The sequence below is a fragment of the Rattus rattus genome, chromosome 1 (genome assembly GCF_011064425.1).
Source record: "Rattus rattus isolate New Zealand chromosome 1, Rrattus_CSIRO_v1, whole genome shotgun sequence".
Classification (NCBI taxonomy): domain Eukaryota; kingdom Metazoa; phylum Chordata; class Mammalia; order Rodentia; family Muridae; genus Rattus; species Rattus rattus.
The window spans coordinates 205,949,840-206,087,108 of NC_046154.1; the positions used below are offsets into that span (position 1 = coordinate 205,949,840).

Here is a 137,269-nt window from a genome sequence, read left to right on the forward strand (position 1 = left end):
GGTTGGCTGTCTTCTAGCATTTACAGTTCTCATGGGGAAGGGAGCATTCTTTCCAGAGGATAAAAGAGGGTCAAGATGGCTCAGTGGGTAAATGCTTGCTACCAAGCCTGAAAGTTTGATCTCAAGATACGTAGAGGAAGGGAAGGAGAGAACTGACACATTGTCCTTTGGCCACACGTTAGAGGGCATGCTCCAGTCAGTATACACATGCAGTTTAAATAATAAACAGCCACATTCTTAGAAATAAGCCTCACTGTAGAAGGCAGCTGTGGGCTGGCGAGATTGGTTAATAGCAGGGGTTTTGCGTAAGCCTGGCCACCTGAGTCCAGTCCCCAGATCCCATGGGGTGGCAGGAAAGAACTGACTGCAAGAGTCAGTCATCCTCTGACCTACACACACACCTGTGCTCACACACGACAGACAGACAAGACGAGAGGACACAGGCAGCTGCAACCTTTCCAGGCTTAACTATACTTATCGGCTCCTTGGACCACTGAGACCAACCTGACTTTTCTTTAAAAGGTTCATTTATAGGGGTTGGGGATTTGGCTCAGTGGTAGAGCGCTTGCCTAGGAAGCGCAAGATCCTGGGTTCGGTCCCCAGCCCCCCCAAAAAAAAAAAAAAAGGTTCATTTATTTTTATTTTATGTGTGTAAGAGGTTTGCCTACATGTGTTTATACACACCATACCTGCCTGATGCTTACAGAGACCAGGTGTAGGGCCTCCAAAACTAGAGTTGCAGAGCTCTGTAAGCTGCTGTGTGGATACTGGGAACTGAACCCAGGTCCACTGGAAGAGAAGCTGGGCCATCTCTCCAGCGCCATAGCTTTTGGGTTTTGCCACCATCTTTTTCAGTAACATACATTCTCTTCACTTTTTTTTATAAATTTATAAATTTTTATAAATTTACTTACCTATAACCTTCATGCCAGAAGAGAGCATCAGATCTCATTACAGATGGTTGCGAGCCACCATGTGGTTGCTGGGATTTGAACTCAGGACCTCTGGAAGAGCAGTCAGTGCTCTTTTTTTTTTTTTTTTTTTTTCGTGTCCAGGAGAGAGAGAGAGAGAGAGAGAGAGAGAGAGAGAGAGGAGAGAGAGAGAGAGAGAGGAAGAGCGGAAGAGGAAGAGCGGAAGGAGGAGGAGAGGAAAGAAGAGTGAGAGTGAGGAGGAATAGTGAGAGAGAGGAGGAAGAGGCAGTCAGTGCCCTTAACCACTGAGCCATCTCTCCAGCCCCCCATTCCCTTCATCTTAAGGACAGGATTTAGAGGGGGAAAGGGAGAAAAATGTACCTGTGCACTTCAGAAAGTACTGCATACTCTGATGAGCTGCAACTGAAAAAGTCTTGTGTGGTTGACAGAATTCTGAGTCACACCCTCTTCTCAGCTCCTAACCTTTCCCTGGTCTAAAGTTTTAGTGTTAGCTAGGCACGGAGGCACATAGCTTTAATCTCAGCACTCAGAAGACAGGCAGACCGATCTCGAGTTCAAGTCTGGCCTGGTCTACAGAGCAAGTTCCAGGACAGCCAGGGCTACACAGAGAGACGCTGTCTGGGGGGACGTGGGGGAAGGAAATAAAATCCAAGAATATGACTAAATGAGCCCAGGGAGAGTAGAATTGGAACGGTTATTTGAACCTTAATGGGGAGAGTATGGGGCCTTCATTGTCAGATCTAAAGTTCCCTCATGTAACTGTGTCCTGAACAGAAGTTCCTTTCCTGCTGTGGGTATAGCTTAGTGGTCCAGCACACAATTAGCATGACAAAACCCTAGGTTCAATTCCTGGTACTTGGGAGTGGGGTGGGGTGCTACAGTGTTAGGTAGAAAATGCCCCTTCCTGATAAGCCAGTACTGACCTGCTTGGGTGTAAACACTCAGAGAAGAGCAGCTCTGGGGGGATGGGAGGAGTCAGGGTCGAGCCCTGCCCCAGACCTCCTGGTTCCAATTTCTGCCTGTCAGCTGTGCTCTCAGCTGTCCACTGTCCTCCAACTCTGTCACTTCAGCTCTACCACCACGGTGAGAGGTTCCAAGGCCTACTAATACAGTCTGCGTAGCTGGTGTGGGTCCAGAAGGTTGCAGAAGGGGGGCTTACCCTGAAGAAAGAGGGCTGGCCCTCCCCAGCAGCACCATCGAGGTCTTAGGGACGCCCTTTCCACAGTGAACTGATTTAGGGAGTCTCAAAAGTAAGTCGTCTCTTTATTACCCTTCCATTTCTTCTATCCTGAGACTGTTGGGCTTCTTCGTCTCTCTCCCCACCTGTAAGTAGATTGGGTTTTTTGAAGTGAAATTGTCCTAGTTCAGGAAAAGCCAAGATTGGGGGAGGGGGTAGGGTGTGGTGGGGTCCAGGGAATGGAGTGGTAAGGGAAGGAAAGAAAGGCTCATCTTACTCTGAAAACCTAAAATAGCTGAGGCCTAAGGCAGGCCAGGAAAGGACTAGGCACAAGGCCCCCAAAGCTCAAGAGAGGGGTAGGGGAGGGCAGATCCCAGGACACACCTTCATACATGCAGACGGGTTAATGGTGTTAACCAGGTTAAACCTCCTGAATCCATTAGAAGATGTATATCTTCAATCAGGACTATCTGTAGGACAGCCGTTCTCAACCTGTGGGTCACATATCAGATATCATGCATGTCCGATATTTATGTTACAACTCATTACAAATACATAGCAAAATTATAAGTTGTGAAGTAGCAATGAGATCATTTTATGAGTCACCACCACATAAGGAACTGTTTTGAAGAGCCACAGAGTTAGGAAGGTTGAGAACTGCTGCTGTAGGAGAACCTAGAAGCCAATGGCCTTGAGCAGCATACTGGATTTGTAGACTCTCGGGCTGTCCCTTGAGGTAGAAAGTGTCAGTTTAAGGAACTAGCTGGGAAGTCTTTCCTCTGTTGGACATTTTTGGGGGGACTCCATAGAATCTGTTCAGAAGCTCTGCCAATGGCTATTTAGTCAAGTTTCTCCCAAACCCTCCCCTTCAAGGGCCACCCTACTGTGCGGCAGGAACACTGGGATAGAATTAGATCTCATAGTGGGGTCCAACCTCTTGTAGGATGACAGAAAAGGAGGTGGTGGAGTCCCCTCAGCCCCCCTTTCCAGGAGAGACTCCGCAAAGTGGGGTGAGTGTAGACCTGTGCCCACAGTTGGGGAGGGGTCCGAAGGGCTGGGAACCATCACAGCATCTGAAGGAAGCTGCTTGGATTGATACCACTTGTGTTCGACTCATTAATTATTGGGCCATCCAACTCCTGCAACACCCAGTCCCCTAATCCCAGGGACACTGCTTTCCCATGATTGGAAAATGGGAATGGAACGTGACTGTCACTTAACGTTGGGTTTCCTTCACCCCTTCCTCAGCTACAGCGACTGAAGCAATTATTCAAGAAGGGCTCTCCAGAGACAACAGAGATGGAGCCTCCCCCAGAGCCCCAGGCCAATGGAGAGGCAGTGGGGGCTGGGGGTGGCCCCATCTACTATATCTATGAGGAAGAAGAAGAGGAGGAGGAAGAGGAAGAACCACCCCCAGAACCTCCTAAGCTTGTCAATGACAAGCCCCACAAGTTCAAAGATCATTTCTTCAAGAAGCCCAAGTTCTGTGATGTCTGTGCCCGGATGATTGTGCGTGAGTCTTGAAGGGGAGCAAAGACAGTAGGATGGAAGGTTTGGGGGAAGGACAAGACCTAGGAGAAATGTGTCTGTGAGACACTGTGGCAAGATCCACCCTATGAAAATACTGAGGTTGGCAGTGTAGGGTCCCAGAAGAGGGCAGGCAGATCAGAGCTGAAGTAGCCTGGGTACAAAGGAAAAGGGGGCCTCCAGAACCTCACTCAAATGTTCTCCCCCTCAAAGTCAATAACAAGTTTGGACTCCGCTGTAAGAACTGCAAAACCAACATCCATGAACACTGTCAGTCCTACGTGGAGATGCAGAAATGCTTCGGCAAGATCGTGAGTAGTGAGACTCTGGGGAGTGAGAGCATGGAAGGGAAGGTGAAGGTCATCAAGTACTTCTTGCTGGCCCCCAAAGCCATCCCATACATTGGCTTTCTCTTACTCTAAGAAGGGCTGAGCACTCACTTGTTGTGGGTGGGATTCTGAACCCTGCCTTGCTACTTCTAATGCTCTCCGCCTCTCGTCCAACAGCCACCTGGTTTCCGTCGGGCCTATAGCTCCCCACTCTACAGCAATCAGCAGTATGCTTGTGTCTGTAAGTGCGAGTCTAGGACCTGAGGGAGGGGGCGGGCCTCCAAGGTGGCGCCATACCACCCCTTAGGAAAATAAATTCTGAAACAGAATCATTCTCTTTCCATAACTCCCCCTCAGTCTAGTCTTTCTACAGTCACTTCTGGATGCAATGATTAGTTCCCTTGGTTTATAGCTCAGAGAGACGGGAGTGAGCAGGCCAGAGGTAGAGACAAGGATGGAACCTTAGTCTGCTTCCTGTAAACCATTTCTGAGCAAGGACAAGGATTTAGACTGTTTTTACCCTGTATAGAGTGACACCACATTTGGGACCAGCTCATGAGCTATGGATACACACACACACACACACACACACACACACACACACACACACACACACCCCCCGCCAGACAGTTTCCTAATCTAGCATCCCTTAAAAGTGTATTCCTTGAGGGCGCATTGATGGTACGGGCCTTGAGTCCAGCACTCACAAGGCAGAAGAGCTCTCTGACTTCCATATGTAGCCAGGGCAGCATAGCAAGACTGTCTCAAAGGAGGAAACACAGTAACAGGCCTGGTTCAAAGTCCATGTTTCTTCTGGACACTTGATGGGCACAGAGGCTGAAAACGCTCAGGTTTATTTGGCAGAGAAGCTGGATTCTGTGAAGAATGTGGGTACAAAAGAACCTGCCGGTGCTAACACCCCAGCTTGCACACGTGCCACTTAACAGAAGGGGAGAAGCAGGACAGTAGTGATCCCAAGCATGTCCCACCTCCCAAGAGACTTACCAACACTGTCTTTCCAACACTGCCTGGAAGGGGGTCCCATCACAAGGCATTCCCAGTGGTGGTTTAGAGCCCTTACAGACTGGTGACCCAGGTGTTACACAGCCGCCCTCCCCTCTCCCTTCCATCTCCAATCCCCAACAAGCCCTGCAAGCATCGGATGAATCCAGATACCCCTCTGAGGGGGTCTCTCCTCTAGGCTCTCTTCTTCCTTCCCAGTAACGTCGTCTTCTTCCTCCCATCCCACCAGCTGCTGCCAATCGCAATGACCCTGTGTTTGAAACCCTACGCGTCGGGGTGATCATGGCAAACAAGGAACGGAAGAAGGGGCAGGCAGATAAGAAAAATGTAAGCACCTCATGTTCCCACAGAGGCTCAATCCCAAAGCTCCATGGGTCAGGTCATTTCCCCCTCAGGAAAACTGACAGAAACTATGGGTCCTCTGCCTCTAAATGGTGCAGCATAACCAGACAGAAACATTGCTGAAATTAAATTTTGTGTGTGTGTGTGTGTTTATACACCTCACTGTGGGCCTCTGGTGAGAATTCCTGCTGAGAATGTAGGTCAGTGGTGGAGTACTTAACTCCTGTGTGTGCGCGCATGTAAGGCATCTTGGTTTAATACGTAGTCCTAAAAATTAAACTGACTTCCGCCATAGAGCATACTTCCTCAGTTCCCTTCTAGGACTGAGAGATTTGCACAGGAGGCTGAGTCCAGGCCCTGGCATTGCTGCATTACAGGCAAGATCTGTGCTTTTACACTTGGAGGAGAGAATTTGTCATTCCAAGTGAGGAAAGAATTGTAGAGCCAACAGGTGTCCATGAAGAACTTCTGGTATGAGTGTTCATCTTGTGGATGAAACTGAGGTACAGAGACACAGGTCAAGGGCAACCTTGTTGTCTTTTATGATAGACTTTCAAGGCTGGTCATGCCAGAAATGTGTTTGCCTGGGCAAACGATTAATTTCTCCCTGGATAACCTTATGAACTAATATGAAGGGTGTTAGTTAAGTCAGTCCCAGTTCTGGGGTCTTTGTGGGCACCAAGCATGCCCATGGTATACAGACATCCATGCAGGCATACATATAAAATGGAAATAAAATCTTTTGGGGAGGGAGAGCAGCAAGCACTCAACACCACACTCCACCAAGCCCCTCCACCCTTTTTAACTGAGACAAGCCTCCTTGTAAGTGACTATGATCTTGAACACCTCTGACTGGTCCACTTGCCTTACCTTCCCAGGTACTAGGATTACAAATACATGTCGCCACACCTGCTTTGTGTGACAGAAGGGACCAAAACCAGGGTGTCATGCGTTCTGGGCAAGCATTCTGCCAAATAAACTACATGTCTAACATACACATCGTTCCATCTGCTCCAAGGGCCTTGCTCTACAGCACAGGCCTCCGTAACTTGCTTTATAGACAAAGCCTTGGACTCAGGCTTCCTGTCTCAGCCTCCCGGGGCTGGAACTGGAGGCACACACCACCTCGCCAAGCTTTAATAACCTGAAGTCTCATAAGAGAAAATTTACTTTTCTTGGATTGGAAAAAACAAAAAGACTGCCCAGAAGCAAAGCTAGAGATCTGATGTCAAAACAGCTGATAGAAGGCTTGGGTAGAGATAACAGCCTTCAGTCGGCCAGCTGTGGTTCAGGGAAAACACCCATTTTCTTAGAGCCTCTTCTCAACAAGGAAACATGAAAAGTTGTCGCCAGATAGGTAAGGTGAGGCACACCCGTCATCCCAGCACTGGGGAGCTGGAGACCAGGAAATAAGAAATCCAAGATCAGGGGTTGGGGATTTAGCTCAGTGGTAGAGTGCTTGCCTATCAAGCGCAAGGCCCTGGGTTCGGTCCCCAGCTCCGAAAAAAAGAAAGAAAAAAAAAAAAAAAAGAAATCCAAGATCAGCCCTGGCCAGGTAAAGTGAGGACAGCTGAGCTGATGAGACTGTCTCAAATCAACCAAGAGGAGAGGAAAACAGAGAGAAGTGTGCTGTACCCCACACACACACACATGCCTTTTCTTACACATTGGAGTATTGTTAAGCAGACAGTATAATGAAGGGCCTGAAGCCTGGTCATAGGGGTGATTTGAAGGGACTAAAGAGTACTGGGGAAGAGAAGCCAGAAGGCATATGTCTGCTGTCCTTGGATATTTAAAGGGACCCTGTTTGGGTCAACATTTAAAGCTCCAGACAGGGCTGGAGAGGTGGCTCAGCGGTTAAGAGCACTGACTGCTCTTCCAGAGGTCCTGAGTTCAATTCCCAGCAACCACATGGTGGCTCACAACCATCTGTAATGGGATCTGGTGCCCTCTTCTGATGTGTCTGAAGACAGCTGCAGGGTACTCATATAAATAAAAATAAATAAATCTTTAAAACAAACAAACAAACAAAAAAGTGCCAGACAGTAAATCAAGACAAAGAATTTTTCAAATCGAATGGGTTGTATTGTAAGGTAACAAACTCCCCGGCACAGTATGGGTGACATTCTTGAATTCTTCTGGTGGTTGGACTAGATATCTAGGTGGTTGGAGTGATCTCCAAGCACTCTCCCAGAGCTGAAGTACTATTGCTCTACTACTCTCTGGCCTGCCTGGAGAGGCAAAGGGAACACAGGATCCCAAGACAGCTTGTCTCTAACTCTGGTGTCCCCCTCTAGCCTCTGGCAGCCATGATGGAGGAGGAGCCAGAGTCAGCCAGGCCAGAGGAGGGCAAGTCACAGGATGGTGAGTGTCAGTCATCTGCATCCTCAGGAGATGGGATGGGGTGTAGTGGGGGTTTAGCCGCTGTCTAGCAGGCAGAGAGAGAACAGCTGAACCCAGGGTGAGAAAGGTCCACCAACGCAAGTGGGAGGAGTCATGGATGCTCTCCTGGAGACAGAAGCAATTTGTCCGTATTTCCCGCCCAAGGAAACGATGCAGAAAAGGACAAGAAGGCTGAGAAGAAAACACCTGATGACAAAGTAAGTCTTTCCTCCCTGTAGAACCCTGGTCTCTTCCCAGTCAAAGTCTGACTTCATTCAGAGCTCTCCCCATCACCCCCTCCCCCACACACAGACACACACACTCCGCACTGAGACAGACACACAAACCAACACAGCCCGCTCCTGGAAGAGGTAAATAGAGTCTGGTAACCCACCACCCCCTTGTACCCCCAGAACAAGCAACCTGGTTTCCAGCAGTCTCATTACTTTGTGGCTCTCTATCGGTTCAAAGCCCTGGAGAAGGATGATCTGGATTTCCCGTGAGGAGCCTTCAAGGGAGGCGGGAGTGTGGGGAGCACTGAGGAGTAAGAGATGAGTTCTCTGTGGGAACAGAGGGGGGCAGAAGGGTAGGTGCCCTGCCTCACAGCCAGGCACTGGCATGTGAATGTAAATCACAGGGAAGATCTCCTTTCTATCCCAGACCAGGGGAGAAGATCACAGTCATTGATGACTCCAATGAGGAGTGGTGGCGGGTAAGACATGACTACCACCAAGGTGGGAGACAGGTAGTCTAGAACCTGAGATCTTCAGCCTATCCACTGCCTTCTCTAGGGGAAAATCGGAGAGAAGGTGGGCTTCTTCCCTCCAAACTTCATCATTCGGGTCCGGGCTGGAGAACGTGTGCACCGTGTAACCAGATCCTTTGTGGGGAACCGCGAGATTGGGCAGATTACTCTCAAGAAGGACCAGGTATCTCGGGTGCCTTAACCTAATCTCAGGCCTGGTCGCACCTCTCCATCCACACACCTCGGAGGAAGATCCTAACCCATTAGTGTAAACGACCCTCTCCAGCGTCCCTGCGACCATCTTTCTGTCCTTAATTTTTCCTATTCCCCAATCCTTTAAACCCCTAGATCGTAGTGCAGAAAGGAGATGAAGCTGGTGGCTACGTCAAGGTCTACACCGGCCGCAAGGTGGGGCTGTTTCCCACCGACTTCCTGGAGGAGATTTAGGTGTACTGGCGCCTGCTGGCGGGAGACACCCACGCCCCGTTCTGGGCGGGGCCCAGTGCGGGCTGGGGAGGGAAGGGGCAAGGGGATGAGGAGGGTCGGAAAGGCCCACCAGAGCATAATGACGTTTCTGGGGAGGGTCTGGCTCCTACCTCTCCCCTGCCTAGGGCTTCGGATACCTGGTGCGCTGAGCATCCTGCACCGATAAGGCCCACACTTCAGGTCCATCCAAACCTCAAGAGCTTTGGGGTGAGGGTGGGGAAGCATCTCCATAAGGAGGGGCAGAGCTGTCAAATGTTTAGAATTTATTAAAGTTTTGACAAAAGTTAGAAAAGTCTGTTTTTTTACGGACGAAGAGAAGCCCTGTGGAGGGAGGGAAAATAGAAGATCCCCTGGCTGCCCCACCAAATTGTCAGGTTTTGGAACCCCAAGGCTGGTGTGGGTAGTCAGACTTGCACTCGCTAGGCTAGACTTCTGCTGGAAGTGAGGAAAAAAGCCGGACTGGAGTCTCCAGCTCAGTGCCCCCGTGGTTGAGAGAATAGCATGGCAGAGTAGGTACCTCCGTTAGATCATGCCCATTTAGCCCTTGCAGTTCTGAACCTGGCTCAGAGCCCAGCTTGGCCACCAGGGGGCGATGCAAGATCTCAGTTGGAGAGAGGGGGGATGGGGAGGGGCTGGAGGGGTGGCTAAGGGGAGAGAACCGGAGACACCAAGCCTGAGACCCCAGGCCTGGGAGGGGGGTGGGGTGCGTGCCGTCTCCATGGCAACACTTCCTCTAGTCCTCCGGGAATGGAGCAAGCGAGGCCGGGGGGCCTAACCCCTCCCGCACGGCCCCTGCCCCAGCCCTTTTCCGACAGGTACGGAGAGGACGCCTGCCAGACAGCTAACCGGCTCTAGCGGAGACCCCCCCTGCGGCGCGTCGTATGCAAATGTTATTATTTGCATATGCAAATATGCAAATGTTCCGGCCCTGGTCAGGGCGGCAGGTGGTGAGGAGCGGGAAGGTGTGCGGAAGGGAGCAGAAGGAGATGAGGAGTTTGGGGACCTAGGAACCGACCATTGAGAAGCAGCTTGGGGTGGTCGCAGGAGTGGGGCAGGCGGAGGGTCTTGGGTTTGATAGCGGGTGGGGGAGGGTCGGCCTGGCCAGCCAGAAGCTCCTCTTCTACTCTATGGGTTGTCTGCCAGGACTGAGGTTGGCACCGCCTAGCAAGGTTGGCAGCGGGAGCCCGGGCACCATCTGCTGCTGGAGGAGGGGGGAGGGCAGAGGCTCAGCTGGGCTGAGAAGAGGAGGGCCCCGGGACGGGCACCCCTCCCCTTCTGCACAGAAAGATGAGGTGTGCTGGGGGTAGGGAAGCGAACAACAAAACTCGCTGCAAAACTGGGTTCAGTTCCTTGTTCCCTTCGCCCTTGGCCGTTACACTCGAAGCCTGGCGGTGTGAGGGCCAGGACCTTAGAGGAACACTCCGACAGTCCCCCTTTTTATCATGACTGGACTGGAACAGGAGCAGACACACACACACACACACACACACACACACACACACACACACACACACACACACAAGTCAATCTATTCTTTTGCCCCATCCCTCCTGGGAGTCTGCCTACCACAAGAAAGGGGAGGGAGGACAAGGACCTGCCTGTAGTCATCAAGAGGTCTGAGAGATTCCAAATCTGAGCCCCTCCGACTGTCAAGAGCCCCCCCAAAAATACCGAAGCAAAACCAATTTACTGGCTCATTGGGCGGCAGTGTTGATGTAGGGGTGTCGAGGAGCTGGGAGAGCGGCTGTTCTCTCCCTATACTTGCAGGGTGCCCCCCCTCTCCCTCGCCTTACCGAGCCGGCAGCTGTCCCTAATTAGAGCGGCGGTTTAATTGGATTTATCAGCAGTTAATAGGAAATTAAGCAAAGGGCCCGAGAGAAGGGGGGCGGGAGGAGCCGGGAGACAGGCTGTGCTTAACTGGAAGGAGAGATGCTGGGGTCCCAGGATTGGAGGACACTGTCTTGACTGAACCTAGTGATCACACCTCCCCCTCAGTATCCTGCCATTTGAGTTAGGCCCTGATCAGTCCCAAGAGAGGGCAGGAGGTTTGACAGGGACACTGTTTGCCCCACACACACACACCCCAAGCCTCCCACTCCCACAAGCCAGCTGCCTGGTGATGGATGATGCTGCCACACTCTGCAAAGGTCATAAGTCTAGGCCAAGGAGCAACTTGAATTGAAAATAGATCAGAGGACAGGTATTATAGGGTCCAGGACACAATGTACCACCACCACCCCCCCCCAGGTTCTAATTGCTATGAAAGAAAGAAAGAAAGAAAGAAAGAAAGAAAGAAAGAAAGAAAGAAAGAAAGAAAAGAGCGAGCACCTTCTTCCATGACTGGGCCGCATGCCTGAGGAGGTGAGGGACAGACAGACTGACCCTGTCTTCAGTGTCTTCAACCTTCACCTCAGCTCAGTTGGGACTCCTGGGGACCTCTTTATGGCTCTTGCTGTGCCCCACCAGTCACCCCTCTCCCTTTCAAATGCTTAAGTTGGGGTTGTCAGGGCCTGATGAAAGTGTTGCAGCAGGGACGGACCGCACAGCCCGACAGACAAGACCTGTACCTGAAGGCCTGGGAAGGAAGCTTGTGGGCCAATCAAGCCGGGCCACAGGCCTCTGAGTCCACAGCCCCAGGCAGCTCCTGTCACCACCCCCTCATTACACTGCTGGCCTAATGCGGGCTAACAAGGCTTGCTGTGGGGACCCAGCGACTTCTCTCACACACTCAACCCCTCAGGGCACAAATGGCAGTTCCTGCATGTGCTTGGGTGCAGCTCCTTGAGTGGATGTGGAATTGTCTCCTTCTTGTGCTACCAGTGTATGCTGTATGTGTGACTGGGGATGTGATGTGTGTCTTTATCCCAACTCCAGATGTTCCTGTATGTGTTTCCATTTTGTCAGTGCCTCTGGGTCTATACTGCCGGGTTTGTCTACCCCCATTTCTCTGATTTCTGTCCATAAGTCCTAGGGTGGCTAGGTGTGTGGAGTGTCCTTTCAAACATGCTTTGACACACGTGTCAATGTGTGCACTCTTTGAGTCTGGATGTGTCCTGATGTGCTGGCGTCACTGCCTCCAGGAACGTATGTGTGAAAATCAAGAGCTATTGCTATGTGTTTGTGTGTGTGTGCATGTGTGTGCGTGTGTGTGCGTGTGTGTGTGTGTGAGAGAGAGAGAGAGAGAGAGACAGACAGACAGACAGACAGACAGAGACAGAGAGACAGAGACAGAGACAGGCATGCGTGCGCGCGCGCTGCTCTGGTGTCTGCTTGCAGGTGTGTGTCTCGGTGACAGTGCGTGGGCGTGTGCCTGGGTGTGAGCTGCGCGGCAGCAAGAACCCGAATGACAGTGTGACGCCCGCGCCCGCGCGCGTTCCCGTGAGTGAGAGCCGCTGATTGAGTCTCCCGCCCCCGCTTCTTTTTCTCCCCATTTCTATTCCTCTCTCCTTTCCCGGCCGGCTCGCCGTCCGCATCATCTCCATCCATTATTGAAGAAACAGCCGCGTCCTCTCCAATCACATCAACACCCCGCCCCCTCCCTGTTCTGCTCGCCCCGTGGCCCCTCTGGCTGCTGAGGAGGAGGGGATGCCCAGGCGTAGCGGGAGCCCCGGGCAGAAGTGGGTTCATGACCCTGTGCCCCGATCTGGGCAAGGCACAGGGACACCAGGGTCCCTGGCGGTGAGAGCTTTGCATAAACAGATGGCGCAGCCTCTTTGTCTCGCTTGCTAGCCTGCTTGCCGCCAGGCTCCTGGCTCCACTTGTGTCTGGCTGATGCAATCATGATCATCTCAGAGCCTCAGGACCCAGCGCCCTTAATAGTGGCAGCGGGGGTCAAGGGCCCGAGGGGCTCCTGAGCAGATGCAGGGCATTGTGGCTCCCCTCTCGGGCGCCCTCTCCAGTACCTCAGCTGCAGCGGGAAGAAGAGGCCGCTGCCAGGTGACAGGAATGTGGAAGAGATGGGAGGGGACCCTGAGTAGCGCCCCAAGGTGTCCGCGGGCTGTTCTGTTGGGTTGCTGCAGTTCCCCGAGGACAGGTGCTAAGCCACAGAATCGAAATAGAGCTAAAGGAGAGAGAGAGAGAGAGAGAGAGAGAGAGAGAGAGAGAGAGAGAGAGAGAGAGAGAGAGAGAGAGAGATGAGAGAGAGAATGAATTTGCAAAGAGACCACAGCAAGGTAGAGAGGTGTAGAGGGATGGAGAGACTGGCAAGAGACCCGTCACACACAGACGCAGGACTAAGCTAGGTTGAGAGCAGAGTGCCAGAGCGGCACAGACAAACCTAAAGACACGAAGCTAGAGACAGTCTGCAGAGAGAACCCGGGGGCTTAGGGGAGGCCAAGTCAGAGGGAAGTCCCAGTAGTGCTAGGGCAGAGGAAGCCCCAGGTGTCTGAGGCCAGCCTGGTGAGAGGCTCCAGCCTGAACCTGAATGCGGTCGGCGCCTGGCGACATGGAGTCTTCCTCGTCCCATCTACGTCCTCGGGCCAAGCCAGAAGAGAGGAGGCTGAGAAACTCCACTATTTTGATTCCATGAGCAAGTAAGCCACCAGGCACAGACCTGTATGCACACTCCTGACTTGAGCAAACACTGGAAATGCAGAGCAAGCGCCGCCCGACAGGGGGAACCCGAGACTTCTTCCCCGAGCCTGAGAGCGGCTCGGCCTCCAGAGGGCGCCGGCACCCACGGACCACCGTAATCGGCTCGCTCCGGAGAGCACAGCTGCATTTGACTTGCTGCGCCGCCAGCCACGCGGATTAGTATCCTGGAGCGGTTTAGAGTTGAAGAGTCTGGTCCCCATGGGACCATGGGTCGCTCCTAATCCTCGGCTAACGACTCCCGCTGTCCCTCACCTACTGGGCCAGCATGACCTGAGTTATCGTAGGGGGAAAGTGCTAGCTAGAAAGGAGGTGGGGTAAGACCTGAAACCCCAAAGACCACGTTCCAAACACGGGAACACAGGAGGGGAGGGGTCTCACAGATGGGCCCACAGAGACACCCCCACCCCCGATCAGGAGTATGCAAAGCTTCGAGAAATCGTGGGAAGGCAAGAGCAGAAACACCGTGGAGTAGCTGAGTTTAAGAGTGGACTGGAGACATAAAGGAGAGAAAGGGTGGAGGTTCCAGAACAGAGAGGCTCTGGGTCCAGGTCACCAGCACCAGGCAAGCCAGGAAGAGCAAAGGGGCATAAAGCAAGGACCAGATGTCCCTCCCGGAGTCTTGGCTCCCCAGCTGTGCCACAGAGTACCAGATGTGCAGCTCAGCTAGGCAGCTGCTGGAGCTTGAGCTCCAAGGTTGGTATTTAGCACCACCACCATCACCGGTAGCAGTCCAGGCCTCGGGGCGCTAGTGACAGGACAAACCCTCCCTGGCCCGGCCCTAGAGGTGGAGACGCTCAGGAAGGGCCCTGTTCTGCTCCAGGCTCTGTCATCCCATCAGCCCCCCTTCTCCACCCGACCCCCTCCCCCACACCCGTCTCAGTGAGTCTCTGTCTCTTTGTTCTCGCCATGTCTCTGACACTTTATCTCATTATCCGCCGGAGGGAGGCGGAGAGCCCAGACCCCGCAGCCTAATTACAGCAGAGCTTGTCAGCTCAAGGGGCGGCAAGGTATGCGTGTGTAAGAAAGGGAGGGGCCTCTCAGGAAGGGTTGTCTCCCTCCTTGTACCCCAGGGAGGCAGTGGCGGTGGCACAGCTGATCCCAGCAGGGCCCCGCCATAGTACAAGTTCTTTAGGGGAGAAATGGGGGAGCGCGGCAGGGGCTAAGCGAGAGGGATGATAGAAATTAGCACGGGAGTGAGGAGATGAGGTTCACTTCCTGCGTCCCCAAAACCAGTCCTCCAAAGACGGTGGGCAGAAAACTTCCTGCCCAGGCAACATAATATATACCTAATTCCCCGCCCCCATGCCCCATTTCAACATCTCTTCTAGCTTTCTATGGCTGCTACCTTCATTCAGAGATCTTTCTCTAGTCCCAAAGCCAGAGATGAGTATGGTTGCCTCCTTGGAGGCTCGCCTTCCCCATCCCAAACTCCTAAACTGCTACAAATGTTGTCTTCTGCCTTGAGCAGTGCAGTTCATACACCTGCACCCTCCACCTCTAACTACTCCAAGCTAACCATAGCTCAGCAAAACTGCTCAAACCAAGAGGAGCTGGCAGACACTCACATTGTTCACTTGCCTCCTATACTCACAAGGCCTGCTAGCTCCTGAGAGGCTCCAGGAGTGTAGATGAAGTACTGTGTATGCCCCCACTGTTCCCTGCTCCCTCCCTCCAGTGGACACTCCACATCCCCATTTTGTTAGAAGACTGTCTCCTTGTCTGTCCCACATTTGGATCCCCCTTCAGTCTCTGGAAGCCAGAGAGGTTCCTCCCTCAGATATCCAAAGACCCAAGTCTAGTAATGGTGTCTCATCGGCCAGGGTTTCCCTTTTAGAGAGTTGGGGAGGAGAAACCCCAAGGCTCCCCCAACAACTTCCAGACTGTTTTGGACCTGGAACTGCAGGGAGAAAGCAAGCTGGGTGCGGCTAGCGGGGCTGGGCTGACCCCTCCCCGATGGGGGGCGGGACCCCAGGGGGAGGAATAGAACAGATCCACCGAGAAGATCAGACACTGGAACAAGATGGCAGGAACCAGTCTAGGGGCCCGCTTCTACCGGCAGATAAAAAGACACCCTGGGGTGAGTTTAGTCCCCAGATCTAATTCCCCTACTCACCCTGCCTCTCAAGCCCTCCCCTTCCCCCAAATCCTGCTTCCTGTCCCGTTTCCTTAATGCTCTCAAGTTTTCCCAGGGACGGTTCATGTCCCATCTCTGCAATGTCCCCCATGTCCCTGCAACCCACCTTGGACAGGATCACTGAAGGGTAACGGACAGCATGCTGAAGATGTATGTGGCTGTAGGTTTCAGGCCCCACTCCCAAAGGGGAAGGTGGCATTAGACCTTGAGTGAAGGGAAAGGGACAGAAAAACTAGGACAGAGTGAGCAGGGAACTGGGCAGAGTTCAGACCCTGAGAGCGCCTGGTCTCTTTCTGCAGCTCATCCCAATGATCGGCTTCATCTGCTTGGGCATGGGCAGTGCCGGACTCTACTTGCTGCGGCTTGCCCTTCGCAGCCCTGATGTCTGGTAACTACAGATCTTGGGAGGCAACTTGGGAGGCAAGTGGGAATGGGGGAAAATGGAACGGGTAGTAAGGTGTGACCCTAGAAGGATCCTCGGTCTGTGTCCGTCCTTATTTCTGCTCCCATCTAGTACTTCTGAGGGTTGAAGTGGCCCCTGACCCGAGAGACCCCAACCTCCCAACTGGACCACCTGGTGGCTCACTGTCAGTGGCTAGCCACGTGGGGTAGCTGGAATCCCAGCAGCTCACCACGGGGTTGCCATGGTGACACAGCTCTACTGGCCACAGCTGGCTTTTAGGTAACTCTGTGCCTGACCGGAAGTGCTGGAGGTCTAGCATTGGGGCAGTGGGGGACTACTGAGGGTCTTTGGTAGTCATGGGACTTTGCGTCCTGCCAGAAGCATCAGGGGGTCCTTTGACAAGCAGAAGGCCAAAACGCCCTCCCACTGATCCTGGAGTCTGAGGCACAGCACTGAAGGCCCTGTCCTTCAGGATTTCTGCCTGTTCCCGGGACTCTGCTCTGCAGAGGGAGGCAGGAACCCTGGGGAGTCTATAGGCTAGATTGTCATTTGGTCACCAGCTGCACCTGCTGACAAGCTGCCTTCTGTCGGTCTCTAGGAAATGTGCTCCCCTACTCAGGGTAGAGAACCAGGGGTGGCAACACTGAAGTCATGTTTAATGCCAAAGTCCTGCCTCCAGAAAAGAAACTAACCCTCCTCTCCTGTTCACAGCTGGGACAGAAAGAACAACCCAGAGCCCTGGAACCGCATGAGTCCCAATGACCAGTACAAGGTAACTCTGTAGATCTAGTGTTTCCCTCCCCCCTTCCTTCCTAGTCCTTAAGTCAGTATCCCACACAAGATGCAAAAGATGCTCTTTCAACTCTTTTTCCCTCTCCACAGTTCCTTGCTGTTTCCACCGACTACAAGAAGCTGAAGAAGGACCGGCCTGACTTCTAAAGCGGGGGTGGGGGGGTGTTCCATCTAAATCACTCTCTTCCACCCCTTGCCCCAGACCCTAGGGCGTCCGTCTAGCAACATGGTCAAGCTTCTGCTTTCTGCTTACACAGGCCAGATTCCCACGAAGAAGGAAGGCGGCTCCACCCCCACCCTCCTCCCTTGCTCCCCGGAGAGGAAAAGCCTCTGACCCTCCGCTTGAGTCCCACGTGGGGGAGGGAACTCAAAGCAGCAGGCAACAGTTTGGGTTGACCCAAAAAAGCCCAAGCCAGTCCCCTTCTCCTCCTGCCCCTCCCCATGCCCGACTGGGTGTGGCACAGGCTACGTGTTGATCGTGTCTGACGTGTGCCAACAGCGAGCAGCGGCCTCAGTGCCAGCAACGTGGCAGGGCCCATTAGTGCGAGTTTTGAGCAGGGTTCAGGGCGGCGTCTGCCCAGGCTCGGCTGGGCTCGTCCTGGGTACCTAGCCCGCCTAGGATGTGTATCTCTACCCTGCAGTGAGCTTCTTTCCTGCCCAAGCCTGCAGCCTCCCATCAAGGACACCCCCTCCCGCCTTGCACCTGGGCACTCCTGTGCCTCTCCCCACCCCTCCTTCCCCTGCTTCTCTGTCCCTGGGGATCAAACAGAAGCAGCCGTGGGCAAAATACAATTTCATTTAACAAATTGAATTTGCTGCGCCTGCTAATCACGTCTGGTGTCGGCTCTGATCAGAGAGGAGGCTACAGCCCCGGGGGTCCTTGTGGTGGTGGGAGGGAAGGAGAAATACATGTTGAGGGAGTGGAATCACTGGCTGGCCCAGGGGACCCCTCCCACAGTAATAGGAACTCTGGGCAGGTTAGCATTTTATTAGATAAAAACAGGCAGGAGGGCGCTTTGCCCACCCCTTCCTCTGGCTCAGCTTGCAACCCCCCTTCCCTAGGAAAGAGCAGGAGTCCGTAACACTGAGGTGTGGTGGAGGGCCAGGGTGGGAAGTGGAGGGTGAAGTTGGGTGTCACACAGCGCATACCTGTAACCCCAGCACTTGGGAAATGGAGGTAGGAGGGTCAGTTCAAGGCCAGTCTCAGCTAAGTGAGACCCCGTCTCAAAAAACAAGCTGGACGTGTATTGAGTGCTTCTTGTAGACATGATTAAAGTCAGAAATCTCAGCTACAGATTCTGGAGGGGACTTTATGCCTGGCTCCTGCCCTAAATGGAAGGCCTTCCTCCCTCCACTAAAACCCAAAGAGATGGCATCTCTTTCCTAGTCCAGGGAGGCGGAAAGAAAGCTAACTTCCGGTCTGCGGGCTTTGACTGCTGGGCGTCCTCAACGTTCATCAAATCCAGGCATTGGGAAGCCCCTGGCAAACTGTTCCACCTGTTGCCGGAGGTTGGCCAAGCGCTGACTTGTTTCCGGGTCCTTGAGCAGGAAGGACTTGAAATCCTGAAGCTTGGCTGAGAATGGTGGGAAAAGTTGGTCAGAGGGCCGCTGGGCAGGGCCAGGAGCTAAGGCTTGGGAGTGGAGCCTATGGTGGGTGGGTGAAACTGGTTGACCTCGGACCCCTGAAGCTACTCACCAGTCTTGCGCTTCACCTCCAAGCCAATGTTGACTCCTTCATCGATAAAATCAACGACCCTCCGGAAGTCATCCTCACGGAATTGACGAGAAGTCAATGCTGGGGCCCCTGGGGGAGAGCAGAAGACGGACAATTAACATAGCCAAGATACAGACAACCCCTGTGTGGGAACTCTCCCCTCATCAGACCCCAGGTCTCACCAAGCCTCAAGCCTCCCGGAGTAATGGCACTCCGGTCTCCAGGACAGGTGTTCTTGTTGGCTGTGATGGACACAAGCTCCAACACACGCTCGGCCCGTGCTCCATCCAGGCCCTTGGGCCGCAGATCCACCAGCACCAGATGGGTGTCAGTGCCACCTGAGGGGGGACGGTGACAAAGAATTGGAGAGTCCTGGTCCTCTGCTTGAGGTCACAAAGGCCTTCACCCAGTCCCTGACTTACCAGACACCAGTGAGTATCCTCGCTTGAGCAGGGCGTCGGCCATGGCTTGGGCGTTCCGCAACACTTGTAAGGAGTACTCCCGGAACATAGGGGTGCAGGCCTACAGATGAGACAGCGGCTCCTGTCACCCCAGGGCTGGGTAAAGGCCTTGTCTCATACCCAACAAGAAAGACTCTGTGACCCCAGCCTTGCTGCCTCCCAGCTTAGCCATTTTCCTTCTGTCAACCTCAGCTTTAGCTACAAGGAGGTAAGGGAGCAAAAACTCTGGACCAATGCACCCCAACACAAGGGAAGGCCCCCCAACCTGCTTGAGAGCCACAGCTACTGCAGCAATGGCGTGATTGTGGGGGCCCCCTTGTAAGGATGGGAACACAGCGAAGTTGATTCTGTCCTCAAAAGTATAAGGGATCTCTTGGCCAGTCTTGGGGTCTACAGTCCGCACTCCCTTCCGGTAAAAGATGAGTCCTGACCTGTGTGGAAGACTCGTGGTCAGACTCTAAAAGGAAGGGCAAGTGATGGGGGAGAGAGGAAGAGGACTGACTTAGGCACTCAGAGGATCCAGGTCCCTTCAACTGGGAGGCTGCATTGGGTTCCAGGTAGGGGTAGAAGGGACCCACCTCAGTCCACCCTAAAGTCCCCCAGCAAGATCTGACCCCAGGAAATTCTGACCTGGCCCCTCGAAGAGTCTTGTGAGTGGTGGTGGTGACGATGTCCGCATACTTGAAAGGTGAGGGGATCACCTTGGCAGCCACCAGGCCACTGATATGGGCCATGTCTGCCAGCAGGTGTGCCTTGACCTCGTCACAGACCTGGGCAGGTAGAGACAGATCTCAGCCTGAGGGAAGACCTGTATAGGTATACAGTAAGGGCAGCTGTCCGCCCCGCCCCGCCCCCGGCCCCACCCCCTGGCATAGAGGAGTGCTTGATTGGCACTCCCTCACCGACCTCTCTCATTCGTGCATAGTCAATGAGGCGGGCATAGGCACTAGTGCCAGCTATGATGAGCCGAGGTCGGAAAAGCCGAGCAGTCAGCGCCAGCTGGTCGTAGTCGATGAGGCCGGTTTGGGGCTGGACAGACAGAGAGCCAGATAAAGCCAATGCTCCTAGGGGCTGAGGGCTGCCCAGAGCTCCCACTGGCCAGGAGCCCAGCCCCTGGAACACGTACATTGAGCTTATACGGCATGGACTCGAAGAAGATGGAGGTGGCAGAGATCCGCTTGACATCAGACATGTAGCCGTGGGTGAGGCTGCAAAGAGGGAGGGCTCACTAAAGTTATGTAGCCTGACTAAATCAGCCACCTAGCAGGCCTGTCCCTGCAACACTAGTTCCAGCTTCCCTCACCCCCATTGCTCTGCCTACCCCATGCTGGGTACTCAGTGTAACTTGGAACAGGGCCTGATGGTTAACTCCTGTCCTGTGTCCTTACTGCCCAGCAACCCCCATCATTCAGCCTGCCCATACTCACTGGCCCCCATCGGGCAGGTCCAACCCCATGATTCGATCATGAGGCTGCAGAAGGGCGGTGTAGGCAGCCAGGTTGGCTGGGGACCCTGAATACGGCTGCACATTGACTCCCCACTGTGCAGGATCCAGGTCAAAGGCTTCCAAGGCCCGGCGCTGACACAGCAGCTCAATCTTGTCCACGACTTCTGCTCCTCCGTAGTATCTGCCGTGGAGACAGCACATAAGGAAGGATGCAGAGAAAGGGTCCTTGCCAGCAGCAAAGGACTAGGCAGTCGCTGCTCCGTAAACACTAACAGGGCTCGGGAAGGTTTCCGACTGGGGGTGCCATCCCTGCTGCTGCCCTCCAGCCCTCTGGTCTAGCCTCACCTCTTGCCAGGGTAACCCTCCGAGTACTTGTTGTTGAGACAGGACCCCAGGGCCTCCAGCGCAGCTCGGCTGCAGAAGTTCTGGGGTGGTGGGGGGGGGCAATGTCAGAAGGCAATGAGCCTCCCTTCCCCTGGACTCCCATGGCCCCACCCCTGCCAGAGCCCACAGGCTGCAGGGGCTGAGACAGGATACACAAAAAAGCTCTGTATTCCTCGCCAGGCTTGAGGCGGGACCAGAGGCAACGTTCTCAAAAACTCAGCCGCCGTGACGGGTAGCCCCAGTAAGAAGGCCACCCGTCCACTCACCCTGTGTTTCCGGGTTTCTCTTCTGACTAGAGGAGGAGGTAAGGAGGAGACAGGGCCGCATGGCTCTAGAAGCTCCCTATCACCCACTCCCCATAAACTGGTCCTGCCCTACATTTCAGAGGACAGTGTAAAGAGAGGGAAAAAGCCCAGGAAAAAAAGCTTGAGTCTGACAGGGAGGCGTGGAGAAGTCATGGTAAGGTGACGTGTTGTTCCCTGCACGCACGCACGCAAGCTTGCTCTTTGCCCCATACCCTCACGTCCTACCTCTGAGGCGATGAGCTCCAGGCCACGACACTGTCTGTCCTTCTCCCTCTGCAGAAGCTCCCATATCTCAGGGTCACTGTCTGATAAACTCTCCTGGCCAGTCCAGCCTCCAGCTGCTTCCCCAGCCTGCTTCTGGGCCACCTCGCTGTGCTGGGCCCGGGCAGCCATGCAGACCAGCTGACCACATCTCTGCAGAGGCTCAGGGCAGAAAAGCCAGGATTAATTAAAAATTGTCCAGTTCTCTTTCTCTCCCAGTTGCCCTAGGTCATGGGTACAGATATAGCCCTCTGGCTGAGTAGGCAGCCTGGTCCAGCCAGCAGTCAGCTCTCTCCACCCCCAGCCTTCATCTGGAAAAGCTAGTTCTGGAGTCAAAGGGTCAGATCACTATCCAAAGGGCGATTCTGACACAGCGCACTCCCAATCTCCCTCCACATCACCCTGAGTGACTCTGCAAAGTCACTCTAGAGCAAAGCTTGCGCTCCAGAAATCCACGTCTCCCAAATTCTGGTGAGAGACAGATACCAGAGTGGCCCACACACAGGAACAAAAGGCCTGGCGAGATGGTTCAGTAGTTAAGAGCACCAGCTGCTCTTGTGGAGGACAGAGGTTCATCTTCCAGCACCCACAAAGCAGTTAACAACCATCTGTAACTCCAGTTCCAAGTGACCCGAAGCCCTGCTCTGACCTCTGTGGGTACCCGGGCATGCACCCCGGGGATGCACGCAGTGCACATATAGTGCAGTCAAAATATTCGTGACCATAAAGGGGCGGACTTCCTGCAGGACCTCCACCACCAGCACTCCAATGAGAGAAGATATCAAGTTAACAGGGCTTAACACCACAGGCTGATTAAGGGTGGTTTCCAGAGCAACTCAAGTAGAACTTTTAAACAGTTCTTGGAAAGAGGTGTGTACTGGCGGGAATGGGGGTAGGGTGAAGGTGTTTGCCCAAAAGGAAGCCAAAAATCTTAAATTTTATCTCACACTCATATAATATATATACACACACACAGCACCTCGCTACCTCCTTCCTGCCCACAAAGCAGCAGGACCCTTGCGTGATGAAAGTACTGAGGCTCGGTTGCATCATCTCCATAGCTCAGAGCTGGCGGGAAAAATTCAACTAGCACATCGAAGCCGGGAACCCCACTTGTTCGCTAGGGTATTGCTAACACAGCGTCTGCAGATCTTTACCTTAAGAGCCGTGTTAACTGAGCGGTTACAAGACCCTAGGACGTCTGATCGCCAGAACTAGGAGCCCAAGCACCGCACGTGCGCTGTCTTAGGGATTTCCTGGTTAAGCATCCGTTCCCCCAGGCCCCAGAACACGTGCGGCGAGGAGCCAGAGAAACCCCACTTTGTAAAAAAGTGGGATGGGCCTTTCCACTGGTCATCCAGTATCCAGAACCCTGTTCTTACCCGAGTGGTCCGAAGTAAAGAGAAGGGTACCATCGCTACCGGAGGCCACGGGAGGACCAGCCGCTAACTTGTATTGGTGTAGTACCGGGGTCGGAAACCGGCTGCTTCTAGAGCGCATGCGCGAGAAAAATGCCCCCGCGAAGTCCGAGTTAAAGGGGCGTTCCCTGCGCGTGCGCAACACTGATCTCTAAAATTGCCTTCTGGGAATTGTAGTTTTTCCTTTATCCTTTCCCACATATACTTGTCGTCCCACCCCCCAACCCCCGTTTAAAGAACTTTGCCTGAAAGAGACTTAGAGCTCTTCCGTGTCCGTCCTTAAAGCTCTTCAGACTTTTTGTTTTCTTTTTTTCCTGCCGGTTGTCCAGACATGTGCTTTTTGGTTTGTTTGTTTGTTTTCATGTGGTTTATGCCTACCAAGTAGCCAGTATATGTCCTCTGGGAGATCCAAGACATATATCACGTATCACGCAGTGGAAACAAATATAGTTTGAAAGGCTGAAAGACTCAAATCCTTGCTTTCAGATTACAGCACAACAGCCCCTCTGGTCCTCCATTTCCTCCATTATCATTCCAACTCTAGGGAAGATTAAGAGTTCAAGATTAGACCCAGCTACATATGAAGTTAGAAGCCAGTGGAACACATATGAGCCTGTCACACCTTGATGCCTCCAACACAAAGAGCTTGTAGAAGGGATTAAATAAAACTTTGCATGTGAACATGATCCCCCCCATCCCCACCCCCCATGGGTGTTGCATTTCTTGTTTACATGTTGCTTATCCCCCCAGCCATTGCCCACTTTCTTGAAACTGGTCTGAGTAAACCTTTGAGTGGGGTATACACTGTTCTCTCCAGGGGAAGACTCTAATTGAGTTGGGGACATTGTTTTGTTTTTGCTTTTTTCAAGACAGGGTTTGTAATGGCTATTCCTGGTTGTCAACTTGACTCTATCTGGAATGAACTACAATCCAGAATTGGAGGGCTCACCCATGATCCAGATCTTGAAGCTGGAAGACACAAGTTTCTGACCTAGATCTTGGCATGGAGATCTTGAGGCATAGTGGCCATGAAAAGCTTAGGCCCAGGCATGGAAGGTAGTACATGTGCCTTTAATCCCAGATTGAGGCAAGGAGATCTGAGTTCAAGGTCAGCCTGAGACAAAGCAAGTTCCAGATCCAGGCATGGTGGATCTTTCATCTGAGCTACACCTTCTACTGGAGGCCTGCACTAGGACATTGGAAGAAGGGAGATTCGCTCTTCTTCCACTGCTTGCACTTGTTTGCCAGCACATCTGTCAGAACCTACTTCTACAGAAGAGTAACTTGTGGAACTGAGCAACTACAAGATTCTTGGACTTCCATTCACAGCTGACTGACGTTGGGTTAGTTGGACTACAGACTTAAGTCATCACAATAAATTCCCTCAATATAGAGATGCATTCCATAAGTTCTCTATGTATCCTGGAACTCACTCTGTAGACCAGGCTGGCCTCAAATTCAGAGCTCCTCCTGCCTCTGCCTCCCTAGTGCCGAGATTAAAAGCATTTGCTGGGCTTGGGGACATCTTCAGGCCTCTACTTCAGTGGCTCTCAAAGACACACAACCATACCCCTTGGGGATTCCAGTGTTTTTTTTTTTTTTTTTTTTTTCTTTTTTTTTTGAGCTGGGGACCAAACCCAGGGCCTTGCGCCCTAGGCAAGCGCCTACCAGCTGAGCTAAATCCCCAGCCCCAGCAGCGGTTTTTGAGAACCATTGGCCTCCTTTAGTCGTTTTATACCTTTGTTCATTCAGTAGACATTGAGGCTGCTGGGCATGCCTGAGCCCTGGAGATACAAGGGACTCACTGATGGGCCATGACGAGTTGAACAGTGACTACACTGAACACTTCACTTTGTTCTTGTATACTCAGATGAATGAGGGAGAGAAAGGAAGGCCTAGCCTTGGAGGAAGGCTGTGAATCAGGGTTTGGTGGTGGTTTTGTTGTTTTTTTTGGGGGGGGCGGGTGTCGGGGATTGTTTTTGTTTTTGGAGACAGGGTTCCACTGTGTGGCCCTGGCTGTCCTGGAACTTTCTCGTAGACCAGGCTGGCCTCAGACTCACAGATCTGCCTGCCTCTGCCTCCCAGGTGCTGGGTGGGACTAAAGGGCTGTTCCACCACCATGCTCACTGGGAGGTTTTTGTTTCCCTTTCAGTGCTAGAGATAGAATCGAGGGGCTCATGTATGTATGCATGGTTTTGTTTAAAAGATTGTTTATTGGGCCGGTGTATCTAAAGACAGCTACAGTGAGAAGGCATCGGTGCCCCTTACAGATGGTTGTGAGCCACCATATTGTTGCTGGGATTTGAACTCAGGACCTCTGGAAGAGCAGTCAGTGCTCATAACTACTGAGCCATCTCTCTAGTCCTGTGTATATTGTTTTATTGAGGAGTTACAAGTGAGGAAAGATGGAGGCCCAAGTCCACTGATTCCAGTCACTGCCACCCTGAGTTCCTACCTGGCTCTTACAGGAGGCCTGAGTGTGGTTGAAGCTAACTGCCTTCTCTGGACAGCCTAGCTTCTCTCAACAGGCCCTGAATGAGGAAACCACTGCATCCTTCCTCCCATCTTCCTTCTCCTCTCACACCAACTGGCTCCTTATCCTTCCTACATTGGTTTGTGGATTGAACCCAGGGCCTTGTGCCTGCAAGAGCTCCATGCCCAGCTCCGGATATTTATGACAGGGTCATAACTCTCTAACTCAGAGTCCGAATGAGCTGTGGGCAATCCTTGGAGGACACTGCCCTCTTCTCTTTCCTGTGGGCACCTTTACCAGGGACTCCAAAGAAGTCAGGATTAAGAGGAAGAGACGCTCTGTGCCTCAGCTTGTCTGCACCCCTCAAGCCCCAGTCAGGGGGTCCCAAGGGGAGGGGGACTGCTGAGCTGAGAACTACTAATGAAGCCGCAGCCAATTAACGCCCGGGCCAGGGTTGGGGGCGGATAAAATTAGCAGCCAAGGCTGCAGGAGGGAGCTGAAGGCGGGGGTGGAAAGGGTGGGCAGCTGGCTGAAGGAGGCTGTTCGCTAGCTAGCGGCTACCAGCAGGGACTCCGCCCCGCCCTCCAAACCTGCGCTGGTCCCTTCCCCCATCACCTCGTCCCTATGCTCGCTCCCTCCCTCCCTCGTCCGTCTGCAAACTCAGCGCCCACGAAATTAGGAAGGAAAAGGAAGATCGATGACTCCAGATGCCGCAAACACCGTTCCCCTTCCCTCCCAGCCTTCCACTTCCCTCCAGCCCGATGGAGCTTACTAGGTTGTCAGCGCTCTGCCTACGCTGCCAATGCTTCTCCACCCCACTCAAGGTCTTAAACCTCCTTTCCCCTAAATTTCCCAAACAGACTGCCCGGAAGTCCCACTTCAGGTCTAATCCCCGTTCTAACTGTCTTCACTAGCGTTTTCTCATCTTAGATAATCCCCACCTGGGCAGACTCTCACCCATGGGTCGCTCACTCCTTGATCAGTTCTGAAATGAACTCCAAGGTGCTGGGTCTGTGTTTGCCTCGATTTTCCCAATGGGCGCCAAGGAGAGGTGTCCAGGCAAAGCCTCTACCAGACAAAAACCCACACCTGCCCGCACCCCCTGTGTAAAGGTCTCACACAGGCGAGTATCGGATTTCGCTTTATTTTGTTCCCTTCCCGTCTGATTTGGCGTAGAAAAAAAAAAAATCACCGGGAGGAAGCAGCCAGAGGGCGGGTGGAGCTGGGCTGGGGGCACGGGAGAGAAGCGGGGAGGCAGAGCAAGGGGCCAGGCGGAGCCCCCCATCAGGACTTTTGATTCAGCAAGGTTAGGAAGAAAGGAGGACTGACATGGGGCACTCAGAACGAGAGGGGACTAGAGGGACTGGGGCTTTTAGACTTTTAGAGTCTTGGAGGGAAGGGGAGGACCAGAGCTTGGGGAAAGAAAGTGCCGGGCGTCATTAATACTGCGGGTGGGCAATATGTATTCCTAGGGAACCCTAAGAAAACCTCAAAACTCTGGGGCTATGCTTATGCCCCTCCAATTTAACGTTTGAAGAGACCACCCCAGCCTTAGGGACACTCAGTACCACAAGGAAATGGAGGGCCACACTGGCTGATAGTCCCGGGGGAAGGCTGTTGTTCTCCACCTCACCCATAGTGGAAGAAGTGGGGGCAGTCACAGGAGCATGGGGTATACAGGGAGGGTCCCACCTAGTGAGACTGAGATCTGGTGGGAAGCTCGGGGGCCCAGGACGGGGGCGTTATCCAAAGTAGGGGTGCTCACTCTGGAAGTTATAGTCTGGGCACACCTTCTGCACCAGTTTGTAGTCAAAACTGAGGAAGGAGACGAAGATACAGATGACTTTGAAGGGCTTGGCGCAGAGCCAGGCGGCCTGGCTCTGCGTGTGCTCGGTGAAGCACACCTGCGACGGGTCGTACAGGCACGGGCGGTGCTTGCGAGCGCGGTTTGTCTTCTCATATTCCACGTGGCAATTAAAAGCGCGCGACTCTTTGGCCCCAGGAACTCCCAGCGCGCCTCCGAGTGGGCCGGCAAGTGCGCCCCCAAGGTTACCCCCCAGCCCCTGCCCCGCCATCCCCAGAGGGGGCCCCAGTCCAGGAAGCACCCCTTCTAATGCCAGCGTAGACTGTAGAGGGTGGGGGGCAGGCCCAGGCAGCCAGACGCCCCCGAACTCCACACGCTTGGAAGGCGGCACGATACTGACACTTAGGTTACCCAGGCTGGACGAATTGTGACGGAAGTACACACTGAAGGTACCGTTCACATGGTCCACAATCTTGCCGGTCACCAGCAGCGAGAACTTGAGGGTATGCACACGAAAGTAAAAGTCCCCCCAGCCGAAAATCTTCTTGGCGCGGGCCGCTTTAATGGATGGCTTTCTCTTGGTGCGCGGCACGGGCGGGCCACCGGCTGCCCCCGGCCTGGCCAGCGCCCCGGTGTGGTTAGCTGGCCAAGCCCAGCTCCAGGAGCGCACGGGGTTCAGGCCCTCGGAAGAAGCGGGCACCGGGAGCTGCTGGCCGCGGGCGCCCCCTCCGGCCATGGCGGGACGCAGGTCCAGGTACTGTGGCCTCCCGGATTCCACGATCTGGCCACTGATAACCTGTGTGGGAAGAAGGAAGAGAGACGCTGGCTTGGGCAACCCACAAGAGTGTGTTCTGGGGTCAGACATTGAAGCCCTTTCAAGCTCTGTGATCTTGGTCAAGCCACTTCGTATATCTGTATCTGGGAAGTGATCTGATGAACCCTAGGTTGTCACAGAGCTCCAGGGTGGGCATAGAGACAAAGCCAGCTTTGGTGTGTGTGGGGACCGTATGTGAGACCACATACGGCATTGGTAAAGACAGGAAGAGCTTCCTGGTTTAACACAGCCGTCTCCATCCTATCCATCCTCCCCAGAGGGACCTCTAAGAACCAATCCCAGACTGACCGTGGGTTGAAGCTTGCAGAATAAAGGGGCACTCCCCTTGTCCCCAACCCCTTGGTTCGGAAGGCCTGGAGGAGTCACCCTGCCTGCCCGTGGTGCTGGCCTGTCTCAGGTGGCCAGGGATCTGGGAGACAGCTCCGATGCTAATACAAGATGGATCGAGAGGCGGGAGCGGTCGGGCCAGGTCCGGGCCATCAATTATATCAGGGTGTGTGTAGAGGGGGTGGCCGGGAGTGAAGGAGCAGGGGGAGAGCGACGGGAGAGTGAGAGGAAGAAATATGGAGATGCCGCTCCGGCACAGGGAGTGGGAGCGATAGGAGCAGAGCGTGTCAGAGTGTGTCAGTCAGCCCGCACTAGACCCCACCGGTAGTGTGGCCCTGACAGCTGCCTGCCAGTCCCTTGGGAGAGGCAGTTCCATGTGTGCCTGGGCTGGTTGTTATCCCGAAATGGTTGTGTATATGTGTTCATGTGTTCTGTCTGGGGTGAGTTGTACATATTTAGTCTGTGAAGGCTGTGTGTATGTGTCTGTACTGCCTATGTATATCAGCCTCAGGAGGCTGTGTGTGTGTGTGTGTGTGTGTGTGTGTGTGTGTGTGTGTGTCCGTCCCATCTGCTCTCAATGGCTGCCTGTCCATTGTGTATTTCTGCCTGGGTTACCTGGGGGGTATCTGTCTGTTGTGATGTGTGAAGCTATGTGTCAGTTTGTGGTAGCGGTATGTGTGTAGCTGGGGTATTCTTATGCCCATGACCAGGCTGGCTGTGTGGCTGCCTTGAGGTGTCACTTTTCTTGCAAGAGGCCCTGTGTCAGGGTCTTTCTAAGGGGGTGTCTGCACAGTGAGAGTGGCCTGTGTTCATATGACAGGAGTGAGTGTGTAGTACGTACACAAACACACACACACACACACTGCGTGTATTTTCCTACAAGCCTTTACACACTGTGTATGAACAACAGGCGTGCTGACTTGTAGGCTGAGGGTAGAGGGCCTGGACGCACAAGTGACCCCTCTGTTTGCATACAACCCAGTCTATATATGCACTGTATGCACAGGGGACAAGAATGGCCGAGCTGGGCTCGGATCTCTACTGGCTGGTCTCCGTCCCTGCGATGCTGCGATCCTGGGTTATTAATGCTGCCGCCACCCACTCGTCATACATATTTATTGCCCCCCTCATTTCTTCTCCCATCCAGCCCTCCTCCCACCCCAGGTGAGGGTGGTGGAGGTGGTGCGAGTGATTGACTCACGCAGACAAGCTCGAGCTGGCGTCTAACACCCAGAGGGTGCACCTGAGTAGGGCTAGGGACACAGGCTTAGGATGGAGTTGGGGGCAGGGGAAAAAGCTCTGGGAGGTGGAACTAACCCCCCCCTCGGGGTGTTGGAGGTCAGAGTGAGTGAGGCTTCAGGGAAAGCCAAAGGGTGGGTTGTTGAAATCCTACCCCTCAGTCTCTCCTCTCCCACTCTGGACCGAATCCCTCCTATTCCCAGTAAAGTCCTATTTCCAGCTAGTCCACTCCCCTCACCCCCCAAGCTGCTCAATGTTGGGGCATCAAATGCCTCCAAGCTACTACTTCCCAGGACACCCTTGCTCCCTCTGCCCTGCACCCAGCCCCGGGGACCTGCTCAGGGCTGGTAGGCTCACTCTCTTCAGAGGAAGAGATGGGGGTGGATTAGGATGAGGTTTGGCTGGGCAGAGAGAGGGACCAGGATGTCCCCCCACCTCTGATCCCAGACAAATTGCTGTCTCTGCTTCTGTGATCCTGGCAAATCCCTGGGCTTTGGTACCACAGCCCCCACCCACTGCTGGAGACCGCTAAGATAAAAGCGAAGAGTTGGGGGGGGGAGGCTGAGGCGACCTTGGGGGTGGGGAGCTCAGACCGGGAGGGAGGGGTGAGAGTCTGAAAGGAAACGAGCCGAGAAATGGGAACACAGAATAAAATAAAATAAAATCCTCCCTCTGGCTTCCTTGATCGCTCACGCTCGCTTTCCCTCTTTCACGGCCTCTCTCTCTCTCTCTCTCTCTCCCTCCCCTCCCCCTCTCCCCACTCTTTTCTCCATCTCTCTGTCTCAGTTTCTCCCCCCACTGTCTCTGATATCCAGTTCTGGGGAGCGCCCCCCACCCCTCGCCTTCTCTTTCTCTGTCCTCCTGGTTGTCTGTTTTCAGCAATGGATGGGACTGGAAACACAAGGTGGAATGGGAGCTCCTTTTTGCCACAGCCCACCCCCCCAGTGACTGAGGACCTGAGCGGGGTGTTGACCAAAGGGGACCCCTCCCAACTTGAAAGCCAGTTTAATTAAACTAATTGGGCGCGGTGACATTTGCAGAGGGGAGAGGCTAGCGGGCTGGCTGTCAGCTGAGGTAGGAGGTGGAGGTGTGTGGTGGTTAGGGGGGCTTTCTGCAGACTCCTTCAGGCCTGTTCGGAAGGAACACTTTGCCCCAAGGCAGCAGGCCCACGCACCTGAGGGCGAGTTAAGGCCACCTCCTGATGCTAAACAAACTCCATCAAGGCTCTTTGGGGATAGGCCAGCTGGGGATTGAGAGGGAGGATCAGGCTGCCAGGCCCCCTTAGCCGCATTGCAGGGTGCACTCCCCCGAGGCCTCCAGACTAGTCCGTTGCTTCTCTTTTCCCTTTGGGTCGAAAGAACTTACAATTCATCAGAGGAAGAAATGGTTTAGGCCTGGTTGGGGAAGCAAGGGATAGAATGCGGAGTCTCTCTGAAAGCAGAGAGTCATCTCTGCAGTCAGGTCAGGGTGGAGTGATGCCTGGCTGGGAGCTGGGGATAAAGGTGGTGTATTTGTCAGGGTTGGGGTGGACAGGACAGGACAGGCTGAGGTGAGTACGAGGGCAGAGATGGTCTGTGACTAGGATTGGGTACTGGGCTCGGAGGAGCATAGGGTACCAAGATGAGGATCCCATAGGGGTAGACCTGGGACCAAGAATGGAGAGATGGGAAATGATGATCAGGTATTGGGCAGAGACCTAGAAGGCGATGGGTCAGGGACCAGAAGGGTGGAGGATGGGAGCTGAAATAGGACAGGTACGCTCAATGACAAATGGCTCTAGAGACCGGCTGGCATTGAAGATGGGCCAGGGAGACAGTGATGGGGACAGGATGGGGCAAAACGGAGTGGGAGGAAGGAAGATGGTTATTAAGAAGAAAGAAGGATGCTGTTGGATAGAGACCTGGGAGATGGGGTAGGGGAAGCCACTGGGGGACTGGAATGGGAAATAGGAAACCAGGAAAGTGATAGTCAGTCTGGAAACAGAGCTTCAGGCCAGGTATTCAGATGAGACAGGAAAAGGCAGAAGGCCAGTTTCAGCATCAAGTTTGGGAGGGGGTCAGGCAAGTGGAGGCAAAGATAACCTCTTCCAGACACTACTACAGAGCAGGGGTGAGGGCCTGCTGGTGAGGTGGGCTCTGTCCTTGGGCCAATCGCCCTCTCCCCCGCAGCCCCACCCTCTTGCCTGCCCGCGGCCTGCTGCGCAAGGCTCACTGTTATCTGAATTTTGATTTTATTTTATTTTATTTTATTTCCTTGCTTCCTAGAGCCGGCGCGGTCCCCCCGGGAATGGCTGCCCCCCGCCCCCCGCCCCGCGCCTCACTTTATTATTGCAATAAATGTGCCTATAAAGGCGCCGGCTCCAGGGCGCGGTGGGGGTGGGGGGGAGTCGCGGAGCGGGGATGTAATTTCCCGAAGCCTGAGCCGGAGGGGGAGTGGGCGGGGTGGAGGTGGAGGAGGGGCGGTCGGGGGAGAAGGGGGAGACTCGCCAATTTCCAGTGCTCAAGGCCGCACTCCCAGATCCCTATCCCGGTTCGCTTTTTCCGACTGTGTATCTTGGGAACCCCTTTGAGCTTGAACCCGAAAACCTCTCTTCACAACCTGACCCCCTCTCTGTTAACCTTGTCCCCTTGCCCACGCCTATCCTGGGTTACAGAGTTCTCTCTATTCAAAGTTCCCTAGCTCCTGGCCAATTACGCCTTACTGACCCCTCCGAGGAGGGTCCCTTCACCTACCTGCTGGCTTTCAAGGTTTACCATTCTCCAACTGTGGGTACCAGACCCCAGAGACTCTTCTTTACCTGCCTCCTGCTTGTTTACCAAATATCTTCACCATTTCTGTCCAGCTCCTCACCCAGCCCAACCATGACCCTCTGTAAATTCTCCTTTCCGACGGTGCCCCTCCCATTCAGGACGTGAGGTTTGGCTGCAAGCTCTGGCCCAAGGGGACTGTCACTTTAGACCCCTCCTCCAGTATCCCTGGCCCAGCTGCGGCCCCTGATTACCCCCAAATCCCAGCCAGCAGCTCTGGGACCAAGCCCAGGCTGTGCGTGCCTAAGTGGCCCAGCCAGAGATTAGTTAGGGGGCTTGAGGGGGGTAAGGAGGTAGGAGGTGGTGGTTGGCACAAGGGTTGTGGCTGGCCTGGACTGAGACTTCTGTAACTGTAATCCTTCCCTGAGGCAGGATAGAGCTGAAAGGTCCCACAGGACCGCCGCCCCTGCTCCCCCCTAGCTAATTAGTGATTAGTGATTAGTGATTAGTGACTATTGATCGCCTGCTGTTTTTCCCAGTAGGCAGCTGCTTTGGCATGGGGCAAGGAAGACAGATACAGAGGGAAAGGGGGGTTGAAGACTGTATTGGAAAGGTACTGAAGCAGCCAGTCCAGCCCAGAGGCCAGAGCCCCTGGAGCGATGGAAGCCAGGGAAACCAGAACCTGAGAGGAGTCTCAGGAGCTTAGAAGTAGAGGAAGAAGCAGAGAACTCCTGGGGAGGCAGGGTGGGCAGCATTGATGGTCAAGATTCCCCCAAGAGCTGTTTTAAGAACTGTCCCCATCAATGGCTCAACCCAGTGTCAACCTCACCTCTCGCCCACTCCCAACTCTGGCATCAAGATATCCCTGAATGCTGGCACTCTCCTGCCTCATGTTCACACTCAGGCGAACATATCTGAACAATCCGTACTTGCTCGTGCTCTAAGCTACGAGCACACTCGCAAACCCAGATTCACACGAAATAACAGATGTGCTCCAGTATGCAAATACGTCCGAGACCCCGAGGGGGGGCCTATGCATGTGCACACACCCTACTGTTCTACTCATAAGTCCGTTTGAGAACAGATTTCCTTACCCGACCCTATGCAAAGTAACAGGCATTCACACACCACACATAGACATAGACCCTCACATGTCCACAGGCTAGACCAAATGGCAGATAAGCACTTCCCTGCCGATTCTGACATAGCCACCCCTCAGCTGCAGCTTTCTCACAGGAAGACAGATTCCCATCTCTCCTAGCCTCCTCATGCTTATTCTCCCTCAAGTCTCTGCCAGATGTTTCCTTCCCCTTCAGGGGGCAAAGGAAATTAAACCAGATCTGTCCACAGGGGAGTTAATTTGATGGGAAGAGAGTGGAGAAAGCTGGTGGGGGTGGGGGGAAGGATCAGGGCAATGTATCTTTCCCTCCTCTGTAACCCCAGGCCTTCACACACTGTGGGGTGACCCTCTCCTGCAGTCTTCCTGGGTGAAACCAGGCCTCAGGTTCAAAGGAATCTCCTGCAAGAGGCAGCGTTTTTTTTACACCGGGGGCTCTTTTCTTTCTTGTTTCATTCTTTCTTTCTTTCTTTCTTTCTTTCTTTCTTTCTTTCTTTCTTATTATTTATTGCCCAGTTTCCACTCATTCAAGGTCACTAGACAGCTGGGCTTGGGAGAATCTAAGGGCTCTACTACTGGCTTACTGGGGCAGTGTCTACCCTACTGTAGGTATGGGGACACCACATGAGGGCTAGGGTCCAAGTGTTTTGGAGGAGAATTACTGGACTCTCTTAAAGGCTGGAGATTGAGGTCCAAGAGTGAGGGTTTGTAAAGCCAACGGGTTGCCCTTAAACTAGGGAGGTCATAGTTGAGAAAGGAAGTTGGGGGCCAGGGTCTAAACCACCCTTGTGGATCACACTTCAGGGCACAAATAGATGGCAGTGCTGTGAAGCAGACACAATCACCCATGCATGCCAGCATAGATATTCACCCCGGGGTCCCAGTGCCTGGATTCCCTGGACACATGCTAGCATGCAAGGGCGGGTTTTAACACACACACTCCATCAGCAGCACCATGAGCCCATACGGACTGAAGATCTCAAGTCAAGAGTCGGGCAGGATGAGGTCTGGACCCTTTTAGCCTTTGGGTCTTCACCCAGAAACCCCAGGAAAGGAGACAGTGAGAAGGGTGGGGGGTAGGGAGGAGATGGGAGGAGAGACTCCCCCTCCCAGGCAACAACCCCTGTCCACCAGGTGCGAGAGGGGGGTGTGTCTGTGAGGTTGTACAGGGGAGACGGTGTCTCCGCGGGAAATGTGATGGGAGATTGTAGCCAAGTTCAGCCTTGCTGGTGTGGGTCCCTGTAAGCGCGTGTGCCTGGGCAATGTATGCTCGGATCGCAGAGCCTACCTGGCATTGTGACAAGTAAGGAGAAGAGAAATGGGAAGGTGGAGGGTGAGGGGTGGAAGGACAGACAGACAGAGAGGGAGGCAAGCAAGGTAGGTGCGGAAAGAAGGCTAGGCTAACACCCTCTGGCTTGTCTGTCTGTCTCGCACTCCTTCTCTGTCTGGCGCGCTCGCGGGTCGCGCTTCGTCCCCTCCCCCGTCGCGCCTGAAGCCGACCAGAGCTCGGCCTCCACCCTGCACCTTCTTCTAACCCTCAGCCAACTTGCTGGGTGCGTGCCAGTCCTAAAGCGGGTAGTCTGTCTGTCCGCGTCCCCCACGACGCACAAAGTTGGGACGCTTAGTGCTGGGGGCGGGGCAGACGCACGGAGCCCCCTGGCATGCAGGGTTCTTCGTGTCCCGGACCCCACTCCTTGGTTCTGCCACCCTTACCTTCCTAAGGAGCCAAGGACCAAAGAGCAAGAGGAGCCATTCCGGGAGCAGCCGCATCTTCCCGGGCGGCCAAGCGGGTCCGGCAGGGCGGGTCCCGGGGCGGGCCGGTCTGGGCACAGGGCAAGGGGCGCCGGGCTGAGGGCGACGGCGCAAGCAGCGGGAGCGGGCGGCTCGGCCCGCGGACTGAGCGCGGAGCGGAGCGCTGCGCTGGGGGCGGGGCGCGGGCGGGGGAGAAAGTTGGGTCTGAGTCGAGCGGGCGGGGAGGGGGGCGGGGCTCCGTGGTGCTCCAATCCCGGCCGCACCCCGCGCGCCCCCTCCCGCCCAGCTGGGGGCACGGAAGGTGACTTTCACTGTGACACACCCCGGACACGCCCCTGGCTCAGGTGTGAAGCTGGAGAGGGTCAAGGGGTTTTGGGGGTGGCACCCCAAGACGCCAGGTCTGGGCGCAGATGAGGGCTTGAACAGGGAGTGGGACTCTGGGCTCTGAAGTGTGAGCGGGAAGGGGGCGTCGCGGAGCATGAGCCCCACCAGGCTGGGCGGCGCCGCAGGACCCTGGTCCTGTGATGCCCGAGTTTGGGGGGGGGTCCTATGCTCCTGGCAGAGGTGGGTCTAGGGCAGTGATCGGGACAGGGACTGAGGTGAGGGCGGGCGGGGCCTCGGGCGACTAACACTGAGCACAGCGCTGACGGGGATGGATGGGCGCCCCGCGGCTCATTCGGCCTGGAGATGAGAATCATTGATCACGGACGGAAACCCCATCACGTCTGTCAATAGACTGACAAACGGCGCCCGCTGCCCTGCCCCCGCCCCCGCGGCACCTCTGCGGTCCTCGGACCCCTTGGCTAGACCGGGTCTTTTAAGTTAGACCCTCAACCCACACTGTTGACCCTTGCCCAATCCGAAGCACTCTTGTTTGGGGGTTGGGCAGGAAGTCGCTTTAGTGCCGTCTGCCCAGCCTCTTGGTACAATCCTTGTGCTTTCTCTCTCACAGTCCCATCTTCCACTCCCAGCTCTTCTCATCCCTTCTCTGTCTATCTCTGTCCTTGTCTCTGTCCCAGCTCCAACACCGTCTCTGTTCTCATCCTCTGGGCTGTTTTTTCGTTTCTTCCTCCCACTGGTCTCTCTCTCCCTGCCCAGGGAGTCTTCAGCTGTCAGCTGTTGCTATGCGCTGTGGCTAAGGCTGAGGAGGTAATATGACCAACACCTAGACAGCAAGAGATAGGACCAAGCAAAGAGATGAAGAGACAGGCCCACACCCCAAGGTATGTCTCCAGGCTGTAATAATGCCCTGCTACCCTGTAGAGGTGAGGCCACATGCACATACAGACCAGCATACACAGAGGCACATAAGCACACACAGACCCACAGACCGACACACACGATTTATATACATAGGAGCATACAGTGGTATACAGAAACGGCTGGGTACCCAAAGTATCCTCTTGCCTTGACAGAGGCAAATACCCACAGGGCTACACACACACACACACACACACACACACACACACACACACACACACACACACACACGTGCATGCGCGCGCACACACACACACACACAGAGAGAGAGAGAGAGAGAGAGAGAGAGAGAGAGAGAGAGAGAGACTGAAAGACAAGCCTGCACGAATATGAAAAGATCAGACATAGGATCTGACAGACACCAAAGAGGGTCAGGGAAAGGACAGGGGTGTACTTGTGACACCCAAGGAGACAAAAACCAGGGAGCAGAGATTTGGGGGTGCAGTCAGGGCTGAAAGAATAAAGGCAGGATGGGACAAAGTATCAGGAACAAGACCAAATAGCTGACTGGGGCTGACCCCAAGCACAAGAGCTGCTCTGGTTCTGGCGAAGGCAAAGGGTAGTCCCCCATCTTGGGTGTGCAGAAGCCCATGGTCAAAGTCTCCATCTGTAGGAGACCTGATCCTCCCTATCACCGTGTTAGCTAATCTCAGGTCATCCAATTCTCTCAGAGATTACAAGTGCATGCTCACGTACACAGGTGCACAGTACTTGTCTCTGGGTCTTTGCCTCTGTTCCTGAATCTTTCCATCTAAGAATATCTGTTTTTCAATTTGATCTCCATCAGTCAGTGTCTTTTTGGTTTTTGAGACTCCCTTCCATTTAGCTGGGTGGTTGTTGGGAGACGGTGCACCCTTCTGGTCCTGGCCAGTAGAGGGAGGGAGCTAACGGAAGGGGTATACTTTCTAAAGCGGCAGCTGGGGTCCATCTTGCTCTACTCAAATCTTGAGGTGACAGGCAGAGAATCAGTGATTCCCCGGGGAGCTATAGATGCAGGCTGCCGAGAGGGTGGGACTGCTGGTGGTGGGGAACAAGCAGGCTCTAGGGGAGGGAAAGAAGATGGCTGACAGAGGGTGGAGGGGTCAGTGCAACATAGCCCCAGGGAAGGAAGTGAGAGGCTAGGCTAGGGTCTTCAGTGGCAGGTGCATAATTAGTGTGGGGAGCTTTAGGATAAGCAGTGTTACAGCAGTGCAGACGCCACCTGGTGGCCAGAATGAGCCACAAGCCAACACTTAAGGATCAACAATGACTCCCACCCCCATTTTATTCCCAGCAGAATTGTTCATCCCAGAGCCCTAAGGAGTCTGGGGAAGCTAGGAAGATCTCAGAGTAGGCTTTGGGGATGAAGTTGGAGATAAGATTGAGGATGAGGGGGAAAGGAGGTCTTGTCTCTGGATGGCACATCTACCTGTAAGTTTCCCTGAGGGGAGGCATAGAGAGAGAAGTACCCTGGGAAAGCCAGTGAGGGTCAGGGGTGAAAAGCTAGATTGCTCCTTTGGGAGGCATTCTTTGCAGCTGTTGGGAGAGCAGGGTTCTAACCCTCCCCTAGTCCTGGAAAGCTGTAATAATATTCTGCAAGGGGTTCATTTCCCTTTGAAAGAGGTTCAAGGCAATCTGGAACAACTTAGATAGTGTAAGTCTTTTCCTGGTCAACTCCTGAACTGTCTGCAATGTTATATGGGAAGCTAATGGGCAAACTGAGCCTTGCTGGCTCTCCTACCCTAGTCTAGCTTGTCCCCTAATCCAGGTATTTAATTGAAAAAAAAAAAGTTCTCTCTCTCTCTCTCTCTCTCTCTCTCTCTCTCTCTCTCTCTCTCTCTCTCTCTCTGTGTGTGTGTGTGTGCATGCCAAAGCACACATATGGAGGTCAGAGAACAATTTTATGGAGCTGGTCCTCCCCGCTTTTATGAGGGTTCCAGGGTGCTTGCACACCCAAGTGTTTTGCCCACTGAGCCATCCTGCTGGCCTCATAGCCAGGGCTTTACTCATAGATCATAGAGTAAGATGTCAACATTTCCAAAGGAGCACGGAGCAGAGAGCTGTAGCAGACCATCCTGACGGTCTTTACTACCCAGTGTACTTATTTCTTCTAGGGTGGCCAGGGTAGGGCAGGTGCACAGTGAAACATGTCTATCTCTGAGTCAATGTGCTGGGGCCAGGGGACACCAGATACAGCCAGCACAAGTCACATCATAAGGCTCAAGGTCATACACCAAGAAGAACAGCTCTTCCCTGTCATAGCAAGACAGGAGGATGGAGTGGGGCTGGAGACGCCGACCTTAGGATTCTCAGGCCAGCCTCCAGCATGCAGCAAGGCTCCCTCTGGTGGCTGAAACAGGCAAACACAGCCCCAGCTCCCAAAGTCTCACATTAGCATGCAGACACAGTGTTTTTTTTTTCTTTTCTTTTCTTTTTTTTTCCTTTTTTACAATTTTATTTATAACAATATCTGTGTTATTTAGTTGTAAAGGAATTCAGCAAAAATTATTAAAACGTTCACGTCCCCAAAATGGGGCTGCCCACTTGCCCTTCCTTGGTGTGCCCCAATTCTTCCTGGTCCTCAGGGGAGGGGAGACTGGGGGACAGTTACCAAAGAATGTGTTCAGCCCTAGGAGCCACAGAGGGGGCACTGGAGAGGCAAAGACCTGTCTGGAAGGGATACTGAGCATGGCCATCCCAGACGTGCCCCTAAAAGTGGGAGCTGGGGCTTGGGGTGACTTCCCTCAACTAAAAAATACTCCTACCTCAGCTAGAGCCAGATATTCCAGACAGGTTCAGCAGAGAGCTCCACCTCCCCAGAACTAACCCCAGGGAGCCGAGGAAAGGAAAGCTGGGACACTGGAGCCCTGTTGAGTGTCTTGTACAGGCGAGAGGCTGTGCCGCCAGCTTCCCGGGGTAAGGGAACGTATGTGGACTCCTTCATACCTTTGAGCCACAGAGCCCTCCCTGCCCCCTCAAGGCAGCATGGGGGGAGGGGATGCCGAGGAGCAGGCAGAAAGGAAATGCAAAGAGATAATACTGTGCTTGCTCACTCACATATAAAAAGTAATTCCTTCATTTTTACATTTGTACATCCGGCAGGGCCGGAGAAGGGCTGGCTGGGGAGAGGGCTCATTGAAAGACTCGTGTGGCAGGGGCTTTCTGGGGACGTCCGTTGGGGCAGGGCCCTATGCCAAGGGATCCCCTATCTCATCTTCAGGTCCCCGGCCCAGCAGTTCTCGCTTCTCGTCCGTGCTGGCCAGGGAGTGGCGGCTGCCATGACCCCCCATGTAGAGCGTGGCATACACTGGGTTGGTGAAGTTGGTAGGCTGCAAAAGAAAAAAAAATAGAGAGGTTCATATGATTAGAATACTCCGGCTTCTACCTCTGGGCGACACCTTTGGTTGCCTTGGTCACACCCAGCCTTTGGACCCTGCTCCAGAAGCTCCTTCAATGGCCTCCAGCGTACCTTGTCAGGGTCAAGGGCAAAATCAGCATCCAGGAGGCCCCCCACATCGTCGGGCTCTCCACCTTCATACATCTTGTAGGTAGGGTTTCCGATTTCCACATTCATGGCCCCATTGGTCATCCGCTGGTGCTGGAAGCCCTTAGCCCTGGGGAGAGGCAGGAGTCAGGGAACCGTGATGTTGGTGAGGTTATCAGACTGTAAAGTAACAGCCAGAATTTTCCAGACTCCCAGTGGCTCACCCTCGGACTCGCCGCTTATACCAGAACACCACGCCTGCCACCAGCAGCAGCAGGAGCAGCAGCAGCAGAGGGATCAGGATGGAGGTCATATCTGGAAAGAGAAGTTGGAAGATTGAGTCTGAAGCCTAGGGAGATGGGGGGCAGGAGGTTCTTGCTCTACGTCTTGGCAGTCCTGCTCTCCCCACCACTTACGCCCAGGCTGTTGCTGACTGACAACCTGCTCCTCGCACCGGGGTCCTGTCATATGGGGTGGGCACCTGCAGGCAAGAAAGCAAAACTCAGTGGGCCAGCATCACTTCCTCGACCACTTTAACTGGAGGTACTAGGCGGCCATATCATATCATTCCTCAGCTGGGGTTTTGGGGGGAGGGGCCAGCCTGTGCCTAGTGAGGCTCAGGTCCAACTCACTGGCACTCTGGCATCATCTTGCTGTTCATGGTGCAGGAGCCACCATTGCTACAGTGGTCGATGCAGGTCAGACAACTGGGGGCTACCCGGCCATCAGTGCAGCTGTGGAAAGGAATCAAAGTCTGGGGCTGGGGTTTGCGGAAGGGTATCTGTGATGCTAGGACAGGAACAGGGCCAGGAGGGGCCGGATGGGGCGGGGCCAGAATGGGCCACACAGTTGCCACAGGGCAGAATGTGGAGGTAGGACCCCCACCCCCCCACTCACTTGCAGGTGACATCTCCCGTCTGCTTATTGACCACACAGGCTCCCTGGAGACAGCGACTACACTTGTTCACCTCACACCTCGTTCCCTCAAAGTAGACAGTGCATCGACATTGTCGGGAGCCATCGGCGGCCATCTGACATGTGCCAAAGTTCTCACAGAAGCCTGAGCACTGCCCTGTGGTTGGGAGTGGAGAGGAAGTACCTCAAGCCCCGCCCCTTCATAAGGATCCAACTGTGCAGGGTCGAGGACTGTCCAGGACCTGTGGATGACTCCCACCTCCTCCTGAGCCCCCTAATGCCCTGTCACAGACCCCAGGACACTAGGGTGTTCCCTAAGCATTCAGAAAGGGCATTCCTTTTGTTGAATGATCCTGACGCCTGGAGGCTCCCTACACCAGGAAGGTGTGCCAATGTGGGGGGCAGCACCCACAGGTCTGGGCTTGGTTCATCTGCAGATGGCTTCCATCCTCTCGAACTGCCCCTTTGGGTTCCTGCTCCCCTCTTCCTTCGCGGGGGTTGGGGTGAATACTCACGGTACTGGCAACGGTCACCCAGGAAGCCAGGTAGACATCGGCACTGGGGCTGGTTACCCTGGTTGACGGTGCAGGTGCTGTTGTTAGCACAGTAGCCTGCACACACCTGCTGGGTGCACCTGGGGCCTGTGAAGCCGGTGGGACAGCGGCAGGTGGGCATGCCTGCGGGGAGAGGATCTGTCAGTGAGGCCGTGGCACTGGGGACCACCTGGGCCTATAGCAGAGCTGGGAGGGATCTTAGGGAAGGGGCAATAGGAAGACCAGGCGAGGAGAGGTTGGGGGTCAGGATGGTGGGGAAGGACCTGTCCTGATTGGGGGCATACCAGATGGGGAGGCTGCACAGGTGCCTCCGTTTTGACAGTATTCCCAGCACTGGTCCAGTTCACACTTATCGCCCGTGTAACGGGGCTGGCAGCGGCACTTGGGCTGCCTCCGAGCATTGAGGAAACAGCTACCACCATTGAAGCACTGCAGGGTACAGGTTCCAGGCCTAGGGGCTGCGGTAAGAACTTGTCAGGGCAGAGGAAGGGGATCAAGGGTCAGGGGAGCCAAAGGCTATCGGGAAGGGATCCTCAGGTACCGGGAAAGGGGTGTGCATACCATCTGGAGGGGGTGTCGGAGAGGGCACAGGCACACAGGTGCCATTGTCCAGCCTCTTTCCATTGGGACAGGTGCAGACAGGCCCACTGGGGCTCAGCAGACACAGCCATTCGCATTTCTTGCGGTCGCAGGGGTTAGTCACTGCAGGTGAGTGGAGGGGGTCCATGCTGAGCGGCGCGCACTTAGAACACCCTCCTTCTCAATAACCCCACCCCCAACCCCTTCCACACCCTGGGTCTTCTCTCTGAGGCACCTTCAGGCTGCTTGTGTTGATGGTACAGGACCACATCAGAGGCGTGGCTCAGGCCCCCTGTCAGGTTGACCAAGGGGCTGTGTCCAAACTTGTGGATCTTGAAGACACGGTTGTTGATGTAAGTGACGCCATAGATGTAGTCCTCGAACACGTCGATGCTGAAGGGGTGACTCAGGCCTGGGAGTGGGGGAGAGTCGGGTTATGTGAAGACAGGGACCTGGGCCTTGGACCCACTCTTTTACACGCCTGTCAGTGTAGGTCTCATCACCCCAAGACTTCTGGGTTCACGGGAGACTTCGGCTCTCTTTCCCACCCCTGCTCAACCCACACAACTTGATACTCATTGGTAGAGCGAATAAATGGTCAGGGGGGCGCAGGCCCACAGGCTGGCAGTGCTGGTGGGGCTTCCAAAGAACACAAGTCTTTGGGGTCAGCAGGAAGCCTGATGCCAACGTTGGGGACCAAGCACCCTCTAACCTCGTTTACTGTCAACAGCCACAATGGGGTCGGTGCCGTTGAGCCGGATGCTGCCGATGACCGATAGTTTGGCATCTGCCCAGTACAGCCGTTCATTGTGATAGTCGACGGCCAGACCTGGGGTGAGAGAATGCTGTCAGGCATCAGCTTCTGTCATGCCAGGCTGGGCGCAGAGAACAGAGCAGATTCTGCACGGTGTCCACAGCAGCGCTCGCTACCCTGCTCATACGACCTCTCCCAGTCGCCCATCGGGGAAACACTCCCACGGCCCTCAGCCTGATCTGCTGGAAACCGCCCACCCCACTGCCCACAGGGGTGACTTTGAGGTGACTTCTGAAGCAGCCGTGATCAGAGCCTGCCCCTTCCACACCCTAGCCCTGCCCCAGGGACCTGTGGGCCACTGAATGTTGTCTTGCACGAGGGTCTCCCGTAGGGTTCCATCCATCGCGGCTGTTTCAATCTTGGGGTGGTTCCCCCAGTCTGACCAGTACATGGTGCTGGGAAGGGAGAGATGAGAGTGGGTTGGACCCCAGGGCCAAGGAGACAGTGCGAGATGGAGCAGGGGGCACCTGGCCTGGCCTGAACACCCCTAGTATTGTGAGGAAGCACCCTGTCTCCTACAATGAGACCCAGGAGCCAGCTTCTGACCAATGCTAGCATCGACTGCTCTAACCACATGAGCAGCTGAGTGGGCAGAGCTACCCCTTCAGGGGGGCCCAGGAAAGCAGAGGTCAGCTATCCAAGTGGGAGTCCCTGATGATGGCTTTAGGAGGGCCAGAACTGGGGTAGCCTGGAAGCCTGTGGTCTCTGTCCTGTTGAGCCTACCACCTGTCTTGAGGGCCTCATGACACCAGCCCAGATGCCTCCCCCCAGGGCCCGTGCCCACCCCCTCAGTGGGTCCACCACGATGGCATGGGGCTCATCAATCATGCCCGAGATGAGCGTCTTGCGGTTCTCGCCCTTCATTTGCGCCACCTCAATCACGTCTCGGCCGGAGTCGGTCCAGTACACATTCCCGGCCACCCAGTCGATGGCAATGCCCCTCGGCATCTTCAGCCCTGAAATCTAAGTGGGGTCACACGGTCAGGGACTGCCATCTTGTCTCATCACCCCCATCACTGTCTGTCACCCCACAATGACCACAGCCTCTAGGTTCTTTAGGTCTCTATCATAGCTGTGGGCTGGAACTCACTGTGTTGCCTAGGCTGACCCTTTTTCTTATTTTTTTTTTTTTAAAGATTTATTTATTCTATATGAGTGCACTGTAGTAGACACACCAGAGGGCACCAGATCCCATTACAGACAGTGGTGGGCCACCATGTGGTTGCTGGGAATTGAACTCAGGACCTCTGGAAGAGCAGTCAGTGCTCTTAACCACTGAGCCATCTCTCCAGCCCGACCCTTTTCTCTTCCTCTGCCTCTCATATAGCTGGAGTTACAGGCATGAGCCAGGCCCAGCATATTTTCATGGTTTTCTAGTTAATTCAAAGTTTAAGAGAGGCTATGGGGTGGAGGCAGTGAAGTGGCTCATGGGGTAAAGGTGGCTTGCTGCCAAGCCTGAGGCCCAGAGTTCAATCCCTGGGACTCCTGGTAGAAACAAACTTTAAATTGTCCTCTGATTTCTGTGTGTGTACCAGGGCACAAACATGTGATATACGCACATACTCATGCACACACAAACTGTCAATGAAAAAAAAAAGCAGTGGCGTGAAGCTGGGAGTGTAGTTCGCTGCTAAAGCAGTTGGCTAGCATCCATGAAGTCCTTAGTTCAGATCTAGGACTAAAACCACCAAGCAGCCAGATCTATAAAGAAGCTTATAAGGCTAGGTATTATTATTATATCTTCATGGTTGTTGCTGAGGACCAAACCTCAAACTTAAGCAAGTTGGCCAGTATTGACATGGAGGTGTCACAGTGGACTATGCTTCTGAGTGCCAGTCTGTCCTGGTGGCCCATGTCACCACGTGGCAGGGCTGACTAGGGATACTAATTATTGCTCTGGCTGCTTTCTGTGCCAAGCAGGCAAGCCTGACCGCTCCTGTCTTCTCTAGTCTTATGCTCTCCCAGCTCCCACACTGTCCTTTTCAAGTCAGCTCTGTCCTGCAGAGCTCTCTCACAGGGTCTCTGACAGGCTGGACACTTACATTGAGGTGGGTGACTCCACGGTCGATCTGCCTCCGGTGACGGTTGGAAGTGGTAGGAGGGGCGGCAGGGGGTAGGCTCCTATAGGAGATAGTGCCCGTGTGCCAGTTAGTCCAGTAGACACGGCCGGCCTTGACATGGACGTCCATGGCATCTATGCGGACACTCTCGTCACCCTGGAAGGCCTGCTCATAGGCTGAGTGGGGGTGCCCTGGGAACAAGCTTCGGATCTCGTTGTCATCAGCGATGTATAGCACCTGGTACTCGGAGCCTGCCAGAGTAAACGACTACCTATCAGATGTGCGTGAGAACTCAGGGCCCGAGTTTCGTCCCTGGGACTCGTATGGCCAAGTACTGGAGTAGTGACCTCCACCCAAGACCCTGTTACACTACAGTAGCCTCTGATGTAGTCAGATCATTTGTTTTAGACAGAAAGGGAAGTTTCCGGTGCTGGTGTAGCGAATGGCAATTCTGAGGGCTAACCTGTAAGCTGACTCAGAATGACCAGATCTTTCAGAAATCTGCCCTTGAGTTACCCGCTTTGCCACCTGACAGAGCCAGGAATTCTGTCTGGTGGTCTCTGGGCAGCATCGCCATGTAAGTCTGCTACAGACTGATTAATGCTGAGAGGGTACAAGGATGTGGTGTGTATATGCATGGCGTGAGACGTGTGTGTATACACAGGAGTGTATATATATACACACCATGTGTGTGTACGATGTGTGAGTACAGACATATGAAAGGTGCAATGCCATGTCAGAACATGGAGGAGACATGCGGGTGGGCCCATGTGAGTCTGGCTGTACTCTCAACCTAGGGTGGAGGGGACACTTGTGTCACATGGGAGTGTTGCTCTCATAGAACTTCTCCAGAAAGCCAGCCGGTGCCTTCTACCTTTCCTATGCTTTGCTTTGCTCAGGATGGTGTCTTGGTGCACCTTGAGTCTGGGAGTCCATGCCTGAGCAAAGAAGTGTGCTTCGGAATGTTCCATGCCAGACTAGTACCATTTTATAGCTGGTGTGGCTCGGCCCCGCCCACCCTTCCGGTCCCACCCCTTCCGGTCCTCCCGGACTCCAGCACCTTCAGCTTTGCAGGTGTTGTGCGTCTTCATGAAGTTGCGTGCGCAGCTGCAGAGGTGGCCTCCCTTGGTGTTGTTGCAGAGCTGAGAGCAGGTGCCGAAGCGCAGGCACTCGTTGATGTCTGGGGGTTACACTGGGGGTCACAGGGGAGTCTAGGAGCTGGGGTTCCTGCCCCATCTCCCTTTCAGCTTTCCTACCCTGGCATCCGGGCTGGCCCGGCACAGTATGGAAGCCCGGGCGGCAGGCACAGTAGGCAGCCTTCTCGGTGCGCACACAGCGTGCTTCGTCCCCACACATGCTGGCATTGGTGGCACAGCTGGTCAGCTTGGGGTCTGTGGGGGACAGACAGTGGATTCCTTCCCCTGAACCCTGCCCCCAGGTGCCCACCCACCCTCTGCTCTCAGGCCTGATCCTACCTATGCTGCAGTCTTCTTCATCAGAGCCATCGCCACAGTCATCAAACATGTTACAGCGCAGCGAGGATGACAGGCAGCGCTGGTTCCGGCACAGGAACTCCTTCTTGTCTTTGCAGTGGGGGTTCTGGGCTGTGGGGGGCTCTGGGAAGGGGAGAGGCTTCAGGCTACTGAGCAGGCTACCCCTACATCCACAGGGATCTTGTGAACATAGTTGTGTCCTGGCTGTTCGTCGGGCTGAGGGTGTGTGTGTGTGTGTGTGTGTGTGTGTGTGTGTGTGTGTACACGCTGAACCTGCAGACTCAGATCGAGGAGGCTTCCCATACGTTTTCCCAAGGGCTCTACTCTCCCCAGATTTAGACTCCCCCCTTCAGCTTTACTGCAATGTCTGCTCCCCAGATGCAGCTCCCCTCAGCCCCTGCTCATTGCCCTCAGCTCACCACAATCCTCCTCGTCAGTCCCATCCCCACAGTTGTCGGTGCCGTCACACTGGCGCCCAATCCACAGGCAGACACGATCATTCTTGCATCGGAAGGGTCGGTTAGGAGGGCACTGGAACCGGGCTGTAGAAGCCAGGAGACAGAGCTGCGATCAGTCTTGGAGGTAGGGGGTAAGTGGTAGGGGAGAGCTGGCCATTGGGGAGTCTATGGGACTATGGGAGCCACATCCCCAGTTTTTGCCATGGATGACCTCTAACCTTGCCTTGTCCCACCCTAAATCTATCTATCTATCTATCTATCTATCTATCTATCTATCTATCTATCTATCTAATGCATATTAGTTCACTGTTGCTGTCTTCAGACACACCAGAAGAGGGCATCAGATCCCATTGCAGATGGTTGTGAGCCACCAGGTGGTTGCTGGGAATTGAACTCAGGACCCTCTAGAAGAGCAACCAGTGCTCTTAACCAGCCCCCACCCTAAATCTTACTGCATTCCTCAGGGTTCTCATCTGAGTTGTCCCCACAGTCGTCCTCTCCGTCACACTTCCAGGCCAGTGGCTTGCACAGGGTGTTGTTACATTGAAATTCATCCAAGGGGCAGGTCCTCACTGGGTGCAGGGCAAACAGGAGTAAGGATGAATGCAGCTGCTGCTGCAGGATGCTGTCCCTCATTCCCTCCCTGGGGTCAGCACAGAAGCTGTTGCTGAATCAAACTCAGACATCTTCATTTTCTGCCCCATGGGCAGAGGTGCTTCCTCTGGTATTTAGGGGAGGAGAGGCTATTTGGGGCAGTGTCGCCAGGGTTTAGGATGCTCTCCTTAAGTAGGTGAGGTAGGACACCTGAGTCTAGAATAGTCTGCGGCAGTTAGGGGACTTAGCTTTGGGTGCTACCATCAGCCCACAGGGCAGAACCAGAAGGTTGTCTTATAGGTGAGACCCCTGCTTCTCTTCTGACAGGTGTCACACTGGTCCCTCCCGTGGCTGAGCCCAGGCGTGTCTGGCTGTAGCAGCCCCTGACTCACTGCCTGCCCCAAGTCAGGGAGATGAGCAGGAACTAGCCTCTTCACACAGGCAACTGGGTAGAAGGTGGGTAGGGCGTGGGTGGTCCTGGCTACAGCCTTCTGCTGGCTCTCTACCTAGCTTAGCTCACTCAGAGCACTGCTGAGCTTAGATCTGTTACATTGTATTGTATTGTATTGTAGCACATTGTATTGTATTACTATGTATTGTATCACTATGTATTATTACAATGCCAAATATCCTGGTTGCCCCAGGGATCAGGAGATTCTTACACCGACCCAAGAGATGCTAGGTAACCTTACCCCCCAACTTATCCCTGATTGGTGAATAAAGATGCCTACAGCCTGTAGCTGAACAAAGAGAGATGGGTAGGGTTTTGGTTCCCAGGCTGGGGTCAGAGGCAGGGATCTTGAAGAGAGGGTGAAGATGCCATGGGGTAGGTGAGTCATGAAAATATGACCTCGAGGGCTGGCCAATTGGAGCTAAGAGCTGCTCAGATGCAACGTGGCAAGTTGTAACTTAGGGTTCTTGATGGAGAAGTAGATGCCAATAGCTTAGAGGTTAGATATCTGTCCAGCTCTAGTGTGTTAAAGGCTTATTATAAATATACATGTTTTCTGTCTTTTTTTTTTTTTATTAACTTGAATATTTCTTATATACATTTCGAGTGTTATTCCTTTTCCCGGTTTCGGGCACATCCCCCTCCCCCCCCTTCCTTATGGGTGTTCCCTCCCCACCCTCCCCTATTGCCGCCCTCCCCCAACTGTCTAGTTCACTGGGGTTTAGTCTTAGCAGGACCCAGGGCTTCCCCTTCCACTGGTGCTCTTACTAGGATATTCATTGCTACCTATGAGGTCAGAGTCCAGGGTCAGTCCATGTATAGTCTTTAGGTAGTGGCTTAGTCCTGGAAGCTCTGGTTGCTTGGCATTGTTGTACATATGGGGTCTCGAGCCCCTTCAAGCTCTTCCAGTTCTTTCTCTGATTCCTTCAACGAGGTCCTATTCTCAGTTCAGTGGTTTGCTGCTAACATTCGCCTCTGTATTTGCTGTATTCTGGCTGTGTCTATCAGGAGCGATCTACACTTCTGCACTTCTTTGCTTCATCCATCTTATCTAATTGGGTGGCTGTATATATATGGGCCACATGTGGGGCAGGCTCTGAATGGGTGTCCCTTCAGTCTCTGTTTTAATCTTTGCCTCTCTCTTCCCTGCAAGGGTATTCTTGTTCCCCTTTTAAAAAAGGAGTGAAGCATTCACATTTTGATCATCCGTCTTGAGTTTCATTTGTTCTAGGCATCTAGGGTAATTCAGGCATTTGGGCTAATAGCCACTTATCAATGAGTGCATACCATGTATGTCTTTCTGTGATTGGGTTAGCTCACTCAGGATGATATTTTCCAGTATGTTTTCTGTCTTTTATCTGGGAACTGAATGATGAAAGGTGGGGTAGAAATCCCTGGTGAGATTTAAAACTTAGTACAACAGGGTAAAACCTACATAAAAATGCATGCAGAGTGGGCCTAAGCCTTGCCTACTGCTATATCCAACACTAGGTCCGTGCCTGGCTTGCGGTATAAGGGTTTGTTGCAGGACCAAAAAATGGAGGAATTAAAAGATGGATTAACCTGGGCCACACAGTGGGCTGGTGGAGGTGGGAAGGGTGGAGGTGCCAGGAGGAAGGGGCTCACTCACCCCCAGTGCCACAGGCTTCCTCGTCACTGCCGTCCATACAGTCAGCATCCGCATCACAGCGCCAGCGCAGGGGGATGCAGTGACCACTCTTGCACTGGAACTGGTCCATATCACAGCGGGGGGTGCAGTCTTTCTGTGGGCACGGGGACCAGCAGCCCAATCAGGCCCTTGGGGTCCTGTCCTAACTCTACCGAGATCACCCCTTTCCTTGAGCTCTCCTCACCTCATCGGAGCCGTCGGCACAGTCATGATCGCCGTCACACTTCCAGCGCCCAGCAATGCAGCGGCCGTTGGCACAGGAAAACTCACTCTCAGAGCAGGGCCGAGGTGCTGAGGAGAGACAGGCCCCAGCAGGGTGGGCAAAAAGAGCATTCCCCAGCCCTCAGAACTACTAACCCCCAAATGCAATGCTCACTCCTACGGCTGTGAAGAGGCCACACAGCTGACTGGTGTAATGATCAAGACACTCAGCCATTTGCGGGCAGCTGACTGGCTGTCCTCAGGAGACTGGCTGGGCCAAGAGGGTACTCACACTTATCCCATGAGGTACAGACACATGGGAGAGGGCACAGATTCCTGGCCCTGTCCTTAGGACAGACCACGTTGGGGAGGGGAGGGAAGGACAAGACCACTGAGACAAGTGCCAGGTCTGGGGAAGAGGCCAGTTAAGGATGTGGGCAGAAACGCATGGCACAGGGATGGGTGGGCTCCAGGCAGAGGCAGAGCTGGCAGGAACGGGGGTACACCAGAGACACCTACCTCTGCAACCCCAAGAGGACAGTGTGAAAATGGAGAGAAACGTGAGATGAGATGAAATGTCACAAGCTCAAGGACAGGACATAGGGTGGGGTGGAGCGCAGTTGAGGGGTGCCTGACCCCCTTGCCCTGGGAGGCCACCCCCTGCACGGGGCTAGGGGCAGCGTGGGTGCTGAGGAGGGAGATGCCGAGGCCCGGGAAAGGAAGTGACAGGCGGGGTAAGGCGTAGGACATACTGCAGCTCTCCTCGTCTGAGTTATCCCCACAGTCATTGTCATAGTCACACTGCCAGCGGCCTGGTACACAGCGGTTGTTTTTGCAGCGGAACTGGTATGGCTCACAGGTGCGCTCATCTGGGGGAGGGAAAACATGGAGGCAGATATTGGGGTGGTCAGGGGTTGAGCAGGTGGCAGATGCTAGGGTCTAGGGTAAGCAGCGAGAAGGTGGTCATTGCTGTCTGAGGGAGCTCTGCTCTGAGGTGCAGGACTGACACTCCTGCCATCAGGTGGTTCTGGGCAAGACAGGCAAAGTGTGTGGGGAGGGCAGCTGATTTGGGGGGTGCGCAGGTGAACAGGGAGGGTACTGGAGAGTCTGCACAATTCTAATCTGAGGGGTAGCTAGGGAGAGAAGCAGGATTCAGAGGTGGTGGGCACTACAGGATAAGCTTCCTTGTATCAGCCCTGCGCTGGGTCATGCTGAGACCCCACCAGCAGGCAGCCCAGACGCCTACCAGCAAACTTCATTCTACCCATAATCCCAAACTGCCATCCTCTCAGGATGTCCAGGCTTACCACACTCTTCCTTGGGCTCATCTGAGCCGTCCCCACAGTCGTCTTCTCCGTCACACTTCCAGCGTGCAGGGATGCAGCGGCCCGAGTCCTTGCAGCGGAACTCATCCACCCCGCAGGTCATCTGGGCTGCAAGGCACCGGCTCGGGTGAGGAGGAGTCCCCACCAAGGAGTCACTGGGCAAGGGTATGGTAGCCGAGGGAAGGGTCTGTATGCTGGGGTGATGGAGCCACAGATGCTGCGAGGGAAGATGGTCCAGGGGTGACAGGCAACTCACTGCAGTTGGCAGGTTCATCACTTCCGTCCACACAGTCATTGTCCCTGTCACAGACCCAGACTCGGGGGATGCAGCGCTTGGTGATAGAGCACTGGAACTGGTTGGGGGCACAGGTCACCTCAGCTGCAAGATGGAACAGAGGATAAGGACCCTACCCTTTATCTCCTCATAGCTTCAGTGCCATGCTCTCCCTCTTCCGAAAGCCTGCCCCTGGTCTCAGTCAGGAGGAAGAAATGGTTTACCCCCGGCCTGGATCTGCAGACTGTCCACACCAAGCACGGAGCTTTTCTGAGCAAACCAGGAGACACCCAATGTGACTTATGTCCCACCCGAAACAGAGCTGCCTCTATGGGAAGCAGTGGGCAACTACGGTGTGTGCCAATGTCCCCTGCCCACTTCCCTGAACCCAGCACGTACGACAATCCCGTTCATCCTCGCCGTCCCCACAGTTGTCCTGCCCGTTGCAACGGAAGATGCCAGGGATACAGCGGTTGGTGTTGGTGCACTTGAATTGACTGGGCAAGCAGACGTGGATGTCTGGGAGAGGGAGGAGGAGAGGTAGGGCGCTCAGGGTGGGTAGACACCTCTGTGTCCCTTGTAGTGGACGGGTGGGCTTTGGTCCCAAGCCTAGAAATGTAGCCTAGAGAGAAAGCTGCTGCAGGCTGGCACTTCCTCTCTCTTGGAGCCCTCAAGTGCTGGGGAAGGAATGGCTGGTATCTAGGCAGCTCCTTACCACAGTTGGCCTCGTCACTATTGTCTTGGCAGTCATTGTCCCCATCACAGATGAAGGCAGGGTTGGTGCAGATGCCGGTGGAGCACTGGAACTGGCCTGGGCGGCACTTGAACTCGGCTGCCGGGAAGGGAGGCTCAGTGTCAGGAGTAGGAGATGGGTCAGGGAGATGGCACAGCGGGCATTGCCACCTAAGCCTAATCACCCAATGATCGTCAGAACCCAGTGAGGAAAGAGAAAGCTGAGAGAGTTGTCTTCTGACTGTCACACATTTCACCACGTCATGCACATGTCTGCACTGGCAAACGTACCCTGCACACATGCAGGCACACACACACACACACACACACACACACACACACACAGGAGAGAGAGAGAGAGAGAGAGAGAGAGAGAGAGAGAGACAGAGATACACATGACAGCAGGCACACAAACATACACAGACACACACACACACAGAGACACACAGAGGGAGAGAGAAAGAGAGATACACACATAGACATGCAGGCACACACACACAGACACACACACAGAGGAGAGAGAGAGAGAGAGAGAGAGAGACAGGGACAGATACACACATAGACATGCAAGCACACATACACATACACATACACACACACACACACACACAGAGAGAGAGAGAGAGAGAGAGAGAGAGAGAGAGGGAGAGAGGAGAGAGAGAGATACACACATAGACATGCAGGCACACAAACATACACAGACACACACACACACACAGAGAGACACAGATTCACACACAGGCACACATAGACATGCAGGCACACACAGACACATGCACATATACATGCAGGCGTACACACACACACACACACACACACACACACACACACACACACACAGAAAGAGCAGGAGCAAGTGGGCTCCCTTGGTGAGGTCTCCACCCCTGGTGGCCACAAGGACACTCACGACAGTCTGGAGGCTCGTCTGAGTGGTCCCCACAGTCGTCCTCGGTGTCACACTTCCACCAGAAGGGGATGCACTTGTCGTTCTTGCACACAAACTGGAAGGCAAGTGGGCAAGAGGGGTTGGAGAGGGTATGGGGAACTTGGAAGGTTTTCTTTCACGGGGCAAAAAATGTTTCAGAGAAATGGTGGTGTTAGAGTTTGTGGGGTGACAGAGCTGGACAGAAAGTTGAGCTATAATGAATCTAGGAAAGCCAGATGAGGGGGTGTCTGTATGGGGAGAGCACGGGAAGGCAAGAGCTCATGGCCCTGGAGAGGTCGGCATTAGAGGTGCTTGAAAGGTGATGGCATACAAGGACTGCCGTGAGAATACAAAAGGCAGGCAGGAAGTGTGCCAGTGTCAACACGAACATGCCAGAGGTGCAGGCATTAGTGGGTGCAGGCATTAGTGGGTGCTGGAAGCAGGAATTCGGGGTCAGGGGACTGGGGTGCTGCAGTGTGGGGATCTTGAGAGGAACTTCACCTGGCTTGCTGTGCAGTTAGACACACAGGTACGGCCGTCACCACCCAGATAGAAGTTGGTGGGGCAGGCGCATTTGTGACCACCCCCAGGAGACAGCAGGCACAGGTTGCTGCAGCCACCGTTGTTGACTTTGCAGGGGTGATTGGGCACTGCCAGAAGAAAGAGGTTGAAGGATCATGGCTGCCCACTGGCTTCTCTGACTGTGAGGGCAGGTCCTGCTGGGAATGGTTTCTGGCCTTCTAAAGGATGTCTGGCTGCACAGAGGCAGGGTAGATCTCTATCCTACCCTGAATCTGTCTGCTTTCAGGACTTCCTCTGACGTTCTTTGCCCACACTCACTAATCTCTGGGCTCTCTGACTACTTCAGGGCCTGGTTTCCAGAGACCCCCATGTTGAACTCAGGGCTGACTGAAGCCTCTGTACATCCTGGACCTGGTAGGGATGCTCAGTGTCCGGGAGGGGAGGAGCAGAAACTCCCACTGAGGCTATAGGTCTTGACCCTTGCTGAGAAGAGGCCGCTCATGCTTGGACCGCTCTTCCTGCACCTCCCTGCCGTGTGTCCTCCCTTACCATCCGGCTGGCGCAGGGCGTGGAAGACGTGTAGGTCCATGGGCCGGTGCAGGGTGCTGATGAGGAGGGTTTTGTTGGCACCCGTGGTCTTATGGGCCCGGTTGATGGACTTTGTTTCCCAGTCGGTCCAGTAGACGTAATCCTCAAATAGGGTCAGTGCAAAGATGTGTGGGATGTCTTGGCTCAGCACTGTGGGAGGGGAAGCAGGGGAGACAGAGCAGAAGTTGGCGCCGAGTACAGACTGGGTTCTGTGCCTACCTGACCTCCTTGAATCCCATCGCAGCCCTGAGAGGGGAATGAATCCCAGGCCCAGGGGTTTCTGTGGCTTCCTAAGGTTGAACATGACAGCTTGTCCAACAGCCACACTGCTGCTCTGGCATAGGACATAGCTCCTCCTGGGAAGGGTAACGCACGGGTGGGGGCTCTTCAGGTAGCCCTCCTGTGCCCACCCCCTCAGGCCATTATCCCAAGCTGCACAGGGGATAGCTCTTTTCCCTCCTAGGAGCTGGATTGTAGCCTGGTGTCTGAGCCAGTCCCAGGGGAGCACCAGGGTATTGAAGCCCCAAGACCCTGGTTTGTGGTGTCTGTACACTATGCCTTCTTGGCCCCTCCACAGACCCATTAGACCCCCCAGGCTTCGGGCAGCCTCACTAGCATACGGACCAACATGGCGGTTGGATCCATCCAGGCTGGCAAACTCGATGTAGTCCTCACGGGCATCAGCCCAGTAGATGCGCTCCGTGACGTAGTCCACAGTCAGGCCATTGGGCCATGTGATCTTAGTGTCCACAATGATACTGCGGCTAGACCCATCCATGCCAATCCGACCGATCAGTGAGTGGTCACCCCAGTCTGTCCAGTAGAGGTACCTGGCAGGTGGGGAGCAGTGAACCCTAAGAGTCTAGAGACTGTCCCACCAGGAGCCTGCAGGTTGAGCAGGCTCGGGTGTTTCCCAGGGTTCCCCCCAATCTTTCCTTCTTGTCTGCTTACCCGTTCTGTACATCCACCACAAGAGCCCTGGGCTCACGGAGGCCAGAGCTGACCAGCACTGTCCGATAGGCCCCGTTGAGCTTGGACACCTCAATGGTGTCTCTGCCCTTGTCACACCAGTACAGGTTGCCACCCACCCAGTCCACAGCCAGCCCATCTGGGTTACTAAGGCCTGTCCGGTGCAGAACCTGTAGGGAACACAGAGGAGGAGGAGCTGGTGGGATCCTGGTCTCTGACACATGGCTTCTCTCTCTCCTGTCACATGCAGCACAGCTCCCACCGTTAGCTTTGCTGGGGAGATAATGGATCTAAAACGTCCTGTCCCAGGCCCGACAGTAAGTGTCTATCACCAGGAACTCCAAGCAGGGGGGTCTCTCAGGCCACTGACACACACCCAGTGCACTCAGAATGTAGCAAGGGGAGGTGGGAGGAACCTCCTATGCTTGCACACTTTGAGTTTAGAGGAGTTAGAGAGGCTGAGACGAGCAGAATGTTTTGTGGCACAGCAAGGAGGGTGAATTGGTATTGATTGTGGTGTAGGAGAAGGGGAGACAAGATCTGACTGTGGGGAGGGGTGTGACGCTCAGCCCCAGGGCCCCTGGTGCACACGTTGACCAACATGGGGCAGCCCTCTGTTTTCACCTGCACATTGCTACCATTGAGGTGCATCCTTCGGATCATGCTGCCCTGGGTCGTCACGTCTGTCCAGTAGATCATCTGCTCCCGGTAGTCAAAGTCCAAGGCGACTGCATTGTTCAGGCCCTGGGTTTGGGATGGGAACAGGGAAGTCAGCTGCCAGCAGGGCACATGTGGATCTGGGGAAGGATGGCTGGAGGGCGAGGGAGTAGGAGACAACCATGGGCTCCCCGGCAGGAAGAACTCAGGCAGTCAATGGGCACAAGGAAAGCTTGATTTTTGGCACCTGCTTAAGCAGTGTGTAGTTGGAGCCGTCCAAGTTGAGCTTGCGCAGGTAGTACCGGTTAGCAAAGATGAGAAACGGTTCCTCATCTGTAGGGGGAAGGTCCCAGCTCAGCTCCTGGCTTAGGTATGCTGGGGCAGCTCTGGTCCCGCAGGGTATCTCTAGCTACATTGTATCAAGCCCTCTCCCTACCTGCCTCCCATTGCCAAAGCCATGCATCTCACCCTCCAAGTGCCCGTCTCACCGGTCACAGCTTTGCAGCTGTGGGGGTCGCCACCGCGGGGTGCGTAGCCCTCTACACACAGACACTTGTAACTGCCATGGGTGTTGATGCAGAGCTGGCTGCAGGGGAAAGTGGTGCTGCACTCGTCCACATCGGCACAGGTTCTGCCATCATCCTTTAGCCGGAAGCCAGGGCGACAGCGGCACTGTGGGGATAAGGGATGTGCAGCTGAGGACACAGCTGGAGTCTGCCCTTACCCTCTCTGGAAACCGGTGACTAGAGCCCATCTGGAGGGCTTGGGGAGGCACGCAGACTGCAATCTGTACACCCTGTCCCTGGAGCTTCCTCATGTGGCTGTCATTCTGCTTTGGTGGCATCCCTCTCATGTCCCTCACTTCCCAGTCCCTTGGTGTAGCTTAGCACTGGCTAAGGCTTTTTATCACCTATATTCGCTTCCTTGGGGATTTAAATAGCCTCTCTGGGGTGATAACTCTTCCTCCAGGCCGGGGCCTTTAGCTTCAACTCCTGAGCAACATATCTGCTTGACAACCCACTCTCTTTTCTCCCAGGCTTTATCTAAGCTGTGAACACATCCCTCTGTGTTCTATGGAGACTCTAACTGAAGAGATTTCTGTCTGCCCTGCTATGCTCTTGGAGCCTAGTACACTGCCTGGCAGAGTGGGTTCTCAATAAGTACTTGACGGAGGAATGAGGGGGAGGAGCAAAGGGGTCTGGCCGGATCCACGTGTACCTTAAAGCCTATCTTGAGGTCCTCGCAGTCCTGACTGCAGCCACTGAGCTTGCGGCTGAGACACTCGTTGACGTGGCACCCGCGTTCGTCTGAACCATCCCCGCAGTCGTCCTGGCCATTGCAGAGCAACGCCTCAGCCACGCAGCGCCCGCTGCTGCACAGGAACTGTGATGAGGCATTGCATTTGTGCTCTGTGGAGGGTGGCGGAACCGGTCAGTGGGGTCACAGGAGAGGAGGAAGAGGAGAAAGAGGAGGAAGGGCGCCACCTAGAGGCCGACGTGGAGGGTGGCGGGAACAGGTCAGTGGGGGGGGGCACAGGAGAGGAGGGAGGACAGGGTGCCACCTAGAGGCCGACCTGGGCTTGTGCAGTGTGGGTTCTTGGGAGCCTCATCACTGTGGTCATGACAGTCATTCTCCCCATCACACTCCCACTGGCGGGAGCTCAGACAACGCCCATTGGCGCATCGGAATTCGTTGGGGCCGCAGGTTGGGTATTCTGTGGTGGGGAGAGGCGATGGATGATGAGGCTGGACTCCCAGCATGGCTAGGCAGGGCTATTCCTCCAGTCACAGCACTCACCACACTCAGGGGATTCATCAGAGCCATCGGCACAGTCGCGGTCATGGTCACACACAAAATGCTTGGGAATACACAGGCGGTTCTGGCACATGAACTCACGGTCGTCACAGGTGCTGTTGTACACTGGGGATGGAGGTAGAGAGTCCCTCCTCAGGCCTGCCCTGCTCCAGCACTGACCTAATAGCTATTGATGGTCGCCCCACCCCCATCCTGAGGTTCCTGGACCTGCGTGGGGGCATCGGGCAGAATGGGAGGATCCAGGAGCTGAGGCTATGGCTCTACACTCACAAACCGACTGAAGTTCTTCCTACCCTTGACCTCATTCATTTGCCGGCATTGCCAGAGCAGGGCTGTGATGTTTGCTGCCCACCCATTCCTCACGGCCTCTCCCACTCACGGCAGCCAGCTGAGATGCTCTCATCCGCGCCATCAGCACAGTCCTTGTCACCGTCACAGAGCCAGCGCTCGGGGACACACACGTGGGTGCCAGGACAGGAGAAGGAGGAGGGGCCGCAAGTCTTGCCTTCTGTGGGCGGGGCAGGGAGACACACAGAGACTCAGGAGGGGACAGGGCAGAGTGGGCAGCCGTGACAACATGGCCTACTGGTATGCGGACTCTTCCTTAGCGGGTAGGACAAATGTCTCTCCTTGTGACACCTCCTGAACCTGCTTCAGGCCACTCCTTACCACAGTGAGCTGCCTCGTCGGAGCCGTCCCCGCAGTCATCGCTGCCGTCACACAGCCACTGCTTGGAGATACAGCGGTGGTTCTGGCACTCAAACTGGGCCTCCGAGCAGAACTTGTCTGGAATAGAGAGGAGCCATAATGAGAAGACAAGGAGAGACAGAGCAGGTGCCTGTGGTATCCCTCCGTGAAGCCGAAGAAGTGACCCTATTCTGGAGTCTGAGAGGGTGAGGCACAGTGGGAACCCAGGCGTTTCCCATAAGGACTGTGAGGTGAGAGCTAGGTAGGGTCTTCACACTTGGTGGGTGGGCAGGGGTGGAGTGGGGGAGGGAGGCTGGGTGCTAGGCTGCTCGGGCACTCACTGCAGTGGGTCTCATCCTCGCCGTTCTCACAGTCATCCTCTTTGTCACACGTCCAGCTCATGGGGATGCAGCGCCCGCTGGGGCAGGCAAAGTAGTTGAGTGGGCACCGTGGGCGCTTCACACCTGGGGGTAGAAGGGAGCTGTGAAGACGCTGCCAGTCCCCTGGGCCTCCCGTCCACCCGGCAGGCTTCTGCTGGCCAACCTGGGCAGTCACGCTCGTCACTGTAGTCTCCACAGTCGTTGGCACCATCGCACACCCAGCTGGGTGCATAGCAGAGGGATGTCCGCTCGCAAGGCTGGAAGAGGACACCTTTCACGCCCAGGCGGAAATAACTGCTGCAGTCAGTGGCGCCTGGTGGAGGGAGGGTGGGTGGGTAAGGGGTCTCACCCAGCTCCCTCTAAGAGCAGCTGCTGGCCCTGTGGTACCCCTGTGGTTTCAGATTTGGTGCCTGCTGTCCACTGGCTCACTACCTCCATGGAGGTAAGATAAAGCAAGGCCAGACAGAATAGAGGCTACTATTTGGGGCCAAGCAGGCTGAGAGGAAATAAGGCAGAACAGCCTGAGGTGGGAGGGACAGGGGAAAGCAGGTATAGGCAGGCTGTCAATCACAGGCCAGCTGTCAGTCACAGGTCAGCTGTCAGTCACAGATAGGCTGTTAATCATGGGCCAGCTGTTAGTCATGGGCAGGCTGTCAGTCATGGGCAGGCTGTCACTCACTGCAATTCATCTCATCCGAGGCATCCTCACAATCCACAAACTGGTTGCAGCGACTGGAGTTCCCGATGCAGGACCCATCCCGGCAGCGGAATTCACCCACGCCGCAGGCGGTCTCTAGAACAGAGCCCACCAGTACTATCAGGCCAGCATCCCTCTGCAGAGCCACAAAGGCCCAGGACAGAGCTCTAGCCTGTCCTCAGAGTGCCCGGTGACAAATGCTCAGCCAGAGTGAGGATAAGGTAGAGACTGAAACTAAAGCAGGGATGAGGCAGGAGGCTAAGGTGAGGGTAGGGGTGAGGTGGGAGGCAGGGGTGGGGCAGGAGGCTGAGGTGAGGGCAGGGGTGAGGCAGGAGGCTGAGGTGAGGGCAGGGGTGAGGCAGGAGGCTGAGGTGAGGGCAGGGGTGAAGCAGGAGGCTGAGGTGAGGGCAGGGGTGAGGCAGGAGGCTGAGGTGAGGGCAGGGGTGAGGCAGGGAGGCTGAGGTGAGGGCAGGGGTGAGGCAGGAGGCTGAGGTGAGGGCAGGGGTGAGGTGAGGGCAGGGGTGGGGCAGGAGGCTGGGGGGAGGGCAGGGGTGAGGTGGGGGGCTGAGGTGAGGGCAGGGGTGAGGCAGGAGGCTGAGGTGAGGGCAGGGGTGAGGGGAGGGGGGGGGGCAGGAGGCTGAGGGGGGGCAGGGGTGGGGCAGGGGCTGGGGTGAGGCAGGGGTGGGAGGCTGAGGTGAGGGCAGGGGTGAGGCGGGAGGCTGAGGTGAGGGCAGGGGTGAGGTGGGAGGCTGGGTTATAGCAACTACTCACTGTTGCAAGGAATCTCATCGGAGCCATCGCCACAGTCGTCCACCCCATTGCACCACAGCATGTTAGATACACAGCGGCCGTTGTTGCACTGGCGGAAAGTCTTCTTGCAGCGGCGTGAGTCTGTGAAGGGAGGATGCGGGTGGTCACAGCTGGCACAGGAAGGGGCTGCCCCTACCCCATGACTGTTGAGTCCCCTCCATGGACTCTGTTCATCTTGAGCTCAGGCTATGAGCTGGGTCACATGGCCCAGGGGACTCAGGAGGAGGTCCTAGGCTGTCATCTAGGAGGAGCAGGGGCTGAAAGGGGCTCTTACTGCAGTAGGAGGGCTTCTCATCAGACTTGTCCTTGCAGTGGGAGACACCATCACAGGTGAGGCTGAAGCTGATACACTCTCCATTGGCGCACTCGAACTCATCTTGTGCCCGACAAGAGGAGTTCATAGCTGTGGGCGGGGGGAGAGGGTTTCCGTGAGTTGTGCCTGGAAGAAGGGTCTTTTGTACTAACACCCCAAAGCAGCCCCGTTCAACTCCCTTCCTCACCCCGGCAGGTGAAGTCCTCCTGGAGGATCCGGCCCCCTCGACAGGAACAGTTGACATGGCCTTGGTGGGTGAGCAGACACAGATCCTGACAGCCGCCATTGTTGATACGGCAGGGGGAAAGTTCACCTGAGCAGAGACGGGGGTTGGGGGGAGACTGCGAGCTTAAGAGCAGAAGCTCTTCCCCGATCTGTGCACCCCCAAGATGCCCACCGAACATTCCAGTGCTCTGCGAGACCCCAGCAGCAGATTCACAGCAGTGGGGAAGGTGGGGAGGACTTGGCGGGTGGGGAGGACTTGGCACGGGGGTGCTGAGGCTGTGAGACATTCGGGCACTGAGGGTTTTGAGATGGATTTTGGGGAGATTCTAAGTTAAAAGTTTTGACAGATACATGTACTGGTGGCCAGGAGTGTATACAAGGAGCAGGCAGAAGGCACTCGGGAAAGCCTTGGATCTGTTAGTGAAACACACACACACACACACACACACACACACACACACACACACACACACACACACAGGAAAGAGAGGGCCAGGTGTAGGTATGTATGTCTTTGTACAGGCTTGGGGAGAGGAGGACGGGCTACATCTGGTATGTGGGTCTGAGGTGAGGTTTAGGGTGTGGGTGGCTCTGGGCAGATGGAATTATTAGGCTGAGTGATAGGATAGGCTAGAATCATGAGCAATATGAGTGTGAGTGAGTGTGTGTGTGTGTGTGTGTGTGTCCAGTTGCATAAGAGGGACCCAAGTATATCAAGTCCATGTATGTACACAGACATCTTGAGGGAGCTGGTTTGAGAAATGTTAGGGCTTTTGGAGTTTCTGGGGGCTTGTATATAAAGGTATTAATCTTCACAGAAGTAGTCCTGGGAGAGACAAGACTGTAATGTATGTATGTGTGCAGACACAGGAGAGACAAGACTGTCATATGTGTGTGTGTGTGTGTGTGTGTGTGTGTGTGTGTGTGTGTGTGTGTGCAGGCACAGAGAGCAGGAGAGCAAGGCGGGTGGCAGGCTCCACTCACAGCTGTTGGTGTCATTGGCCACAGCGATGATGCCCATGGGCTGCTGGGGGATGTCTACTCGCAGCAGCTTCATGTCACTGCCCACATACTTGTTGGCCCGCTGCACAGCCCGCCGCACCCAGTCAGTCCAGAAAATGTGCTCTCCGTACACTGCCAACCCAAAGGGGTGGACGGGCTCTGACTTCAGGATCACCTGTTGAGACAGGAGCATCCGTGCCTCCATGTTGTTCAAGCCTCTCATCAGTCCTAAGACCACAGTGAGGGCAGGCAAGGAGGACGTGGGAAGCCACAGAACATCTGGGAAGGATTTGGGTGCATTTGGCCTTCTCCCTTGTCTGTGTGGTGTCAGAAACACTCAGGGCAAAGGCATTCACAGTTAAGGATTCGGCTGAGAATGTTTATCCTCTCACCACATGCTGGGTCTCCCTGTCTGGTGCTCTGTCCTGACTTGGTTTCCCCCATGTCCCCACCCACCCCACACACTCACATAGCGATGGGAGCCATCGTATTCACAGCGCTCAATCTTGTCCAAGGTGGCGTCTGAGAAGTAAAGCTTCTCGGCCCGGTGGTCGATGGCCAACCCATTGGGTGTGCGGATGTCCTTCTCGATGAGGGTCAGGACGTTGGCTCCGGATAGGGCTGCCCGCATGATGCTTGGGTGAAGCTCATTCCAATTGGTCCAGAACATCAGGCTGGTGGGAAACAGGCAAAAGGATCAGGAACCTAAGGGTCAGCTTTGGAGGACACAGGCCAACCTTGGAGTCAACTAGGACCCAGGATGAGCATCACAGCCTGAGAGCCACGAAAGCCAACGTAACCTTGGTGCCCGAGAATAGCCCAGCCAGGATGCTTCATCACTGCACTGCGTGGCCAGGTCTGACTCACTGTGTGTGCCCGCAGGCATGCACTGCATTATGGGAAAGGACCATCTGCGTTTGCGGAGACTGGAGGCTGTGTGGCCAAGCGAGTCAGCTCCCAGCTCCCAGCTCCCAGTCTTGGCTCCGCCACTTTCCAGCAAGGAAATAAAAAGTAGTAGGCTGCCTACTTTAGGCAACTTGCCTGACCAATCTACCTTCGTTTTCCCGTACGTGGTGGGGGATAATGTTGCTGCAGAAGGTGGTAAAAATTAAGTAGTGTGCATTCATCTCAATGAGAGTTTCCCACGAATTTATTGCTAACCGCTTTCTCTGTACCGAAGTTGGCTCTTCACCAAAGTACCCAAGCAACCCATAAGTATTAACTATTTCCTTGGGCATACATGGATTGTACCCTCAAAAATAGTTTTCTCAGGCTGGAGAGATGGCTCAGAGGTTAAGAGCACTGGCTGCTCTTCCAAAGGTCCTGAGTTCAATTCCCAGCAGCAATTCATGGCTATCTATAATGAGGTCTGGTGCCCTCTTCTGGCCTGCAGGCATATATGCAGGCAGAACGCTGTATCCATAATACATCAATCTTTAAAAAAATTTCTTTTTCTCCACAACATAAGGACTTGTGTATTTAAGGCCTAGCCATGCCTTGCTGTTTGTGGGGTGGTGGTAAGGGCCTGGGTGTGTGTATGGGGGGGCGGGGTGTCAAGCACAGCCCAGCGACACCAAGGTCACCCTCAGACAGTTTGATTCATTCACTTGACCTGGGGTGGTGAACCCTTTGCACACCTTCCAGATGCACTGAAGAAAACAGAAACAGTTTCAGAATAGACCAGGTCACCCGTGCCTCAGCCCCTCCCTTCTCTGACCTAACTGATGAACTTGTAACTTGTCTGTTTATGCTTTTGTCTTCTCTCTCCAGGATCTCCAGCCTGGGCTGGCCTTGTTGTTTCTTTACCTTCTGGTCCTCCTGCCTCCAAGTGCTGGGATTACAGACCACGCTACTGTACAGGTGCCCGGCAAACAGTCTGCCAGCTAAGCTACATTCCAGTCCTCTTCCAGCTCAACCACAGCACAACTCCTGCTGGTCTCTTAGAGGTCCATTCCTCAGGGACAAGACTGTTTCATTGTTTGTGAGACCGAGCTCTGACTGTCTTGGAACTGGCTCTGTAGACCAGCCAAGCCTCGAACTCAGACATCTGCCTGCTCTGCCTCCCAAATGCATCACCTCACCCAGCCAGGGAGAGGACTCTTTATGGATGGAGGTGGCAACCCATTCAGGCCGTCCTGGGGCAGCAGCTGTAGCATGGTTTCTTTCTCTCTCCCTCCTACCATTCCTCAGATAGGGCCTGATGTATCCCAGGCTACCCTTCAACTACTTAGGCAGTTTAATAAGGAGCTTAATGACTTCACCTCCCACTGTTCCTATGTCCATCTCCCCAGTGCTGAGATGACAGGCGTGGACCGCCGTGCTGGGTCTGAGCGTTGTTTCTTGACTTGTGCAGTCTGGCTTTACAGTGACTCCCACACTCTCAGGTCCAGCCCAGACCACATTCACAGTGGAGCGCCAAACGAGCTCACATGGGAGGCACCGTTGGTTAAGAGTTTGGCAAAGCTGCTTTGCAGGATGGTGTGGTGGGGGGAGGGGAGGCTTCTCTGGGGTAGGGGGGGTCAGCAGCTAGAAACACAGTGAATTTTCCACCTGTCCAACCATCTGCTTTCCAAGGCCACTAATGCACCAATGGGGATCAGGAGGAGTATGGCTGTCCAAGCCTCTATCCTGACACACTGGCTCCTTCCAGATCCCCCAAGACAACCTCACACCTCTCCTCCGGTCCCCTCCAGTCACCCCTCAGCCTGTACTGAGCTGCCTCCCCGAGGACATGCTCCCAGACTTCCACAGGGCAGGTCTAGCAGACACAAAATCCTCCACCCTCAGCATTTCAGCAAACTCCATTCTCCGTGTACTTGGGTTTTTCAGAAGCCACTGGCTCTGGGCTCTAGACAGAGCGCTTTCCTGGTCTCAGCCAGGAGGAACTTGGTTGAAAATGAGGATGCCTCTTTTAGAATGGCAGAAAAAAAATAGCATGACAGCCCATCCCTGGAGGCTCTAGGCCTAGGACAGGCCCTGGGACCAGCCCAGACAGGTGAGGTCACCGAGGCTGTGGAGTTGCTTCTGGGTTTGTTTGTTCCTTCGTTTCTTAGTAAAGCTGTTTGAAAACATCTGATTCCAGCTGAACTGGGGAGGGCAGGCTGCTCAGACATGAGCCTGGACTGCTATGGAGAGGGTGTGGCTCACTAGTAACCTGCACGTCGAAATGAAGACAGTTGGTCGGCAGGAGACAGGTGAACCAGCCTCCCTGCCTGCTCAGGCCAGTGTGGTGGACAGTCCCGTTGCTGTTCTGGTCTGAGCTCTTCTTGCTTTTCCCACTTTGGGGCCTTGGGCCCGCAACTGCCTTAGTACTGCCCTTTGATCACTGTCCTTTCGTGTCATAAGACTTCTGCTCAGCAAGGGATTTGAACAGGCCTAGCCCAGAGTATCCATGTACTCAGGGTCAGCGAACTTTCATTGAAGCCTTGAGTCCCAGAGTCCCACGGACTTACTCTGTGTGGTGAATGCCAGTCACAAAGCCAGAAGCGTCTCCCATGGCCCTCAACCTTCCCTTCGGTTCTGACACTTGCATTAAGTAGAGCTTAGAGAGGTGATACACCTCACTGAGGCCATATAGCAAGAAATGGTGGGGACGCCTTTCCTTTTCCCTCTCCCGTATGGGGCAGCTTCTGTTGTCCCCTCGGCCATGGCTCCCACCCTGTTCGTGGGCCCAGCAGCTCACTTCTGGCACTCATCCAGCACAAATGCCCTTGGGTGATCGTCTCCAGACATGGTGATGACCGTCTCCCTCTCAAAGGCCCCTGGGCGAGTCTGGTCCACGGTATGGCGGGTGATGGTGGATGTCGTGTAGCTTGTCCAGTACAGTGTGTCCCAGCCTCTGTGATAGGCCAGGCCTTCCACAGAGCCCACATCTGTGAAGACACAGAAACAGCTGTGGGATGAGAGGGGCCAATGAGCAGAAACAGGAGTGCAGCCTGGTAGGTGCTAAGGGGATGGACTGGCTCCTGGCTCCACTGAGAACTGTGGCAGCTGGGAGTTCCTCAGGGGGTTCTTCGGTCTGACTTGCCAGTGCCCCAGCTCCTCTCACAGCACCATGTCATAGCACCTCTGCTGTGACCCCTGGCACCTTCCTTACCCCCTCCCCCAACCCCGGCCTATGTATGGCCATGCTCTTCAGCAGTGGAGTTCTGTTTAGTCATGTGTGGGGAGATTCTGGTTAACTGAACTCCACTGGGGCCAGACTGGGGAGCTTCCTGCTTGCAGAGGACTTGAGCTGGAGCGTTTTATAAAGCAGACATAAGGTCGGACTAAAGAGCACAGGTGGAAAAGGAGCATGTGGCTCCCTGGTGCGTGTCTCTGTGGCTGCCACAAAGCTGAGTACACTGTAGGACAGACAGCTTGAAGGGAGGGGCTGGCTCCCAGTCTCTCCTGATAGAGCGGAGATTAAGAGTATCCGGTTTAGCTCCTGGGGACGGACCCAGGGTCCTGTACATGCTAAACACGTACTCCATCAGCCCTTGGATGCTCCATTTTTAGACACAGACAGGACATTGTGGAGAAAATGTGCCAGGAGCCAGAAGGACAGAACAGGTCTGTTCTTTTCTATGCTGTACCTAGTCAGTACCTGGCTGGTCTGCATGGCCCTGCTGGGTGAAGAGAGCAACAAAGGAGGTCTGGGCATGGACTTTGGGTAGCACAGTGCTAGCCTAGCATGCACAAAGCTCTGGGTTCAAGTCCTACCACCACATAAAAAAGGGGTATGATGGTGGTGCACACATATAACCCTGGATGACCCCAGCATCATACAGGGCAAGGTGCAGGCAGGAGATCAGAAAGTCAAATCAAGGTTCGTGTGGCTACAAAGAAAGTTTTTTGTTTTTTAAATGGGGAGGGGGAGGGGAGTAAAGAAGAAGAAAGGGAAAACTGGAAGCCAAGGGGTAAAAGGCAGCACTGAGGCTATCTCTTTTTTTTGGTGACAGCTCTGTGGCTTCCACTGCTCTGGCAGGGCCACTGGCTACCAGGCTCAGCGTTCATGCACATGCCTCTGAGACCCTGACTCCTGAGGTCAGGGTAAGAAGCTCGTTGGAGTTCCGGACTCCACACGGGGAGAGCTGCACCTGGGCCAGTGTCTGCTGCCCGTGGAGTGTATCACGGAGCAGAATGAAACCAGTGCGAAAGAAGCGGGGCCTCCTTCCCGCTCGACATAAAGAAAAATGTGCAGGTTACTGCAACGGCAGTGGGTCCGGCCAGCGTCATAGGACAGTGGTTCTCAACCTTCCTGGTGCCGCGACCCTCTAATACAGTTACTTTCTCATGTTGTGGTGACCCTAGCCGTAAAACTTTTTCTGTTGCTACTTCGTAGCTGTAATTCTGCCGCTGCTGTTGTGAGCTGTAATGTAAACATCTGGCACTCAGGATATCTGATACGGGACCCACAGGTTGAGAACGCTGCCTTGGAACCACCCCAGTACATGGGTTTGTCCATGCTGACCGACCCCCACACCCCCTCCCCACCACCACCACCCCACTTCTTGGAAGGACTTGGGCTTGGCTCACTTTCCACGATGGTGGTCCTCCCTGAGCCATCGTCATTGATCTGCTGGATGTTCCCAAAGTGGATGTCACTGAAGAAGATGCGGTTAGGGGTCCCTGGGGAGGTGCCTGCCCGGTAGTCAAAAGCCAGGGCGATGACATTTTTCATGTGCTCAGGGTCTTCGAAGGGCTGCACCGGTGCGTTGAGGTTACGCTCATCTGACAGGTGGATGCTCTTGAGGATGGTACGCTCTGAATAGAGCAGGTAGCCAGCATACTCTCGGCACGAAGCCCCATCTTCTGCCAGCATTCCATGGGCACAGGCACAGGCTCGCTGTCCACCACCCCGATATAAGCATAGTTGCTGGCACCCACCGTTGGCTACCGCGCACACGTTGGTACCTGGGGGCAGAGAGCACTGGAAGGTAGTGTGGCTCAGTGTACAGCATAGAGAAAGGCTCTTTGGTGTCTCTGTCCTCGAATCAGTTGGAAACGTCTGCTAGGTCCTGCATAGCCACAGTATCCGATATCCAGCTCTATCCTGCTGCCCAGCCCTACCTCCCTGCCTCCGCCTCTTGTGAGTCACTGGACAGTGCACTGCAGGCTCTCATTTCCCACTTGGTCCCTCTTCCTCCAAGGCTGTGCTGTCCTTGTTCACCTTTCTGCCCTGGCCCAGAGCCCAGCCTTACCCTTCTGCCTGTCCCTGTTGAAGACCTTGATGTCTTTAAGCTGCACGCCAATGCCCGTTCTCAGAGGCACGGAGTCTGTGGCATTGTCTTTGCATCCACGCTTGATGGAGCCGTTGGCGTGAGTTCTGGAGAAGGGAAAGTCATGAGTAGGGTGCCACCAAAAAGCCAGAAAGGAGAAACCCAAGGGAGAAGCAGGATCCAGCCCTGGATATATAGATATCCAGGTATATCTATACCTGTCACTCCAGTAGATGAAATCCTCAAACACAGACACAGAGAACATGTCCATGTTGTTACTGGACAGGACCACCTCACGGTTCTCACCCGTCTCCAGATCGATACGTTCGATCTTGTCCATCCGGGCATCACACCAGTAGAGCTTGCCGCCCTGAGAGCAAAAGTACCCAGCTCGCCTTGGGGCTCTAACTCCTGCATCCCTGGCAGTGGGGATCTGGTCCATGTGTAACCACACTTACTCTGTGGACCCTCACTCCATACCTTTTAATTAATTAATTATTGCCATCATTCGCAGCATTGGAGACCAAACCCAGGACTAATCATGTTAGGCAAACACCAAGTCAACCCATTATCCATCTATCTATGTATCTATCATCTATGTATCTATCTATGTATCTATCTATCTATCTATCATCTATCAATCTATTATCTATCATCTACCTATGTATCTATCATCTATCTGTCATCTATTTATCTATCACTTATCTATTTACCATCTACTTATGTATCTATCTCATCTATGTAACTATGTATCATCTATCATGTATCTATCAAGTATCTATCATCTATCAATCTATGTATCTATGACCTATATATTTATTATCTATTGATCTATCTTCTACCTATCTATGTATCTGTCTTAAGTTTTTGAGAGATCTTACTGGAGAGTCCAAGACGGCCTCAAACTTGAAGTGATCCTCCTGTCTCAGCCTCTTGAGTGTTAGTCATATGCTACCACACCCAGCTTTCTCATACTGTGCTTCTGCATGACCACCCTCCATGTCCTAGGGCAGGCAGATTACTCTTCTAGGTGATGGATGGGTTAGGAGACGGCACCACCCTCCCTGGTCCACGTCTGACCCTGATTGGTTAACCATAGGGAAACTGACAGGGGAAGGCACAGAGCCTGAGTCATGTCCTCCATCGGCTCTAGGATGTGTCCATACCTGGTAGTCTACTGAGATGCCATTGGGCCAGCTGATGCTGACATTAACCAGCACCACTCTCTCTGTGCCGTCAAGGCGAGACCGCTCAATCCGTGGGTAGTGACCCCACTCAGTCCAGAACAAGTACCTGTGGGTAGGGATGGAAGTGAGGGTGAGACCCCGTCCCATGCAGAAGCTGGGCCTTGTCCGAATATATTGTGGTCAAGAGATCCAAGCCAGCCTGCCTAGCTCCTTACCCCTTCTCTGGGTGGACAGTGATGGCCCGAGGCTTGTCTAGACCCTGGGAAATGACCACATAACGGAAAGATCCATTGAGTCGGGCAACCTCGATGACATCAAAGCCCTGGTCTGTCCAGTAGATGTTGCCTGAGGAGGGAGTCGGTGGGGTTCAGGGGGATTGGTAGGGAGCCTTGTACTTGGTCCCCTTCCATCCAAGTTTTCCCTGTAGCTCCCACTGGCTCCTGCCCATGCCTTCACGGACCTCATGTCCCCATGGCCTGTGCCCTTCCCCTAAAGTCTATTTTCCTTCTACCATGCACCTGCGATCCAGTCCACCGCGATGCCCTCCACACGGCCAATGCCATTGGTCACCACATCCTCTCGCCATGTCTGGTCACGCTTGGCCCTGCTGATGGTGCTTAGGCCCATGTCCACCCAATAAATAGTGTCATTTTCTGGAAGCAGAGGGGCAGACATGAGAATGTCCCTCAAAGCAGAGGCAAGGCAAGGGGGTCAAACCACTCAGAGGGTCAGGATAGCACTGAGTAGGGGCTGGAGGTGCTGGGTGCTTTCTTGGAAGTGGGGAGGCAGCAGGAAGGAGTGAGGCAGCGACTACGGTTGGTACAGGCAGACCTTCTAGGACTTTAAGGTGCCATCCCCATAAGCTACTGGGGCATGTTGATCAATCCCCCAGGCCAATAGCTCACCAGCATGGAAGTCGATTCCAACAGCCAGTGACGTTCCCGACACTGGGACCAGCGCATCCGACTTGTCATTGGGATCCAGTGGGATCCCCCGAATTCCCTCATGGACAGAGTACAGGAGAAAAGAACCCACACCTGTAACACAAGGACACTTCAGACATGAGCCTTGCTGACAAAGCTAGGTTCCTGTCACCCTCAAACTGCTTTTCTAGGCTTCTCCTTTAACAGTTTCTTCTACCCATCTCCTGGACCCCTAACAGCTCACACCATGTTTGAGGCCTGGAGCTTGGACAGGAGATGGCACCTGACTGGATAGGGCCTCTGAGAGCCCCAGCTCCAGGGGAACTACCTGCAGAACCATTATTCACCACTAGAGGGCAGAAAGAGACTTACATTTCTTTCTCAGCACCCGACCCTCTTAATTCAACCCTGTGTCTTCCTTCCAAGACCCTCAGGGGAGGTCGCTGCAGACAACCAGAGTGGCAAGACTCCAAAATCTAGATTCCCAGTTTGGCACTTGGTCTGACCTTAAGGTTTTCATTGCCCTGCCTCTGCTCTGTTCCAAATGCTTTCCCAGCACAAAGTTCCCAGCATCTTGCTTGCCCCGGGCCAGTCTTGTTCTCAGTTTTTCTGTTTCTGAGAGGGCACCGCTACCTCTGCATCCCAGAATCCTCCCTGACTCCCATCCCTTTGATAAAATGTGTGATACAATGTTTCCATGTTGCTTGGTTCTGTGTTCCTTTCTGTAACACCCACCCACATCAAAGCAGGAGGTTTCTGTCAGAGCACTTTGGGGTAAAGTTCTGTCCAAGGGCAAGCTTGTAAACCAGCAAGTTCTCATGAAGTGTCTCTGAGTCTCATCCCTTCCCTGCAAGCCGGCTGAGTAGCCCAGCCTAGAGCATGCCTTCTCAAGCGCACACTCCTAATAGTCTCCTAACTGGTCTAACTGCCTTGGTTTCTCCCTCCCCCATTCTGTAAGCTTTCTACCCCCAGGTTAATCTCCAAACACCACTTTCCAGGCACTCCTGGCTGAGAACCCACAGGACCCCACCCTAGCTCACAGCCTTTTCATAGTCTTCCCACACTGCCCTTGACAGGGCTCAGGGGCCCTGGAACTTGACTGCTTAGCTACATTTCTTGCCTCTTATATAACATGAGCGTCTGTCCCCACTGTGCACATACATAGCTGGGATTTAAGTCAGGGCTCAGGTCATGTTAAGCACACTCTATTGAACCACCAACTTCTTTCTTCAATGTACCAAGTATCACATTCTATGTACTCTATAAACCCATGGCACAGCATGGGGCACGCCTCTTCTGCCAAGCTGGCCTGCCTCTGTCAGTGGGTGACTCCCTCACCAAAACCTACTGCAGATACTGGACAGTCAGCAGCACATTGTGATCCAGCTTCTTACTATGCTGGCCCCGTTTTCTGGCTCGACCTTTTGTCCACAGTACCCAGAAGGAGGACTGGATAACCATCTAACCCAGAAGCCTCCTGGTAACATGATGTCTTTCTCAAACGCACGATGTAGCAATAGGGTAGAAGGGGTCAAGGTTAGGCAGAGAGGAAATGCCGGGAACTGACCCTCACAGGCCTGCTGTCCGCTCCGGAGGCTGTAACCAGCTGTACACATACAGGAGCGAGTTGTCTCTGACGTTGGCAGGCAGAGCTGGGAGCAGTCTCCATTGTTGACACTGCAGGGGTTGGTGCCCTCATGCTCTGGGGGAGGGCAGTGGACAGAAAAGGGTGAGATGGCCTTCGTGGGGATAGGCTTGGGCTGCTCAGAGAGGACAGTCACTGGATTCACCTTGGACCTGTCAGGGTCCCACCCAACCCAACTCTCAGGACTTATGTCTTCTTAGAAGCCTGGACCTTCTGGCCAGACTGAGTCTACATTTCACACGAGTGGGTATAAGGTGAAAGGAAGCCCTGTGGGTGAGGAGTGGAGCTCGGCCTCCCTCTGGCCCGTCACCTACTATTCTGGAGGCCGCTCATGGGCATGGCTCTGCAGCCTCTCTGCTCCCCCACCCTTTGCTGCTGCAGACCCGCTGCACACCACATCCCTGCACCCACTGCATACCTAGCTGGATGCTCTCGTCATACACCTTCATGTGCATAACCAATGTGGTGCTGTTCCGCAGCACCACCGACCCGGAGCCGTCGGCCTTGTTGCACGTGCCCATCTTCTCTGACACCTGATCTGCCCACCACAGCTTGTCCCCTGGGGGCAACAGGAGGGAATAAGACCCTTGGGAAGGTCCCCTGCTCAGCCCTCTTGCAGAAGTCATCAGGCTCCCGGGGTGGAAAGTGGCCCACATGACATGCCTCCCCCATTCGGCTGTGCCTAGCCTGCTTTATTCCTGTCCTTCTTCCACCCAAGCCCTCACCCATGATGGCCAGGGCAGTGGCCTTGCCCAGCTGGCTACGCATGGTGTCGATGACCTCCAGCTCACTCCCATCCAGATTGCAACGGTTGATCGTGTGGTTCCCAGAGCTGATCCAGTAGAGTTTGCTCTCAGGGAAGTCAATGGCTAAGCCTAGAAGAGGAATGGGTGTCAGAGCCACGGAGCCATGGTCCCTGTGGCTCTGGGACAAGGTGTTGTGAGAGTGGGCACCAAGCTGGGAGCTGGAAGAGGCCTAGATGGGGGACAAGCATAGGAGACACCAGGAGCAGCTCCTAACTGGGGAGCTAGAGGCCTGGCCTGCAGGAACAAGCAGGGCAAGTGCATACCCACAGGGCCCTTCTGGCCACTGAAGAGCAGAGTCCGGTTGCTCCCATCCATGTTGGCCATGCTGATATTGTCTCCGTCCGTCCAGTAGAGCTTGCTGGGAAAAGAACCAAGAAGAGGGTAAGGGTCCTCCTCTTCCCTCCTCACACGGGTGTGCCCCAGCCCCGAGCTACAGTAGACTGACCCACGAAGCGGGTGGACGACCAGGCCGTGGGGCTGCTCCAGGCCCTGCACCACCGCATTCTTGAAGGAGCCATCTAGCCGGGCCACGTTAATCTGCTTCTTGTTGGTGTCATAACTGGTCCAGAACAGATTTCGGGACACCCAGTCCACAGCCAGCCCATGGGCGTTTGGCAAGTCTGGGGGCACAAATAAGGAACGGTGGTTGGTATTTACAGGTATAGGCTGAGGAGAGTGTGGTACCTAGGGAACGAGGGTCAAGAAACAGGCTAGGGATAAGGTTTGGAGAAAGAGCATCAGGACCACTGGGGGCATAATTGGCGTAGGCCTTGGGGTGAGGACAGGGCCAGAACCTGCAGAGACAACGGTCTCCACGCCTGTGCCGTTGATGAATGCCCGTTTGATGGCTTGGGTTCGCACGTCAGACCAGTAAACTCGCTGCTCTCGGGCGTCATAGTCCAGCACTGTGACATTGTCAATGTCGGGCACCGTGAAGGAGATGATGTAATTGTAGTACGGGGCGTCCAGGTCCACACCCCGGATCTCCATCTGACGTGCGTACAGCAGGAACTTCTTAAACTCTGTGGGATGCAAGCAGGTCACTGAATGCAGTCCCTTGCCTCAGATTTCCTGCCTACCTAGGTTAGGTCCCTCCCCTGAGTCCCCGCTGTGTGCTGTTGGCCTTCTGCTAAGACAGTGGCCCTCGACCTTCCTAACGCTGTGACCCTTCCTCATGTTGTGACCCCCAACCATAAAATCATTGCCATTGCCACTTCATAACTGTACTTTTGCTACTGTTATGAATAGTAACACGACATGCAGGATATCTAACATGTGACCCCTGAGAAAAGGTCATTTGACCCCCAAAGGGGTCGAGACCCACAGGTTGAGAACCTCTACAAAGGGACAGTGTCAGGTCCTGGCTTCCTTCCTTCGCTGGTTTTCAGAGCCCCTCCTTTGCTTAGCAGCAGGGACCTCAGACCTCTGCTTCTGCCTCAGTTTACCCTTAGCTGTTAGGGGAGGTGGCTTCCTACCGTAGCAGGTGGTGTTGTCATTGTGGAGTTTCATGAGATGCGGACAAGCACAGGAGACCGTCCGGTTGTAGTTGATGAGGCACAGGTGGGAACAGGGACCCCGGCCCCCGTTGGCCTCACATGGGTTTGGAGCTGGTCCGGGGAGAAGAATCGAGAGCATCCTGTGACGTGTTGATCCTTCCCTGTCCCTTCCCACCCTCTCACCCCAACTCTCATCCGCCCACCCTCACCCCTGTTATCCCAGCGCCTTCCCTGTCCCTGAAGAGGTGGTTCCTCTTCAGTTCCCTTACCCATGGGCTGCCGAGAAGGGTGATACACCTGCAGGTCGAAGGGCTGGGTGTTGGTCCTCTGTACCACGGTGACGTTGTGGCCGGTCCACTTGTTGGCCTTAGCCAGTGTGTTTGTTCGCCAATCAGTCCAGTACACCTCCCCACCATACAGTGTCACGGCAAACGGGTGAGACAGGAACTCATGTCCCCGGAGCACCTCCATGTGGCCGGAGCCGTCATAACGGGCTGAGTAGATAGCATCCGACCTGAGAGTAACAGAGAGAAGTGGGGGTCTCAGCAAGGTACCCTGGTGTACACCTTCCCTCTCCCCGAGCCCTGCCCGGGGCTAAAGAGAGACGCAAGGCTGCACGAGGTGGGGGTGGGGGTAATCCAATGGGTTGGGATCCTAGCCTTATGTCCCCCAAGGGAATATTCCACATGTCCTTCCCAGGGTTACAGTTGGCATTCAGAGTTCTAGTGTGAGTTAGGAAAAGGCACCTTCTCTTTGTTCTGAGCAGGCAGAGCCCTCAGCAGAGGACACAGGGTGTGAGAAAAGTGGAGGGCAGATGGATGACTGCAGGTTACAACCCTGCTCCTTCTTGGTGCTCCTCCCCACCCTCACCCCCATCCTCCTCTTGGCTTCATCTTTGTTTATGCTGGTACCACCCCTCCCCTGCCGGGATGCCCCTGACCTGGCATCGATCCAGAGGATGCGCTTCTCCAGGTAGTCCACGGTGAGCCCGTTGGGCCAGCCCCCAGAGCCTGTCTCTCGGTGGATGGTTCGGCGCCCGGCCCCACTCATGGATGCTGCTTCAATTCGGGGCAGGCTGGCATCCCAATCTGTCCAAAACAGAATCCTAGGGAGGCAGGGAGGGGGGACAAAATTGGGGCGGCAGCACCACAGATGACTGTCGGGGGAGTCGACAGTACTGAGAAGACAGGTGTCCCTGGCCAGGCTGAACACAGGGCGGGCAGAGTCCTCACCCATCCCGAGGGTCCAGAGCGATTGCCCTTGGGTGCTCAATGTCGCCCGCCAGCAGAGTGGTTCGGAGGGTTCCATCCAGCTTGGCCACCTCGATCTGGTCCAGGTTGCTCTCCACCCAGTAGATGTTGCCTGCTATCCAGTCTACAGCCAGGCCCTCTGGAGTGGCCAAGCCATACTGAATCACCACCTCAAAGCTGGTCAGCGCTAGGAAGAGAAGGTTGAAGGTGGTCAGAGACTCCTGGGGCAAGGCTTGGTGGAGGCATGGGTCTCAGGGTCCCTCAATTATCAGAATTCACCCTGACACTCCCGCCCAGACTGCTGAAGGGCCTGGCCCCCACTCTCCTCTCCCTTTCCCACTAGGATATGTAGGTGGGGAAGGAGGCTCCTGGAGGAGGGATGAGGGCAGCCACTTTATGTATGCACTGTTCTGAGGGGGTCACCTGAGACACAAGGTCAGGGAGAATGGAAGCCTCTGGGAACACGTTTGAGCACACTTATAAGGGCAATGGAACATGCTAGAATTTACCCATAGAATATACACTATGCTAATATGTCCGTGTGTCCTATTATTTTCGAAACTGTCATGTGACGAATGACTCAGCTTTTACTCAGCTATTCTCCTGAAGGTGGACATTTGAGATGTTTCCAACTTTCCTCTATAATAAACAGTACAAACTCCTCTATTAAAACATGCCCTCTTCTTGCCTCTGTTCAGGGACCAGCTCTGACACACAATTTAAAACTGTCTGTCTTGTTCACTGCTGTGTCCGGTGCTCAGCGTGTAACAGATGATCGATACCGAGCCTGTGATGGCTCGGGCTATCCTGAGACAGAGGTAGTCCATTCCTATGTGGCATTTTCCTTCTAAGCCTGAAATTCCAAGACTGGGGAGCCAGGCCTTCGGGCCGCTCAAAGAAAGGGTGATCATTTTGTTAATTATCAGGCTAGCAGCGATGTTGACGATAATTATGGGGCATCAGGCTCTGAGACCCACAGCAAAATCTAACCCAATTAACAGGGGGTGGGGGATGGGCAGCCGAAGCCTCAGCTCCGGGGCCACCTGAATCTGGGCCTGTGACCCTGAGTGTCCAAGTGCCATCTGCACGCAATCCTGGCACCACTCCCAGGCCCAGAGTCACCTCCGTTGTCCAGCAGCTTCCCACGGTAGATCTTGTCCTCTACCACGTCGGTCCAGTAGAGGGCACTCTGGCTGAGGTGAAAGTCCAGGGCAATGGTGTTGCGCAGGCCGGGCACTAGGACGCTGTAGTCCCCCTTGTGAAGGTCAATGCGTCTGATCTCATGGCGGTTGGAGAAGATGATGAACGGTTTGAAGGGATCTGGGGGGAGGCATGTGATCAGGTCAGCGAAGGGCTTACAGCCGCAGTGCCACCCTGTCCTGGGATAGACAGCATTTCTGCTAGCCCTGGCCTTCAGGGCTACTTAAGGGCCTGGCCCAGTGTAGCTTAGGCACATGACCAGGCCTGCTTGGCTGGCTCACCCAGACTGCACCCAGGCTTACCCAGGCTGCGGCAGCTCTCCCCGTCTGGTTCCAAGACCCAGCCCTCGTAGCAGGAGCACTTCACGCTGAACTTGTTCTGGTCGCACTTCTGGCTGCATTTGAGGTGCTTGGCACAGTAGCTCTGGATCTGGCAGGTGTGGTTGTCAGGTCCCAGCTCCATGCCCAGAGGGCAAGAGCACACAATGCCTTCACCAGGGGCCACCGAGCAGTTGTGACTACAGCCACCATTATTCAGAGAACACTGGTCTAGGGGGACAGGCAGGGGATAGGGTCCAGGGTCAAGATCTGGGAGGAGGCAGGACATGGCCCTGTCTGGCCTTCAAGCTTTTTTTTATCCCGTTCCGAGCCCCGGAGCCCTAACCACAGACGGCTGAGCATCTGCCACACTTCCCAGGCTCTCCCAGCATCAGGATTGGGACCCCAGAGCCTGACATCAGGACCATCGTCCTTTCTCCTTACTCCGTCTGCTCTCAATGCCCTCACGTCCATGCTTGGGACCTGGGCATTCTGCCTCCTCTTTGGGAGGAAACTTAGGTCAGGGCCCTTTCTTTGATTCCTTCCGACTCAGGTATAACATAGGGCAGGGTGCAGGGGAATGCCCTGACCTTTCTAACATGCCCCATGGCAGCAGTGTCTGGGCTGGTTTCAGATGGCCTTATCCTTTACTCCTCTCTTTCCCAGAAGTCAGATGTCTTGTTTGCTCTGGGACGGTGCAGTTGCCCAGATCTCCCTGACCTTCCTCACTCCTTCTGCACATTTTGCCCATTTCTGGGAACCCAGTCAAATTCCCCTCCTCCAGAAGTCAGCTCCAATCATGCTTCAACCCTGTGCCTGGCCTCCCTATTCATCGGTCTGACTGAGGGTCTGCTCAGGTCAGGAGTCCTAAGCCTCCTGCCATGCCTTCAGTGCGGGATGGCCCTGGACTAATCTGTTTAAGGGCTCTGTGCTTCCTCTTCCTCAGAGCAAATGCTACAGGGGTTGTGGGATGTCTCACACAGGGCCAAGGCAAGCCCTCAGTCAAGGTTGGAGACACGGTCCTGCCTCCTCTCGCACTGGACCGTTTCCTACAGCGCTGCCCTTGACAGGATAGCCCTCCACACTGCTGGTCAACCCCAGGCCCTGCTGGGACCTTACCACAGAGCTCGCCCTCGTCGGAGCCATCTCCACAGTCATCCTTGCCATCACACAGCTTATCAGGGGACAGGCAGACAGAGGTGTTGTTGGCACAGGGATGTGAGGGTGGCCTGCAGGCCAGGGCCTCACAGTTCTCCTCGTCTGAGTTATCTTCACAGTCGCTGTCACCATCACACACCCATGCTTTGCTGATGCACCGAGCTGAGGGATGGGATGGGAACAGAATGAGGAACCAGGCCTGGAGAGTGGAACTCACTGTGCCTTGCCTGGACCCAGCGGGCCTGTCTATGAAAGTCTTCATGGAAGTGCTTTGGAGCCCACTATGAACCTTGAAACCTTTCCTATCAGATCCACACAGCTAACTAAGAAGGCAGAAACCCACAGAAGGCGCTGGTGCTCAACTCTGGCCAGGGTTTGGGGTCCCAGGGTCCTTCATACAGACTCTAGCTCTTTCTGGTTCTCCCCTCCACGCGACACCAAGCCACTGTTGCGTTCTCAGGATGCCCTCCTCCTACCCATGTGGCCCCCTCTCACCTGAGTCCTTGCAGCCAAACTTGACATTCGGGTCACAGACGTGGGTCACCCCCTCGCAGCCCTTCTCATCACTAGAGTCCATGCAGTCAGTGTCCCCATCACAGCGCCACCGCAGGGGGATGCACAGGCCATCTAGCCGGCACTGGAACTCATCTGAGTGGCAGCCACCAGGAGGTCTTGTGGCTGGAGGACACAGGGGTGGGGGGTGCATCAGGAGGGAGAGGCACTCTGGACAGATCTTTCCCACCACCCGTGCTTAGCCTGGATGCTGAGTGAGGATTCCCGGTGTGTCCTGTGAGCCGATAGCCAGAAAGCACTAAGTCATTGAGAGACTCAGATCTTCAAGGACCCCGGTGACTGTCTTGTCTAATGCCCCATCTCTCTAAGATCTTGATGTTGACTGCTACATATTCCATCAGGACACAACTCAAATGCAGCAACCTAACGTGTCTCCCTCACTTAATGCACACTCACTGGGTGCCATCGATGTCCTAGCACTGTCCTGACGCTGTAGGCACAAAGACCAAGTCCTTCCTCCTACATAGCTTAGGGTCTAGTGGAGGAAGATGGACCTAGGCTATGACTGCAGGCAATGACACACGTTTAAACTTTGGACAAGACGGCCTCTGCAGGCCTCTGAGCAGAAATCGCCTCAGTGTGGGTGTGAATTGAGAGTGAGCCACTAAGATACGTGCAACTGCACACCCAACAGAGCAACATCCCTTGGGAAGCCTTGGAGATGGGCCCCTCGGAGGCAGAGTTGGGAGGGGAGGGGTGGGAGGCGGAGCATGGATTAGAGGTGGATAAAGGGCCCAGAGGTCTGGGCACCTTTTCCTTGTGTACAGAGCACTTCTGTATCTACAACAGTGTCGTGGCCCGAGACTGCTGGTCCATCAGGACCTTCCTGTATCCCACCTGATCCCCTAAGGACAACAGCATAGTGGAAATGTTCCCCCCATGTGCAAGCATGGATGGTCAGTAACTGGGGTGGCATGGAGTGCCCACTCCTCCATCCTGTTTGTCATGAAAGGGCACACTCTTCTCACGCCTTGGCTCTTAGCAGCTGCCTGTGACCTGACTTCCCTTCCCCGAGAGGCCTGAAGTTCAACGTAAGGTAATTTCCTTCCGGAGCTGTCTTCCAAAAGTACCACCAACTTCACACCATCTTCCAAAGCTCCCCCAGTACCTCCCAGGTCAAGCCTCTGCCTGACTGTCATGCTATTAGAAGAGGCTGCTTCCAGAGTAGGCCCATTCCCTTGTCCCTACATGAGGCATCTCCCGTCTGACCAGCCACCCTCTACCCCCATAGGAAGCCTCACATTCTCCTATACAAACTGCTGTAATCATCAGTCAGGCCCATCTCCTCCTCAAGGGTCCTGGGCCATACCAGCTCAGAACCACAGGTTAATTATCACTGCCAATCACTGCCAATACCAGGTCCCACCCCTCCCGTCCCCACTTACAGCCTGCAGGAGGAAACCCAGATGTGGAAGAAGCCAGGTTTACCTGGCTTGGGCAAGGCTTACACTGCTTCACACCTAGACTCCCTAGACTCCCTAGTCCTCTCAGAGATGATCCTGAACACTGAGCTTCCTGTGAGCCTCTTGGCACTGCCTCTCAGCTGGATGCATAATGAGTGATCCAGGGTACCCAGTACAATGCTAACTCCAAGGCAGGGACTTCTAGCTGGAGGTTCATGGGCTGTGTAAGGCTTGAAAAAATATTTTTGACTGGTAGGTAAACTGTCAGCTGTCATGAGCTGAGCTACGATCCTTAAAAAGACGCTGAACTCTGCATTCCGCCTTGCTTGGCAATGCTGTCTCTATAGACTGGAATCTCTGGGGTAGGGTCTAATTAACACTACTAATGTTCCTATAAAAAGAAAAATGTGGACCCAGGGACAGACACACTTAGGGAAGACACTACGTGAAGAAGGCAGAGACAGGGTAAAGCCTCCTGAACAAAGGAAGGCCAAAGGTCTCTGAAGACACAAGGACCTGTTTTCCCTCACGGCCTGGGGAGGAGCCAGCCCTGAATTCAGGACAGTTTGCTTTCTACTCCACACGCTGTGCGGAGCACACTTCCGATGCCTTAAGCACCTCGCCTGTGGTACTGTGCTACAGAAACGTTAGCAAACTGATAGGCCAGTGTTGAAGTACAGTACACTTCACAGGGAAAAAAAATCAGCATTTCTGACTTTCCTTAAAGCCAGGGCCATCTTATATCAGCCCTCTTTCGTGGCACTGACAGGGTGGAGCTGAGACACCAGCACCCACAGAGAGGACCTATGCCCTCGGGGAAACCCAGCCTCTCCCAAGGGGGCCTCATGATCTGGGCACTGGGAGCCTCCTCTCTGTCCTTGGCACTCTTTCTTCTTCCTTTCTGAGACAGGGACTTACTCCCTGGGCCAGGCTGACCTACCGTCAGCAATGGATCCTCCTGTCTCAGCCTCTCGTATGGTGGAATTATGGGTTTGAGCCACCAGACCTGACTCCCTGTCAATTCACCAATCCCAGTCATATTCCTGTGTCCTGTTAACCGCCAAAGTCAGTGCTTTGCTGAGAAGTCTCAAGAGGCCCACAGAGATTAGGAAACATGCCCAAGGCCACTCAGATAACTGCAGAACTGCATAGCTGGAACTGAGACCCGAGGCCACCCAACTGCCACGCCTTCACTCTAACAGTGTGTGGCAATGACTCGCCTGCAACCTCCCTCCCCCATAACTGGGAGCCTCCTCAAGGATAAGAGATGAGCATTGGCCATCTCAGGGCGGTGACAATGCAATCTCAGGGCTCCTGGGTGGTGACAACAGTGGGGCAGATGGCCAGAGTGCTCACCCTGGTTGGTACAGTTTGCATGGGTTTCATCACTGTAGTCTCCACAGTCGTTGTCCCCGTCACAAGTCCAGTGCTCGGGGATGCATCTGCCACTGTTGCACTTGAACTGGGTACTGGAGCAGGAGTGACTGCAGCCGGCTTCGTCACTATTGTCTCCACAGTCATTGTCTGGAGGGAGGGAAGAAGGGGAGAGTGGAGGACAGGGTCAGCAGAGCAGCCTTTCTCTGACCCCAGCTTGGCCCACTCTGCCCCCTCCCATTCCCACCCACAGCCCGCCCCACCCCCGCTGAGAAAAATAACAAACGGAAAAGACACAGAAACTGCATAGATTGCAGCATGCACCATGGCCCACAGGGTCAGGGGGGCAGTGGGTGGGCTCCAGGAGGCCCCTCCCTGAGTCTCAGAAAGTTGGGGGTGGGGACATCCTTTGCAGCAGGATACGGGAACAGGAATGGCTTACTTTTGGGAGCTAGGGAGAGGTTCCTAAAGAGAGGAGAGGTTTGAGAGAGGAGGGGTCTGGGGTGTAGGTGAGAATGCTGGCTGGAAAGGCCTTTACTCAGCCACACACTGAGCTTGGCCATCACCGGACACTAGCGCTGGGTGCTGGCTCACAGAGGCTTGCCTGCTGCTGAGGCTAGAGGACTGTTCTTCTGCAGTAGGTATCTGGGTGAGCATCCTGCCTCCCTAAGCCCTAGGGTAACTTCCCTCTGCACTCACTGACAGGACTCTTAAAGGTTAGCCAGTGCTCTCAGAGTGTAGTGTGTTCCTGCCCACTTTTTTTTTTTTTCGGAGCTGGGGACCGAACCCAGGGCCTTGCGCTTGCTAGGCAAGCGCTCTACCACTGAGCTAAATCCCCAACCCCGTTCCTGCCCACTTTTAACTGGCTTTGATTTTCTTCTCCCAGGTCTCGGCCTCCTCGGGGCCACCTCTGTCGCCTCTCTCCTCTCCTGCTTCTTCCCTGTCATAGCCACTGTCTTGCCTCTGCCTCTTTTGTCTGTGTGTGTTTCTGGCAGCTCAGGGTCAGGAAGCCTAGGGGACTGGGGAGGCTGAGGCCAGCGGGGCTCTGGGGTGATGGTGCATGTGCCTCTATGCACTGACCGGCAGGCTCAGGACAGGTCTTTTCATCAGAGCCGTCCCCACAATCCTTCTCTGAAACACAGAAACCGCCAGGGTAACCATTGGCACTCGAGACACAGCACAGAGGAGGGAGACACGGGACTGACCCAACCCATCCTCACATGTGAAGCAGGGCTGTAGCCCCTGGGGTAGCACAGTACAACACAACAGCACACCAGACAGGACAGAGTCCGAAACGGCACACACAATAACCACTTGCATGTGTGCTTACACACACTGTGGCCCCTGTGGCTCAGGGATGACATCACCTGGTCCGTGGCTGACCTCCAGGTATGCTTGCAAGCCTGAAGCCCAGAGCCTGGGGCATGCAGTAAGGACCTCAGGAGGCAGAGGATGTAAGAAGAGGATGGGCTCTACGCTCCTTGCTTTGCCCTCTGCCCTCACTTAACTTTCCTGCCAGAGGGTGGGCAGCTCTGTTCTGCTAAAGCAGAGGTGATAGCAATTGTAGGCCCCTCCTTCTGCCCATCTTGGTGCCCCTTGGTATTTCTGGCTCCTTCCTGTTTCTCCTAGCCAATCCCTCAGGGTTTCAGTGTACCACAGAGCCCCAGCTTGAGTCTAAGATCTTGCCTGCCTGGGTGTGGCTTCTAGCTGTGGCTTCTGGCTTTCCTTAGGAATTACAGTAAGAGGAGGGAGGTAAGTTCTTACCGTTGTCACACCGCCAGTTGATGTTAATGCATCTGCCATTGTTGCAGGTAAACTGAGTCAGGGGGAAACAGGTGGGGTAGGCTGTCAGAGAGAAAGAGAAAGAACTGTTGAGTAGGGCCCTCAAAGTCACTCGTTCGCCCTTTGAGAAGCAGGAGCCTTTAACAGAGACAGATGGGGGAGAGGGGCTAAGCTGGAAACAACTCATTCACCCATGCTAGGCATCAACACAAGCCCCAAGCCCCCCAATTCAACACTGTGGTGGTGGTGCTAATTAGTCCCTGCTGCAGACAAAGGCCACAGCCACAACTTACTTAAAGCTACCAGGTACACAAGTTCTCCAGCCCCAACCCACAAACTGCCCCTCCCCTCCCCTCTGCAGGCCAGACTTTCCTGCCATCCCCCTCACCGCATGAGGCTGACTCATCGGAGCGGTCCCCACAGTCATCATCCAGATCACAGGTCCAAGAGATAGGGATGCATCGGCCACTGGCACAGGAGAACTGGTTGGGTGGGCAGGTGCGCGCTGGGGGGCGGTGCAGATGCAGATGTTCATCATCCAGTCTCTCTCCTCCCCCATCGTCCTCTGCAACCACCCCCCCCCCGCCCCCGCCATGGTCTATTCTGTTTGAGATGTTATTCTCTAGTGTCCCGAATCACATTGGTGCCTGACCCATCTCCTGAGGGAATCTCTGGGGTCTTTGGGAAAAGCTCCCTCCGCGTTTTTCCTCATGTCCACCTGAAGTTCCATCTGTTCCCCTGTACACCCAGCTCCATTGGTCTGTCCATCCTAGCAGGGAATGGAAGACCCCTAACTCCCGCCCAGGGTCTCTTCCCCTCTGCTTTGGGTTCATGGGACTACGGTCCCTGACTCCACACCTGAGCACGTGGCATTGGACTCGTCCTCGCTGTTGCCACAGTCGTTATCCCCATCACAGAGCCAGCGGTTGGGGATACATCGGTTGTTCTCACATTTGAATCGGTCCGAGGGACAGGTGTGTTGATCTGGGACGGGGGAACGGGTCAGGGGTCAGTGAGAACCGACTCTCTGTTCACTCGGGCGCACATCCTGAGTCCCACGACCCAGGACCCGGCGTGGGCGCACATCCCAAGTCCGCCCCCCCCCCCCGGGTGGGAACGGTGACTCACGGCACAGTGCCGGGGCCTCATCACTGTTGTCCAGACAATCGTTGTCTCCGTCACACTTCCAGCGCTCCTGGATGCAGCGGTTGTTGGCACAGGCAAACTCGCCCGGCTGGCACTGGGGTGGGGGCACGTAGGATGGGTTCGCTGTAGGCACCACAGGAGTGTGAGGGGGGAGGTCAGACCCAGGCCATGGGACAGGCACTAAAACCCCTGACCTTCTCTTCTGATTTACTGCTGATACGCTGCAGAGTAATTTTCCCACTACTTCATAATTCTCCATGAGCAAATTATTTGGTTCAATGTGGAAACTCTTTCTTAGGCAACACAGTCTACCCAGCTGGCAATGTCTGTACCTCCCTGCGGTCTGAGAGTAAAATAGTTCTCAGGAGCTACAACACAGGTCACAGAGATGTACTTGGTCCACTGCTGACTCTGAACGGGCCCCTTGGTGTCATCTCAGGGGCCCCCAAGATCCTGTCCTGGAGTTCCTCTTTCACAAAGCCATCAACTCCACAATTCCACCTCTGGAGGGAAGACAGGCCCCCAGATCTCTGCGGGCTCCACTCTTCCCATCCCCAAAGGAGACACCTCCCCATCACCGTCTGTCTCAGCATCTAGGCAGACCTTTGTCCATGCCACTGGCCGCCAGGAGCCCAGACTATGGTGTCAGTCACCCTGAGCTTTGCGTTCCCTTTCCTCACCCAATTTCTAAAACCTCTGCAGGGAGCCACGGGTAGCCAGTGTTCTCTCCTTTCCTCAAAGTCGGCATGTGTGCACCTTGCTTGGCATAGCTGGTTCTTGGCTGTTTGCTTCTCCTTTCTAGAGACCAGTGTTGACTTTCTCAGGCCACTTAATCATGGCTAAGGATGCTCTGCTCCTGGTCCACTGTCACCTTCTTCACAACCATTCCTGCCTCTGCTCTTCTTCTATTTTATGTTTTTTATTTTTATGTATGTGAGCATACTGTCACTCTCTTCAGACACACCAGAAGAGGGCATCAGAGTTGGTTGTGAGCCACCATGTGGCTGCTGGGACTTGAACTCAGGACCTCTGGAAGAGCAGTCAGTGCTCCTAACTGCTGAGCCACCTCTCCAGCCCCTGGCTCTATTCTTAATGATGTCAGTGTCCACAAAGACAGTTCTATTGCCCTGGCCCCTTTCACATCCTCTGCCAATGTCCTCAGCCTCCACTGACCCTCAGTCTTGTTCTCAGCTGGACACTGATCTCTACCGAACCTTTTTTCTTCCTTTTTGAGAGCAGATTTCACTGTGTAGATTCGACTGGCTTGGAACTCTCTGTGTAGACCAGGCTGGCCTGGATCTCACAAAGGTCCATACGCCTCTACCCACCGAATGCTGAGATTAAAGGTGTAGGCCACCACATCTAGCTACTGACGCAGTTCACTCCGAGACCTGTGATAAAGTTATTCCAGCTATGGGAACATGTACGTACGTACGTACGTGATCAATACAAAAGGGCTGTGGGGTCAGCCTTTCGGGCAGGGATGCCTGTGCTCGCTTGGATCTCAGTTTCATCCCTTATAAATAAAAATGTCCCCGCAGAGGTGTGTGAGAGGATAAGTAAGTTACTACACAGGAAATTCTGAAAACAACACATTGTCTGTGCTCAGGGAATGTTGGTTGTGATCATAAGAAAACAAAACCGAAAACCAGCACGCATCAGCAGAGAAATGACTGAGTAAACAATGGGACGTTTACTAAATGGTACAGTCTGGCCACTAAAAACACTGCTTATATATTCACGGTACACTGCGAGGCGACGGAAGCAGGGACCGGAAGAGTGTTACGGAGACATAGATGCACAGAGACATGTTGGGAAGGATGTCCCCTAAAATGGCCCTGCAGGCTGGTAGAATTGGGAGTGTTTTCTGCATTCTCTGTTTTTTCTACACCGTATGTTTACTCAGTTTTACAATGAGTACCTACTTTTATTTTGACCATAATTGTGTATGTGATGGTGAGAATCGGACCTAAGGCCTTACCCAAGGCCAACATCTGTGGAACCCTTCTTGTGTTTAGTAGACCAAGGCTATTTAAATCATGAACTTAGGGGCTGGAGAGATGGATCAGCAGTCAGGAGCACTGACTGCACTTCCAGAGGACCCAGGTTCCATCCCCAGCACCCACATGGCAGCTCACCACCCTCTGAAACTTTAGTTCCAGGGAATCTGGTGCTTCCTTTTGGCCGCTATGGGCCACACACAAAATAAAAACAAAATCATAAATGTAAGGAGTTGGGGGTGTAGCCTGGTGGTAGAGTGATTATCTAGTGTCTATGAGGCACTGGGTTGATCCTCAGTACTTTAAAATAAGTAAGGATAACACACAGAGAGAATTCTGTGATGGGTAAAGAGGCAGGAGATCTATGTACACACTGGGTGATGGCTAAGTATAAAACAGAACTACCCACCCTAGGGAAGAAAGTACCTTGTGTGACTTACCACAACATCACAGTCGTGTTCACTGATTGGATCTGAGCTTTTATTTCTCCTAATTCCCTTTTAAAATTTGTTTCATTTTGAGCTAGAATATCCATGCTGGCCTGGAACTTGTAACTGGAATTTGTAATCCTCCTGCTTCAGCCTCCCCAGTGCTGGTATGGTTTTACTTAATTTATTTATTTATTTATTTCCTCCCCAGTGCTGGGACTCTAGGAATGTATACCTCACCTGGCTGGTTTACAGGATTTTTATGGTTTTACTTTATTTTATTTATTTATTTATTTATTTATTTATTTATTTATTTATTTATTTATTTAGACAGGGTATCACTCTTCAGCGCTGGTCGACCTGGAACTCAGTATGCAGACCATTCTGGCCTTATACTCATGGACACCCACCTGCCTCCGCCTCCTGAGTGCTGAGGTTAAGGAGCAGTCCCACCATCCCCAGCCTACAGTATTCTGAAATATTGTTATTTTACTCTAAATGATAGTTAAAGCTAAAACGAGTTAAGAATAGTTCCTTCCTTACGCGCTGTCTCTCTCCTCATTCATCTGCCCCATCTTTGTGACCTTGGAACTACCCCACCTCCAATCCTCCTTCAGCCAGAGCCTTCCCTGAATCCCATCCATCCCTGTCAGCAACACAGGGCCCCCTCTTTGCTTCCTTGATCTCGACTGGGAACAGAGAGCACTCCCCTGCCCTCTGCCATTCTCCTGCTGGAGCACCTTCCCACCTCGCTCAGGCCAGGCCCCTCATACCCAGGCAGGTGACGCCATCCGCATCCAACACCTGGTCCTCAGCGCAGGCGCACTGGCGACTCCCTGGGGTGGCTAGGCACAGACTGCTGCAGCCTCCGTTATTTACCCGGCATTTGTTGGTACCCACTGCAGGAGAGGGCAGGACAAGGATGGGGCGGCAGAGTCAGGAAAGGAAGCACAAAAGTGAGGGGACAGAAGAGGAAGTCGGGAGAGGAAGACGTGGGAATAGAAGTGAATGGGGTGGGGGAGGGGCTTCTGGGAAGCCTTAGATATTAAAGCCTGGGGTCCCATCTTACCAACCCACTGTCCCCAGCCTATAAAGGAGCACCTTGCTGCTGCTGCGCGTCGTACATTCGGATCTCAAAGATAGGAGGTCGTTCGCTGCGCAGAAGGGTCACAGTGGGCTGTGTGCCTGCCACACCCCGCTCCAAGCGGTAGACGCTGCCGCTCCGATACTCAGTCCAAAAGAGGTAGTTGCCGTGGTGACACAGGCCGAAGGCGTGATTCAGTTCAGGACCCTCGTATACAATCTAGGAATGGAGGGGATGTTTCTGAGGAGAGGAGGGCAAAGAGAGGTGCCCGAAGGACGACTAGAGGTGGTGCTGACTCCAATAGATGACCCAGAAAGGACACTGTCCATACGGTGCTCTCAAAGGGCCATTCAATTCGAATGTCATTTATGTCTCATGTACGTGGGCACGCGCACACACGTGCATGCACACACACACACACACACACACACACACACACAGAGAGAGAGAGAGAGAGAGAGAGAGAGAGCATTCAGTCATTAATTTCTCTACCTAGCAAGTTACTAGGGTCTGTTAAGGGCCAAGCTGTGACAGGTACTAAGAGCACCCACTGTCCCATGGAGGGCATTTGTAGAGAGACCTGGAGACAACATGCAAGAGAGAGGGAACAAGGAAGAGCTAGGGGAATTCCCCGGAAGTAAAGGCTTGGGAGCAGAGGCCTATAATGATCTGGAATAATAAGCTATCTACTGTAGCTTGTTCGAAGAGTATTGAGGAGTGGTGGGGAGTAGGAGGATACACAAGACCATGGAGGTGCCCAGAGCTGTACTGTGAAGGGCCTGACGCACCAAGACAGAGTTTGGTCCACACACCTAAAGACAGTCACAGCCAACGGAGTGAACACACATGCATACATGCTGTCCCTTGGCACCTTACATGTTGCTGAGTGACTACACTGGAGCGTGTTGTTTGTATGTGCACACACGCAGAAATACACTCATAGGTGTGCTCGTGGGCAGTCAGATGCAGCTAGATAACCTCAAACCAGACAGCATACACAACATGCAAACACACATGTATAAAGAAGCTGCGTGTAAACCTGTAAGAAGCACAAAGGCCTACACACACAGACACGTATAACCTCAAGGAGTTTTCAGCATAGAAACAGGGTTAAACAATGTACACATGCCTGCCCACCTTCCGGTCTGTGCCATTGAGCAGTATGGTCTCAATTCGGTCATAGAAGGCATCCACCCAGTAGAGGCGCCCAGCTGGGATATCCAGGCTTAGCCCATTGGGCCAAAGCACTGTCTTGGAGGTGACAAAGATATCTCGGTGTGAGCCGTCCATCCAAGCCCTCTCAAGCCGCCCTCGCCGGCTATCCTTGGGGTCTTCCTCCCAGTCTGTCCAGTACATCCACCTGTGGGCAGTCACTGGTCAGCACCACATGGTCACCCTTGCCACAACCTCTTCTGCTGTGATTCCAATCATTCGGTGGAACCTCCCAGGGGTTTCTCTGAGCTGTTTATCCCCCACATCACACCAACTCAGGCCACCATCCAGCAAACACCCAATGAACGGCCACTGTAGGCAGGTGTGCCTCTGGTATCCCAGGATGCACCAGAGACCAAGGTTCCCCATGCCTTGGGAGCTCACATCCCATGAGAAACAAGTCATTCAGGAAGGTTGTGTTGGAGTGATAAAATCAGGAGGAAAATTAAAAGTGGGGCTGAGAGAATCCAGGCAGCAAAGGTGGGGTGAATGGGGGTTGAGGGGAAGTGGGCTTCTCTGAGACCTGCTGAACAAGAAACCAAACAGTGCCGGTAGGAATCTGGGAGTTTCAGACAGCAAAGGATGGGAAAGGAAGTTCTGGGTGAGAGAAGGAAAGACATTGGCAAGCAAGAACTGCACAGACCCAAGGGCCAGGGCGGCTCAGGGCCAAGGGGAACCAGGAGAGAGCTCTGTAGGGGAGCAGCAGCACAAGCAGACTTCCGGTGTGTGTGTCAGGGTTTTGTTCTCCCCCCTCAAGATGGACGGACGGACGCATGCTTTTTTCAGGCTCCCATTCCTGCCTCTGTAGCCTGCCTGCCTCAGTCACACACACACCCCACCACCACCTCCCGACTTTCCTGTTTCCTCCCCAAGTCCTCTGAGATACAGAGATATACACGCTCCCACCCCAAGGCCTGGGCAGACTCACCCATTGAGTGGATCCACTACAATGGCCCTGGGGTGTGTCATCTTGCCCTCGATTAGAGTCTTTCGTGTCTGGGCAGCTTTCTCCAGCCTGGCCACACTAATGGTCTTCTTGGGGCCGTCATCAGTCCAGTAAAGGTTGTCCCCCATCCAGTCTACAGCTACGCCCTCCACGTTGTGGATGCCTGTGAGGGTGTAGGGAATGCCTGGGGGTGACCCTTAAAGGACACATGAGGCAGGGAGGGATGGTGGCCAGGCAGGGGGAATCAGGATGGGTGTCCAGGTGCCCTGAAAGGTGGGCAGATGGGGGAGGGAGGCTGGGGAGGGATGGAGAAGACTCTTTTGGATGCCACATGTATGTGGCTGCTTCAGTTTTGAAAACAGCGTGGGGCAGCCAGGAAACTACGTGACTGGGGTGAGCTCTGAGATGAGGGCATGTCTGGACCTGCGCTTAGGTGGACAGCCAGGGCAATACACACTGGCTCCTTGCTTGAGTATGACGCCACCACCCTGGGTCTAAAAGCCCTGAGCTCACAAAATGAATAAATTAGGAAGTGGATTTTCCCTTAGCCAAAGGCTTCAAGTGTCCCCTTAAATAGCAGTTCCCCTGTAGAGGGATCCCCAACGTCTTCCTGACCAGGAGTTACTCTTGATTTCCACACAGTCTTATGATTGCTGACTGTTGAGGTTCTCTGAGTTGCACAGAGGGTGGGGAGCAAGCCAGATTGACTGGTTAAGGAACCAGATCTTGGGGCCCCAAAATACAGATCTGAAGTAAAACGCACACAGCTCAGAAGGCCCCATGGGGATGGCTCTACCGCACAGTGGCCCTGCCAAAGTAGGTCAGAGGGAGAGGCAGACAGTTTTCTCAGGCCATAAAGATGCAGGTTTCTGTGGCTGTGAGACCTAGTTGCACACACTGTGAGCATTTATACTTGTGGATGGGCCCTGTCTGACGCGCCAGGCCCGGCTCTGATTCAGGGCCTATGGCTTCTTCTGTCTGTATGCTGCACACAGCTCCAGGGCTCTGAGCCAATGGCGGCGAGACCCTGAGTTTTCCCAAGGGCTGGCAAGGACAGCCCACACTGCCTAACCCATCCATCCATCCTCCTAACTCTTTCTGGCTTAGCCAAGAAGGGGGTCACACAGGGGTCAACCTGTCTATCCCCTCATCTCCATGCCAACCAGCCCAGCCAGCTAGTCAGCAGAAGACTCTTCCTGCTGTGAGGGAGCAATCGAAGCCTCAGATGTCTTCCTGGCTGTGGGCATCCCTCAGGGGCGCTTCCTTCCCACACAACTCCCACCTCTGACGCCCTTACCGTCCTTCAGGATGGTCTCTCTCTCCGTGCCATCAATTTTCTGGCGGCCAATGAGGTAGCTGGTGGTGTCAGCAAAGTAGATGAAGCCAGTCTCGGCGTGGAAGTCCAGAGCCCGTGGATTCATAAGGTTCTCGATGGGGATCATGTGCTCATCTGGGACCTTGGCTCCCATGTCCATGCCTCGGATGATGCCTGGCCGGCCCTTGCCATACACGAGGAACAGCTCATGTTCAGGTTCTAGGGCAGGTACAAAGGGAACAAAGTTACACAGACACATGTACTCGACGCATGTACACACATAAGCACAAGCATGCACACCCAGACACACATGCACTCACTTGCATACACACAGATACACATGCACTTGCGCGCGCGCGCGCGCGCACATACACACACACACACACACACATACTCACATACACAAAAGCACAAGCATGCACACACAGACACACATGCACTTGCTTGCACACACACAGACACACATGCACGTACATACACACATGCATACACACATGCATACACACAGACATCCATGCACTCGAGCACACACATGCACACACACACAAAAGCACAAGCATGCACACACAGACACACATGCACTCGCTCACAAACACACATTCATACACACAGATACACATGCATTCACACACATGCGCACACACGCTCATACTCACACACACACATACACAAAAGCACAAGCATGCAGACACACACATGCACATGCTTGCACACAAAGACACACATGTACATGCTTGCACACACACAGACACACATGCACTCACACACACATGCATGCACACAGAGACACACATGCATATACACATACACACACACTGCACATGCATGTATGCACACATTCACACGCACACATGGTCACCACCCAACTTGGAATCTGGGTCTGAGGTGCTGCAGTGTGTTGGCTGGGCTGGGTCAGGAGACGTGGCAGGAGAGCAGACAGGGCTCTGAATCACTCACAGAAAATACAGGATAACATGCTCCACCCTAGTCCTAGGGCCACTGTGTGATGGGGATTTGACACGAGCAGCCTCGGGTGGGAAACTGGAGGAGGGCGGCTTGTTTTTACGGTCACGCCCACCACTCAGGAGTGAACTTCAGGGCCTGAAAGGCATGCTTTCGGAATACGCTGCTACCTGGTCACTCACTACCACTTCTGCCACTATGCTAGCCTAAACCACATCACTCTGACCCATGCCATGGACATAGCAACTGGCTTCTTCCCTCTTGCCCAGCGCAGCATAAGCTTATGCAGGATGAACCCAATCCAGCCATTTCTGTCCACAGCGGCCATAAGCTTCTCATCCCAGTGAGAAATTCCTTCATCTCCCTTCACTTACATCACTCTGCCTCACCCGTCTGTCTTCTCAGCACACCACACCCTACACTGGCCTCAGAGCCTTTGAACTATAAGGTCACTCCTCCATAAATGGTCTCCCAGCAGTCATGTGGCCACCTTATTTCATCAGCAGAGAGCTTGGCTTAGATATATCCTCTGACCATCATTATGGTTCCTCTGTCCCCTCACCCCCTTCACTGCCTGAACACTGTCAAACACCCAGGGTGCATTTACTAAATACTCATAGAACGGATGAACCAAACGTGTGCTAGGAACATCGCTGCTCTTGGCTGTGGGTCCCTTATGTCTCAGCTTTGTTTCTCTGCATCTGGGCAGAGGCAATGGGTGACAGGGGATCGTCTGCGGACCCACCCCTATCCCCGGCAGGCCCAGCTCTCCCTGATACTCACTCTTGCAGGATTTCCCGTCACTTCCCAGACTGAAGCCAGACCGGCACCTGCAGGTCCTTGCCTTGTGGCTGTTGGCCAGCAGGCAGATGTCAGAGCAGCCTCCTGGCTTCCCATACTGGTCATTCTCACAGGCATGACTCCGCACTGGGGGCAGAGGAGAGAGCAGTCAGCACCCTTCAGGGCTCTGCTCAGGTCATCAGGGGGGCGGGAGGGTGTCTTTGTTCTTTTCCCATTTTAGGATTTTGGAGCCACAGAACTAGTATCCACTGCCTTGCCACAACTCAGGCATAAGGGAACTTGGGTCGTGGAGAAGCAAGGATGTCTACGGCGAGGAGAAGCCAGGGTTGGTAGGTTGGGGCAGGTGCCTAGAAGCACTCTCGATTTGAAAGAGAATAAGGATCTGTAGAAGACCTGAGCTTACAGTGCTGTTGGGGTGAAGCCAACTTTGGGGGTGCTTTGGAGGAGACCGCTTACCTCGGGGCTGGCGTCGCTGGTGGTAGATATGCAGGGCACCGCCCTTGTCCACACGGGTGACCACCTGGTATTCGGTACTGTTGAACCGGTTCACTCGGATCACGCTCGTCTTCTGCTGGGTGTTGGCGTTGTCTGAGTTGGTGGCGTAGAGATAGTTCTCAAACACAGTCAGGCCATAGAGGTGCTCAATCTGAGACGGCAGGCAGTGTTGGTCAACAAAGGCTCTCTTCACCCCAGCAGGCCTGTGACTGCCACCCAGACTCCATCATCTACTTCCGAACCTTCCCCTCTCGTTTCGTTTAACCTGACACTAAACTCGACTCCTGCATTCTGGAAATTTCTGTTTGTCTATCTCCCATTCATTCTTTACAGAACTGGAGTTTGCGAAGAGGTGACATTCCCCTCTACATTCTGCCTCTGTGGTGACACTGCTATCCAGCACCGGATGTGCTGATCACTGGACCATCCTACCACTGAGGAAAGGAAAAATGCCCCTCGCAGAATTAAGCTCCCTGCAGATGCTTTGGTAATTTGCAGATGACTTAGACTCAGATCCCAACCTCTGTTCACAGAGAATACTCAGCTTGAGTGCAGCTTTGTGGGGACTGAGAGCCCACTTGTGCCCCAAGGAAGCCTACAGGGGCCGGTTGCTTGAATTTGCCCAAGATAAGGGGTCTGCCATGAGACCTTTAAGGTTAAAACTGGAAGAGTTCCACGCAAAGCCCCAGGGACGGCTGCTCAGGCAAGCTACTCCACAGTGGATGTTCCATGCTGAGCAGCAGGACTTCCTGGCCGGGTTCGAGAGTTGTTCCCAGTTGTGTAACCTCTGGCAAATTACCAAACATCTTTGAACCCCACTTTTTTGTCAACTGCCTACCCATCTCCCAGGGGTTATTTTAAGCCTCAAATAAGAAAAAGGAAGTAAAAGGGTGTCTTTAGATGACTGTTCCCATCAGAATGGGAAGCCATATCCTTCCTCTCTGACACATTCCTGCTGGCTCTACCAGAAGACATGGGCTGGTTGACTCCACTCTTTCTACACTCACCGGGAGCCCTAAAGATCAATTCCCTGAGTGTCTCCTCCTCACCAGAAGACTCTGGTTGATGGTTCCCCAAGGATAACCTCAGACAAAAACCCCCTTACCAGGATGCCTTGGATGATGGTCTGCCGGCCCTTTCCTTCATAGTCTACCACCTCGATGTAGTCGAGGTAGGCGTCCGCCCAGTACACGAGGCGGCTGACCAGGTCCAGGGTGATGCCATGTGGAAACACAATCTTGCTGTCAACCAGCTTGGTGCGATTCTGTCCGTCCATGTCACAGCGTTCCACCTTTGGGATCTGCCCGTAGTCAGTGAAGAACACCTTCCTGTGGGTGCATACATGTTAAATGGGGTGCAGGCACTGGGACTCCATTTCCCATTATAGCTTCTGCCTCCTCTTTCAAGAGTCAGAACACTACCCTGCCACTCTCACCCCATGGCAGGGTCCAAGGCGATGCCTTTGGGATTGTAGAGTTCCAGGTCCAGCAAAGTGACACAGGTGTCCCCATTTCGGTTACAGACAAAGATCCTGTCATCGATGTCATCCACAAAGTAGAAGTTCCCAGTCAGCCAGTCGATAGCCATCTGCTCAACGTCTGGAGAATGGAGGAGAGAGAGAGAGAGAGCTATGTGGGACAGGCCCACCCACAGGCATCTAGTCCTCCGGTGAGCTCGCCTTCTCGGGACCTGGTCCTCCCCCAGGCAGCTGCAGCCACCTTCCCCGGAGCTCTTGTGGGTGTTAGCGGCAGAGACAGTCACACTTTGATGCTCTTTATGCTTCCAAGTATCTTGTCTCTCCAAATAGAAGTCTCCAAATATACTCAACCCCCAACCCCAGCCCCCAGCCCGGGCTCAGCACCGTCATAAGCAGGACTAGGTAAATATTGGCTGACTCACTGACTAATTCTAATCCAGCCCTCAACAGGAAAGCGCTATCTTGCAGCAGGAGTTCAGGCCTACCGGCTCACCCCAATATTTTCTTTTTAACCTGCTTTCACTTGAGAAAAGTGTATCCTAACTAACCAAAACAGCACATATCTTTGGTTTGGGCCTGATTTATATATTCACTTTATATGGTTAAGTCTGATTAGTTCACACTAACAAGAAGTACTGGCTGGAGGCTATGTGTTGTATAAAATTAAAGAAAAAAATACTGGAAAGTAGAATGTTCATAAAGGAACTCAGCTTGGGAAAAAAAATATTCCAAAATATCAAGTCCATACGGCACAAGATTGGTGGCCCAAGGCCGGGGACCAGTCACGAGTCACACTCCTTCTTGCCCTTATGACCCTGTTTCTTCCATGTTAGTACTTATTTCCCTCTCATCCCAAGGAAGCACAGAAGGAATGGGAACTGAAGAACAGAGAGTCCAGGAGGAGGCAAAAATAGGACCCTGGAGATAAACCAGGAGACACAGAAAGAGGAACTTCCTGACTGCTACATAGCAGCTACCACGGTCACTCTGAGCAGTGAAGGGCCACAGGAGGGCCAGGCAAGGACTGGTGGAGGTCTGGGGACAAGGACAACTGTTGGCAGCCTTCCCAACACAGCCCAGGCTTCCATGTCCCCCGCTGGCCCCTTTCAAATACACCCTTGGAAGACATGCAGACCTAGACAGTCCTAAGGCAGAGACTTTTATCTGCACTGTTTCAAACGTAGGTAGACATCTTTTTACTACTTGCCTCTGGCTGAAGCTTGGCCTACACTATCATCAGGACTCAGCCCTGAAGGGAACACTGCCACACTGCCACAGGTACAATGATGACTCTGCTCAACTCCTCCCTAATCCCCCTTTCTCCTCACAAGGATCCAGGAGCTGTTTCTTAATAGTGGGAGGGGGTGCAGGGGACAGGAATGTGTCATCCAGGGAAGTTAGCTGGCTGGCCGGGGCTACTGAGTCAGAGTCACGGGACTGAGGACCGAGAGGGGGTGGGGGAAGTAGTCGCTAGAGGCTCGCTCACATAAATGGCTTCCTCTTCAGGTCCCCTCTGGTAAACCCCACCCTGAACTAGAGAAAAAGGTCACAGGGATGAAGTATTACCCCTACAAGTGCTGACACATTCCCAAACCCAGCTACTCTGTCCTCTGGGCTCCCAAGACTGTTCCATATTGGGGAGCAGACCAGGAGAGCATGAGGAAGACAAGGCTCATAGAGACAGAAAGCTCAGTGCAAGCACGCACGCACGCACACACACGCACACACACACACACACACACACACACACACACACGCACACACACACACACGAGTCACCACAGAGAAACCAGATTAAAATGAAGCCCGCTGGGCCACCTCCAAAGGAAACTGAAGTCCCAGAGTAGGGACCTTCCTGCAGCCCCAGGCAGCCAGCAGGGCAGCTGAAATCAACAGGGCTCTGTGCCCTTTACTTGGTGGCCGCTGCAGGGGTCTGGGGGCCACTGGCATGTGTGCAAAATTCATCAGTCAAATCTGTTTTCCTAGCACCAGCTGGCACAAATGGCCTTCTCTCCAACTTCCTCAGGCTTCCCTGAGTCACTGCCCAGCCCTGGGACTGGCTACACCCTGGCCCTGCTCACCCATCCACCCTTGGCACGAGGGAAAGAGGAAGAAGCCTGCAGAGAGCCGATGCCCTGCTCCCAGATGCTGCTCCATACGCAGGCCAAGCCTCAAGATGGGGGGAACCTGAGTGGGAGCCTCTCTCCTGGCTTGTGTTCCCTCCCACTTCTGGGAAAGGAGGGTAGTGACAGCCCTTGTTCTCATGTGTCTGCCCTTGGCAGGGCTCCCCTCACCTCCCCAAAGGCCAAGCAGGGTCCCATTCAGCAGACCTGACTGTGGAGTTGGCGAGAACCGGCGTCCCTAGTCAGCCTGGCCTCCCCTTTGGTATTTTTGCAGCTGGAGATTATTAGTCTCAAGCAAAACTCCTTTGTTATCCAAGCCCACTCCACCACATTATTTTCCTCTCTCCTAAAGTTCAGATTCCTCTGCTCCCTCCCCGCACCCCTCCCCCCCGAATCCCCAGCCACAGGCCACTACTCTATAAAGCTGTGCAGAGAGACTAGGGCATTCTGGGAAGGGACACCATCATCTGAGATGCTGGCCTTGGTCCTATAGCTTGGGGTTCAGGTGAAGCCTTGGGCTTTTTTTTACAGGAGCCACAAACCTAGACGGGTTGTGGGCATAATTGGCAAGCTAGGCACGATGACAAACATTTATATGTGATCCCAGAGGTGGGGGAAGGAGAGTCAGGAGTTTAAGGCCAGCCTTGACTACACAATGAGTTCTAAGGCCAGCAGGGGTGACATAAATCTTTGTCTCAAAAAAAAAAAAATCCAAAAAGCAACAAACAACAAACAAAACAAGCAAACAAAAAACAGGCCCGAGGCTGGAGAGATGGCTCAGCAGTTAAGAACACTTGCTGCTCTTCCAGGGGACCTGGGTGTAGATCCCAGCGTCTACATCGGGTGGCTCACAACTGCCTGCATCTCTAGCTCCATGGCATCTGCACACACGTGATGCACATAAACCCACACAGGTGCACATATAGTCACATGACCTTAAAATGAACAAATAGATCTAGAACAAACAAGTTCGTCCACCCAACCAAACTCAACCAACAGGATAGCAAGAATCCTGAAGGTTGTGCCCCACACCCCCCAGGGCTGACCTAACACAGGAGCAGCTCTGATAAACCCAAGGAGGAGGACTGTGGTGGATGGTGGTCTGGTGTTGGAGTTGGGGCAGGGGAAGGGCTTAGGACTTAAGAAGGATGAAGGAGTCAAAAGGTAAGACCACAGCCTGATTGCATCATCAAAAAGGACTTTCAGTTCTGGGCCCTAGAATAGACCGGGTAAGCGTTTCCAAGTGCTGAGCTCCCCTTGCAGCCCCGGACTCATCAGCCGGTGGCACACATACAACTCCAGTCCTTCTCAACTTCTCCATCATCCACATTGCTCAAGAGAGATTTCTTAAATATGAGCTGCTTTCCCAGAAACACAGCCACCCCCCACCCCCCAGCAACCTCCCGAGATCCTAGCTTCAGTCACATGATTCTGGTCGCTTTCTGTAAACTAAGAAAATCTGGGTGCAGGAAGGGGGGGTCTCTATATCTTGAGAATCCACATGCCCAGAGATTATAGAACATGCACCAAGTCCCTTTAAGATGAGAGAACCCCACTTCTGCATTAGCTACGCCCCCAGAGAACATACTCAGTGCTGGTCCTTATTCTAATTTCTTTCACCCTACTTCCTGTGCTATGCTCTGCCCTGGGTCCGGCTGGGCTCTGAACACTGGTCTGAGTCTTGGTCCTATCATTAGGTAAGTCAAAAGTAGCACAGGGCCACTCCGTCCATGTCACCCTCTTCCCTAACCCCAATCTTCCCTACCATCTCCATCAACCTGCGGCGGTGTCCAGAGTTAAGGTAGGCGACAGGGTGGGCGTGTGTGCTGAAACTACTGTCCTTATTCCACACTGGCTCTGCTGAGAAACTTTCCCCACAGAGTGGAGCTTCCCACAATGGAAGGAGTTCTCCCTACATGGAGGAACTTCCCCCTGTGAAAAGGAGCTTTGCTTGCACAAAGGAACCCTCTGTGTTGGAACTTGACCTCCTGAGAGTACCTCTCCTTGTCACAGGCTCTGGTGACCCCAGGAGCTCCTGTTGTTATAAAGTCCACCTGACTGCAGATGCGGGAGACTGGGTATTATCTTACATTTCCTCCCAAGTGCCAGACACGCACGTATCGATTGGATTAACAAATGTTTACTGAATGCCGATTCCTCCCTCAGTTGTCCCAGAGTCAGAGCAGTCTTCCCCTTCCCTGCTCTGGCCTTGGAATGCCGAGGACCTTGGCAGAGGACAGTCTGCAGTCCCACTGAGGGGCCTGGCTAAGTGAGGCGGGCCTGGCAGGTTTTACTAAATAACATGGCCTCATGTTCCTGTTTGCTACCAAATCCTGACTTCGGCTCTTGCTTGTTCCACCAGCAAGTCCAGAACTTACCCGTAACTTATTCCCTGACCGCCCTTCCTGCTCTGGTTTATACACCCAGCTGGGATCCCATGGATGAAATCCTGGTTTCTGCTCTGCCTGACTTACGGTCTTTGCATGATTGAGAAATTCTCACTGGGCTCTGAAATGTCTGTCTTGCTTAAGTTACTTCCTCTGGATTGAAAACAGGGAGGACAGAGCTGGGGTAGGCTGGCTCGGGAGGCAACTTCAAGGAGACAGCGGGGGAGGAGAGGACAAGGCTGGATCTGGGCCCGGAGACACAGGGCTGGTGCTGGCCAGGAGAAGCAAGAAAGTGCTGTTAGTGACTAGGAAACCGAAAGGGGATGAGAAGCCAAGGAGCCAGGGTGAAGGGGTCCTGGGCCAGCGGATAGAACTCTGGAACTGGTCCATCTGGGTGTTTTGTGTAGTTTTCTCGTTCAGATAGGGTCTCACTGTGTAACTCAGGCTGGCCTGAAGCGTACTAACAGCCCTCCCATGTTGGGACTTCGGGTTTGAGTCAAGGTGCCCAGCCTCTGAAGTATTCCATAAACAGTATGGGACAGAGAAAAGGAAAGGACACACCCCCACTCCCCCTTCGGCTGATTGCAGACGCAGAGCGTCAGTCTTTTATTTGCCTGCCCTCTAGAAAAAGCACGACTCCATTTCCTGTTGAGATTCTTAAAACACATCTACCCACTCCACCTCCCAAAAAGGTGGAGAGGAGGGAGAGAAAGTTGGTCAGCTGGGCTTGGGGACTTGTTTTGCAACCCTGGTGCCTGCAACATATGGGTCTTTTTTCTAGGCCTTCCTATCTCATGCAGGAAGGAAACCCCAGAGACCTGTAAACCCCTCTAGACTGTCTCACACAGTACAACGAAAAACAACCTCATCAAGGGGCAATTACCTCCCAAGCCTCTATCTGTGGCTTCACCTTCCCAAAGTCTCATCCTTCTTACAATGGCCATGTCCTCAGGAGAGGAATGGGATCACACCAGAGCCCTTCAGCTGAGGAATTTACGCTGGGGAGGGGAAAAGTGTGGGGGCTCAGCAGGCTAGACCACTTGTACTGCTCAGGGCACTTAAGGAGTTGAATGGGAAGGCCATGTCTGGGTTTATCAGGCCTGTTGACTCTCTTGGGATTCAGTTTCAGAACTTTAGCCTTTTGTGTATCACTTTCAAAATATTTATGTGTGCGTGTATAGTTTACGGTATTACTTATTTACAATTTTATATATCACGGATTAAAAACTGGTCATGGTGGCTTACACTTACAATCTCAATACTTGGAAGGCTGATGATGAAAGAGAACTGTCATGAGTTTGAGGCTAGCCTGGGCTATAGAGTTTTTAAAAATTCATTAATTAGGGATGGAGAGACGGCTTAGTCAGCAAAGTGTTATGCATTGGCTCACGAGGACCTCTATTCTATTTCTGGCATCCACTTTAAAAAGCGAGTTGTTGCTAGATGTAGTGTTAGTGGCTGACACATGCCTTTAATCCTTTAATCAGAAGCAGGCAAATCTCTGTGGGTTCAAGGCCAGCTTGGTCTACATACCAAATCCCAGGCCAACCAAGGTCATACAGTAAAACTCTGTCTCTACAGTAATTTTAAAAGGTGATCCTGGTAGTGCATTCTTGTCATCCCAGCACCAGAGAGGTAGAAACAGGAGGACGCTGGGGTACTGCTGACCTGCCAGTCTACCTCAGTTGGCAAGCTCCAGGTCCAGTGAGACCTCACCTCCAAAACTAAGGTAGAAGCAGGGCTGAAGCAACGTTCAGTGATTAAGGACACTTGCCAACCTTCAGTAACTGTCACCCAGAGGGTGGCTCACAGTTATCTGAACCTCCAGTTCCAAGGGATCTGCTGCCCTTTTCTGGCTTCCTTGGGCACTAGGCATGCATAGACATACACACAGGCACAACGTGCATACATATGAAATACCAGTTTATAAGGCAGAAGGGTGCGGAGGAAAATACCTGACATCGGCTCCTAGCCTTTGCACGCATGTGCACACGCTCGCATCTATGCACAAGGACAAACACATACGTGCACCAAGAAATAAAAAATAAAATCATTTTCTAATGATAGCATCAGAGAAGGGCACAACCATAAAGCCGAACTTTACAGCTGGGGACCAGAGGCAGGAAGGGTCGGATGTTTAAGGCCAGCCTTGACTGGGTAACAAGTTGGGGGTCCAACCTGGGATGCACGGGATCCTGTCTTTAAAACACACAATGAATTCTGTTAAGAAGGCCACTGAGCTGACTTAGCGGGGAAACTGCAAAGCTTGATTCCCTGAATTAAACCCCAGGACCCATGCAGTAAAGGGCTCTCATGTGTTGGCTTCCAGTTTCCACATGTGCACCATGATTCACAGGTGTGTGTACGGGCACACACACACACACACACACACACACACACACACACACACGCACACATCAGGTAATTAATAAAATATAAAAAAATTAAAATCTTTAACAACATTTTTTTTTAAACTTGTGCACACTGAAATGAACACGTTGTCTCTGGAGAAGAGATGACTGAAAACTCTTGAAAACAGAGAGATTACTTAGGTTCTTATCACTTTTCTTGAGTAAGGATCTTGCCGTACTAAGATGTGGGCTCCAGAGGTTTCTCTGTCTCAACTTCGAGTCTCTTTTCCTTTTTCAGTACTAGTGATAGAACCCAGCCTGCCATGAGCCACCCTCCCAAGCTCTCTCCCCTTCTTTTCTGGCCTCACCCATTCAGGTCTCTCAGTCCATTAGGCAGAAGAGAAGGTGAGGCTGGGCTGAGGTGGGAGAAGAGACAGCCACACCAGTCTAGGCCAGTGTAGCCATGGGCTATGGACTCAGCAGACTGTGTTGTCTGAGGGAAGAGGTGATGGGCCTGGTGTGTGTGGGTGGCGGGCGGGCTTACAGGGCCTTCAGGATGCAGAGCAGACCAGACCCCATGCTTCAGGCCCCCTTCCCAGCTTCCTTCCTTCTCTATATCTATTTCTGTTTGCAGAGGTTTCTCTGAGACAGGCTTCCCCCATCTCCCCACACCAGGAGGCTGTCCTCACTGGCTCCCTCTTCTAAATCATGAGATATACATCCCAACCTCCTGACCCCCACTTCCCACAGCACTACCCCGCTTTAGACATGTTCCCAGGGGTCTCACAAAGGTCCCAGTCACAGAGGAGGCTGGGAGGATCGAGGGGGGAGCTGTCAGGAGGACAGAAGGCAGGAGGCAGTGGACTTTTCCTTCATCCTCCAGGGAGCTAATTATAGGACAGCAGCCCCCTGTGCAGGTATGTAACCTGGGCCCCTGGAGCTCTCTGACCCCAGGGCAGGTCTCCTCCTGAGGAAGGGGATATACTAGGGGTGGGGGAGGGTGTTACAGAGACACTTCCGACATCCTCAACTCAGGGCCCATAATTAGTCTGTGGGATGTGAGCAAACCACCCTCCTCAGGGTGACAGCCAGACACTCTGGCGTCAGGAGTGGGGGCGGGGATGAGGTAAGGAGGGATAGAAGCTGGGGCACACAGAGCCCAATCATTCCGCCTTAAAGTGATTTTCTCCAAGAACCTTGGTCTCTCTTCCAGATTCCTGGACTCTGCCCCAGAGGCCCAGTGAAGTTCCAAAGCCTGGTAGGCCAGGCAAATCTGTTTACCAAGGGAGGGGCGTCTCTACCCAAGGTTACTTCCTGCTTCTTTGGGGAAGAATGGCCAGGCCAGGGCAGATGAGAAGGTTCCCATAGGGTTCTCCATAGCCACCTACCCAGTGTGCCAATGTGTGGCCTTGCCCCTTTGCCCAAGCAGGCTCGTTGAGTGGGATGGTGAACAAGAAACACAAGGTAGCTGTCTCCAGTCTCAGCACATAGGGCTCCTCGAGCCGCCTATCCCCCAGGTGCCTGGCAGCTCTCTGCTGTGCACTCCAGAAGGACAGACATCCAATCACAGGTGAACCTTGGACACTGAGCCAGAGGTTGATGTTTGAGCAGTATCCTGAGGCCACAGAGAGTAAGGGCTGCTCTGTCTTCCACCATCTCCCGACAGGACCCTCAATCAAACTGAATCCTTTATAACCTCATGAGACCTTTGCTTTCTGTGGGGGAGCCTCACAGGCCCAGAAGGGACTTACAGACCTACTACAGGAGCAGGGATCTAGCCAGCCATAGGATGCATGCTTAACATTTGTCAGCAAGCACCACCAAACAAAACAAAACCAAGAACAAGACTATAGGATCCACAGTTCATAACCCTAAGCCTCATTAGCAAGGCGTTCTTTACCACTCACTTGTAACTTTATCAGATCTGGACAGAGTAACACCAGCCCATTATGCAGTTTAGGGAACCAAAGTTGTGGTGGGGAGCTCTGGTTTACACAAGGTCAGAGATCTATGTCTGAGGGCTGGGGACAGATCAACCACAGGCCAGACCCCTCCCTTCAGCCCTGTGTGGCTTTTCGGGGAATGTTGACTCGGCCAGCTGTTGACTCCGAAGCAATTTTTGTTTGTTTGTATAACGGCATGAGAGGGGATCCGCACCCTGCCATGTGTGAACCCAGCCTGTGACACCCTGCCTCACGCTTAGACAGCAAAGTAGCGTAGGAAGAGCCTGAATGGGGATGGACAGCACATCCTAAATGCTCGAGTGGCTCACGGCTCCTCCCTTCTTCTCACTGACTGTCACACACAGGAAATAGGCTCGGGGACTTGGCACCTACCCAACAGCGGGGTGTCCTTTTTGGCCATACTCCTGAGGGTAAGAATGCTACATGGAAGCCCAAAGTGAGAGGCTCAGGCTCAGGCTCAGGCTCCTCTGCCCTCTGCTACATAACACAACCCTTCTCTGACTCTCCTCCAGATCCTTCCATATGGGAAAACCCCTCTGTAGTTTAATGACACTCTGCTTTCAAGGATGGGACAGTCCCTGGTCTCTGGAGAGTGACCATTCGTGGCCCTCTCAGCCTACATTTCTGCTGAGGATGGCTTTAGCCCTGAACCAGAAATCAAAGAGCGGTCTCTGGATGGACGTAAAGGACGTAAAGGACGTAAAGGGCGTAAAGGACATGAAGGGCGTAAAGGACATGAAGGGCGTAAAAGGGCGCAAAAAGGGCGTAAAGGTCGTAAAGGAAGAACGGCCATCGCACTGCTCCTGCTCCATAGAAGCGTAGACCCCCGTCTCAGCCTCTGCCAGAGGTAGGGTCCCCTCTTTCCCATCTCCCCTGCTTCCCTGCCCTCTGAATGACTTACGGTGCAGACTCAGGGAGATGTTGATGGTATGCTCATCCACGAAGCCCTTCAGGCTAGGCATCCGGGCACACTTGAGCTGCGTCTGGGCAGCACTGTCCCCAACATGTACCCAGCATACGGTCTCGTTGGCATAACTGAAGTCCATGGCTGTGGTCTGTCGGGTGCTGGTGGGTGTGATGGTAGACACCTGGGCTCCGCTCAGGTACGTAGCTAGGATGTTCTGGGAGTTGGCAATCAGTAGCACCGGGGGCCGATCTACTGGCTCTGAGGATGGGAGAAAGGGCAGTTGGGACTTGTAACTGTTGAGGCCACCATTCACTTAGGGAACTGCGTTGCAGGTCCCCGGCTCCATGGCCACAGGCAACCCCACTTACCATTCTTGGCCTTGCATGAGCGGTTGTCCGGTTGTAGCAGGTAACCTTCAACACAGCCACATGTGAAGGAGCCATCTGTGTTGGTGCAAAGCTGGCTGCAAGTGCCATACACAGAGCATTCGTCAAAATCTGTCCAGAGAGAAAAAGACGAGAAGATGGTCATTCTAGTGTAGCGAGGGTGCCCTGAGATACCACCAGCTGACTGGCGGAATCGATTATAGTTCAGAGCATGCAAAGACACTGCTGCCTGGCAAACACTTTCGGAATTTACTGAGTCATGTGCACTGATACTCATTCACTCAGAAAACAATTCTTGGACAATGATTAGGGCAGGTATGGAAGATACAATGATGAATTTGAAAACAGAACTATATTACTGTCTTCGTGAAACTTGCATTCTGGTGATAAACGGAAGGCTAGTGTTATAATGAAAGAAATAAAAGGAAAAGCTCAGGTGAGAGGAGACCAGATAACGGAGACGAAGGACTCTAGTGTATGTCAGCAGCAGGGAGCTTGCCTGACACGTGCAAGGCCCTGGGTTTGATCCCTAGACCTTCATTAAAAATAAAAGTCCAGGGGCTACAGAGATGGCTCAGTGGTTAAGAACACTTACAGCTCTTCCAGAGGACCCAGATTCTGTTCCCAGCACCCACATGGTGACTCACAACCATGTAAAATGCCACTTTCAGGGGATCCTATGCCTCTTCTGACCTCAACCACCAAGTATGCATGTGGTACCACACATACCTGTAAGGCAAAACACTCATACATTTATTTATAAAAATAAATAAATCTTACAAAAATACAGAGAGGCTAGATGGATGACTCAATGGTTAAGAACACTGTTGCTCTTGCAGAAGACCCAGGTTTTAGTCCCAGCACCCACGTGGTAGCTCACAACCACCCCTAACACTAGTTCCAGGGGATCCAACCCCATCTCCAGACAATAGGTATACCTGTGGTGCACAGACATATATGTAGGTAAAACACTTGTACACATAAAAGGGGGGTGGGGATGAAGGCAGAGAAAGGCAGGTCACAAGAGTATGATTTAGAGGTCAGGGCAGCTGCACCGAGAAGGCAGAATTTGTGCAGACTTGGGACAGGCAAATTAAAACAGAAAAGTTTGCATTGTTTGAGACAGAGAAAAAAAATGGGAACATTTTACTCATCAAATAGGAAAATGGCCAAGTAAACTGTGGTAATAGTTTCACGTCACAGTGGTTTTTTTAATGAATGAGGTAAATCTCTTCATGCTACCAGGGATGATGGGGGGGGAAATCCCTGGAACGTTGTAAGTGATACCCACAGTGCCGAATCACTTACGGAAAAAGAACACATGCACAAGCACTGCTTCCAATTAGACTTTTGGTGAGTATGTGTACACGGGGGCCTGCAAAAGGGGAGCACACACTGCTAGGAGGTTTGTCCTCCAGAGAGAGGGGAACTATATCAGAATTGAAGAAACTTTGTTTTGATCTGCTTGGTCTTTTTTTTTTTTTTTTTTTTTTTTTTTTTTTTTTGAGAAAAGGGTTTCACTGTAGCCCAGGTTGGCCTGGAATTCCCAGCAATCCCTGTACCTCAGCTTTCCAAGTATGGGAGCTACAGGTACAAGCTGTACCACCAAGTCAGTGTTTTAATTTTTGACAACAAAATTCATGTGCAAGCTACACCTTCTGGAAGCATTTTTAAGGGTAGGCTAGAAGCAGTGCTTAGGGCTTGTAGCCACACTATGTGAGGACTGCCCCTCGAACCCCTCATTTTTGTTTTTGCTCCCCCAGCCCAGCCCTGCTCCAGCCCACCTTACAACCAGCCTCCTCATGCTCATAGCCCACATACACAGTCATGCTCACATACCTTTGCATGTCTTGCCGTCTGCCTGAAGCTGGAAGCTGTTATTACAGTAGCATGTGGGCCCACTGGGTGTAGGGACGCAATGGTGCTGACAGCCCATTCGAGAACAGTTGACACGGAGCTCTGCACAAGGGCAGGGGAGACACTCAGGCCACCCCAAGACAGCGACTACCCCAGACACACAGCCATCCCAAGACGGCAACCACCCCAGTCACACAGCCATCCCAAAACAGTGACCACCCCAGACACACAGCCATCCCAAGACAGCAACCACCCCAGACACACAGCCATTCCAAGACAGCAACCACCCCAGTCACACAGCCATCCCAAAACAGTGACCACCCCAGACACACAGCCATCCCAAAACAGTGACCACCCCAGACACACAGCCATCCCAAGACAATAACTACCCCAGACACACAGCCATCCCAAGACAGCAACCACCGCAGATACACAGCCCAGCCACCCCAAGACAGCAACCACCCCAAACACACAGCCACCCCAAGATAGCAACCATCCCAGACACATAGCTATCTCAAGACAGTGCCCCCTCCATTTCCAGTCACCCTTCAGAAACTGCTCTGAAGTAAAGGCCATCATGTCTGAGAGGGAGGGACTGAGGAAGCAGTGTAGTATTTTACAAAGCCGATAAGGGACTAACACAGAGGTCACGGCCAACTGTGGCTTGTCACCTGCCTCTTCCTGCCCTGACACTCAGCACATCTGTGTCTCCCATAGGATGGGTTCTGGGATCCACAAGAAGGGACAGTGAATCTCATCCCTTCTGTGTGCTTCTAGTTTGCACCTAAAGGGAGTTACTGTGTCAGCTCCAGCTGAGGGGGAAGAACAGACAGACATGGTTGCTTTCGTCTTCTGGACTAAAAGTACTGTTCTAAGTCATCTTTGAGCTCTGGGGGCCTCACAGGAAAGACCCAGAGTCCAGATGGAGGACGGAGAGGAAGAATAAAATGGATTCTTCTGCCATGACCCACTTCCACAGGGGAGACAGGGGTAAGACAGGGGCAGGGAGAGGTACAAGAACAACCCCTCCCAAGACCAGCGACCCAATTAAGGGCTTGTTGGGGCTGGGCAACTAGGCCACAAAGACCCCTTTGTCCAAGTGCCCACTCCTCCCCAGAAGAGAACAGCTCAAAGGATAAGGTGTTTAGGGCACTAAGTCTGCCAGAAGGGGCTGGGATAGGGAGGCGGGACTCGGTTATTCCTTCTGCTCTTCTCTGACCAGAAAGCCCAAATTTACCACCATCATTGTCTTTTGCCAAGGAAGAAAATGTTGTCTGCTGTGGAAGATCTAGTCTTGGTGTGTGTGGGGGGCGGGGGGTTCAGAGTCGAGTCATTTTGTTTGTTTGTTTCTGTTACTGAAAAGTATTCCACAAGGAAGCAAACCTGAGCACGAGCTGTTGGCTAAGATTGGACATGGGGCTGAACTTAATTTCTGCATCTCCTTCCAAGATCTCCAGATGAAATCAACCAAAAGAAAGGAGGGGGGAAAAATCCCCCACAAACTCCCTTGCTCCACAGTCCATGCCAGAGTGAAAGGATCCAGATGTGCCTCCTCCCACAGACAGATGTTTTCTGACATGTGCATGACATACGACGCTTGCCACACCCCGACTTCCATAACTGCTTTCCTCAAGGCCTGTCAGACATGGCTCGCTCCAGGCCCAGAGCCCAGGGCAGAAGAAGAAGAGGCTACTATTTCTCTAAGAGCCGGGCCTGAAGCTTTGTCACCACCCATATCACGGTTCCTCTCAAACTGCTACCACAGCTAAGAGACACTGATGGTGAGTACTCCCTCCTCAGACTGAACTCCTCCCCATCTTAGCTGTGAGCACAGCACCTCTGTCCCTCTCTCAGGATTCAGATAGGAAAGCGTTCAAAGAAGGAGTCCAGGATTAAAAACAAACAGCATAAAAATGCCAACTCCTCATTTAATAGTTGAGAACAGACTTGAAAAGAGCTAGTGACTTATCCAAGCACACACAGCCAGAAGAAAGTGCCTGGTCAGGCCCATGGCTGAAGCCTTCAGGGCTGTCAGATCAATCTCCAAGCCCAAGGGGCCTTGCAAATCTGGGCATGGGAGCAGAACAAGGCCTCATACACACTGAAGCTCAAGGACGGTCCTTGATCATAAACCAGCCATCCCACCAGATGCTGAGCCAAGAGATCCTGTATCCATGGCACAGGAGAGTGTGGGGAGCCCCTACCTCGGCAGTGAGCACCCTCATCTGAGCCATCCATGCAATCCTGGATCCCGTTGCAGAGACGAGACATGGGGACACACAGCTCGGTCCCCAGGCAACTGTGCTCATTTGGTGGGCATCTCTGGGCTTTACTCTGTGGACCTGGGAGCAAACAGAAGTGACAGCATGACCAGGCTGCCTGGGGTGTCTGTCTAGGTGTCTCTGTAATGGGTGGGTAGGTTTAATAAACCAAGATTGGCATTTCAGATAGCGGCACATTCTAGATCTCAAGAGGTGTTAGGCTAGGGCCTACTCCCTAAGGGAGCCCCCAGCCTCAACATTCTCTAATCAGGAGACAGGCAGAAGGCAGAAGTGAAAGGTTTTGCTGGGTTTAAGGAAACACAGTCCCTGGCAGAAAGGAGCTCCAATGATAAACAAACACACACTAACTTTATGTGGGTTTCAGAGCGCAGAGCTGTGTCTACAAGAGAGCCAGTTCATGCACCAGCACCAGCCTTCTGCAGCTCTCCAACGCTGTGAGTGCACCAAATTAAAACCACGTATAAATATATACTAGTTTTTTGATCCATCAAAAGAGGGCAAAAGATCTCTAATAGTTTCATACACAGAATATTCATATAGTGAAAACAATATTTTGAGCGCCTTCGGTGAAAGCATTCAAACTAACCTTAGCAGTTTGCTTTTTTTTTTTCCCCCAGCGTGGCTACTTGGAAATTTCAGAACTGTGTATGTTGACTTATACCTATTTCAATACAGTATTATTCTAGACTTGCAACCCAGAGCAAAGATCTAACGAAAGGATCTGGAGATGTCAAAAGCTGTGGCCTACTAACCACATCCCTCTTAATTGCCACGGTTGCTGGCTGGAGGGATGAGAGGTTAAGACGATGATCCCAACAGGTAAGGGTATATGAGAGGGTGTGTATGGGGGCAGAGCCTGACAGGCACTGCTCGTGCAGGGAGTGGTTCGTGGGCAAGAAGTTCCCATAACATCTTGTGACCCTGCCTGGATTTATATGTTCCCCTGCCAGTCTGTGTGTTCAGGCATCTGTCAGAGTGTTTCTGCAGCCACTCCTGGGAGTGTATAGCATCTGCATGGGTTATACAAACCTGTCGGCGTCTTTGTCTGGTGGGTGGGCCAGGTGGGGCTATGTGTATCTGCTATGCTCCAGGAGAATGCATGTGTGTGAACACACATGTGGGGAACTATCTGAGATGGGATTTGTATCAAACTGAAAGAAGGATGAACAAGAGTGTGACCCAGCCCTTCTCTGTGGCTTTCTGTCCTTCCGCCACACAGGCAAGGGGTCAAACACGTGGAGAGGAAGTAGTATCTACTCCTCCAGGCAGGAATGCAGGGGTGAGGAAGAAAACAGGTGGCTTCATTTCCACCCTTCACCTTCAACCTTTGATGACCATGGTTGGAAGTATGGGGAAAGGGTACAGATAGGACCAGAGCCAGATGAAGTCCAGAGCATGCTAAGACCTTGGCCAGGATTGGCCATGTATGGAAGATACTGGGGGTGGAGACCCCAGTACTCTAGAGTCCCGGCAGCAAGTCCTCCACCCTTTAAACCCTCCCCATCCTGGCCACTGGCAGGGTGAAGGCTGGGTGGGGACCTTTCTCCCAGTTTAAACAGCTGCCTCTGATTACACCACTTATTGGGGGCAGGCGAGGGCAGGGTGTCAGGAAGGGTACAGGGGTGGGGCTTCTGGTACAGGGACTGAGTAAGGCCAATGGCCTTTGGCCTGGGACTAAGGGTAGCAGGGTACCTGGCAAGACCTGAAGGCCACTCATTGAGCACCAGCCAGAGAAGTTTCAAAGTGGGGAAGAAGAAAATGCTCAAAGAAAAGTGTGGCTCAGTTATCTCCTCATGACAAAGGTGCAGCCCAGAGGATACTGTCCCCAACAGCCTTGGGGACATGGGAGCCAAAGGAGAAGTCCAGGGTGCTGCTGTTACGCATGCCAGGGAGTGTGTGGGTCCTCTGAAGAAGCAGGGATACTTTAGCTGTGTCCTGGGCACAAGTACAGAGCAAGCCCCATGCTAGGCTAGAGACGGCTGCTCTCATCTGGAGAGAGCAAGCCAGGGAAGATACTCACAGATCTCGGGGGCTTCATCAGAGCCATCCGGACAATCTCTTTCCCCGTCACACCGCCAGCCCTTCGAGATACAGGTGATTTGGTCTCTGCAGGCAAACTGCTTAGGGCTGCAAGTTTTAGGGGCTGAAGGCAAGGAAAGAAAGGGTAACCGTAAAGGAGGGAACTCTCTCTTGGACCCTGGAGCTTCCTAAGGCTCGTTCTTCTCCAGCATCAATCCGCCATACCGTGGACCCGGAACAATGGAGGAGCCAAAAGGACCTTATCACCTCTTTCCAAGTTTCCTAGGTTGTCTGTTCAGCAGGCCCCTGTAGCTCCTTGCTGTTTGTCACCCCACCAGACACCAGCACACCTCACTCTGCCAGGGATGATGGTGGGACAGGGCAGAGACCTTCACTGTGCTCTTTCTCTGTGTTCCTCTTGTTCCCGTCCAGCTGGCCTTTCTTAACCTCTGACCTCAGGATGCTACTGACCTCTTGATCTATATCACCCAGCTCCTACCCCTTACCACTGGACCCCTGGAAGAGAACTGTAGGGGTGCCCTTGGCATACAGTGTGGCTTGGAGATGTTATCTGCAGAGGACAGCTGGGCAGAAACTTCAGCTTCCACAAGACACAAGACCACAAGTAGGACTTTTAGGGGAGTTCTCTGGATAAGAAGGACCTAAAGCTCATTACCCAGCAGAGGCAGGGTGCTGGTTGGCTTGATCTCTAGGAACTAACTGTGGTACCCCTCACCTGTGGAGTGATTATATCCATGGGAACCACCTGGCTCTAATCCCGCTCATCCCCCCTCCCACCCTCATGAGGAGCTCCACCAGAGACAGCGGGCAGTACTGTGATCAGCATGAGTGTAGCAGACAGTGATAAACTAGCTTTTTCCACGTGCCATCTTATTTAGTCTTTCCCACAAGATGAGAAGAGGGAAGGCTAACCCACAGTTTCTGGGCCAGACCTGCCCAGGATCACACACCTGGCAAGTGACAAACCAGGACTCAACCCAGTTCAGCCAAATCTAGGTTTCTGTTGTTGTTGCTTTGTTTCCTTTTTTCTTTTTCAAGTTTTATTTTATGTGTATGGGTGTTTTGCCTGCATGGCTGTCTGTGTAGCACATTTGCCTGGTGTCTGAGGAGAGCACAGAAGCACTGGGTCCCACGGAAGTAGATTTAGAAAAGGTGCGAGATGCCTTTGCAATGGTGGGAATTGAACTCAGGTACTCTGGAAAAGCAAGCAGTGAGTCTTAACCACTGAGCCATCTCTCTGGCACAAGGGCTCTAGGTCCTTAAGGAGTACAGCCCTCACCTGGCAGCCATACCCCTAACCCATCTGTTCCAGTCACCATGTCCTGCACGGGACAGGGGTCTTTCATCCACATCAGGGCAGGAGTCTCCTCTCCCGGTTTCTCATCACCTTTTCTCCCACAGGGTAGAGCCCATTTCTGTTTCTCTGACACATACTGAAGGCCAGCTCTGTGCCAGGCACTGAACTAGGCACCAAGATGTGTCCAAAGGTCATGGACCCCTCGGGACCCACAGTTCCTGGGGGAGACTACATAGTACTAACGGAGGGCTGAGACAGAAGAGTAAGAAAAGTGTGTCAGGGCTCTGAAGGAGGAAGTTGGATGGCCACACGAAATGTCCTCTCTCCCTCATCCCCAGCTCTGGCGGAGGGGACTGTACCCAGGCCCCCGGCCAGAACCAGAGCTGAGTTCAGGAAACACATCAAGGATGGCCTGGCCAGGCCCCCTTGGAGTCCCCCTCCCTTCCTTCTCCCCCCTCCCCTGATCCGGGAATAAAGGCCCCTTGAGGAGGTGGATAATGCTGAGTTCATTGCCCCACTGGGCCAGCTGTGAGGTCTTCCCGGGGAAACAGCCCGCCAGCCTAGTTAGCATGCTGGAGACCACCACTTCCCCTGGCCAGCTAGGCGGCCTGAGGGGGAGAGAGGGACTGCAGCAGCTCTCAGAGACAGATGGGGTGTTTGGAGCTCAGAATCGGACCCCTGAGACACCCAGGCTGATGACACATCTTCCCCTTCCCACCTGGGGGCTGAGCACATGCCCCCCCCACTCGCCAGGGGCAGAACCCACAGCCAGGGCCTGAGGTCACTGGCTGGTCACTCTGACCTCCTCTGTCTTCTGAGCCCCAGCCGTGGGTCCCCTCCTCTGACTCTCACATGGTTCCCCCACTGTCCCCCACCCCCATTTTTGGCCTGAATTCGACAGAGGAAACAGCAGCTGGCAAACTCCAAAAGCTGAAATGAGAGATTCACAAACCAGATGTGCTCTTGTGGAGGGCAGTGGGGGATGGGCTCCCTCCCTCCCAGAAAGGAAGAGGAGGGCTCAGACCCTGTCCTGCACCATCTCCTCAGGCCCAGGGGCACAGGGTGGATGGAGGAGAGGGCGGGTTGCAGGTCTCTCAGGAAAACCAGGATAGCAGAAGGATTGGAGAGAGATAAGTAAAAGAACTTCCTGTCAGCCATGGTGGAGAAAGCCCTAGGAATTTTGAGTGAGAAGGCTGAAGCCTGTCTTTGATTTCCTTCAGGGGGAGAAGGAAAACACATAACCTACTTTGGGGCAGTCTCCACAGCCAAGTGAAGCCTCCTCCAAGCTGGGAGGGAGCCGGGAGTGGGATGGGGGAGGAAACATATAATCTCTTTAAAGGCCAAGCCAACCTAGATGCCCTTAGAGGAGTCTTCTGCATCTGAACTCAACACACAGAAAACCTGTCATTGTGGCCTTCAGATGGGTTAGGAATTGGCAGCCTCAGTCAGTCCCTGCCTGTCCCCTCACTGTCCCCAACACCAGATGGCAGTGAATTTTCTTTAAAGGTGACCACTGAGTACCACACACATATCTGAAGCCCTGGGGTCCAACTGTCAGGCTATGAGATGTTTGCCAGCTTAATCCCATCCTACAGAGAACACTGAGAAAGAAGAGGTAGGAACATGGTTCCCTATCAGAGGGAGGGCAACAGCGATTGTTCAGACTGGGTAGCCTCTGGGGATGAGGGCATGGAGGAGTGGGACAAGAATGGGAGAGAGGAGGGCTGGGGCCTAAGGGAGAATCAGGAGAGAGGGAGGAGGGAGAGAGAGCTGCAGGAGTACGGGGACACAGGGGTGTCTGTTCTCAGCTTTGCCTAGAGATGTGACCGCCATGCTAACTTGGCCAACACCCTGCCCCTCCCCAACCAGGCACCCAGCCCAGCCATGGCCCCCAGGGCCACCAAGCTGGAGCCAGGGCAGGAGGTGTGGGGTTGGGTGTGTATCCAGACACAACACAGACCCCACCGCCTGGCTCAAGCCTTGGCTATCTCCTCTGTCTCACTCTGGGACCTTGGGGTAGGGTGGTGACGGGAGGCCAGTACGCCTGACTAGGGAAGAGGGAGAAGAGAAAGTGTAGCCCTGGACAGAGACTCTCCAAAGAAGGGGGGAAGGGGCTGCCCTTCAACAACCCCCGGGAGCCCCAGGCCTTCTTCCTGAAGGACTGAGAGCAGGAGCAGCAAGAAAGTGACCCTGGACCACTTGGAGAGTGACGGGGTAGAGATAGGGATAGGTGCCCCTGATAGGTATGGGGATATTCTTTAAGGGAAACCACATGGCCAAGCTCAGGGAACAAGCCAAGCTGGAGACAGACTACAGGGATCTAAGCTTTCAAACACTGGGCAGCGAAGGCCTTCTGCCCAACACAGAGCTTTCGCCAAATTTTATGTATTTTGGGTGTTACCAGTGGCTCCTTCCCTCGGCTCAGTGAGGTTCAGACACATTTTTGTCATTCCTGAGTCTGAAACCCTGCTTTGCGGCCTGGGACAGATGGACAGACAGCCAGGGGAAAAGAAGGGTCTACCCTTCAATCCTGAGTCAATATTGACTCAGCAGGACATCAGCCTGACCCACGACCCTGTCTCTTCCTTTCCCTACAAATAAAATCCAGATCCCCTGGAATGCCTGCAGAGGTCAACACATCTCTCAAGGCTGAGTCCCTTGTTATTAGCCCTCCCCCATGCCCACATGGCCTGTGCTCACCGGTGGTAAAGACCTAAGCTCCTGACTTGTTCTCTAGGTCTTTCCCACCAGGAGGAAGTTCTACCAGAACTCTTACTTCCCTCTTTTCTTTCTGAAACACCTCCAGTCCTCCCTTTTAGCCCACAACAAAAATAAACAAAAATCAAGGGTTTTGTTTGTTTTTGTTGTTGTTCCAGAAATATGTGCCCTGAAGACAATTCCCAAAATCAGTGAGGAGAGTTAGGAGAGAGGAACTTGGAGGATGTTGCAGGGGACGGTCTAGGTTCAGGAAGGTAAGCGGCAGGCAGGGAAGCCCAGGAGAAATGCTACCACCAGGTAGGTTTCAAGAGCTAGGGACCGCACAGAGGTTAGAGTTAGACAAAAGAAATGAAGACAGTGACTGAGAACAGAGTCAGGCTGCAAAGGATGTGCAAATACAAGATAAGAACTAAGAGGGCCAGAGACACAGAGCAGACAGACAACAAAGTAGACAGCCAAAAAAAGCATGAAGGGGGCTGGGGCAGGAGTTGCCCAGAGGGTGACACAGCTCTCCTGGGGTGAACCCAGAGAGTGACACCCCCCCCCCATGACAGAGTGGAGGGCAGCACATATCCTGGCCTTGGGAGACAAAGTCCCAGCATCAGCAACAATGTGACTAACGGGAGTCTAGATTAGAGACTGCTGTCTCTCACAGAGTGGGAGGGTGCCCCCCCTTCCCCCCACACAAGGAAGTCGAAGTCTTCAGCCAGGGAAGTCGGGGCTTGGGACTGTCATCTTGTGGGATTGTGATGAAGAGTACCCTCTCTCTGTCCCTCACCACCTTCTGGGAGGCTCCGCACTGGTGCCATGAGGTCGCAGCACGGGAAACACTCCAGAGCTAACTGCTTCCTTCTCCAAACAACACAGGATCCTGCTAACCAGGCTGAGATCTGGGACAGAACGCAGGAGGCAGGACCAGGTTCCTAGCACAAGTCACCACCAACTCAGGGACCCTTGCACAGTCCCACTCAGCAGCCAGGGTCCCTGAGGGCAAGCAAGCTCTCCTACTTAGATCTGGATCACGGCAGAGTAAAGACTCCAAGGGCCAGGGGAGACCCAAGAAGAGAATTCAGGGTGTGCGTGAGAGAATTCATTCTAGGTCCGGGGTTAAAGTAAAACTGGGATAAGTAAAGTCTTTCCAAAGGATGGCTGTTGATTTGGGGTTTGTTGGTACAGGGGACAGAACCCCAGGATCTTAAGCATTAAGCAGGCTATGTGTGCCCTGCCTCCCCGCTAAGTTGCATCCTACCCAAGGAAGGGATTTGAAGAGGATATGGGTTTGGAAAGGGGTGACATGGGTGGAGGGAATAATGAAATAGAAAGCACGGAAAACAAGACTGGAAGAAAAAGTCTTGTGAAGTGGCCCCCCGACATCAAAATAACGGCCCCAATGAATCTCCTCCCTGCGCCTGGCTTTGAAGGAGGGATGTTTAGGATTTGGGTCTGAACAGGGAGACTAGAGACTGGAATGTTCTCCAGGAATACAGGAGGCTGACACTTCAACCTCATAACTCACTTCAACTGTCCACCTTTCCCAGCAACTTCTAACATGCCGGCTCAGGCGGGAGAAGAGAGGACTGGGGACAGAAGTCAGCTGTCTGCCCCGAGCTGGTTACCTGGCCTTCAAGCTCCTCCACCATGAACTCCACCATCTCAGCAGGGTCCTCAAAGAGCCTTATCTCTGCCTTTTCAATCCTCCTTGGCTACAAATGTATCCAAATGTGTCTACCAGGAGGAAGTGAAGCCTCTCACCCCACGAGGCAGAGGACTCCAGTATGAGTTTCAGACCCAGAGAGAAGAGAGTATGGGGCGGTCCCTAGAGTTATTTCTGAGCAACAGGAAGGGCAATTAGAACTGTTAGGTACGTCGAGGCAGGAGGCTCCTTCTCCAGAAAGCCAAGAAGGATGCTCAGTGTCTAGAGAGCTGGGCTAAGCGCTCCAGAATGCACAGGACCCTATTCCTCTACAGGTTCTCTCTTCCTCCCAGGAGACCGTCCTTTCCCTAGGATTGTATTTCTTGCCAGAGATGGGACAGAGGGCACCCCGTGTGCTAGGACAAATACCCTACCACTGACCTTTACTCTAGCCCTGACCGACCACTCACAGAGCTGAAACAAACTGGGGACTTAGCAGTACATAGCTCGAGACAATTAAGGTGAACGTGTCAAAGTTCCTCATTCCATCACCACCAATCACCTTAGTGCAGCATTTAGGGTCCTGGGAGTTATGCTCACACTGAATGAGCCAGGGATCTCCACAAGCATCTTTCCCTTCTACCTGATTCCACCCACTCTCCATCCATGGGGCTCCTGAAGGGCCTGTTTCTTGCTTAATACATTTTCTTCCCAAAGCTCTTTGCCTCAGTTTCCCCTCTTCCCTCCCAATGCTCAAACCAAAAAGAAAGCACAGGATGATGTTAAATGTGAAGGGCAGAGGGTGTCTGCACAGGCTTGTCTGACAGGGCAGAGTCTCTTTCCTCATTGCAGGCAGAAAATTAGGGGTGGCACCCAGACAAAACAGTCCCCAACATGACATGACCGAGGACCACTGAGTAAACTGTTTTCCTGGGCACAGCTGCCTCCTGACTCTCTTGTCCTCCTCCCCAAACTGAAACAAGTTAGGGGGTGGGGGGAGGATACATAATCTGATTTCAGGGAAAAACTTTCCCAATCCTGGCCTGGCAAACTCTGGAAGGCAGAGGAGGGCTGGCTGTAAGATGCTATGAAGCTGTTGTTCCCAGTGAGAGGCAAACCTGACAGGAAGTCACGAAATCTCACCCCTTCTCAAGTTAGAGACCCAGCCCAATTCAACCCCATGACCCCTGCGTGAAGCTTGGGCAAGTTTTGAACTGTCGAGTCACTGCATGAGGAGAAACAGCTGACAGAAGAGGGGCAAGGGGCGCGCAGTTCCCCCAAAAGAACACAGAGCCCAAATCCAACTAGCATACAAAGTGTACGTATGAGGTGAGGCAGGACTGGCCTTTACACATTTACTAAATGAGCAGGAATTGGGGTGTAGGTACATGTCATAGACCCCCATCCCAATCAACTCTCCTTCCAATGGAAACTGTGACCAAGCCAGAAATCGGAGAGACAGAGCTTCCTCTGGACCCCTCCCGAGCCATCCAGACCATTCTCCAATCTCTTCCAGAATGATGACATCTGACGTTTTCCTCTCATCTTAAAGCTCCCAGGAATTAAGAAGGGAAATTTCAGCCGTAAGCATCACCAGACCCCTCCATCCCTCAACCGGCTACTGACAGAGGCCCTCAGAGGGGAAGTGCTCACTTCGGAACCCAGGCAGGCAGCCCAGGATTCTGGACCCAGGCCTCCATGCCTGGGATACAGGGCTCATTCCACACCCAAACAGGGGGCCCTCCCTATCCCCACCCACAGCTTTCTCGGCCTGCCTGCCCTTTGGCCAGCAGGGCACCCCTAGCCAGCTTTGCCTTCCAGCCTTCAGAGTCCACTGCAAAAGGCCCTCCGCCCCCTTTTGCAGCGGTACACAGCAAATCCGGATTCCTTCACAATTCAGATGGGGGGGGCAGGAGGGTGGAGGATGTAGGGGAGGCAGAGGCCCTCCCGTACCAGACATAGGAAGAGAAGGCCTCTCAATCCCAAGATCAGAAAAGGGGGAGCCCTCTTTTCCTAGCCAGGCCTCTGGTCTTTGTCTGAGCTGGGGGGCCCTGGAAGCATCATTTGTCCCAGGCTCCCATCCCCCAAATCAGACCCCATCCCCGCCCCCAGTCAGGCCGCTGCTGTGTCAGCTGGACTGGGATAACAAAAGGCACCCCCTCCCGCGGCTCTCTTCCCCATCCAGACGCAAGAGTGGGGGTTGGGGAGGGGGAGCCCCCAGGGGTCCATGGGGGCCGCCGGAATCTCACTCACCATCCATAGTGGCCCCGGCGACCAGAGCTGAAAGCAGGGGCAGCAGCAGCAGCAACGGCGGGGTCAGCATGGTGTGGGCCGATGGAACAGCAGCCCCCACCCTCTGGTCCTGTTACTTCTTGTCCTCGCCCCCCCCAATTGGGGGGTCCCCCTTTTATCTTCCTCTCCCTGACTCTTCTATTCTTATCCTTTCCTTAAGCAAAGCGAATCAGGGGCATAGGTGAAATGGTACAGTTCCGAGCCCCCTGGGAAGGGCCTGCTGACGCGGGTGCGCCCCCTGCCCCCAAATTCGAACCCTTCACCCCTGCTTTACTCCTCGCTCCTCTCCCCCTCCCAGGGCGAAGCTCACAGCCCCATCTCGGAGCCGCCTCCGGCTGCAAAAATGCACAATTGGGAGGAGGCGGGGTGGGGGGTGGGGGGCGTGGACCCGATGGGGGTGCCTTTGGTAGGGGCCTGATGGAGCACTAGGGGCTCCCCCGTTTCCGCCTCCTCAGTGCACTGGCCTAGAGCTCGCACCGCTGTTCCCCGGACTGAAGTGCCGGGGGGGGAGGGGGTGCTCCGAGGAGAGAGGAGGGGACAGGGAGAGGAGGAAGGAGGGAAGGGGGGGGAAAGAAAAAGAGAGGGTGGGGGGAGAAAGAGCTACGCGGGCAATCCTGACAGTGCGCATGCGCTGATTTGGCGCGCTGCCCTGGGGAGGGGGAGTCGGAGGCGCGACAAGCTTTGGAGTTCTGGGAAGCGGTCCGAGAGTGGGAGTCCCCGGGCACCCTGTCCTCTAACTGCATCTACTTCAACCCAGCGCCCGCTAGAGCTGGTGGAGCCGAGGGTGGGATGGGGTAAGGGGCGAGGAGAGCTGCGCTCTATAGTCTCTTTAAAACTCGATGTCACACCCCAGAATTTTAGATCCCCTCTGTGGGGTCCCGAGCCGCTGTCTAGGCGGAGGTCTGATTTCCTTGGGGAAAGCCAGACAGTGCCTCCCCAGCCTAGGGTGGGGGCAGGGGTGGCCAGTCCGCAGGGAAGGTGCGGGAAAGGCTGAGCTTTGATTTGGAGACTTTGTAAGAACCGGTTCGGGATTGGGGCCTGCGTCTTCAGGGGGCGGAGTGAAGGAGGGGCCACGTGGTCCCGCCCCCTCCTCGCTCCAGGGCTCAGAGTAAACAGGGACACCCGCGGGGACACGCTGCAGCTTGTCGGCCCGCCTAGGACTCAGGGATGGAGCCCACCTTAGTACCCGCCCAGCCCTGCTCGCCTGGCACGGGGCGCGGGAGAGGCAGGCTTGGTTTGGAGGGAGGTGACTCACCAGCGGGTGGGGTTGGGTTAGAGCGATCCCCTTTCGCCCTAAGAGGTCAGGCTTGATTTTTTTTTTTTTTTATTTGTTTTGTTTTTGATACCTTCTGACTGGCCTCCCACCAAGTCAGGGATTCAGATGCCAAACCACAAGGAGTTTGAATGAAGGACTTCTGAGCTCTGCTTCCAGACACCGATTCTAGGGGCTTGTGTGCTGAGTGCCGGACCTTTGTCCCCAGTCTTAGCCGGTTCGGGAACGGTACTCTGGAGTCCAGAAAGCGTCGGGCGGTTCTTAGGGCCGGCGAACGTGCTTCCGGCCACTGCCCTCTTGTGGGCGACGTTTGAAGGCTGTAGTGTCTGACTTTCTCTGTGACCTGAAGTGAAAGTTCTGGGAAGCTCAGCAGGCGACATCCCCTGCTAGAGATGGACTTTGAAGGCCAGGGACCAGTACACTAACTCCATAGGAGGGACCCCCACTCCATCCTGTCAGTGGCAGAAAAACGACAGACTTGTCCATTAAGGACAGAGAGCCTTTCGCAAATGAGAGCTTCCCACCAGCAGGCTTTGCCTAGGGACAGGATTATCATCTGTCTTTGTAGTCTCCCAGGCTGGACCCTCAGGGTCCATCTTTCCTCTATCCAGTTTCCAGCCTGTGCTCAAATAGAGGCCTGCTGTCTTCCTTTTGAAATATACTGCAGGTTTCCCTCTTTTTCCTAGCACAGAGTTTCTCCCAGCAGGGGTGGTCTGTTATTCTTCCTTTTATGCAGCATCTATGGCCTAATACACTGCCAGGCCCAGGCAGGGAGTCACTAAATATTTTTAGTGGATGCTTTAAAGGCTTCCTGCTAGGTCTCCACCCAATATTGTGGTCCAAGCGAAATCTGGTTGAAACTGACCTCAGGCAACGTTGACAGGAAAAAAAGATATCAATAGTTCCCATGTATTCTGTAGCCTAGGAAGGCTGAGGGCCTGCTGCTCTGCTTACACAGGTGAATCTTCCTGAAGCCTTCTTACCTCATGTCTCTTCCATGGACCTGTTCTGGGTATTTCTGATAACACTCATCCTTTAATTCTCTGCATCAATGTCTATTCTTCAAAACAGCAACCGAAGAAGAAAGAGGGGAAGGGGGAGGAGGGGGAGGGGGAAGGAGAAGGAAAGAAAGAAAGGAAGGAAAGGAAAGGAAAGGAAAGGATAGATGTGGGGCTGGAGAGATGACCTCAGGGGTTAAGAGCTCTTGCTGGGGGTTGGGGATTTAGCTCAGTGGTAGAGTGCTTGCCTAGCAAGCGCAAGGCCCTGTCTGGTCCCCAGCTCCAAAAAAAAAAAAAAAAAAAAAAAAAAAAAAAAAAAAAAAAAAAAAAAAAAAAGAGCTCTTGCTGTTCTTACAGGCGTCCTGAATTAAGTTTTCAGCACCCACATTGGGTGGCTCATAATTGCTCATAACTCCAGATCCAGGGGGAATCTGATGCCCTCTTGTGGCCTCCATGGGGACCTGCACATATGAGCACATTTCAACACAAAGACACATGAATAAAAATTTTTTTAAAAAGATTTATTTGGGGGCTGGAGAGATGGCTCAGTGGATAAGACCACTGACTGCTTTTCCAGAGGTCCTGAGTTCAATTCCCAGCAACCACACGGTGGTTCACAACCATCTGTAATGATATCTGATGCCCTTTTCTGGCATGCAGATATACAAGCAGACAGAACACTCACATACATTAAATAAATAAATCTTTTAAAAAGATGTATTATATATACAATGTTCTGCCTGCATATATGCCTACAGACCAGAAGAGGGCACCAGATCACATTACAGATGGTTGTGAGCCACCATGTGGTGCTGGGATTTGAACTCAGGACCTCTGGAAGAAGAGTAAGTACTCTTAACTTCTGAGCCCTCTCTCCAGCCTCTAAAAAATTGTTTTAAAAGCCTTTTGTTTTTATTGTTTTTAACTATGTATACGAATGTATGAGTATGTAGAGACTTAAGGCATTGGATCCCCTGCTGGAGCTGACACCACCACCCAACTTGGGTGCTGGGAATAAACTCAGGTCCTCTGGAAGAGCGGGTTATCCTTAACCACCAAGCCATCCCTCCAGCACCCTTGCCACCCCTTATCTCTTCCAAGAACTGGAATGCAGTGCAGTTCACTGAGTGCTCACTGGGCATACACCAAGCCCTGGGTTCGAAGCTACCACTGCATTCTGTATGCATGGCACCACCTGTAAACCCAGAACCAAGGAGGTGGATGCTAGAGGAGCAAGAGTGGAGAGTCAGAGGCCATCCATCCTTGGCTATAGAGGAAGAGCTGGATCAGCCTGTGCTACACGAGACCCTGTCTCAAAAGAGGGCAGAGCAGGAGGGTGGAGAGATGGCCGCTCTTCCAGAGGACCTGGATCTATTCCCAGGAACCACACGGCAGCTCACAACTGTAACTCCAGTTCCAGGGGATCTGACACCCTCACAGACATACATGCAGGCAGGACACCAATGTACATTAAAAAAAAAAAAAAAAAGTGTGCCACTACAGTGGGCATGAAGCCGGGGGATAGTAGCAGCTTTGGCTGGAATTGTAACAGAAATAATGAAAATTCAACACAATGAGTCAAATGTGAGCTTTTCTATCAGCCACCATGCTGGGTCTGTGCTATCTACTGAATGTGAGTGTGTTTTAATTTGTTTTCTTTTTTAAAAAATTATTTTTTTTGCTTATCATGCATTGGTGTTTTGCCTGCACGTCTATCTGTTTAAGAGTGCTGGATTCCGGGGTTGGGGATTTAACTCAGTGGTAGAGCACTTGCCTAGCAAGCGCAAGGCCCTGGGTTCGGTCCCCAGCTCCGAAAAAAAAAGAAAAAAGAAAAAAAAAAAGAGTGCTGGATTCCCTGGAACTGGAGTTACAGACAGTTGTGAGCCACCATGTGGGTGCTGTGAATTGAACCCAGGTCCTCTGGGAGAGCAGCTGGACTTTTAACCTGCTAAACCATCATCTCTCCAGCCCCATAGTTTTATTTTTATTAATTTTGCATTGCAAAAGATTATGACAATTAACAAAACTTAGAATATAAGAAAATGAACTTGTAACTTTTCTTTCCTTGTTTTTCAGTTTGTCTTTTGTCGTTGTTTTGTTTTTCTTTTATTTATTATTTATTATTATTCTTTTCTTTTATTTATTATATATAAGTACAATGTAGCTGTCTTCAGACACACCAGAAGAGGTCATCGGATCTCATTACAGATGGTTGTGAGCCACCATGTGGTTGCTGAGATTTGAACTCAAGATCTCTGGAAGAACAGTCAGTGCTCTTAACCGCTGAGCCATCTCTCCAGCCCCCTGGTTTTGGTTTTTCAAGGCAGTGTTTCTCTGTGTAATAGATCCGGTTGTCCTAGATTTGCTTTATAGACCAGCCTGATCTTGAACTCATAGAGACCCATCTGTCTCTGCTTCTGCCTCCTGACTGCTGGGGCTAAAGGCATGTGGCCAAACTCCTCACTGCTTAAACCCCCACTTTTGGCCCCAGCCTCAGAAAAACCACTAGGCATATTCCTTAGAAGAGTCTTCAAGGAAGCCTGTTGGTTTTAGTGGTGTACGGTTACAAGTGACATCCTTTAAAATCAGAGGAGCTGGCGTATACTGACTGTTCAGAACTCACATTCTGTTCCTCACCTTAGCTTGCCTTGAGCTCCTTCCAGGCTGTCTGTACAGATCCAGACCGTGCTCCTTGATGGCCGGGTGCTTAGTTTGTCCTGGTATATGAACCGCTGACACTGTGAGATGACAGCATGCTCGTCCCTACCCGAGCCTATCACGGGAAGCTCTGTTCCCACAGCCCTCCCAAGAGCTTTGCTGTTGTTACTCCTGAGCTATTCAAAAACCCAGGGGTGGGCTGGAGAGCACAAGTCTGCTTTCCAAAAACTCAGAGAACAGAGGCGGGGGAATCAGAAGTTCGAAGATGGTTTGGAACACAAGAGGGCTCTCTTTCCACAGCAGCCTGGGCTGTGTGGTAAAATCCTGCCTTAAACAGAATAAATCTCACCTGTACTCATCATGGTCTCAGAATCTAGAGTTTAGCACTTCATTTTAAGGATTCTTTGTCCACTACCAGACCATAAACTCCTTTAGAGCAGACTCTGTCCTCGGCTCTTTTAATGCCTCCCCTGAGTCACCCCTCCACAATTCCCTCCCATCACTTCCCATGTGCATGTGCCCCACCCACCCCAGCTTCGGCTCTTGATTGACTGGGGAAGAAACTAGCTGCTCCAGGGAAGTCGGCTGGGTAGAGAAAGGATGTTCCTGTAAACATCTTCTCTCTGTGGTGTTGCCGCAATGCCTATTGTTCATTTTCTCTTTGTCTCTCAGTGTTTTCTCTCCTCCACTTTCCTTAAGATAGCCCATCTTCATGCGCATTGAGTTGAATTATAACCTAAATGGGAAAATCAAATAAGAATTTTCTGAAGTTCATGACCAGGCTGCCAAGAACAGTGATAGGCTTTCATATCTTCCTTCATCAAATTATTAAACATTTTGCTTTTGTGGCGGGGGTGTGGTGGGGGTGGGGAGTGGCTGAGTATAAGAGGACCTGGGACAGGGCATTGGGGAGGCAGAGCTGGGACAATCAGGCCATTGGCTATCGCCACCTAGTGGTCAGTTCGGGAAGTGTAAATAGGAAGAGAGCTCTGAAAGGTCTAACTTTCCTGATGCTGCCACCCTAATACAGCTCCTCATGCTGTGGCGACCTTCAACTGCAAAACTATTTCCATTGCTACTTCATAACTGTAGTTTTGCTACTGTTATGAATTGTAAACATGTGTATTCTGATGGTCCTAGGCGACCCCTGTGAAAGGATCATTCAACAACCCCCAAGGGGTCGCGACCCACAGGTTGAGAATCACTGGTCTAATAGGAGGTGAGGGAAAAAGAAGTGGACAAACGCTTAGTGAGCAATTGCCATGGAGCAGGTAGTTACAGAATATGGAAGCCAGGCGTAGTGACCTGTGCCTTTAATTCCAGCGCTTGGGATTCAGAGGCAGGTGGATCTCTGTGAGTTCAAGGCCAGCATCTACCTAGTAAGTTCCAGGATAGCCAGAGCTATATAGTGAGATCCCGTCTTGAAAAAACAAAGCAACAACAACAACAACAACAACAGAATGTGGGTACCCACTTAAGTCTCATACCTCTTCGTAGCATACGTGCTCTATATAGTTAACAGACTAGGAAATGGATACTCCTAGAGATTACAGAATCTGTTCCAAGCGTCTATGCAGATGGGAGACCAGATTCCGTTTCTCTATAAAACATTTCTTATGTCTCCCAGCATAATGATAGGCCCCTGGGGTCAAGAGTTAAAAACAAGTGGACTACCTTTCCAGAACTTACAGGTTAATGGGGATGTTCAATAAGGTAACCGGCTATTATAACCCAGATGTTTTATGTCTATGATGAAGGTCACGGAGGAGGCCATGGGGATCAGGGAAAGATCAGAGTTCTGGTTAAAGGGTCGTGATAAAACAAGCTAGTGGTCTCAGTTAAAGTTGCAAGAGAGGAAGGGGATGATAAGCAATGACCTGAAGAATGTGAGTTTTAGGCTGGAGGCAGACAAAGATGGGAAAGAGGAAATTTAAACTTAGAAGAGTGAAACAGCTGGAGAGATGGCTCAGCATTTAAGAGCACTGACTGCTCTTCCAGAGGTCCTGAGTTCAAATCCCAGCAACCACATGGTGGCTCACAACCATCTGTCATGGGAATCTGATGCCCTCTTCTGGTGTGTGTGAAGACAGCTACAGTGTACTTACATATATATTAAATAAATAAATTGAAGAAGAAGAAGGAGGAGGAGGAGGAGGAAGAAGAGGAGGAGGAAGAGGAGGAAGAAGAGGAGGAGGAGGAGGAGAAGAAGAAGAAGATAATGACTATGGATAACTGAGTAATATTTGGGGGGGCAGGAGTAGAGGAAATAGTGACTAAGATATCAGAAAGGCAAATCACAAAGGAGGCAAATCGTTTTGTCTAAAACTTAAGTAAGGGAACCAGAAGAGAGACACTATGGAGGTGGGATCAAAGATACTAATGGCTAGCCGGGCGTGATATTAATGGCGCCTGTTCTTTAACCTTAGCTTTCCAGAGCCAGAGGCAAGCAGGACTCTGAGTTCAAAGCTAGCTTGGACTCTCAAGTGCTGTGATTAAAGGGATGTACCACCACTGCCTGGCTTGTAATATATTTTTAAAAATAACGTTCCCAACATTTGGCTGCACATTGTATCTCAGCGCTGAAAACTGCCAGATCTCAGGACTGGTAAGCTAAAGAACTTGTGGCAGCATAGCATGGCCTTGCTACAGGGGTTCACAGATTCATGGGACAAACATAGTCCTCATAGGCTGTTTCACTTATAAATTAAAACTCTATAAACATGTATTACTTCTTGATTATAGTTTTGTACATTTTGATCTCAGGAATGTTTTTCATTTTTATTATTTTTTAATGCAGCCTCTGTCATTTCCCCCTAAATCTTTCAATATAATAAAACCAGATAATCTTCAGTTTCTCTCAGTTCCTTCATGTTTACCAATCCTGCCCTGAGATTCCTGCTCCCTGCCCTGTGTCCCTCTGCAGTCTGCCTCAATGTCAGCAAGACAGAGCGTTCCTCTTCCCCATTGATCTGGGACATCACTTGGCTCTGGGATCTGTCTGGGACCAGACCACTGGAGGCTTCTCTGCAGAGGATGGTATTACGGAAACTTGTAGCCTCAGAAGTGATGCAGGATGGGTTCAGGGTGGTCTGTCTCAATTCCGTCCTTTGGGTACTGCTGTCTCTCAACTGGGTTCTAGGCTTCTCCTAAAGATGTTTGATCCATGTTTTGTTAGGAGGTTCTGTTTCTGTGAAGGGATGGAGGGTGAGATTTCCCACTATGCCAGCCTGCTGACATCACTCCAAAAGGTTCTTCTCCTCTCCCTCCTCTCCCCCTCCTCTTCCTCCACCTCCCCTTCCTCCTCTCCCTCCTTCTTTCCCTCCTCTTCCTCTTCCTCCTCCTCCTCTCCCTCCTCTTTATCCTCCTCTCCCCTCTCCTCCTCTTCCTCTTGCCCCTTTCTTTGTTTTAACAAAGATGTCCTGTTGCCTCACCTTCAACCAAATGTGAAAACTAACACAAAGTAAATCATGAAGCCTTTAAGAGAAGACACAATGCTGACTGTCCCCAAGCACTTAGATACACACAGGCACATACAGGCAAACAAACAAAAGCCTGTCTTTGTAATGGAATGCTGCTTGACAATGTAAATGAACCAGGACTACATGCAACAACACGCATGAACCTCAAAACACATGGAGTAGAAGCTGTTAGCCCATCAGAATGAACCCATGGATTTACAAGGGCCTCCTGTAAGTTAAGTAAGAACCTTGCCACTAAGCTGTACCCCACGATTTTCATGTTAAAAAGACTTTGTGTCTTAAACCACTACATATAAGTGTGGGAGCTCGAATCCATGTGACTTGGCTCCAGAAGTCATTGGGAACCAGTCGACACATCAAATCAGGACAGCATCACGCATGAGTAAGATCTCACCAGAAAATCAGAGCATGCGAGGAGAGAGAAGAGCAGGGCGATGCCGCAGGGAGAGCTAGATAATACTCGTCAAGGGAAAGGTAAAAGCACCTCATGCCCACTTGTAGGATCTGGGTTCTACTCCTGAGGCCCACAGCATGGAAAAACAGACTTCCCAAAATCATCTCCTGACCTAACATATGTGCCAGGGTACACATGTTCTTCTCCTCCAACATACATACACATGCTAAATAAATAAATAAAAATCTAAAAATATTAAAATTGGCTGGGTGTGGATGCACACACCTTTAATCCCAGCGCTGTGAGCTTGAGGCCAGCATGGTGTACAGAGTGAGTTCCAGGACAGCCAGAGCTACATGGTGAGAGACTCTGTCTCAAAAACCAAACCAAACCAAAAAAAAAAAAAAAAAAACCATTTTTTTTTTATTCTAATTGAAGGTGTTATCAGAGACTTGAAAAAATGAGATGGTGAAAACCAGCTTGGAAGCTCATTTTAAAGTAACCCATGTGGTTGGGCTGCAGCTCAGTGATGGACCATTTGCCTTAACTGCTCAAAGTCCTGAGTTTAGGCCCCAGCACTAGGGAGTAGGGATGGCGTGGTAGTTTGGTGTAGTGGTTTGGAAGAGAATGCCTCTTACAGACTCATATCTTTGAATGCTGATCTGGGAAGAAATAGAAGGTGTGACCTTGGTAGAGGAGGTATCTGGCTGGGGGATGGGCTTTGAGGTCTCAAAAGCCCACGCTATTCCCAGCATGCTCTCTGCCTTGCTGTGGCTGTGTCTCAAGATGTGAGTCCTCAGCCACTGTTCCAGTGTCATGCTTGCTGGTATACAGCTATGCTCCCACCATCACCACGGTAAACTCCCCCTCTGAGGATAACCTCATTCTTCCATAGGTTGGCTTGGTCATGGTGTCTCATCACAGGAATAGCCAAGTAACTAAGACAGGTCATGACTGACTAACTGTTTGATACTCCAGGGGATAAAGAGTTGAGCTCATGGTCACTCTTTCTACTTAGCGTCTAAAGTACATGTGACACAAGCCATGACTTTCATTGGATTGGTGGGTGAGGCAGGCAGCTGGCTGTGTAATGAGGTGAATTAGGGAAGATGTCAAATGTGAAGAACTTTCCCAAGAAGCTTGGCTGCACAGGGAAATGGAGGAAGGCAGGACACTAATTAGAGGCTGGAATTTCCTTGCAGAGGCTCAGCCGTGACCACAGCTGGCTTATCCAGAGAGGCCAGACTTTGCCCACCCACCCTGACTGACCACTGCCTGAGACGGTCTGCTGGCCACAATAAATGCTCCACAGCCCGAGGGTTCTCTCTGGAGCCCTGAGCTCAGCTGACCCCATCATTGCTCACATCCTGTCACCGTTGGCAGGCCTTGATGGGTGTCCACCCTTCTACACTAAGCCCAGAGCTTCCTCTTCCTAACCACAGTTCACCACTTCCCAACCCCTTTCTTGTGCCAGGCCCTGGGCCACGGCTGCTTTGCTTGTTTGAAATCGGGTGCTTCCCTAAGGGCCTGCTTCCTTTAGTGAGATCTCAACTCCTCTTCCTAGGGCACAAGACTGTGGTGTAGGAACATAGAGATGTAGCCATTCTGGGCTGTGTTCCCTATATCTTCTGTACCTCCACTGGGGTTTCAGCTAGGGTTGTAATTAGCAAGGAGTAACAGAATGCCTGATCAGAGCAGGCTGAATGATGAAGAGCTCTAGAGCAGCTGTGGGTAAACTGAAGATCTGAGATCTATCCAAAGAACCACGAGGTGGAAGAAGAGAGCTGACTCCCACAGTTGTCCTCTGACCTCTGCATCCGCCCCCCCCACATGCGCACACGCGCGTGCGCGCGCGCACACACACACATACACACAGATACACACAACACACAGACATACACACACAGATGCATACACACACAGACACACAGACACACACACATGCACACTCAAGGACACATACACACAAGCACACACAGACATATACACTCACAGATACACACACACCCATACACACAGACACATACAGAGACACACATAGACACACACAGACACACACACAGAGGCATGCCCACCCAGACACATACAGAGACACACACATAAAAGTTCACATACTGCCTTAATAGCAGAGTTCTGGAAAAACTCCAGACTGGCTAATTCCTCAAGGGCTGCTTACCTTTGCACACTGATACTTTACCCTCCGTGACTGGCATGGCCATAACCACTATATGATTGCAGCTGTCCCAGGTGTTCCAAATGGGCAGGCACCAACGACCATCTCTCCCGGGGAGTGTTCTCATTGGCCAGGCTCTGTCTAAGCCAATTACATTCATCCCCTGTTCACCTGGAAGGAAGTAACTGCAAAAATCTGGACTTTGCTAGCAAGAGAGAGTGAGAGCGAGAGAGCGAGAGAGCGAGAGAGCGAGAGAGCGAGAGAGAGAGAGAGAGAGAGAGAGAGAGAGAGAGAGAGAGCGAGCGAGAGAGCGCTTGGCTTTTGAGTTGGCACAATCAGTGGTTGCCTGAGTAATTTATGATTCCGTGTCCTTACAGGAACTCCCTGACAGCTTGTCCTCATCAGAACTGCAGCCCCAGTTATCTTGCAGTGTCTCTGTCTGCTAACTAGCCTGACTCCTGAGAGGAGCATAAGCCCCCCACAAGTGTTTGCTGGACTCACTGGAGATAGGTGCTGGTGAGCTGAATTTGACTGAAAGCAGTTTGATAGTGTCTCTCTAAAGGTGGGGAGATTTTGAACAGGGCCGAGAATACAGAGCTGCAATGATGAACAAGCCAGAAGTCGGAGCTTACATGGGCTCAGAGATGATGAAGGAAGGAGTGCCTGTTGGCATAGAAATCAGGCCCCCTCTGGATACTGTGATGGCCCCCACAAAGAACCCCGGCTAAAGCAGGGAAGAGAGGAGGTCAGCCTGGGCTACCATCTCAGAAACCAAACAGCAGCAAAATAAAGCAGGGCCTTGAGTGTTCATTTTGGGCAGGAGAGGGGCCGCCTCTCAGAGCCTGCATTGCTGACATTTGTGTCTATGGATAAAGAGCAGGCAGGGCACTGGGAACACTTCTGGATAACTTTGCTTGATCTTGTCAAAGTGAATTGAAGAGGGGGCCCCAGTGGCTTCATCTCACCCCTTAACGCCCTCACAAATCCCAGACTACTAGCCAGTGCTCCTGGACTGTCTTGTCTGTGAAAGGCATTTGGTTCCCTCAATCAATCCATCGATAAGGTTTTGTTTTGGAAGCAAAACACTTTACAGGAAACTGATCAGGAACACGGAACTTCAGAGAATTTGAAAAGAAACCACTCCAGAGAAAGGTGTGCATGTAGCGGTCATAAAGGATGTAAGATTGCGTCCTAAGTGTTTTCTCAAAACTTCCCATCAAGCTAAGACATCAGCATTGTCTCATCCAAAGAACAGAATGAAAATGTTCACATGCAATAATGCCCGAAACACTGTGTGATAGAAGTCTGCCCTTCTCTGCACTGGCCAATATGTAACCTATGAGCTCTAGAGCAGCTAACGAAACTGAGACCATGAAACTTTCCTAACTGAAGCAGTCACATGACTAGTCACTACTGGTGTTTCACGGGCCAAGCTATGGGTTCCTGGTGGGGGAGGGGAGGCTCTCTAATCCGTTAAAGATTGGGCAAATTGGGGGGTTGGGGATTTGGCTCAGTGGTAGAGCGCTTGCCTAGGAAGCGCAAGGTCCTGGGTTCGATCCCCAGCCCCGAAAAAAGAAAAAGAAAAAAAAAAAAGATTGGGCAAATTGATACATTACTCTATTAAATGTTGTGATGGTTTGAATAGTAACAGCCTCCAAAGATTCATGCACTTGAATGCTTGACCCATAAGGAATGGCACTATTAGGAGGTGCAGCCTTGTTGGGGGAAGTGTGCCACCATGGAGGCTCACTTTTGAGGTTCAAGCTATGCCCAGTGTTAACCCAGTCTCCTTCTGCTGCCTGTGAATCAAAAGGTAGAACTCTCAGCTCCTTCTCCAACACTTTGCCTGGGCGCTGCCATGACCATAATGGACTGAACCTCTGAACCTGTAAGCCAGCCCCAGTTAAATGCTTTCCTTTATAAGAGTTGCCTTGGTCATGGTGTCTCTTCACAGCAATGAAAACCCTAACTGAGACAGAAGTATTAGAGGCTCTAGATACATCTGGAAGGTGTAGGGTTGGGGTTGGCACAACCCACCGAGGGAAGGGAGAACTCCTGGTGACAATTCAGTAATCTCCCATTTCCTGGCTAAGGACGGTGGGAGTAAAGGCCTAAGGCTCTGGTCACTCAGGGGGATACTATAGTCGCAGAGAGTGAGATTGAGGCCACCCCAGGGCCATCTGGGTGCTGATATCACTCAGGTCACTGCTGCAGGCTAATGGAATGCTTGTTTGGGGGCAGGGTTTCCAGAGCCAGAGGAGGGTCTCAGGATAGGAGGAATGTCCTAGGGTTATCATTGCTGGAATGAAACACCATGGCCAAAAGGCAAGTTGGGGAAGAAAGGGTTTACTCAGCTTACACTTCCCACAGCACTGTTCATCACTGAAGGAAGTCAGAACAGGAACTCAAGCAGGGCAGGAAACCTGGAGCCAGGAGCTAATATTAGCAGAGGCATGGCAGGGTGCTGCTTGCTGACTTGCTCCCCTTGGCTTGCATAGCCTGCTTTCTCATAGAGCCTAGGGCCACCAGCCCAGGGATGGCACCACCCACCATGGGCTGGGCCTTTCCCCATCAATCACTAATTAAGAAAATGCCCTACAGGCTTGTGTACAGCCTGGTCTTACCGAGGTATTTTCTTTTTCTTTTTTCTTTTTTTAAATATATTTTATTTATCTATTCATTTAATGTATGTGAGCACACTGCAGCTATCTCCAGACACACCAGAAGAGGGCATCGGATCCCTATTATATATGGTTGTGAGCCACCATGTGGTTGCTGGGATTTGAACTCAGGACCTCTGGAAGAGCAGACAGTGCTCTTAACCACTGAGCCATCTCTCCAGCCCACAAAGGTATTTTCTTAATTAAGGTTCCCTTCTCTCAGATGACTCTAGTTTGTGTCAACTCGACATACTATCCAGCACAGGGACTAAGAACCTGGGACTTTTCTGGCTACCTTCAGGTTCCCTTCTTTTTTTTAGATTAAGATCTTGGTCATAAGCCCTTTTGCCTAAGCCTGCTCACAAAGGAGTCTCTTCAGTGAGCAGGCTTGTGACGTAGGTCATGAGTTTATACATGCTAGACCATTGCTTAGCCTGTGGGCTAATGCCACAGCTGGTAAAGACATACTGCCACTGGGTCTTGGATGAGGAGCTGGCAGGAAAGGTATCTGTGGAAAATGCCAATACAATGCTGTGGCCAGGAACCGGATCTCAGTGTCAACGAATAAATTTGAGTTTCTCATGGTGGCAAATAAGGCAAGGCTTCCCATTCCCTGCACCGTTTAAATCTCACACTGGGAGGGACAGAGTGAGGTTACTCTGGCTGGTCTTCAATCCCCACTAAGTCTGCCAGAGTTGGCGCATTGAGACTGAGCAGAGTCAGTGTTGAAGTCGTTACTCACTACGCCCCCCAGTGGAGCAAGATGGTGCTCATGTGGCTGCCCGCTCTGTGCCACGTGAAAAGTCGTTGGTCGTCCGGCAAAGGCCCCTCACATCTTCCGGCATCGCAGACATGTGTCCGTGAAGAAATCATATGATATTCATCAGGCAGCTTTTCTGCTATGATCACTTCTGTCGCAGTTAGGAAAGGCTCCAGGATATAGCCGTCTCCTTCTTAAGGGCCTTGCTGCCGCCTTGAAGGGGGACTGTCTCCTCCGGGGCTCATGGCTCAGGTCCCTGAACCGCTGGGATAAATTTAGCTCTAAGATAAGAGTCCGCGTGAACCATTTAGCCTCCTTCCAGGCACATAAGGGATGCTTAATGATTGGTAGCCCCTAGTGTTTATTCACAAACACCTGTGTCATCTGTCCCACATGCTCAACCACGTGATGATGCTGCATTCTGTGATGAGCTACTATCTCAAGTCTAGCCTCTAGATGAGGGAGAAAGATGTGCCCAAAACATAATTCTAAAATCAGTGCAGAGTGGTATGCAATAGTCACCAATGTCTAAAGAGCATTTCTCATTTCTTCTTCTTCTTCTTCTTCTTCTTCTTCTTCTTCTTCTTCTTCTTCTTCTTCTTCTTCTTCTTCTTCTTCTTCTTCTTCTTCTTCTTCCTCCTCCTCCTCCTCCTCCTCCTCCTCCTCCTCCTCCCCTCCTCCTCCTCCTCTTCTTGAGAAAGCACATAGGTGCATGTACTTGTATGGGTCAGAGTACAACATTTGGGAGTTGGTTCTTTCCTTTTACCTTGTAAGGCAGTTTCTGTTGTCTCTGCTGGCCTAGGAGCTTCTGGGTGATTTTTCTATCTCCACTTCCTGTCTTGCTGGGATTACAGATGTGCATCACCACATCTGTCCTTTTTGTGGGAGATGGCATAGGTCTCACAATGCAGTCCGGGTTGGCCTGGAACTCAGTACGCAGACCAGGCTGGTCTTGAACTCACAGAGATCTGCCTGCCTCTGCCTTCCCAGTGCTGGGTTAAGAGCAATGTGTATCACCGTACCAGCAAAATCTGGATTTTTTTCCCTTGGGTTCCAGGGATTGAACACTAGTGAGTTAGGTTTGTGTAATAAGCCCTTCTATTCACTGAGCTGTCTTACCTCCTTTTTGCTTCTTTGTTTTAAACAGCCTGCATTGGTAAGAAGGTTTCCTATCAGGACCTGGAAATCATGGAAACAGGAAACGGAACAAGGATTCACCAAACAACATGTCTTACTTTTCTAGTGACATAACAAAACACCATGACCAAGACAACTTGTCAGAGAAAACATTTAGTTTGCGTCTCATTGTTCCAGAGGGTGAGGACCATGACCCTCACAGTGGGGACCATGGCCACAGCATGCAAGCAGGCATGGAGCTGGAGCAGTAGCTGAAGGATCACATCTAGGGACAACAACGATGAGGCTGAAGGAGCACCAGCTTTATTTCCTTTGACATTATAAACATTTTTATCAGTTTATTATGTGTAGATGTGTGTGTATGCATGAGGACACGTGTACATGAATGCAGGTGTCCCTGGGGCATCAGATTCCCCTGGAAAGAGACATATGTATCTCTCTCTCTCTCTCTCTCTCTCTATATATATATATATATGTATATATGTATATGTGTATATGTGTATATGTGTATATGTGTATATGTGTATATATGTATATGTGTATATATGTATATATGTATATATATATATGTGTATATGTGTATATATACATATATATATTTGCTTTTTCTTTTTTGAGAAAAGGTCTCTTGGCTCTCCTGGAACTATCTATGCAGACCAGGCTGGTCTTGAACTCACAGAGATCCTTGTGCTTCTGCCTCTAAAGTGCTGAGATTAAAGGCCTGTGCTACCACCATGCCCAAGTTCTTACAGATATTTTATATATTATTATTATATTTTATTAGTTCATTTCATTTTATTTTATGTGTGTGGCTATTTTGCCTACATGTATTTATGTCTGTATATCACATAGGTGCCCAGTGTCCCTGGAAGCCAGAAGAGGGCTATTGAATCCCCTGGATCTGGAGTTAAGGGCAGTTATGAACTGCCATGTGGGTGCTGGGAATTGAACCTGCGTCCTTTAGAAGAACAGCCAGTGCTCTCAGTCACTGAGCCATTTTTTTTCAGCCCTTTCTATTCCATTTTGTTTTTTTTTAAAGTAGCCAAGATATTATGGCATGAGTTATGTTCCTTGAAAAATTAATATATCAAAGTCTTCCATACTCCAGAAAGAACCAACCCAGTAGCACCTTGATTTTGGGTCTTTGGCTCTCAACATCCCGTGTCAAATTTCTATTGTTTAAACCAATCTCAATGGTTTAAACCATTGTTTAAACATTGTTTAAAGTGCCATCCAGCTCAGGGCACTTTATGACCGCAACCCTGGCAAAACTAATATACCCACAGAATTGCTTTTGTGACTCACTGGTGGGTTGTAACCTCAATCTCTCACACCATACAGGTCCCCCCTCCCCTAATGCTGCTTCTCATGTCTCTAATGTTTGCAGACACTGGGTGGGATTGCAGGGCCTGGAGGGAGGTGAGGCGATGAGGTGTCAGGCAGGTGGGTGTCATCAATGAGAGCTGGCCTGCCCCTACAGTTTCACAATCTGAAATGAGTGTGCCCTAGTCACCTCACGTACTCCAGCTGCCACTGAGGTACACGTCTTAATGACTGTTCTGTTGGAATGCACCGTCCCCCGCATCATGGGAACACCTGAATGACCAACAGTCATGGATCTCTAAAGTAGAATCAGATATACTTCTAGACCCTGGGTTCTCCTGTGACATCTGTGTCCCCACGGGCATGGTCAGATATAAAGGAAGAGGAAGTTTTTCTTTTTTCTTTTTTAAAGCCTATATGAGTAGCTGTCTTCAGACACACCAGAAGAGGGCATCGGAGCCCATTACAAGTGGTTGTGAGCCACCATGTGGTTGTGGGATTTGAACTCAGGACCTCTGGAAGAGCAGTCAGTGCTCTTAACCTCTGAGCCATCTCTCCAGCCCATTGTTTTCTTCTAGGAGTTGCTTGTTTAGTAGATTCCATCCTACTTAATCCTAAAGGAGCCAAAGCCGAGGCTGCAGCTCCTCTTCTCTCTCTTCTGGCCTCTTCTTGGACTCAGACTTCCTGAGACACCCAGATAGCAGGGCCTGGCTTCCACGACTGTCTGTGGACGTTCGTCTGTGCAGTGGGTGCCTGGAAGCACATAGGTGTGTGCCATGAGCTCATCCATGCCTGTAACTCAGGGTACGCATTACTTGCTGGACCAGTCTCTGGACAGACTCCTGTCTGCCGTCTCCACCCATGCTCTCTTTCTCTTCCACTCACTGCCTTATGGACAGACCCAAGACATTCTTCTGGGCTCTGCCTTCTAGGTGACAGCATTACCCTCCCACAACCCAGGAACCTCTGGGTAAGAGGAAGAGCCTTCTGGGTTTTTTCCCCCCACATAATATTTTTTTATGAGCCATAAAAAGTGTCTGGGAGTGGAGAGACGGCTCAGTGGTTAAGAGCACTGATTGCACTCCTTCCAGAGGTCCTGAGTTCAATCCCCAGCACCCACGTGGTGGCTCATAGCCATCTATAATGAGATCCAATGCCTTCTTCTGGTGTGTCTGAACAGCTACAGTGTACTTAGAAGAATAAATTCATCTTTTAAAAACCCAACCCATCAAATATTATGTTTTGGACCAAGGACATGGCTTATTACATGCTTGCCTGATGTGCAAAAAGCCCTGGGTTCAGTTCTTAGCATCACAAGCCCCATGTGCTCTTTGTTGCATATTTCTAAGCCTTCCACTCAGGAGGTAAAGGCAGGAGGGTGAAGTTCAAGTTTGTCTTTGGCTACTGGGCAGTTT

At 52.9% G+C, this 137,269-nt stretch overlaps 5 protein-coding genes across 7 annotated transcripts; 2 read left to right on the top strand and 3 right to left on the bottom strand.

Moving 5' to 3' along the window:
- The first annotated feature begins 1,569 nt into the window (after positions 1-1,569).
- Stac3 (SH3 and cysteine rich domain 3) lies at positions 1,570-9,230 on the top strand. Of its 2 annotated transcripts, XM_032914001.1 has the most exons (12): positions 1,570-2,015; positions 2,958-3,119; positions 3,358-3,622; positions 3,850-3,947; positions 4,143-4,206; positions 5,218-5,315; positions 7,628-7,694; positions 7,878-7,930; positions 8,126-8,211; positions 8,373-8,424; positions 8,504-8,641; positions 8,806-9,230. In XM_032914001.1, the coding sequence occupies exons 2-12, from the start codon at positions 3,054-3,056 to the stop codon at positions 8,902-8,904; spliced, it is 1,086 nt and encodes a 361-aa protein (XP_032769892.1). In that variant the 5' UTR covers positions 1,570-2,015; positions 2,958-3,053; the 3' UTR covers positions 8,905-9,230. The 2 variants fall into 2 exon arrangements, with proteins under 2 accessions (XP_032769892.1, XP_032769900.1); XM_032914009.1 differs by lacking the exon at positions 1,570-2,015 and having other exon boundaries at positions 2,368-3,119.
- A 6,267-nt stretch (positions 9,231-15,497) lies between these two features.
- On the top strand, positions 15,498-17,676 carry Ndufa4l2 (NDUFA4 mitochondrial complex associated like 2). Its single transcript, XM_032914021.1, has 4 exons — positions 15,498-15,613; positions 15,970-16,058; positions 16,785-16,845; positions 16,956-17,676. The coding sequence occupies exons 1-4, from the start codon at positions 15,557-15,559 to the stop codon at positions 17,010-17,012; spliced, it is 264 nt and encodes an 87-aa protein (XP_032769912.1). The 5' UTR covers positions 15,498-15,556; the 3' UTR covers positions 17,013-17,676.
- Positions 17,677-17,837: 161 nt separating this feature from the next.
- Positions 17,838-22,938, bottom strand: Shmt2 (serine hydroxymethyltransferase 2). 2 transcript variants are annotated; one of them, XM_032914038.1, is made up of 12 exons: positions 22,820-22,938; positions 21,402-21,590; positions 20,833-20,912; positions 20,468-20,668; positions 20,167-20,248; positions 19,947-20,069; positions 19,671-19,810; positions 19,306-19,471; positions 19,002-19,101; positions 18,762-18,917; positions 18,562-18,669; positions 17,838-18,439 (listed from the first exon to the last, which is right to left on the bottom strand). In XM_032914038.1, the coding sequence occupies exons 1-12, from the start codon at positions 22,850-22,852 to the stop codon at positions 18,312-18,314; spliced, it is 1,506 nt and encodes a 501-aa protein (XP_032769929.1). In that variant the 5' UTR covers positions 22,853-22,938; the 3' UTR covers positions 17,838-18,311. The 2 variants fall into 2 exon arrangements, with proteins under 2 accessions (XP_032769929.1, XP_032769921.1); XM_032914030.1 differs by having other exon boundaries at positions 21,402-21,599.
- A 3,515-nt stretch (positions 22,939-26,453) lies between these two features.
- Positions 26,454-35,275, bottom strand: Nxph4 (neurexophilin 4). Its single transcript, XM_032890816.1, has 2 exons — positions 35,111-35,275; positions 26,454-27,928 (listed from the first exon to the last, which is right to left on the bottom strand). Exons 1-2 carry the CDS (start codon positions 35,165-35,167, stop codon positions 27,071-27,073), a joined length of 915 nt encoding a protein of 304 aa, XP_032746707.1. The 5' UTR covers positions 35,168-35,275; the 3' UTR covers positions 26,454-27,070.
- Positions 35,276-38,813: 3,538 nt separating this feature from the next.
- Positions 38,814-119,495, bottom strand: Lrp1 (LDL receptor related protein 1). Its single transcript, XM_032914049.1, has 89 exons — positions 118,961-119,495; positions 111,040-111,162; positions 108,942-109,079; positions 106,720-106,839; positions 104,863-104,991; positions 104,489-104,752; positions 94,721-94,883; positions 94,391-94,613; positions 93,247-93,436; positions 92,773-92,916; positions 91,009-91,245; positions 89,694-89,874; positions 88,691-88,913; positions 87,571-87,772; positions 87,243-87,368; positions 84,024-84,164; positions 83,754-83,879; positions 83,284-83,400; positions 82,878-82,958; positions 81,096-81,263; positions 78,259-78,441; positions 77,725-77,925; positions 76,591-76,836; positions 76,211-76,408; positions 75,071-75,275; positions 74,779-74,943; positions 74,108-74,352; positions 73,818-73,949; positions 73,137-73,364; positions 72,788-72,962; positions 72,606-72,700; positions 72,262-72,411; positions 71,955-72,095; positions 71,459-71,593; positions 69,874-70,005; positions 69,487-69,621; positions 69,184-69,313; positions 68,948-69,074; positions 68,000-68,151; positions 67,764-67,888; positions 67,099-67,476; positions 65,264-65,453; positions 62,051-62,255; positions 61,564-61,756; positions 60,542-60,667; positions 60,316-60,444; positions 60,003-60,122; positions 59,214-59,327; positions 58,698-58,847; positions 58,496-58,618; positions 58,137-58,253; positions 57,847-57,975; positions 57,450-57,572; positions 57,226-57,366; positions 56,871-57,061; positions 56,141-56,324; positions 55,900-55,985; positions 55,620-55,739; positions 54,978-55,165; positions 54,651-54,856; positions 53,988-54,176; positions 53,418-53,566; positions 52,899-52,992; positions 51,975-52,091; positions 51,659-51,778; positions 51,242-51,364; positions 50,968-51,093; positions 50,413-50,529; positions 49,644-49,750; positions 49,421-49,553; positions 47,198-47,317; positions 46,707-46,829; positions 46,270-46,410; positions 46,051-46,185; positions 45,855-45,974; positions 44,777-45,045; positions 43,519-43,697; positions 43,023-43,129; positions 42,633-42,749; positions 42,156-42,332; positions 41,903-42,043; positions 41,626-41,799; positions 41,303-41,464; positions 40,770-40,944; positions 40,505-40,606; positions 40,289-40,353; positions 40,097-40,187; positions 39,858-40,002; positions 38,814-39,717 (listed from the first exon to the last, which is right to left on the bottom strand). Exons 1-89 carry the CDS (start codon positions 119,028-119,030, stop codon positions 39,577-39,579), a joined length of 13,638 nt encoding a protein of 4,545 aa, XP_032769940.1. The 5' UTR covers positions 119,031-119,495; the 3' UTR covers positions 38,814-39,576.
- Positions 119,496-137,269: the final 17,774 nt, after the last annotated feature.

What these genes read in the sequence shown, in the direction of transcription:
- Lrp1 (XM_032914049.1), bottom strand. Translation starts at nt 119,030, where the DNA reads ATGCTGACCCCGCCGTTGCTGCTGCTGCTGCCCCTGCTTTCAGCTCTG. An exon ending in CAACAGGGACAGGCAGAAGG is followed by an intron (nt 67,477 to 67,763) that starts GTAAGGCTGGGC and finishes CTCTGCCCCCAG; the next exon opens with GTACCAACGTGTGCGCGGTA. An exon ending in ACTACACACTGCTTAAGCAG is followed by an intron (nt 55,740 to 55,899) that starts GTGCCAAAAATC and finishes TCCCAAACCCAG; the next exon opens with GGCCTGAACAATGCAGTCGC.
- Ndufa4l2 (XM_032914021.1), top strand. Translation starts at nt 15,557, where the DNA reads ATGGCAGGAACCAGTCTAGGGGCCCGCTTCTACCGGCAGATAAAAAGA. An exon ending in AGATAAAAAGACACCCTGGG is followed by an intron (nt 15,614 to 15,969) that starts GTGAGTTTAGTC and finishes CTCTTTCTGCAG; the next exon opens with CTCATCCCAATGATCGGCTT. An exon ending in CTTCGCAGCCCTGATGTCTG is followed by an intron (nt 16,059 to 16,784) that starts GTAACTACAGAT and finishes TCCTGTTCACAG; the next exon opens with CTGGGACAGAAAGAACAACC.
- Shmt2 (XM_032914030.1), bottom strand. Translation starts at nt 22,852, where the DNA reads ATGGTACCCTTCTCTTTACTTCGGACCACTCGG. An exon ending in GAGGGTTACCCTGGCAAGAG is followed by an intron (nt 20,669 to 20,832) that starts GTGAGGCTAGAC and finishes TCTCCACGGCAG; the next exon opens with ATACTACGGAGGAGCAGAAG. An exon ending in GGAGGTGAAGCGCAAGACTG is followed by an intron (nt 18,440 to 18,561) that starts GTGAGTAGCTTC and finishes CACCATTCTCAG; the next exon opens with CCAAGCTTCAGGATTTCAAG.
- Nxph4 (XM_032890816.1), bottom strand. Translation starts at nt 35,167, where the DNA reads ATGCGGCTGCTCCCGGAATGGCTCCTCTTGCTCTTTGGTCCTTGGCTC. An exon ending in GTCCTTGGCTCCTTAGGAAG is followed by an intron (nt 27,929 to 35,110) that starts GTAAGGGTGGCA and finishes CTTCCCACACAG; the next exon opens with GTTATCAGTGGCCAGATCGT.
- Stac3 (XM_032914001.1), top strand. Translation starts at nt 3,054, where the DNA reads ATGACAGAAAAGGAGGTGGTGGAGTCCCCTCAGCCCCCCTTTCCAGGA. An exon ending in CTGTGCCCGGATGATTGTGC is followed by an intron (nt 3,623 to 3,849) that starts GTGAGTCTTGAA and finishes TCCCCCTCAAAG; the next exon opens with TCAATAACAAGTTTGGACTC. An exon ending in AGAAATGCTTCGGCAAGATC is followed by an intron (nt 3,948 to 4,142) that starts GTGAGTAGTGAG and finishes CTCGTCCAACAG; the next exon opens with CCACCTGGTTTCCGTCGGGC.